This window comes from Pelophylax lessonae (genome assembly GCF_965119305.1).
Source record: "Pelophylax lessonae genome assembly, chromosome: 7".
In the NCBI taxonomy this organism is placed as follows: Eukaryota; Metazoa; Chordata; class Amphibia; order Anura; family Ranidae; genus Pelophylax; species Pelophylax lessonae.
This window is the reverse complement of record NC_138774.1, coordinates 148,689,905-148,834,083: the sequence shown is the minus strand read 5'-3', so window position 1 is coordinate 148,834,083 and position 144,179 is coordinate 148,689,905. Positions and strand designations below refer to the sequence as shown.

At 45.2% G+C, this 144,179-nt stretch overlaps 1 protein-coding gene across 1 annotated transcript; it reads right to left on the bottom strand.

The window, feature by feature from the left end:
* Positions 1-32,385: 32,385 nt before the first annotated feature.
* On the bottom strand, positions 32,386-130,301 carry LOC309560549 (uncharacterized protein). The gene is made up of 19 exons (XM_082264177.1): positions 130,087-130,301; positions 118,230-118,290; positions 104,868-105,090; positions 103,576-103,709; positions 98,652-98,841; positions 96,586-96,623; positions 81,050-81,148; positions 80,559-80,671; positions 76,621-76,719; positions 75,688-75,813; positions 75,362-75,475; positions 61,188-61,304; positions 60,459-60,600; positions 60,185-60,324; positions 59,465-59,687; positions 58,009-58,045; positions 41,152-41,333; positions 39,488-39,600; positions 32,386-33,022 (listed from the first exon to the last, which is right to left on the bottom strand). Exons 1-19 carry the CDS (start codon positions 130,285-130,287, stop codon positions 32,960-32,962), a joined length of 2,415 nt encoding a protein of 804 aa, XP_082120303.1. The 5' UTR covers positions 130,288-130,301; the 3' UTR covers positions 32,386-32,959.
* Positions 130,302-144,179: the final 13,878 nt, after the last annotated feature.

Genomic DNA, 144,179 nt, shown 5'->3' with positions numbered 1-144,179 from the left:
ATCGTAGCGCACTGCTCCTTTATTACATGCGATCAGATGTTCAGGCCAAAATCAGCTATACAGTTTGTATGGCTCAATTCGCACTGCACTCGCACAAAAGTCGCACATGATGCATTTATTCAGCCGCATCAGGATAGGATCGCACAGTCGTTCACACTTGTGTGATCCGATCCTGTGTGAAATGTCAGATCGCACTGTGATATGCGTTAAAACTGGGGGGATCTTTAACATTTCATTGACACCTCCAGCAACTCGCATATGGCAGTGTCCAAAATGCTTTCATTAACATGGAAATATGTGAATAGGACAGCCATCATGTATATTAAGATTCCCCCCTTTTTTATGGATAGTGTAGGACCCACTGATAATGGGGTACTTTGACGCAGTGGTGGGCTTGAGCACGATATGGCCATATGGTGGGACTAAACCCCCATTTTTATTTATGGATTGTCTCCATATTTGATAGTCATTTCTTTTGCATGGTTGCGCTATTCTTTTTTAATATACATGTTGCTTGGTCCATAGCTGCACCGGCTTTAGATATACATGTTCAGGGTCTGCTCCCCCAATTTTTTGCTTGTTTATTAGGACAGCCATCATACATTTAGTGCTTCTTTACACAGCTTTAGACCTGGACCCCCCAACGAAAGTCAAATAAAGAATTGAACACACATTGTTGAATGTAAAAATGTTTTAGTAACAAACATTCACAGGGTTAGGGTTAGGGTGTTGTAAAGTGCTTTTCCAAAACTTGGGTACACTCTTAACAGCTGAGTGTAATAAATATGCCATAAAAGACAATAAAAAATGTGTAACATCAGGAACATCCCAATAAAAACATTTAAAACTTATTAAAATTTTTGTTTAACATTTGCCAATCATGTCCACAAAATCGCGCATTTTGTTCTGTAATGCTGTTGCAGTCTCCTTTATTTTTTATAGGTCTGAGCAGCATTGTAGAGCCTCACTGGTCAATTTTGCTAGAGTGCAACTATGTAAAACATGATCTGTAAAAAAAAATACAACTGAGTCAATGTGAATCACCTACATGAGGTCATAATAGAGAAACATTTGGTGTCCAGGTTATCTTAAATTACTCTCGAGTTAATACCTACCCTGTTCTTATGCTCTTTTGCCCTAGGCTCTTCTTCTTCCTCCTGTCCTCCTCCGATGCTGTTGCTGATGATTCTGCCGGTCTCCTGAGCTTACTATATATTCATTAGGGGTGTGAACGCATGATGACGTCAGTGTGAGGGCATGGTCGTAATGTATATATATTAAGCTGCAGAGACCAGAGATGGGCAGAATGCACTGCAACAGCATCAGAGGAGGACAGGAGGAAGAAGAAGAGCCTAGGGCAAAAGAGCAGACAACATAAGAGCAGAAGATTGGACAGCAGAAGAGTGGAGAGGAGAAGATCCAAAGAGCAGAGTGGAGAAGACCGGATGAAGATATTTAAGAACATTTCAGAAACGTCTCCTGTCGTTATTCACATACACTTCCATTTATGTGGTTAATGTGTAGGGGTACTATGTACCCCATACCCATTCACATAGGGATTGGGGTCTGGGATCTGGGGGCCACCCTTTGTTAAAGGTTGCTTCCAAAGTCCTAGGAACCCCCTGGCCGCATGACCCCCCAAGACCACCATACAGGGTTGTGGGGATGAGGCCCTTGTCCTCCTTAACATGGGAGCAAGGTGCTTTTGGGTGTGGGGTGCAGAGCCCCCCCTGGCCTAAAGCAACAAAACCCCTCCATGTTGAGGGCATGTGTCCTGCTGTGGTCCAGGGGGGGTTTGGTCCGCTTGCTCGTCCCTTTCCTGGCCTGACAAGCTGCATGCTTGGATAAGGGTCTGGTATGGGTTTTGGGGGTAAACCACGCTGTCTTTTTGTTGTGGGCCTACCCTCAAACTCAATACAACACACAAAGAGCCTGCTTGGGAACTTGGGGGGGACACCCATGGCGGGTTATTCAATTTTTCTGTGTAGTTCCCCCTCAATAATCTTCACAGCGCAAGTGGCCCCGCAAGTCAGAGCATCCTGATCCGACTTACGGTGCGACTTCCATTCAAATAAAGAGGCTCCCATAGGGAACTAGTGTTGACAATTGGAGGCTAAAAATAACACTGATAAAAATCATTATGAAAAAACCTACGTGGGCACACAACTGGCTCTCCCACACTTGGTCCAGGATCCTCCAAATTTTCAGATGTGCCGGCAACGCTGCTTGGCAAGTTGCCAGGAGATGTGGTTGCCAAGAGGTACATTTGTTAGGACATGGTGCCCTGCTTGATAGCTATTTTAGGAACAAATATTAAGACATGTACATGGTTATCTACTAAAAATATGGTACATTAATGTTTGACTGTGCATAGGAACCAATTACCTTTTGGAGAATGTGTGCCAGCATCTGGGCCCATGTCCTCAGCTTCTTCCTCCACTGCAGATGGAGCTGCCAAACCTCTCCTCCTCCTTTCCCATTCTTTGGATTTTTGTTTTCTTTTTTCTCCTATTTCAAGGTTAGAATAATCGAATAATAATCTGTGATTAATAGGAATGTTTGCAGAGAAAATTAGTGCAGGAAAGAACGTTCGTTGCAACACAATACATATATTTTTAACTATGGATTCCTGTCTTTTAGGCTCCATTCACACCTGGGCGTTTTCAGCTCCAAAAACGCTCAAAAGAAACGCTTCCAAAACGCCCAACAAGTAAAACCCCATTCATTTAAATGGCCCCTGTTCACATCTGAGTGTTTTGCAAAACGCCTGTAGCTGAAAAAAGTACATGAGCTTCTTTTTGGGCTGATTACCAGCGTTTTTGATAGATGTCAATGAAAAACGCCTGAAAAAATGGCGGTATAATCGCGGTAAAAATCGCGGTAAAATCGCGGTAAAAAACGCTACGCTCAAGTGTGAATGCAGCCTTAATGTAATATACTAAAAAATCAACAATAGATCGATCTAATCACGACATGACCAATAAAATGAGTAATAGTACTTTTTATATAGACATTAGAATCTAGACATGTTAATACAACATACACCAAATTTCAAATAAACATATTGCATGATAAAAAAAATAACTTACTTTTTTTCAGAATACGATGGATTTGCCCAAGCTGATCTTGCTCACGATGTTTGAGGTCGGACCATCGTTTCCTAATTTGATCTTTGGATCGCTCCACACCATATTTTTTATTTAAACAGGCCACCACCTTGTCCATGATGCGGCCTTTCCTGGCATTGGGCCGATCGTAATTATCCAACTTCCCATCATAATCCATCCTTTCTAGGATTCCTACCATCTCCACCATTTCCCCCTTGGTCATGGGTGTAGCTCTGGTTTTTCTGGTGGCCCAACCACTTCGGCCCACACTAGTTGAACTCTCAGATCTTTCAGACATGTTTCTTGCCAAAGATTGTTCCACCGCCTCAGGTGTGTGTGTCGCATGTAGGCCTGATTTTCGGCACGTACACACCCCTGCACAAGCCCGCCACTGGAGGAGGAGTTGACGCATGCGCTATATTTAAAGGACGCCAGATCTTTCGGTCGGCGATTTGCTAGCGGACATATCGTTGGTTGGAGCACGAGCGATCGGCGAATCACGACTCTTCACCGCAAACAAAGGTACGACTATTTGATTAGAAAGTGTGTGTTTTGGGTCGTATACAGCTTTTATTAGGAATATCTTTATTATGTCCCAAAATACATGCTATTTTAATATGTTTTGTGTTGTGTTGTGTCTTGCAGGCATATACTGTACTGCAAAATGGTTGACTGTTTCACCAACCATGAGTTCCTGATCAAATTTATTGATGAGTTCAGGCAACTGCCTTGTTTGTGGCAAATGAAATCGCCCGAATACAAAAATAGGCATCTGAGACGACAATAAAGTAATATTGCTGCGCTAAGTGAATAAAAATATCGCTTAAATATGTGACAAATAATGCTGTGATAATGGTAAATCAATAACACTTGAATAAGATAACAAATAATATTGTGATAATCATAAATCACTTGAATAAAGTGTCCCAATAAGTGAGCAGTGACTTTGAATAATATAACAAAAGTCCCAATAAACAGTGCAGTTTCAGTGATATAAAGATAAACAAATCTTCATCTGTGCAGAATGTGCTGCATGCTTCACTCTCAGTGCTCCAGTGACAGATAATGAGATTAGCAGCTCACCTCAAATGGAGACTCAAATGAGTCAAGTCAGGCACATAAAGCAGTATTCACAATCGCCTGGTGATCACCTCTGCCTTCACCTCCAACCAATCTCTCAAACTCCAGGGATGTGGTGGATGAAAAACAAATAAAGGAGATCTAATGCTCTCTGTGTTGATTGGGGGGTTATTTATTATCAGTATATATAGCACTTACATAGACGGGCACTTCAGCCGTGCCAGCTAGCAATTGCCTCCAAACACTTCCTGGTACCTCCGGACCAGCGTAATGACGTGCAGGCTCCTCCCCCGTACGCGTTGCGTCATCGACTTCGTCAGCGGGGTGGAGCCTAGCGTCACTGGCGGTCCTATATAGTTCAATTGCGGCCATAATCCCGCCCCACTCCTGGCGTGGAGGCCGCGCCGTCACGCGCCATATTTAGTACACTGCCAACACTTGCCATCGCAAATCTGGCTAGTCTCAGACAATCTATGTACTAGAGATCCGATCGATCTATTTAGCAGCGATGCCTGATACTTGACTTTAACTTTATTCAGAAATATCTTTCCTGAAGAGCCTGCTCGTATCACGCCCTCCGGTGGTCCAAGGAAGTACTACATATATATGGCAATGTTGATTAACACAATACTACAACTTTTAGTAACCTTAATGATGAGTATTTTATATTAAAATAAGTGCATAACCTTTAATCAAAAACGGGTAAATCTAAAATATACCTCAATAAATACCACATATTAAAATTACACATATATTAAAATTACTACATCCTAACACTTAGACATATCAAAATAAACATATTGTTAAAATGAACACATTAATTGTACATTTTAAATGCAGAGGCAGTGTGAATAATATTGTCAGAAGTCAATATTATGTGGTATTTATTGAGGTATATTTTAGATTTACCCGTTTTTGATTAAAGGTTATGCACTTATTTTAATATAAAATACTCATCATTAAGGTTACTAAAAGTTGTAGTATTGTGTTAATCAACATTGCCATATATATGTAGTACTTCCTTGGACCACCGGAGGGCGTGATACGAGCAGGCTCTTCAGGAAAGATATTTCTGAATAAAGTTAAAGTCAAGTATCAGGCATCGCTGCTAAATAGATCGATCGGATCTCTAGTACATAGATTGTCTGAGACTAGCCAGATTTGCGATGGCAAGTGTTGGCAGTGTACTAAATATGGCGCGTGACGGCGCGGCCTCCACGCCAGGAGTGGGGCGGGATTATGGCCGCAATTGAACTATATAGGACCGCCAGTGACGCTAGGCTCCACCCCGCTGACGAAGTCGATGACGCAACGCGTACGGGGGAGGAGCCTGCACGTCCGGCTGGTCCGGAGGTACCAGGAAGTGTTTGGAGGCAATTGCTAGCTGGCACGGCTGAAGTGCCCGTCTATGTAAGTGCTATATATACTGATAATAAATAACCCCCCAATCAACACAGAGAGCATTAGATCTCCTTTATTTGTTTTTCATCCACCACATCCCTGGAGTTTGAGAGATTGGTTGGAGGTGAAGGCAGAGGTGATCACCAGGCGATTGTGAATACTGCTTTATGTGCCTGACTTGACTCATTTGAGTCTCCATTTGAGGTGAGCTGCTAATCTCACTATCTGTCACTGGAGCACTGAGAGTGAAGCATGCAGCACATTCTGCACAGATGAAGATTTGTTTATCTTTATATCACTGAAACTGCACTGTTTATTGGGACTTTTGTTATATTATTCAAAGTCACTGCTCACTTATTGGGACACTTTATTCAAGTGATTTATGATTATCACAATATTATTTGTTATCTTATTCAAGTGTTATTGATTTACCATTATCACAGCATTATTTGTCACATATTTAAGCGATATTTTTATTCACTTAGCGCAGCAATATTACTTTATTGATTACTGAGGGTGTTTTGTGTTTGGCACTGATTGCTTGCAGCTTTGTGTTTTTCACTTTATTTTGAGGATTGCGCTGATTATTTTCACTTTATCTGAGACGACAGGCCTATGAACACCTAGTGGCCTTGTACAAGCCCGTATATCCAAGGGCAAATATTGATTATATTAAAAAAAAAATAAGCAGCATTCGCACTGCCTACAGGCGAGAGGTAAAAAAAATTGAAGATGCCACAAAGTCTGGAGCAGCTGCTGAAGATATCCCTGTACCACGGCTGTGGTACTTTTGAGAACTTCAGATTCCTGGCAGACACGGTGGAATCCAGGCCATCCATCTCAACACTGCCTTCTAGTTTGTCAGAGGCCTCAGTCTCTGTTGATCCCAGCCAGGAGGAAGATATCCTGGAGGAGAATTTGACTCAGGTATGGCATTTCACAATATATTGTCTGCTAAAAATGTAATCATGTAACAAAATTATAAGCTAAACCATAATTGACCCTTTATGTAAACGGGCATAGCAAGGGGTTGGCATGACAGGCAACCGCCAGGGGCGCAGGCCAAGGGGGGGGTGGGTCGCAAAAACATTGGCATTGTTTTAGTGATTTTTTAAAAATCCACTCAGCCTGCACACCCCAGAACCCCCAGTTTTCAGGCGGATTCATGCAGGTATAAAACATTGAGAGCTGCTTCATGCAGGTGTAAAACATTGAGAGCTGCTTCATGCAGGTGTAAAACATTGAGAGCAGCTGAGCCAACAGACCAGGAGACTGAGACTGCCTGTCACTGCATCCCCAGCACACCTCCGGTCTTAACAAACACTGCTGCATCCCCAGCACACCTCCAGTCCTAACAAAAACTGCTGTAGCCTCAGCATTCCTCCGGCTCAACCTTTTTTTTTACAAAACTAACAAACTAACAGCTCCTGCAAATTATACATCCATCCTTGCTTCCATGTCTCTGGTCTCTCACTCCGGGTCAGCAAGGCAGGTGGCTTCCTTATTCCTGTTTCCCTGCAACGCTTCACCCTCAATGCCCTACATCAAGCCCTCTGCAAGTTCAGGCCCCTCTCTCTCTGCAACCCCCCTCCTCTCTCTCTCACACCCACTCTTTCTCTCCCTCTCTCTATCTCTCACCCCTCTCTTTCTTGTTTTTCACACCCGAGACAATGATTGCCCACTAGAGAGCTCTACACTGGGCAAACAAGGGACAAATGAGAAACATTTAATGCCCTTTTAGATTTTTTGGGGGGGGTTACATTTTTACATTGATCTTGGGGGGGGAGGGGGGGGGGTTGTTGCCAAATACAGCTCCTCAACAAGGGCACTGGAGACCCTAGATACGCCACTGTATGTAAAGTCTGCTATTTGTTCACAATAATATAACAAACATGCATTTTTATATACACTATAACATTCTAATCAATTGTTCATTTCATCAACAGGGAAGTGTCACTGAGGAGGAGCCAGGTTGCAGCCAGGAGCCTGGGGAGCCCTTGGAATTATTTCCACCACCTCCTGCCAAACGGAGGCAAAAAAGGAAGCACACGGATGACATCACCGACAAATTCATAAGTGAGGCCACCATAGCCCTCCGTCGGAAACCGGAGGCACACGAATCCTTCGGGAATATGACAGGCAAAATTTTAGGGCAAGTGGACCTCCTGCAGCGGCACTATGCCAGAAAAATTATTTTGGATGTGCTGCAAAAGGCGGAAAGGGGCTTCCTTACGAAGCACAGCCACGCGTGCGAGGAGCACCCGTGCCCTCCACCTCCACCTCCACAACAACACCCACCACCTCGCCAAATGCCACATGGCCAGTGGCAATATGGGCAGCATGATCCCAACATGCCCTCATGGCAGCCTGATTATGCTTATCAGCAATTATAATTTTTGTACCCTGTTATTTATTTTACCCCTGTTTCTGATTTTATAAGTTAATTTAGTCCAAATGGACCTTTTTTATGTTTATTTTTATAATACGGAAAGTATTAATGTTTTCAGTTTGTTTTTTGTGATTTAAAAAAATAAATAAGATTGCACTTAAAAAATGGCGTATCTTAATTTGTTAACATGTTTAATATTGTGCATAACCAACAAAATATGTTTTATACATTAATTCCTAAAAGAATAAGGCTCGGGTCACACTATTGCGATGCGGGAAGGCTGCGAATTCGCAGCCTTTTCCCGCATCGCACACGCACCCCCGGCAGTTCACACTGCCATATGCGATACGCTGGGGGTGTCAATGTAATCTTAACGACACCCCCAGTTTGATCGCATATCGCAGTGCGATCGTGCAGTTCGCACAGGATGGGATCGCACAAGTGTGAACCGCTGTGCGATCCGATCCTGATGCGGCTGCAAAAATGCCTCCTGTGCGTGTTTGCACCGGGTGCGATGCGAATTTAGCCATACAAACTGTATGGCTAAACTCGCACCGCACAGCTGATCGCATGTAATGTCGGAGCAGTGCGCTCCGACATTACATGCGAACCCGGCACTCGCATGAGTGTGAACCGGGTCTGAAGGGACATATCAATAGTTAGATCTTTGCAGTCAAAATACAAAGATAATGGTGAAGAGTTAAAATTATTTAATTCTAAATTTTGATAGAACAGATAGAATAGACAAACATTATCTTCATCATAACAGAACACATGCCTTTTTATTTGAAAAGTATTGCATTTATGAGCAGCAGCTTCCTTCTTCTCACATTTATCAAGATGAGCATGTGCTCCGCATTTCACATATTTTTTGGACTGCCGCGAGCCGAAAGTTCTTTCTGGATAAAATGTTGAGTTTACTTGAGAAAATTCTTCCGGGACTTTATTTGGTTCCGATCATGCGTGTTGAGATTTGTAGATGTGTGTCGGCCGAATTCTGTACTGACTGGCGAACAATCGGCCGTTCTGGTGTCGGCCTACAAAAATTTTAATGCTTGCACGACAGATTCTGTTCGGCCGGAAGTGCGCTGTCCGCTGTCGGAAGCATCATACTAACAAGCCTACAATCGGCAGATCGGACTTGGCCGAAGCTTTTCGGCCGACAATCTGCACGTGTGTACGGGGCATAAGTCCTGTGCTGGGTCAGTCCTGCAGGAATGGGGGAGGGGAAGGGCGGCTATGGGAAGCTAAGATTGAGTTCTTACACTCTTCCTATTACAGGTTATTTCGCTGTGATCTGCAATGGATGCCTCACTGCCCCCCGGTGGCCAGTCCCTGCGCAACAGGTGAGTTTTGGTTTTAAACTCTCGCTTGTCTGCCAGCTGGCTTACTGTAGCCTGAGCTTTCTTTCCTATGTTTTTCAGCCCATTTAGGTCTGACCAAAGTCCTGCATCAGGATCAAAGGATAGATCACCTTCAGGCCATCATCATGCATCATCCAAATCCAGGCACCGTAGATCCAGGTCTAGATCTAGGCGCCATGAAGATTATCCAAGCCGGTCTTCCCGCCATGCTGACCGCCCCACACGCAAATCCTGCTGGGGCTGTAGGGCTGTAGTCCCTGAAGATAGATCCTTGTGTGATGCCTGCTATTCTCGGGCGATCAAGGAAAAACAGGTCCCAGATCAACCAGTGGAAACTCTGGTCAAGCGGATCGTTCAAGAATCCCTAAGGCAGGGGTGGGGAACCTATGGTTCGGGGGCCGTATGCGTCCCCCGAAGCTATCTGGTCCGGCCCCCCATGCAGCTGAGTCTGTGTCTCTCAGCTGATCTGTCAGAATGGAGCCGATGCTTCCTGTATAGTTCCTGTTCCGTTATGACAGTCTGAGTGAGTCACAGGCGGAGTGATATCAAATGCACTCCGCCTGTGACCAATACAGAAAACATCACCTCTTCCTCTAGCATGGCTCAGCTACACTTCTCCTAGCCAGCATTTCCCGCCAGCAGCACACACAGCAGTACCAGCCAGAACCAGCAGTACCAGCCAGAGCCAGCAGTACTCACAGCAGTACCAGCAGTACACACAGCAGTACCAGCCTGAACCAGCAGTACCCACAGCAGAACCAGCAGTACTAGCCAGAGCCAGCAGTACCAGTCAGAATCAGCAGTACATACAACAGTACCAGCCAGCAGTACCTACAGCACACTACCAGCCAGCAGTACCCACAGCAATACCAGCCAGCAGTACATGCCAGCAGTACCCGCCTGAGCCAGCAGTACCAGCCAGCAGTACCCACAGCACAGTACCAGTCATCAGAGCCAGCAGTACACACAGCAGTACCAGCCAGCAGTACCTACAGCACAGTACCAGCCTGAGTCAGCAGTACCCACAGCAGTATCAGCCTGAGCCAGCAGTACTCACAGCACAGTACAAGCCAGCAGTACCAGCCTCAGTCAGCTGTACCCACCAGCAGTACCAGCCAGCTGTACCAGCCAGCTATACCCACCAGCAGTACCTGCCAGCAGTTCTTTTACCACCACAAAAAAGTCGTCTGCGCTCCAGACTGAGCGATGCAAACCTGGAAAACCTGTTGCGAGTATCAACATCATCAATACCAGCTAACATCACACACCTCACCAAAGAGAAGCAGTTACAGCCATCACATTAGGGGTGAGATAATTAAATGTTTGACCAAATATAACAGGCTAATTTTTAAGGTGATAATTTCGTACGGCCCCCGAATGGTTTTATAAATACCCAAATGGCCCTTGGCAGAAAAAAGGTTCCCCACCCCTGCCCTAAGGGATTGGGATCCTAGCCAGCTGTCTGGTCATGCATCTGATACACCAGTTCCCCCTCAGAGGGAAGACTTAGAGCCAGGCACTTCCCAGCCGAGTCGCTTCTCGGAGGATTCCTCTGGAAGTGAGGATGACCTAGAGGACCAAAATACAGGTTTTGATGTTGCCATGGCCCCACTGCTAGTGAGAGCGGTAAAAGAGGTGTTAAAATGGGATGAGCCAGCAGATTCCCCAGCAAAACAGAGGAAATATTTTAAACACCTCAAAAAAGAACGGGATCATTTCCCTTTTCTGAGTGAACTGGGAGAAATCATCACAGACGAATGGCAAGGAGTTGAAAGAAAGAATTCCTTATCGTCCAAGTTCTCCAGGTTGTATCCTTTTAAGACCGAAAAGGTGAAGCATCTTGATTCTGCACCTACAATAGACGCAGCCTTAATGAGGCTGGTTAAACACGTTACCCTGCCTTTGGAAGATTCCGTCTCATTTAAAGATGGTCTGGATAGACGAATTGATACAGATCTTAAAAAGATCTATCTGTCAGCTGGTATGACCTGCAAACCAGCCTTGGCTCTAGCAGCCACATCTAAAGCGATGGAGGCTTGGGTAGATAACATGGAGGCCACACTGCAAAGTGTCTCAGAGGAAGTAGCCAGAAACTCGGCTGTTCAAGAGTTAAAGTTGGCAACGGCCTTTTTGGGAGAGGCTTCCATTGATATCATTCCCCTGGTGGCACGGATTATGCTCTCCTCTGTCACGGCCAAACGTGCTTTGTGGTTACGTCCCTGGCTGGCCGACCCTGCTTCCAAGCAAGCCTGGTGCAGGATTCCGTTCGAGGGTACGTCCCTTTTTGGCAATAAGCTGGACAGTGCCATTACCCGTGCCACTGGTGGTAAATCAGGTTTCCTCCCTCAGGATCGCCATTTGCTAGACCGCAGAAGATTTCAGCACAAACAGAGCTTGGATCGATCCAGAGAAGCCCGCTCTTACAGGCCTGGGCGTGAGTTCAGGAAGAATTGGAAAAGATCTCAACCTACAGATCAGAAGTTCAACAAAGGTACACCTTCAGGTGGTCGGGAGGCCACAAAGTCCTTTTGATATCAGGCCTGCCCAGGGGTTGCGAGTAGGCGCTCGCCTACATCAGTTTGCGCACGTTTGGGCAGCCTCGATTACAGACCAGTGGACCGTCAAGACCGTGTCTCATGGTCACGTTTGGTTTTTCGAAGAAACTCCAATTCTGCGGTTTATTCCTACGGCTCTACCTCGCGTGGAAGAAAAGAAGTCAATTCTTCTGTCATATGTAGATTCCCTGATCTCTCAAGGTGCTGTCATTCCAGTCCCGGCCGAAAAAAGGTTTCAAGGCCTTTATTCACCTCTATTCATGGTGCTAAAGAAAAGCGGCACCTGGAGGCCGGTCATAGATCTGACCCATCTAAACTCCTTCATAAGGAAAGAGAGGTTCAGGATGGAAACGCTCTTCACTATCCGTGAAGTGGTGCAACCAGAGGATTGGATGATCTCCATAGATCTAAAAGATGCCTACTTCCATGTCCCAGTGGCAGCAGAGCTACAAAAATTTCTTCACTTTGCCGTGGGTCAAGTGCATCTCCAGTTTACCTGTCTCCCTTTCGGGCATACCACCTCACCTCGGGTCTTTTCAAAGATCTTACTGGCTATTGTAGCCCTGATCAGATCGAAAGGGATCCGACTGTTTCACTACTTAGACAATCTGCTTCTTGTTTCTCAAGACCAAGCTCAGATTCTACAACACAGGTCTCAGGTAATCTCCACCCTTCAAGAATTCGGGTGGCTCTTGAACCTGGAGAAAAGCCATCTGGATCCTACAAAATCCTTGATTTTCCTAGGGGCACTCTTCAACACCTCCAGAGGCACCATCTCTCTTCCAGTGGAGAAGATTCCAGTGATCCGCAGCAGAATACAACCGGCAATGTCAACCTCTTATCTTCGGGCCTCCCAGTGTCTAAGAATAATAGGGACCATGGTCAAATGGGCGCAGTGGAGGATGAGGCCCTTTCAAATCGGATTCCTCCGTCAATGGAGCTCCGGGAACCCAGACACTCCTGTTCGGATAACATCCTCCATGAGGGCGAGTCTGTCTTGGTGGCTGCAACGGGAAAATCTCCTGAATTGTCATTCGATCGTTCCCGTTCCTTGGATCGTTGTAACATCAGATGCCAGCCGGACGGGCTGGGACACGCACTGCCTGTCAGAGGTGGCCCAGGGCAGGTGGGACTTTCCCACTCTCGGGTTGGTCTCAAATGTCCTGGAGCTTCGGGCGGTTTTTCGTGCCATCCAGGCTTTCCGTCACTTGGTGACAGGATCCTCGGTTCTCCTGCGGCTAGACAATACGATGGCAGTCGCATATATCAAGAGACAAGGGGGCACCCGCAGTTCCTCCCTTCTGGAAGAAGTTAAACCGATCATGGCATGGGCCCAACGGAATCTTTCCAACCTGTCAGCTGCCTATCTTCCAGGAGTCCAGAACATTCAGGCAGATTTTCTGTCAAGAACCTATCTAGACAACAACGAATGGTCCCTTCATCCAGAAACCTTCAAGTGGGTCACCTCTCTGGGGATTCTTCCGGAGGTAGACCCATTTGCCTCTCCAAACAATGCCAAACTGACGAAGTTCTACTCGAGATGGCGTTATCCCCAAGCCTACGGGGTAGATGCTCTGACGGACCACTGGAAGTTCCACAAAGCATATGCTTTTCCCCCGGTCCCAGTGATATTCAAATTCCTGCAGAGACTCAGGAGAGAGAGAGTAGAGGTCATAGCAATCCTTCCGTTTTGGCCAAGGAGGCCCTGGTTTCCCCTGTTGTTTAAACTAAGCTTCCAGGATCCTGTTCCCCTGCCATTTAGGCCGGACCTTCTATCTCAGGGTCCAGTGCTGCATCCCTGCCCAGCACAGTTACATCTCATGGCATGGTCCTTGAGAGGGAAAGACTAAAAGCTCTTGGCTGTCCAAGTGCGGCAAAGTCCACAATGATGAGTGCCAGGAGACCGGGCACCAATAAAGTCTACGAGAGGATCTGGTCTAAGTTTGAGGATTACATGACTAATGAGTCTGGTTCCATCACTAATCCTAAAATTCATCATGTTCTGGGGTTCCTCCAGACAGGCTTAGACCTATCCCTGGCTGTCGGCTCTCTCCGAGTCCAGATCTCAGCAATCTCTGCCTTCACGGGGACTGCATGGGCAAAACATCCTCTGGTTCGGCAGTTTTTCAGGAGGTGCGTCTAGAATGAGACCTCCCAGGAAACCCAGGTTCCCCAAATGGGACCTTCCACTAGTCCTTGAGTTTCTCTCAGCAACAGTTTTGGAACATGGAGATTCATTCTTCCTTAAGAATCTTTCTATGAAGACGGCCTTTTTGATAGCCATCACATCGGCTAAACGTGTCTCCGAAATTAGTGATTTGGGTTGTAAAGAACCATTTCTGACATTTTTTCCTGATCGGGTCGTTCTGGTCCCTATGCTAGGGTCCAATCCGAAGGTAAACTCAGTTTTTCATGTCAACCAAGAAATTGTTTTACCTACATTCAAATCTCAAGATGACCAGAGTACCCATCCGTTGGATGTGGGCGAAGTCTTACAGCCGTACTTGAAGTTCACTGCTTCTTTTCGCAAGTCAGACTATCTATTTGTTCTCTTTTAAGAACAGAGGCAAGAGGGCTTCTTCCAGAACTATTTCTAGTTGGATAGTTCAGACCATCCAGTGGGCATATAGAGCCAAGGGACTGGCTCCTCCGGAAGTGGTGACGGCTCATTCCACCAGAGGGATTTCTACGTCATGGGCGGCTTCCCTTCACAATGCACCGGATGTCATTTGCAGAGCGGCCTCATGGTCCTCAATTAATACTTTCATGTCACACTATTGTGTTGAACCTGCTTCCTTATCCTCAGTTGATTTTGGTTTAAAAATATTGTCTGTTGACGGTGCAAATTAAACCTATTTCTGTTTGACCAGCAGTTGCCCACCTGGGTGTGTATGGCTAGTTATTTCCCATACGTGTGCTGCCATGGAGTCTGTCAGGAAAACCCATCTGCTGGAGTAGTCTATTTATGGAACACGGCTCCTGGCTTGGAGCAAAAATTTATGGGAGTGGGGTCCTATAGCAGGGCCGGATTAAGAGCATCATGGGCTTGGTGCTGAGGATTTTGAAGGGCCTTAAGGGCCATGCCTTGGCATGCACCCAGAGGAGGAAGGGTGCAGCCATGCATGCCTAATTCCACATGGGATGCTGTCTCTGAAGCCCATAAACACATCCATGCATCGGCAACTGTCCCTCCTTGTCCGGCCTTCGTGCTGTGTGGGGAGGTTCTGAGGGAGCTGCCTGGGGAAGCGAGCATAGAAGCCAGACTTCGGTGTTTACAAGTGACAGAAGAGCGGTAACAGTGAATATGGCCAACCTGGGGCCTATATAAAGGTAGGGGCCTGGAGCTGCAGCTCCAATAGCCCCTACGTTAATCTGGCCCTGTCCTATAGGGTAGGAGAGGAGGCGGAGCCTACCCATACGTGTGCTGCCATGGAGTCCATCAGGAAAGGAAAATTACGGTAAGTATTGATATAAATTTTCCGTTTTGTTCGTTTTGGATAGACACAGACAACACAGCTCAGTCCCACCCCCTGCTCACTTGTCACAGGATCTGACTGACAGCAGCAGGAGCCAATGGGCACAGTCAAGTCTGTGATTCCTGGCAGTGAGAAGAGAGCTGCTGAGAAAGGCACAGAGCTGGATTGAGCGAGGACATTTTTTTTTTCCCGGAAAGGTGATACTTTTACCTAAACAATTTTTTTCTTTAAAAAAAAAAAACAAACATGTCATACCTGCTCTGTGTAAGGGTTTTGCACAGAGCAGCCCAGATCCTCCATGGCTCTCCTGGCCCCTCCCCTCCTGCCGAGTGCCCCCACAGCAAGGGTTTTTGATGAAGCACGACAGTCATGTGAAACGCGTCACGTTTGTTCCCCTGCTGTATGCAGGGCCGGCCTTTGGAGTGTGCGAGCTGTGCGGCCGCACAGGGTGCCATGGGCAAAAGGGGCGCCGTGCGGCCATCGCAGCTCGTACATGATCAGGCCGCACAGTGGGAGGTAACCGGCGACCGCGGCATGGAGAGGGTTAACACAGGCCACGGCCGCCGCTTACCTCCCGCTGTGCGGCTGTGCCTGTGTCTTCTATAGCTGCAGGGCTGAGCTGTGTATCACACACAACTCAGCCTCAGATCCGCCGCCACTGACAGATCCCCTCCTCTCCAGGGACGCCAGAGGAGACATCGTCGGCTCCCCCTCCTCCCGCCCCTTCTCCTCCTCCTCCTCCTCCCGCTCCTTTTTCTCGTGGTAAGCCTCCATACTAAGGTAAGTAAGCTCTCTCCTGCATCAAATGTAAGGGGGGGCTCTGTGTGGGGGGTCTCTCATGTAAGGGGGGCTTTGTGTTGGGGGTCTCATGTAAGGGGGGCTCTCTGATGTAAGGGGGGGCTTTGTATGGGGGGTCTCTGATGTAAGGGGGGATCTGTGTGGGGATCTCTGATGTAAGGGGGGGCTCTGTGTGGGGGGTCTCTGATGTAAGGGGGGGCTTTGTGTGGGTGGTCTCTGATGTAAGGGGGGCTTTGTGGGGATGGTCTCTGATGTAAGGGAGCTCTGTGTGGGGGTCTCTGATGTAAGGGGGGCTTTGTGTGAGGGGTCTCTGATGTAAGGGGGCTTTGTGTGGGGGGTCTCTGATGTAAGGGGGGCTCTGTGTGGGGGGTCTCTGATGTAAAGGTGGCTTTGTGTGGGGGGTCTTTGATGTAAGGGGGCTCTGTGTGGGGGGTCTCTGATGTAAGGGGGCGCTGTGTGGGGGGTCTTTGATGTAAGGGGTCTCTGGTGTAAGGGGGCTCTGTGTGGGGGGTCTCTGATGTAAGGGGGCTTTGTGTGGGGGTCTCTGATGTAAGGGGGCTCTGTGTGGGGGGTCTCTGATGTAAGGGGGCGCTGTGTGGGGGGTCTTTGATGTAAGGGGTCTCTGGTGTAAGGGGGCTCTGTGTGGGGGGTCTCTGATGTAAGGGGGCTCTGTGTGGGGGTCTCTGATGTAAGGGGGCTCTGTGTGGGGGGCCTCTGATGTAAGGAGGGGGGGCTCTGTGTGGGAGGGCTCTGATGTGGGGGGCTCTGATGTAAGGGGAGCTCTGTGTGGAGGGGCTCTGATGTAAGGGGAGCTCTGTGGGGGGCTCTATGGGGGGGCTCTGATGTAAGGGGGGCTCTGTGGGGATGGTCTCTGATGTAAGGGGGCTCTGTGTTGGGGTCTCTGATGTAAGGGGGGCTTTGTGTGAGGGGTCTCTAAAGTAAGGGGGCTTTGTGTGGGGGGTCTCTGATGTAAGGGGGGGCTCTGTGTGGGGGGTCTCTGATGTAAAGGGGGCTTTGTGTGGGGGGTCTTTGATGTAAGGGGGCTCTGTGTGGGGGGTCTCTGATGTAAGGGGGCGCTGTGTGGGGGGTCTTTGATGTAAGGGGGCTCTGTGTGGGGGGTCTCTGGTGTAAGGGGGCTCTGTGTGGGGGGTCTCTGATGTAAGGGGGCTCTGTGTGGGGGTCTCTGATGTAAGGGGGCTCTGTGTGGGGGTCTCTGATGTAAGGGGGGGTCTCTGATGTAAGGGGGGCTCTGTGTGGGAGGGCTCTGATGTGGGGGGCTCTGATGTAAGGGGAGCTCTGTGTGGAGGGGCTCTGATGTAAGGTGGGCTCTGTGGGGATGGTCTCCGATGTAAGGGGGCTCTGTGTTGGGGTCTCTGATGTAAGGGGGGCTTTGTGTGGGGGGGCTCTGATGTAAGGGGGCTCTGTGGGGGGTCTCTGATGTAAGGGGAGCTCTGTGTGGGGGGGTCTCTGATGAAAAGGGGGCTCTGTATGGAGTCTCTGATGTAAGGGGGCTCTGTGTGGGGGGTCTTTGATGTAAGGGGGGCTCTGTGTGGGGGGTCTCTGATGTAAAGGGGGCTCTTTGTGGGGGGTCTCTGATGTAAGGGTGCTCTGTGTGGGGGGTCTCTGATGTAAGTGGGGCCTCTGTGGGGGGTTTCTGTTGTAAGGGGGCTCCGTTGGGGGGTTTCTGTTGTAAGGGGGGTCTCTAATGTAAGGGGGGCTAAGTTTGTAGTGATCATAAAAAAGAAAAGTCAAATGAAATAAAAAACAGTGCAAGAAAAAATGTGCAGGGTGCTGGGGGGAGGGGGGGGGGGCACAGGATCAGCTCGCACAGGGCGCTTGAACACCTAAGGCCGGCCCTGGCTGTATGCTGTATATCGTCTGTGCTTGCTTTTATGTCTCCTGAATAAATTGGAATTGCATCGCATGGGAAGTGCAGCCAACCTTGTTTTGCTCCATCCATAATTTTCTGCAGCAGTGACAGGGCGTGCACCCCATCCCAGGAGCTTGTTCATTACTTTCAGCCCAGCAGACTCACCTGGAGCAGCGGTGTTTGTTTCTTGCCCCCACAGCAAGCATATTCTGATCCTCCAGATGCCAAGTATCAATACATGCATTGGCTGTCACGCGATAAATACCGCCTTTAAGTTAAATGTGGTACCAATGTGACAGCCAATACATGCAAAGCCCCTGGGGACTGTCAAGGTCTTACCTTGCCTTCCTGTTGGCAGACATCTTGGACATGTGCAGACTGCTGTCTTTTATAAACTCTGTTTGCATCATCACTTGCCTGCTGCCTGGGGGTCACTCAGTGATGATGTTGCACTCCTGACTATATATATATCACCTGTTGGCTTGCAGTCCTTTGCCTTTGTGTTTGTGCTCCAAGTTGCATCACTGCTAGCAGTCTTCTGTTCTCCGTGTTCCTCCATGCATGACATGGCTTGGCTTATGACTTTACTGGCTCTCGATTCTGCATTGGCAGATGACCTGACATTGGCAGACGACTCGCCTCTTGACTTGACCCTGGCTTGGATGACTACCCGCTTCTAGACTCGATCTCGGCTTGGATGACTACCTGCTCTGGACTTGACCCCGGCTGTTTCCGATTTTGCTCCTCACTCTTGCTGTGTGTTTATTGTTGTTGTTCTAATAAACTGCTTTATTTTACTTGCATCTTCGTGTGGTCTGGTTTCCTGACATCCTGACAGGGACACAAGGGTCATGAATCCTGACAAATCAGGTGCTCCTACGCTCCCCATGCTGGTTTCCAGGCTGGATCAACAAGATCACCTTTTGGGTCGTTTCGCTCAGGCGTTGCAGACGTTGCTTGAACGCACAGCACACCTTGCTCCTGGTGCTGCTAGGCCGGTGGTTCCTCCTGCTGCTGCTCCTACTCCTGGAATCACTGTTACCAGAGGGATGACTGATTCAGCCCCCCTCCTGCAGCGCTATGGGGGTGAACCGAGTCAGTGTTGTGGCTTCTTAAACTAAGTGGACATTTATTTTGAAATGGTTCCTCAGGCATTTCCCTCTGGCAGGTCCAAGGTGGGCTTCCTAATCTCGTTGCTCTCGGACAAGGCCTTGGCCTGGGCGAGTCCCTTATGGGGGAACGATAATCCTGTGATACTCGATTACCAAGTTTTGTTGCCGTCCTTTCGTAGGTTATTCAATGTGCCTGCTCACTCTGCTGCTAAGCTGCTCCTGTCCATTCAGCAGGGTATACGAACTGTTGCAGAGCATGCCATTGAATTTTGTACCCTGGCAGCAGAGGTGGACTGGAATAATGAGGCTCTGGTGGCTGTCTTCTCTCATCGTCTTTCCAATGCATTGAAAATGAAATTGCGGCCAAGGATCTCCCTGACAAGCTTGAGGCTGTAATTTCTTTCCTGATTATGATCGATACCAGGCTCAGGGAGAGACCATTGTTTGAGAAGCACCTGCGCCACCCATTCCTCCCTCACCTCCCATGCCTCCTGGGGATGGTGCGTCTGCCTGTGAACCCATGCAGCTGGGGTTCACTCGTCTTTCCGAGGCTGAGCGGGCCTTTAGGAGGAGGGAGGGCCGGTGCCTGTATTGCGGCCTTGGTTGGCATTTCCTGAAATCTTGTCCTACCCGTCCAGGAAACGCTCGCACCTAAGGTCCTGTCGGGGGCAGATCTTAGGTGGAATTTCCTTGTACCCGGTTTCCCGTAAAGATAATCTGCTAATCACAGTTGTCGTCTCCTGGGCAGTAGGTTTGGGGGTTACTCAGGCATTGGTAGACTCCGGTGCTGGCAATTACTTTATTGATAGTACGTTGCTGCTGCGAAATCCATACCCTTGCAGGCCCGTGTTTCTCCACTAGTCATCGAGGCGATTGATGGCAGACCCCTGCAACCGGCACAGGTTACCCATGAGACTGTTCCGGTTTACACGCCAATAGGGGCTGTTCACAGGGAGTCAACCTGTTTCCAGGTTATATCGTCCCCACACTATTCTGTTGTTTTGGGGTACCCTTGGATTAGAAACACTATCCAACCTTTGATTGGCAGTCGGTCGAGATCCTCTCTTGGTCTCCATAGTGTGGTGCTGTTTGTATCCATGGTCCTGGTAAGTTATTTGTACCTCCTCAGATTCAGTGTTGCCTACTGAATATCATGAGTATAAAGATGTACAGTATTTGACAAGGTGCACACTGGTACTCTTCCCCCTCATAGTCCGTATGATTGTGCCATAGACTTGCCTAATGCCATTCCCCCTCATGGCAGGGTTTATCCTCGCTCGGTTGTGGAGAAGAAGGCCATGGAGGAGTACATGGCGGATGCACTTGCCCGGAGGCACATTCACAAGTCCACTTCTCCAGCAGGTGCCGGTTCTTTCTTCATAGAGAAGAAGGGAGGTGAGTTGAGACCTTGCATTGATTATTGGGGCCTCAATTGCATCACGGTCAAGAATGCATACCCAATTCTGTTGATTACTGAAATGTTCGACCACCTCAAGGGAGCAATGGTCTTTACCCACTTCCCGCAAACCAACGTAGCCCTACCTCGGCTGCAAGAAGTGGTTGTAGCGGTGTGATGCCTGCAGCTACTGGCATCATCCCGGTACCATTTTTTTAGAGTCGGCGTTCGGCTTTCAGGTGGTAATGGCCGATGCAGCTTGGGAGCCCCTCGGTCATTACCCCAGCGAGCGGGAGGGAACGACCCCCCTCCCCCCGCCTTCCCAGCTCTGCCCGGGTCTCTGGTCACACCAGGAGACCCGAGCAACCAGCTGGCACCTCCGCCGGCTGGTTGGAGTCCTGAACTAAGCCGGATTCGGTCTCCAATGACGTAACCCAGAAGCGGCGTCCATGACGTCACGTCCGGGTTACTCGGCGGCTAAAGGCGCCGAATTTAAAAAAGTGACAGTATTCAAAAATGCAGTTTTTGGGATTTTTAACCACTTGCCGACCGCTCACTGAGCTGGTACTGTGGCCAAGTACGCCTAATGTTAATTGCAGTGGAGAGGTTAGGCATAAAGCCCATTTGATCTGGGTGTATTATTTTAGAAATTACCTTGTTTAATCTTTAATCTATTAGCGAGTACTTTTGCAAAAAATCTTTACATCACTGTTAAGCAGTGATATTGGTCAATACGAGTCTGGATATAAAGGATCTTTGTCTTTTTTGGGTATCATCACAATAGTTGCTTCTGTCATGGAAGGAGGGAGAGAACCAGAGCAAAAGGCTTCCTTAAAGGTATTTAATAAGACAGGCAGAATAATCTCACCATAATCCTGACCTGGTGCTTTACCATTAGGAAGACTTGCAACTGCAACCTCAAGTTCTTCTAATGTCAGAGGAACATCCAGCATATCTCTTAAAGAGAGGGTGAGCAGAGTAATAGGATCCGAAAACTGTTGCAATTCAACAGCAGTAAAATTAGCATGAGAGGAATACAACTGTTGATAAAAAGTTTTTAAAATCTCCAAAATATCAGAAGTACTAGTGTGAATTTGGCCTGTACTAGCCTTTACAGCTCTTACATAAGGAGTACCTGATTGGGACCAGGCGATATTACAATTGTTGCGATCTGGATTGCATATCCAACCAATGTCCAAGTGCATTATTACTGGAGGAGGGTCCCTAAATATAAGAGGTTTCAGCCTCAAGTACCACCCTATTTGCACGATCAACCTCACATCTATCTGCAGCTTTAGTAGTATTAATCTCTTTAATAAGAAGAGCACAGGGATACGCCTTCAATGCGTCCATCACCAATAATGGCAATGCCGTAATAATATTAATATCCAAGAAATAAGTAAGGGCATCCTGGATGGATCTAAGGGCAGGAAACAGAAAAAGACAAAAGGGGTTGAGTCTCCACCTAGCACCACTAAACAAGTGGCTTATGGTAACAGATATCAATACAGTAATCCCCCGCTACATCGCGGTTCAGTTTTTGCGGTCCCGGTAATTCGCGGTTTTTTTTGTAATGTTATTTTACTATATAAATCATTAAAAATGAAAGATTTTTGTGTTTTTCATAGCTCTTGCTCTGTCTCTAAGTATCCTTTATGTGTTTAAATGAGTTTCTATTGTTTTAAAAGTGTGTTTAAAGACCTTAAAATGCTTCTACACGTACAGTGACAGTAAAAAAAACATGCCTACAATGCATTTTAATAGGGTTTTTCTATTTCGCGGATTTTCACTTTTCGCGGCTGGGTCCGGAATGTAACCCCCGCAATGGAGGGGGGTTTACTGTAGTGCAGAATGATCAGAGACTCCTCTCGCCTGTATAGAAGTAATGTAAGGGAGGATTTCAGCAGAACCCAAAGCTAGGTCTATACGAGAAAGAGAATTGTAGGTTAAAATGGCATGTATATTGAAGCTCAGAGGGGTGTGCAATAGCCTCCCTTTCATAATGATTTTCCTCCATTTGGACAACATTGCCCCCTTTGTCACTTCTTTTTGTGACAATATGTTTTGCTTCTCTAAGTTCTCTCAAAGCTAATCATTCATCACATGATAAATTATCAGTACCCTTCTGTGTCCAAGAAAAAGCTCAACTACTTATTTTTACTAAGAACAGTACTTTTACTGGCATCTTTTTAGATTCTATTTTTAAATCTATCATTCTTCTATTGGGAGTATGTGCTTCGATAGGGTCCTCATTCTCCTGCAGTAGCGAGTTTTGTATGTTAAGGGCTTTTTGGTCATTCATCTCCATTTGAGGCTTGTTGTTGTCAGGGGTGTCTTTCCTTTCATACAGGGATCTTAAAAAGACCTCCCGCAATCACAAGGTCACATCTTTATAGACTGTGAATTCATCCATGCTACTAACTGGGGAAAAGGACATCCCTCGTAGTAGCAGTCACATATGTCTATGGTGATCATCGATACCTTCTTCTGCCCCCTCCTTCTCTAAAAAAGTCACAGTTTTAGCATTTGCTTCTTCATCTGTATCGCTCTCTGATCTTTCAGGTTCTGAATTAAACAGGGATCACTGGCCCCATCTCTTAGATCACAGGTGTCAAACACAAGGCACGTGGGCGGAATGCGGTCCCCCGGCCATTTCATATGGCCCTCGCACCTCTCCTGCAGCTGCGGCACCCACCTTGTCTCAGTAGTCGGCAGCAGAGAGGACAGAACCCCTTTGCCAGATCCTGTGCCTCTCTGTGCTGCTGCAGAAAGTCTAATCCTTGCCCACCCCCTCTTCTCAGCAGTCTGCAGCCGAGAGGAGGGCAGAACTCCTCCTACAGATCCTGCACCTCTCTGTGCAGCCACAACACCACCTAGTTTCTGCCTCCTCTTGTCTCAACATTCAGCAGACTCTGTAAGCGGACTCCAACCCTCTTCTGGTCCTTCTCCAGAACTTGCACTTTCTTCCTCCCGGATCCACCCGCATCTTCTTCCTGGCAGGAGCACAAGGTAATGGGGTGCATTGTGATGTAAGGAAGGGTGGGTGACTCTTGACCTATGATGGTGGGGGGCTCTTGACATCTCATGTAAGGGTGTAAGGGAGCGTGGGGTGCTCTGGACATCTAATCTTACAGATATACCCGGCCCTTTGAGGGCAACCATACTGCTGATGCGGCCCGCGATAAGATGGAGTTTGACACCCCTGTCTTAGATCTACTTCTCCCTCGTCGGCTTACGAAGTCAAAGATTCCATCTTTTTCAAAGTCAGGTCCCTCCTAAACTTTGACTGTTTAGTTGTTTTTAAATTATGTTGTACTCTCTCTATTTCTCTCAGCTTGCTATGGGGACACCTGAGCTGAGCAGCAGCTCCCGGTGTCCATTCAGACACAGAGCCGTGGTTCAGCCCCGCCCCCTCTGTCTCCTAATTGGCTGACTTTGATTGACAGTAGAAGGAGCCAATGGTGCCGCAGCCAATGGTGTCTCAGCCATTTAGGTGGGCTAGTCCCGGGCAGCTGAGTCACTCATGGGCATCGCTGGATCGAGATGGGGCTCAGGTAAGTGTGAGGGGGGCTGCTGCACACAAACGTTTTTTTTTTTTTTATCATAATGCATAGAATGAATTAAGATAAAAAACCTTCTGTCTTTAGAATCACTTTAATATACAGGTCAGATCATCTTGGGGTGTCTACTTTCCAAGATGTGTTAATTTGGGGGATTTCTATACAGTCCTAGCATTTTATTTGCTATGTGTTATAACAAAGTACGTTTTTTTTTTTTTTTCAAATGAGTCAGGCTCGGGTCACACTATTGCGATGCGGGAAGGCTGCGAATTCGCAGCCTTTTCCCGCATCGCACACGCACCCCCGGCAGTTCACACTGCCATATGCGATACGCTGGGGGTGTCAATGTAATCTTAACGACACCCCCAGTTTGATCGCATATCGCAGTGCGATCGTGCAGTTCGCACAGGATGGGATCGCACAAGTGTGAACCGCTGTGCGATCCGATCCTGATGCGGCTGCAAAAATGCCTCCTGTGCGTGTTTGCACCGGGTGCGATGCGAATTTAGCCATACAAACTGTATGGCTAAACTCGCACCGCACAGCTGATCGCATGTAATGTCGGAGCAGTGCGCTCCGACATTACATGCGAACCCGGCACTCGCATGAGTGTGAACCGGGTCTTAGTGTTTGTTCCTTTATATACATAAAAAATTGAAGTGGTTATTAAAGTGTTACTAAACCCACAACAGTTAAATCAGTCTGTATATGCAGTAAAGCATGCTTGTTATACTCACTGTGGAACCTAAGGTGTTAATCCTCAGCATTGTGAAAAATGTCTGTTTAATCCTGTCTTCTCTGATCCTCCCCTTATTACACAGTTCCCAATCCATCTCCTGATAGTACAGAGCCATGGGGACTCTGCACATGCTCAGTTCAGTGTGTATTGCTAGAGAATTTTTATTTGTTTTTCTGGGGAGGGTGCATGTTATCATCGAGGGTCAGGGGTCCTGCAGCCTCAAAGGACAATCAGAGAAGAATGAAAACTCCTCATAAAAGCTTTAACCAGACACTGATAGAAGTCACAAGACTGCTATATACTGCTGATAATAAAAGGTATTTAGCAATTTATATTTACTAAAACGATTGTTTTTTTATGTTCTGTGTACTGTGGGAGACCAGATATAGTGAATGCAGGGTCCTGGGTTTAGTAACACTTTAAATACCAACAAAATCAGCTGTATCTGTCTTTAGGAAAGCTATAACATTTATTTGGGTACAGTGTTAAATGATGAAGTAATTGTCAGTTCAAGTATCACAGCACTGAAAAATGGGCTGGACAGGAAGAAACAGAATCTGTCAAATTGTACCTACGCCATCATATTAATATTTTAACACTGAGGCCTGAGTGTCCATTAGATCTAATATATTTATGTCTTATGATCGTCCAGCTCCATTTGGTGGCTATAAAGCATTATTTTTCAGATTGAGTTATTTCAGGAAAATGATGCATTAAGGCCACTAGGTGGAGCTGACTATCATAGGAAATAAACTTCTTAGAACCATTACAGAGGTTATTTGTGATGTTTTCTTTATAAATAGACCCCTTCGTTTTCATGTTAAAACCTAGACTAAGTCATCAACAGGTAAAGCACTTCTATTGCTGGTAGACATAGTCTTGGATATAGTTATGAAGCAGTGAATCTGACATTTACTGTAGGTGAGTTTTTCTTGTACATGCATTTTCAATGACAGTAATCTATTCATCACCAGTGAATATTTTGTGAAAATCACCTTATTTGCTTGATAAATATCCCTGTGTAGTATCTAACCTTCCTACACGCCAACACCTTTGGAATGTAAACTGAGTGTCATGACCCTCCTGGGGTCTTGCAGCAGTGGCAGAACCCAATTGCAGCAGAACAGAGCTCCCTTATAATCACAACCCTCAGGAGCACCTGGAAGTGGGGACAGGGTCCCAAAGGGTCCGTGGTGGCACGGAGGCCTTTAATGGGAAGAAGCAGAAAGCAAGGTCAGTCAATCCGATGTCAGGGCATGCGGCTGGCAAGAGAAGTCGATCAATCCGGAGTCAGGTCAGGTGGCAGGCAGGGAGAGTCAACAGAAGATCAAGGGTCAGGAACCAGGAACACGAGCTAAGAAACAGGACAAGGGGCAGGTATACGAGAGCAAGGAAAATAACCAAGCACTGACTGGAAGGCGTGCTTGGTTTAAATAGAGAGCCAGGATCACATGACTGACCACCTCCCACCAGTAGGTGAGGCACACAGGAGCTATAAAGGGAAGTCAGAGACCTGGCGCCATCTTGATTTGCACCATAGTCCCTGACCTTCCCTCCCCTGCGAGATTTGCATCCCTCCGCCTCCTCCTCCCTGCACAGAACACTGGGTCCGCATGGCAGCCACCATCGTGCTAAGACAGCATGCTCACCATGGATCTCGACAGCAAGAGGGAGAGAGGGAACCGCCTCAGACCTGGGAGAGAGGTCTATGGGAGCGGCGAGTGGCGTGACTCCACCGCGAGGGCGCCCAGGAGCGGGTGAGTGCACGGCAGTGCCGTGACACTGAGCTTATACACTGTATAAGTTTTAACATTAAATTTGTAGCTTTGCCGACCAAGCCTTCTCTGGCACTTTTTGTTTACAAGTTTAAATCATGTATAATATTCAATTATATATATACTGTATAATATGATCCTTTATTTAAGGAACACTCCTAACTGAAATTTCCCATGAAACTTTAAAAATGCATTTAAAATCATCTCCTTTTGAAATACTTTAATCAATATAGCATAAAAAACATATTCATAGACAACAGCATTTTAACAAAATCAAAGTGCGGATTGATGTGACTTGCTGGCCTTTATTTAGAAAAGCAAAGACCTATGTGCAAATTCTGTCAAAGCCTTTATGACCAGTCAAATGAAGACTGAAAAATGATTACTAGTGGTTGTTGGTTGTAACTGCTTTTCCCAATAGAAACAATTGAAATTTGTGCTTTTTCAACAATATGAACAGAAACGTATATATATGTATATATATATATATATATATATATATATATATATATATATATACACATACACACACACACACTGCTCAAAAAAATAAGAGGAACACTTTGAAAACACATCAGATCTCTATGGGGAAAAATATCATGCTGGAGATCTATACTGGTTTGGACTGTGTAATGTGTTAGGGCATGCTCCTAATGAGACGATAGATGGTGTCCTGGGGCAGTGGTCCTCAACTCCGGTCCTCAGGGCCCACTAACAGGTCAGATTTTAAGTATTACCTTGGGGAGATGCAGACTAGAGTACTGCAATCACTGAGCAGCAAATTATATCACCTGGGATGTATTTCAGTTATCTTGCAAACCTGGCTTGTCGGTGGGCCCTGAGGACCAGGGTTGAGGACCACTGTCCTGGGGTATTCCCAGATCTGGACTAGGGCATCAGTGAGCTCCTGAAGAGACAGAGGTAAAACCTGGTGGCGTCGGATGGACCGAAACATAATGTCCCAGAGGTATTTTATTGGATTGGGGTCAGGCGAGCATGGAGGCCATTCAGTGGTATCAATACCTTTATCATCCAGGAACTGGCTGCATACTCTCGCCACATAAGGCAAGGCATTGTCATGCACTAGAAGGAACCACTGCACCATGCTGGATATCTATACTGATTTGGACTGTGTAATGTGTTAGAAATAAAAGGATGCCACATCGTTTGATGGAAATTAAAATGGTCAACCTAAAAAAGGGCTGAATTTAAAGACACCAAAAAAATCAAAGTGAAAAAATTATGCAGCAGGCTAGTCCATTTTGCTGAAATTTAATTGCAGCAACTCAAAATGGTACTCAGTACTGTAGTTTGCATGGCCCCCACATAACTATATGCATGCTTGACAATGTCAGGGCATGCTCCTAATGAGACGATAGATGGTGTCCTGGGGTATTCCCAGATCTGGACCAGAGCATCACTGAGCTCCTGAAGAGACAGAGGTAAAACCTGGTGGCGTCGGATGGACCGAAACATAATGTCCCAGAGGTATTTTATTGGATTGGGGTCAGGCGAGCATGGAGGCCATTCAGTGGTATCAATTCCTTCCTCCTCCAGGAACTGGCTGCATACTCTCGCCACATGAGGCAAGGCATTGTCATGCACCAGAAGGAACCACTGCACCAGTGTAGAGTCTGACAATGGGTCCAAAGATTTCATCCTGATACCTAATGGCAGTCAGGGTGCCATTGTCTAGCCTGTAGAGGTCTGTGCGTCCCTCCATGGATATGCCTCTCCAGACCATCAATGACCCACCACTAAACCGGCCAAGATGAACAATGTTACAGGCAGCATAATGTTCTCCACGGCTTCTCCAGACCCTTTCACGACTGTCACATGTGCTCAGGGTGAACCTGCTCTCATTCTGGAATTAGCTAGCAAATGCCAGTTGAGCTCCACGGTGAAAGGCAGTGAGCACAGGGCCCACTAAAAGACGTCAAGCTCTCAGGCCACCCTCATGAAGTCTGCTTCTGATTGTTCAGAGACATTCACACCAATGGCCTGCTGAAGGTCAATTTGTGGGGCTCTGGCAGTACTCATTCTGTTCCTCCTTGCACAAAGGAGCAGATACTGGTCTTATTGATGGGTTAAGGACCTTCTACGGCCCTGTCCAGCTCACCTAGAGTAATTGCCCATCTCCTGGAATCTCCTCCATGCTCTTGAGACTGCGCTCAGAGACACAGCAAACCTTCTGGCAATGGCACATATTGATGTGCCATCCTGGAGGAGTTGGATTGCCCGTGCAACCTCTATAGGGTCCAGGTATCGCTTCATGCTACCAGTAGTGACACTGACCCTAGCCAAATGCAAAACTAGTGCAAAACAGTCAGAAAAGAGGAGTAGAGGAAAAAAATATGTCCCTGGCCTCCACCTGTAAAACCATTCCTGTTTAGGAGGTTGTCTCATTGTTGCCCATCTAGTGCACCAGTTGTTAATTTCATTAACACCAAAGCAGCTGAAACTGATTAACAACCCCCTCTGCTACCTAATTGACCAGATCAATATCCCAGGAGTTTCATTGACGTAATGCTATACTCTGATTAAAAAGCATCCCTTTAATTTTTTTGAGCAGTATATATATATATATATATATATATATATATATATATATATATATATATATATATATATATATATATATATATATATATATATATATATATATATATACACACACACACACACACACACACACACACACACACACACATACACACACAGTATATATTTAACATCAAAATTAGAATACATGTAAACATTTATCAATGTAAATAAACCACCACAGTCCTGCAAAAAATTTTGTAAAACCTTATGGATAATACAGTAAACCCCCCTCCATTGCGGGGGTTACGTTCCGGACCCAGCCGCGAAAAGTGAAAATCCGCGAAATAGAAAAACCCTATTAAAATGCATTGTAGGCATGTTTTTTTTTACGGTCACTGTATGTGTAAAATAACATTACAAAAAAAAAAAACGCAATATACCGGGACCGCAAAAACTGAACCGCGATGGAGCGGGGGTTTAATGTATAGCAAAACATATAAACAGAAGGGATTGTCATTAACCGGTTGGCATTTCAACTTTTCATAATTCACACCAAAATTGTTCAGTGAAAAGAAGAAAATCATGCTTTGAGGTCTTTCTATATGCAGCATTCAATCATCTAGGTAATGGCTTTTTTAGTTTATCGGATGGGAAGGAACTCCCCTTATGAGTCTGACCACTATAATCCAGTTACCATACTATGTACCTAAGGCAGGTATTAAAAGTACAAAACTCAAGCCGTGACTTTTGCTCATGCTGAATTCTGGGGAAGGAAATATGTGGCCATTTATGTAAAAATAAAATGACCTCTATTGATGCCTGACCCTGGTTTGGCTGCTGTTCTGTTTGGTAAACTGTTACTTTCATTCAGCCCCCACAGAACTGTCAGCCCGGAACATCCGACACTGAGAATTGTAGTTCTGGTGGTAGTACTTTGCAGGTAGCCTGGTGTACACCTCCCTTGTTAAAAAAAAAAAAAAAAAAAGACTTGTATTCTTTTCACTGAATGAAAGACTTTCATTGTTAAAGGAGGGCAGATTGTGATGTCCATCCACCCCACCTAACATGTAACAGAAGGGTCTGTAGTGTAAGGTTACATACTAGGCTTACTGTGCAGTAAAGGGAACCTCACTAAACACTTAACCTCGATTCACACTAGCGTGACTGGTCAGCCTGACAAGTCGCGCTCCCTCGCGGTCCATTGACTGCTACAGGACCCGTTCTAATAGGAGCGACACAAGTCGCTCCGACTTAGAAAAAGGGTCCTGTACTACTTCGGGGCGACCTCGGAGCGACTTGCATAGACTTCCATTATGTGAAGTCCATGCAAGTCGCTCCGAAGTCGTGGTGCATGGGAGTGCACAAGTCGCCCCCGAAGTAGTACAGAGTGAACCGACTCTTAAGCCCAATGAGGTTGATTTACTAAAACTGGAGAATGCTAAATCTGGTGAAGCTGTGCATAGAAACCAATCAGCTGCCAGGTATTTTGTCAACTCTTAATTGAACAAGCTAAAGTTAGAAGCTGATTGACTACCATGCACGGCTGCACCAGATATTGCACTCTCCAGTTTTAGTAAATCAACTCCAATGTGTATCTCAACCCAGAAACAAAACTGTAACTGCAGCAATCCATCCAGAGTATTTAACTAGTCGGATTTCTATGGGGCCCTGAACCAATATTCTTGGTGGACCAACTGATCAGACAGATGAGAAAGTCTCTTCAATTTATATTGTTTCCTCCAAAATAAGCTGTCCCCTCCTCTGCTGCCTAAATAGGAACACTCTTATAACAAATTATTTTCTGGTGAAGGCAGAATTTGGGCCAGAAGACATTGTGAGGTGGTTTTATTTTGCATGTACTTCTGACCAATTACTAAGGCCTGATTCACACATATGCAGTTTGTTTTGCATTTTTTATGCTTTTTTTATTTTTCGACCAATTTATTGTTGGGCAGATTAAAAAACACATATCGCTGCAAAATTGTGCTAAAATTGCAGCAAAAACATGCAACATGCTTTTCTGCAGCTTCTCTATTGAACCAAAAATGCACCGTTTTGCAATTATAAAAGTCCCTGACCCTTTTCAAAAATGCAGTGGACTGTAGTGCGTTTCTGCAAAAACCCATAGTTGTGAACCAGGCCTATTGTTCTTGATTAACTTAAGTGTTCACCAGCCAAATTACTAATGACTGATGTCTTTTATTTAATTTTAAGTGCAATTTTGTACAGCACCAACATATATGTTGATAATGATAAAAAAAAAAAATAAAAATAAAAAAACTTGCCCTAGATGACACTAATGTCCCGAAGGCTGACCTTACCAAAAATATGTCCCCAGTAGTTGATGCGGTTAACATTCAAGAACACACGAATGTGTGCATGTCAAGTAATTCTAAGGCCTCACGTACACGGGGCGTTTTTACAGCTGCTTTTAGGAGCGTCAAGTGTTTTTTGTTTTTTTTTTGCAGCTTAAAATGCCCCTCAATGTTTTTCTATGGCCTCATGCACACACAGGCATTAAAGAGCTGTAAGTAGCATAGGTGTTTTCAAGCTGCAAGAAAAAAAACCCAGGGCCAGCGCTTTCTGAGGAAAAAACGCTTACAGCTGTAATAACATCTGATGCTGCTAAATGCATTTTTTTTTTTACATGTAAAAATCAATGGTTTCTTATGGGAGCCCATTGGTTTGAATGAAAGTCGCATCCAAGTTGGATCATGACGATCCGACTTGTGGTGCGACTTGTGCTCTGAGGATCTTGAAGGGAAACCCCACGCCAATTTTTTTTTTAAAAAAGCAGCATGGGGTTTCCCCTTAACGGACTGGTATGGTCTTGGGGAGGGGGATCCCGAGCTGTGCTTTTTTGTTTACATTTTGGTGTGGGGTTCCCTTTCAAAGGGTCTGGTATGGCTCTTAGGGGGACCCCATTTTTTTTTTTTTTTTTTACGTGGGGTTTACCTTCAAGATCCTCAGAGCACAAGTTGCATCATCATGATCTGACTTGGATGCAAATTCTATTCAAATCAATGGGCTGAAAGCTGGATCAAATGCGGCTCTCATAGGGAACCACTGCTTTTGAATAGAAGCAGAGAAATGCAGGTAAAAGCTAACGTGGCTAAATGCACCTTAACGCCAATGGAAAAAGCTACTAAAGCAAGTTTTTACAGCCACTTTTTCCTGATGTTGGTAGTGGCTTTGCAGCTCGTTTTTTCTAATGCCCTGTGTGCATGAGGCCTAAATTAGATAAATATGACACTTTTTTAAATGATCACAAGTCAAAATATGACAAACAGGCTACAAATGTTCTGCACAGTACAAAAAAAAAATAAATAAAATAATGTTTATATACCCCAATAGTTACAGGGTTATCAGAATATGAATGTCAGCACAAGGCCAATAGTGTATATGGATATTGTAGGTTGTTTCTTGACAAATGTTTTTTTTTTTTTTTTTTCGATTGGCATTTTATTCAACATGTAATGGACACTGTTAAAGTTCTTGAACCAAGTGCCATACATAGAAAAATGCCAGGCTAATTTGATCCTAGAGCAGTTTACAGTTTTCTTTGTGACTTATTTCTCTGTGTATATTGCAACATCATTATAAAGTCATCTCCTTCTTTCCTATGAGTTTATTCCCATGTATCGCTGCCTGCAGCAATGCATGAGCACAGGAATCGACAGGTATGGAATCTGTCTAACCGATATCAAAATGGGCTACAAAGCCATGAATTTTGTCTTTAGCAATTTCCTGAGAATGTTTGATATTTTGCATACAAAACCCCTTTGAGATGGTTTTAATATCTGATAGTGTCCTGAGATGCATTAGTGAGGATCCTGGTAAGATCTTCAAGAATTCCCTGTAAGCAAAAAAAAGAAAAAAAGGAACAAATGAACATCTGGAAAATTACTCTTCAAGTGGACTGAAAGTTACATGGCAAGTCTACTTTCTCAACTGATCAATATTAACACCTAACCCACATGTACAAATTTACTTTTTCTAACTTAAAGGGTAACCCCACTTTTGTTAAGAAAAAAAAAAAATATTCCCCTCTGGGTGATCTCTGTACATTGCAAGGATTTTAACAATTTTTTTTTGCAGATTCCTACCTTTTGTTATTCTGAAGAAATCACTGTTTGTTCTTCTGTGCCCCTGTTCTGATTGAGTCTAAAGCCTAGTACACACGCAACGATTTTCCGCCGACCGGTCGTCCGTCTTTTGTCCAGAGTGGTGTTTTGTTTGTTGGAATGTGCCTAGACTGCACTGGACTTTTGTCGACTGACAAAATTCTACTTCAGAAGTGATGTCATGTGTTGGTTTGCTATCTTTGTGTTCTTTCTTCTCTGAGCATGCCCAGTCTTGCTCATAAGATTTTTCCTTGTCGGAATCTGTACTGACTGCATGAAAATCGGCCGTGTTTTGACGGAGGACAAACATTATATAGCCTGCACACCAGATTTTTTTTGGCCGAAAAGTCGGAGTCAGTTGTCGGAAGCATCATACTAACAAGCCGAAAATTCCCTGCCGAATTTCGAAGCGTGTGTACGAGGCTTAAGGGTCCTTTCAGACGGGCTTAGCACCCGGCGGACTCCGTTTTGCTCAGCGGGGATCGATCTGTTGATACCCGCTGAGCAGGCGGATGACAGCTCTGTCTCCGCTTACTTTGCAGAGATGGAGCTATCAGAGCTCTACTCTTCTCTATGGGAGATCAGATGAAAATGGGCCACCTGTTCGTTTTCATTTGATCCTATCCGATCCGATCCTCCAGACGGATGAAAAATAGGGTTTCCATTTGTCCAGATTTCACGGACAGGATCAGATAGCAGCGGGTGTCAGCGGACATGTCACCGCTGCTCCATAGGGATGCATCCGATCAGGTCCGCCTGAAAAACCGACAGGCAGACAGATTAGAAAGCTTGGGTGAAAGGGGCCATATGGGAGTGATTTCTTAAAGAGGAAGTAAACCCTCCTCAGGAAGTTGTACCTATAGGTAAGCCTATATTAAGGCTTACCTATAGGTACTGTAAATATCTCCTAAACTTGCACCGTTTAGGAGATATTTACCTTTAATGCAGCCAGTGACGTCACTGGCGCATGCGCTCTGAAGGAACGGCAGATCGTGCCGTTCCTTCAGAGCCCCGTGCCGTGACCGTCGGCTCCCGCGCGCGTGCGCGGGAGTGACGTCACCGCGGCTCCGGCCAATCAGATGGCCGGATGCCGCGATCCCGGAAGACGGGCGACTATACATGTCGCCCGTCATACAGGTAAGCGGACGGCACGGCGGGGGCTCGTTCTAAGGTAAGTATTTCATAATGAGCTACTATGCGATGCATACTAGCTCATTATGGGTTTCTCTTTCAGGATGTAAAAAAGAGAAAAAATTTTTTTCTCGGTTTACAACCTCTTTAATTATCAACCAGCTGTTGCAGGTGTAAGGCTCTAATGAGAAAAACATGATTTTCTAGTGAGAGTACATTACCAAAAATTACATTTTTGTTGCAGGGGATGCCAAAAATCTAAAACAATAAATTGTTTAAAGAACATAAAGGAATCAGTTTTTCGTTCGTTTTGTTACATATGCCTAGTGCACATAGTTTGGTCGAGAAACACATTAACCACTTAAGCCCCGGAGGATTTGGCTGCTAAACGACCAGGGGGTATTTTGCGATTCGGCACTGCGTGACTTTAACGGACAATTGCGCGGTCGTGCGACGCTGTACCTAAACGAATTTGGCGTCCTTTTTTTCCCACAAACAGAGCTTTCTTTTGGCGGTATTTGATCACCTGTGCGATTTTTTGATCACGCGCTATAAACAAAAAAATAGCCTAAATTTTGCAAAAATAGCAATATTTTTCACTTTTTTTTATATGAAATTCCCCCCAAAAAAAATGTAAAAATCAAAATTTTTTTACATTTTCGGCCAATTTGTTTTATGCTACCTATGTTTGCTAAAAAAAAAAAAATCGCAAAAAGCGTATTTTGATTGGTTTGCGCAAAAGTTATTGCGTTTACTAACTAAGGGAAAGATTTTTGTCATTTTTGTTGTTTTTTTTTTAACGCGTAATGGCGGCGATCTGCGATTTTTTTTGCAGTACTGCGACATTGCGGCGGACAGATCGGACCCTTGACTGACATTTTTGACACTTTTGGGGTTACCAGTGACATTTCTACAGTAATCAGTGCTATATATATATATGCACTGTTACTATAAAAATACACTGGTAGTGAAGGGGTTAACTTTATTTGAGAGGGAGGGGCTGTGTGTGTCCCTAGGGGCGTGATTCTTACTGTGATTGGCTGTGGCTTCAGCTGTATGCAGAGTGATCAATGGATCTACATAGTAGATCCGTATGATCATCTCTCATACAGAGGGGAGAATGACAGGCAGCTTGTTTACACAAGCCGCCTGACTTTCTCCCTCTCCCCCGCCAATCGCAGAGTGGCCGGCGGACATCGGGTCCGCCGGTCACACGCGCGGGGGGGGTCCGTGACCACGCGGGAGCGGGAGCGTGCCACCGGCGGCGCGCGCTCGCTCCCTAGACCCTCACAAGCAAGCAACGTAGCCCTACGTCACTTTGCCTGTGAGGGGCTGACCGCCGCCGTAGATAGTCGTGCGGTGGTCGGCAAGTGATTAACCTTTCAATTTATTGTTCGGTTGGCAGAAATTTTCCACACTTGTCCTTGGTTTTTTTTGGCTCAAAAACATCACAACCGATTACTGATTTGTGCCCATTAACTGGCTGAAAAACGAATGAACTGTCCAAATGACAGATTTTCAAATGATTTTTTGTCTAGTGTATGGGCCCCATTAGTGCAGACTTCTGGGAAAATTAGTGAGCCAATCACACAAGCAGGAAATTATGTTTATAGGGGGCGTTCTGTACATATTCTGTGTACAGAACACCTTCAGGTAGCTGTATTGCATTTTACAGTAAATTACAGCAGCTGCAGATTGAAAAGGAAAGGTAATTTTTAATAACATTTAATTACAATATGATTTTGCAATCATATACGCTATATTTTTCCCATGAAAGTGGAGTTACCCTTTAACCTTTTCTCCAAGCACAGCCTGGCCACAGGTCTCACTTTAGCCCTGGCCGCAAAGACACATAAGTATTGTCCATCATCCAGAGCTGTTTTCAGGCCTCTTTCATATTTGAGAATATCAACTACTACTTTCTTCCCTGAACAATACCAGCCTAAACCGTTCATGCATAAAGAAGCAGATGGCCCCCTTGCTCATATTCCCTATATCATAAGGTGGGGACTCAAGAGAAAATTGAGCTCCTTCTATCAAAATAGCAATGTTGTTGATGCATATCAGGCCATGTTATTATTATTATACAGGATTTATATAGTGACAACAGTTTGCACAGACGTTGAATGCTTTCCTTTTTGTTTTTATCTACTTCAAAAAGCAGGAGATGACTGGGCAAGCTTTCGGTAGAACAGGTTTATTTTTTAAATTATTTACCCTTCTCTTGGTTACAGGCAAGCTAAAATATCATCACCTTCCGCCTTTAGTTGCTTACTTCTCAAAGTAGTCCAAAAATGTAGCAATGGCTGTACCAAGGAAGGGCAGATTTAACCACTTGCCGACCGCCACACGACTATCTACGTCGGCGGTCAGCCCCTCTCAGGCAAAGTGACGTAGGGCTACGTCACTAGCTTGTGAGGGTCTAGGGAGCGAGCGCGCGCCGCCGGAGGCGCGCTCCCGCGTGGTCACGGACCCCCCCCGCGCGTGTGACCGGCGGACCCGATGTCCGCCGGTCACTCTGCGATAGGCGGGGGAGAGGGAGAAAGTCAGGCGGCTTGTGTAAACAAGCTGCCTGTCATTCTCCCCTGTGTATGAAGGATGATCATACGGTTCTACTATGTAGAACCGTTGATCACTCTTCATACATCTGAAGCCACAGCCAATCACAGTAGAAAGCAAGCCCCTAGGGACACACATAGCCCCTCCCTTTCAAAAAAAGTTAACCCCTTCACTGCCAGTGTATTTTTACAGTAACAGTGCATATGTATAGCACTGATTACTGTAGAAATGTCACTGGTAACCCCAAAAGTGTAAAAAATGTCAGTCAAGGGTCCGATCTGTCCGCCGCAATGTCGCAGTACCGCAAAAAAAAAAAAAAAAAAATCGCAGATCGCCGCCATTACGCGTTAAAAAAAAAAACAACAAAAATGACAAAAATCTTTCCCTTTGTTAGTAAACGCGATAACTTTTGCGCAAACCAATCAAAATACGCTTTTTGCAATTTTTTTTACCAAACATAGGTAGCATAAAACAAATTGGCCGAAAATGTTAAAATATTTTGATTTTTACATTTCTTTTGGGGGGGAATTTCATATAAAAAATGTGAAAAATATTGCTATTTTTGCAAAATTTACGCTCTTTTTTTGTTTATAGCGCGTGATCAAAAAAAAAAAAAAAATCGCACAGGTGATCAAATACCACCAAAAGAAAGCTCTGTTTGTGGGGAAAAAAAGGATGCCAAATTCGTTTAGATACAGCGTCGCACGACCGCGCAATTGTCCGTTAAAGTGACGCAGTGCCGAATCACAAAATACCCCCTGGTCAGGAAGGGGGTAAAATCTTCTGGGGCTTAAGTGGTTAAAGAGATTGTAAACCTCAGAAAAAAAAAACCTGAAAGAAAAAGGCATAATGAGCTAGAATGCATCGCATACTAGCTCATTATGAAATACTTACCTTAGAACGTAGCCCCCCAGTGCCGCCTGCTCACTGTTGACACAACCGACATGTTCAGCCATCCTACTTCCTGGTTCGCGTCCTCCGGCCATCTGATTGGCCAGAGCCGCTGTTTACGGCACAGGGCTCTGAAGGAACGTTCCTTCAGAAGTAATGTCACTGGCTGCATGCAAAGTAAATATGTCCTAAACAGTGCAAGTTTAGGAGATATTTACAGTACCTATAGCAGTGATGGTGAACCTTTTTGACCCTGAGTGCCCAAACTGCAACACAAAACCATCCTTATTATTATTATTATTAAGTGGCAACACTGCAATTAGTGAGAGAGGGGGGCTGAGAGAGAGAGGGGTAAGAGACAGAGAGAGGGGATAGGAGAGAAAGGGGGGGGGGGTTGGAGAGAAAGAGAGGGGGGTGTGAGAGAGAGTGAGAGCGGGGGGTGTGAGAGAGAGTGAGAGGGGGTGAGAGAGGGAGAGAGAGGAGAGTGAGAGAAAGGGGGTGTGTATGTGTGTTAGAGAGAGGGGTGTGTGAGAGAGGAGAGGGATGAGAGAGAGAGGGGGGGTGAGAGAGAGGGGAGTGGGAGAGTGAGGGGGGGGGGGTGAGAGAAGGAGAGAGAGAGGGGGTTGAGAGGGGATGAGAGAGAGAGGGGGGTGTGAGAGAAAGAGGGGTGTGATAGAGAGGGGGGGCAGAGAGAGAGGGAGGGTGAGAGAGAGAGGGGGGACTGAGAGAGAGGTAGGAGGGTGAGAGAGAGGTGGGCTTGATACAGAGGGGGGGGGCTTGAGAGAGAGAGGGGTAGCTGAGAGGACAGTGAGGGGGGAAATGAGAGAGATACCTCTACCTCTGTCTCTATCTGCAGTCACTGTTCTGCCCCCCAGTCCCAGTCTTTGTCTGTAGGTAGTCTGTGTATGATCATGCCCTGTACCTCCCATGCCAGTCTCCATCCTTGATCAGGTGGTGCTCTCTGCTCTGTTCCTTCCAGTTCCCCGGGCCTCACTGTTAAAGTTGAGGAGTCCAGGCTCTGGAAGGTGCCGGGGATGCTGCACCCACTGCGCGCCTCTTCGGGCATCAAGGAGGCGGTGAAGCTCTTCTCTGCCTCCTGGGCTCTCAGGCCTGTTAACTTTCCCCATGGAGGCTGCGGGGCCACCCACTCACTCGCTCGCTCGCCATGTGCAGATACATTCCCACACCGCTGTTTGCTGCCGCTGCCACCGTACCTGGGCACTCTATGGACTCTCTCGCGTGCCCACAGAAATGGCTCTGCGTGCCAGCCGTGGCATGCATGCCATAGGTTCACCATCACTGACCTATAGGTAAGCCTTTGTTTAGGCATACCTATATGTACAAGTTAGAGAGGGGGGTTTACAACCTCTTTAAGGAAATTGATTTAATCAAATAAGCAAAAATGTGGTCCACTCATGGAGGTGACTCTTCAAAATAATGTGGAAAATAATAATAAAAAATATGGGATTAAATTATCAACCATGCTTCTAAGGGTCTGAAAATCCAGTCAACATCAACAAATTATACATAGGTGACATGCAAAATGTGCGCATACCACGTCCTGCAAGAAAAGCTTACTTATCCTAAACCATTTCCAGCCAAAAGCATCTACTTACAAAAAGAGTTTCTTTGTTTGCCTTTGAGTTTTGAAACACTTCATGAGCTGCTTTTATATTATTCAAAATCTTTCTCTCAACCAGGTACTTTATGAATTTATTTGTTAGTAGACCTGTCAGTAAAAAAATGAATGACTTAGATACAAATATTTTGCATTCAGAGACAGATTATATAGCATCACAATACTGTCCATAATTTTGGTTGCACCATATGGCTTTCCCAAGCACTGCAGTGAGCTCCAATGTCATTTGAGAGAATTGTGTAGTACGTGGATAATTAAGCAAGATATTTCAGTCTCTAAACCTTTTGGCCTGTTGGAAAAGTAAATAATGAAAAAAAAAATGTTTGTGATTGGAAATTAAAAAAGAAAACTAATACAATAGCTGTCAGTGGCAATTTGTCCATGCCCACTATTTCGTGTGAATGGGGAAATTCTTACTGTACATAGCTAAATTAAAGTGTTTGTAAAGGCTGAAGGTTTTTTAACTTTATGCATTCTATGCATAAGGGTAAAAAACCTTCTTTGTCGCAACCCCCCCTCCCCCCCATAATACTTACCTGAGCCTGATCTTTCTCCAACAATGTGCTTTCCAGGGACTCTCCCCTCTTATTGGCTAAGACAGCAGTCAGAGCCATTGACTGCTGTTAATCACAGCCAGTGAGCCAATGAGGAGAGAAAGGGGGCAGGGCCGCTCCGCGTCTCTGTGTGTGAATGGTCATGCATCATAATCACATGCCTGAAAAAGGGGTCCTGCGTGACTCCGAAAGATTGCACTACACAGTTTTGTGATGTGATCTTTTTTAACTAAAAAATGTTTGGATGAAATGGAAGATCCTTGGTGTGCTGGCGAACATCTACATTATAATTTTGTTAACATATGGCATTGTTGTTGGTAGGGGAGCCAACAAAATTGGCTGTGCCTGGGCAAAACAGAGAGACAGCCCAGTAAGTATTGTATGGCGTAGGTTTGTCCACAATTACCAACTTTTGCATCATTGCCATTACTATAGATCTTGTTTAAAATATAATCCCAGCAATAGCTACCTTTCTAGGATGACTCAATAACTAACTAGTTATTTAGACAAAACCCAAGACTAAACTTGGGTGTTCAACCTATTAGTAAGCACCTCAAATATGGCTCCACTTAAGGGTTGAATTCCCCATATTATTAGAAATTATATTTATTCAGCAGGGTTTTAAAGAAAGATTTGTCTTTAAGGTCCCAAAACAAACTATGATCAGCTGTCCAATGACACTCATGATGACAGGATAAAACAGTCTGAGCAGATCAGGTTTAAAATGGTTACTATCAAGAATCAAAATTATGATTTAGGTAGATAATAAAGATAATATACAGTATTAGATCACAAAAACCCAAGTCCAGTAGAATTTTGGAAACATGTATGCACTGTTTCCAACAATTTTGTTAATCTAAGAGTTTTTAATATTATTGTTATTGATATTGGCATTAGGTAACATCATCATTGCTGACAGATGTGCATCTATGTTCAAATAGATAAGACAAGGTTTCCATCTATTTTAAAGTGTTAAAGTCATATAAGACTAATAAGGTTGAATGTGATGAATATATCCTACCTAATCAAATAAACTTTGAATACAGACGCACAAGCAAGGCTCAGAATTCTCAAAAATAGAACTTACTTTGCACTTTGCTTTTCAAGGTCTCCTGTGCCACTGAAGGAAGTTCTTGTGGAGGCACCGGCAGTGGACACACATCATCTAGCAGTAATCCACTAGTCTGATTTAAGTACCATACAATCTGATCTTCTGTATATAGTTTAGGTATGGCAGCCAATATTTCCTTACTTGCTTTTTTCAAAATCCTAAAAAATCAATAAATTAAAAAAAAAAATTCTAATACTAAAACTCAGGGATGCATAAAAAATTATAAAGACACTGTAATTAAACAATTATTAGCAGCTGCAGTAACAGATAAAAAATGAAAAACATCTACAAAGTAGAGTTTCATCCAGCATCCCACTTAGCTCAAGTGTTTTAATATATTTTTACCATAGGCCCCAAATAGGAAAATTTCTACTGTACATGGGGGTTGGCAACTCATCGATCGTAATCTACCCATTAACCATGGCCAGGTGACGGGTAGATCACATCCGTTTCTTGCCCTCAGCACCTGGACAGGAGCGGGGACAACGTTTAGTGTCACCAATCCGCTTTCCTCCTGCAGCATCTGAAAGTCTGCTTCTCCTCCTTCGCTCCCGCCGGCATTCAGCTGTTGATGGAGGATCAGCTGTTGCTGGGGATCAGCTCCAGTGAACTTCGCCACCACTGATCCTCCTGTCCCCTAACTTCTGCTGCCTGCCCCCCCCCCCCCTGTGTGCTCCCCCGCCCCCCCCCCTTCCTTACAGTGCTGCCAGCTTTCCTTTTCCTCTTCTCCCGTCGGCTGCTGTGGAAGATCTTCAGGATGGAAGTTTACTATGCATTAGTTTCTGAATGCACTGACACCATTCACTGCCCTACTGACACTGTCCACACATCGTCCACTGCTCTACTGACTAACACTGTCCACTTTTAAAGGTAGGCTAAGTTTATATATTTACAGTGACATTTGTTTTATTATATTTTGCCAAAAATTCCTTACTATTTAGTTAGGGCCACACTAGTTAAATTCTCAAAACTAACATGAGGCCGCTAAACCTTGGTGATCTTTGATCTCTTTCATGTTGTTCAGATAGATCTCCACCTCCCAATGGTTGTCTACCACTGCTCTACAGCGACCCAAAAGAGAATTGATAAGGTCAGCAAAGCCATACTGGCAGCAATTACTTGATTCCAAGTGCCTACTACAATAATTTCCAGCTTCCATGGGGATCCCACAGGTATGGCACACACATACTTATTATGGTCCAAGCTGGACCAATGTAACTATGTAAAAACTGCCATACCTAAACTTCAGCTTCAATAAAACCGATAATTATTCAAAACAGAGAACAAATAATGTAATTTTAACATAAATTTCCATACATATACAAACACTATTTAAAGCAAAATTTCAGGTAAATATGGACGTATAAATGAATGCAGCTCTGTATTCATGATTAGTGTTGAGCGAACACGGACTGTATTATTCGTGTTCGTACCGAATAATTGGATTTTTTGTACCCGAACACGGACACGGACACTTTACTGTATGTTCGGGTAAAAATCCGTGTTCGGTCGTTTTATTTCCGGGTTTTGCATGCTTTGGTGCTCTTTTCATGGCGGGCTTTCAACAGCCAATCAACAATCGTTTAACTGGTGTGCCTTAAGCCATCCCAGCCATGCCTGCAAATGTCTCAGTAGCTGTGATTGGCCGTCTGAAGCATGTGACCAAGTCTTTATAAGTTCCAGGCAGCCGCAGCGTCTTCATTCTGCTGCTTGGATCAGGGACAGAGCACACATCAACGTGCTGGCTGCTGATTAGGGAAAGACAGGCAGGAAAAAACCATTTGTGTCCGGATAGAATTGAGGGACAGGTCGGAGTGTTTAGGCAGGGCGAGTTGTAGGCATTTTAGGGATAGAGTCTGCTGAATTATAGGGTCAGTGTCTTCTACAAAGTACAATCGATATTGCTGTGTGGGGGGTGGGGTGACTCTGCACTCAATCCTGATCTACGATCTCTTCTCAATCCTGTTAGGGAGAGGCTGCTGCTGCTGAATTTTAGGGAAACTGTGTTCTACAAACTACAATCGATATTGCTGTGTGGTGTGGGATAGGAGATAGGCAGGTGTCAGTGATCCACATCCATTTTTCTGTGTGTGAGCTGCAGTGAACACAATCTTTTTGGGCTGCAGTGAACACAATCTTTGTGGGGTGCAGTGAACACAATCTTTGTGGGGTGCAGTGAACACAATCTTTTTGGGGTGGAGTGAACAAAATCCTTTTTGGGGTGCAGTGAACAACATCCTTTTTGGGGTGCAGTGAACAAAATCCTTTTTGGGGTGCAGTGAACACAATCTTTTTGGGGTGCAGTGAACAAAATCCTTTGTGGGGTGCAGTGAACAAAATCCTTTTTGGGGTGCAGTGAACAACATCCTTTTTGGGGTGCAGTGAACAAAATCCTTTTTGGGGTGCAGTGAACACAATCTTTTTGGGGTGCAGTGAACAAAATCCTTTGTGGGGTGCAGTGAACACAATCTTTGTGGGGTACAGTGAACAGAATCTTTGTGGGGTGCAGTGAACATAATCTTTGGGGGGTACAGTGAACACAATCTTTTTGGGGTGCAGTGAACAAAATCCTTTGTGGGGTGCAGTGAACACAATCTTTGGGGGGTACAGTGAACACAATCTTTTTGAGGTGCAGTGAACAACATCCTTTTTGGGGTGCAGTGAACAAAATCCTTTTAGGGTGCAGTGAACACAATCTTTGTGGGGTACAGTGAACAGAATCTTCGTGGGGTGCAGTGAACACAATCTTTGGGGGGTACAGTGAACACAATCTTTTTGGGGTGCAGTGAACAAAATCCTTTGTGGGGTGCAGTGAACACAATCTTTGTGGGGTGCAGTGAACACAATCTTTTTGGGGTGCAGTGAACAAAATCCTTTGTGGGGTGCAGTGAACACAATCTTTGTGGGGTGCAGTGAACACAATCTTTTTGGGGTGCAGTGAACAAAATCCTTTTTGGGGTGCAGTGAACACAATCTTTGTGGGGTGCAGTGAACACAATCTTTTTGGGGTGGAGTGAACAAAATCCTTTTTGGGGTGCAGTGAACAACATCCTTTTTGGGATGCAGTGAACAAAATCCTTTTTGGGGTGCAGTGAACACAATCTTTTTGGGGTGCAGTGAACAAAATCCTTTGTGGGGTGCAGTGAACACAATCTTTGTGGGGTGCAGTGAACAAAATCCTTTTTGGGGTGCAGTGAACATCCTTTTTGGGGTGCAGTGAACAAAATCCTTTTTGGGGTGCAGTGAACACAATCTTTGAGGGGTGCAGTGAACACAATTTTTGGGGGGTACAGTGAACACAATCTTTTTGGGGTGCAGTGAACAAAATCCTTTGTGGGGTGCAGTGAACACAATCTTTGGGGGGTGCAGTGAACACAATCTTTGGGGGGTACAGTGAACACAATCTTTTTGGGGTGCAGTGAACAAAATCCTTTGTGGGGTGCAGTGAACACAATCTTTTTGGGGTGCAGTGAACAAAATCCTTTTTGGGGTGCAGTGAACAACATCCTTTTTGGGGTGCAGTGAACAACATCCTTTTTGGGGTGCAGTGAACACAATCTTTTTGGGGTGCAGTGAACAAAATCCTTTGTGGGGTGCAGTGAACACAATCTTTGTGGGGTACAGGGAACAGAATCTTTGTGGGGTGCAGTGAACACAATCTTTGGGGGGTACAGTGAACACAATCTTTTTGGGGTGCAGTGAACAAAATCCTTTTAGGGTGCAGTGAACACAATCTTTGTGGGGTGCAGTGAACAAAATCCTTTTTGAGGTGCAGTGAACACAATCTTTGTGGGGTGCAGTGAACACAATCTTTGTGGGGTACAGTGAACACAATCTCATACTTCTGAACATTTGAGGGTGCTGCCTGTTCCATACTCCTCCTCCTACTGCTCAACCATCCTTTTAGGGGTACAAACAATAGTAATTGGGGCCTAGTGTGGTGGTGTACGTGTGAGATACATACACTTTCTTTTTGATCATATTTTCTATTCGGCTATTCAATTAAAACCTTTGGGGATCAATTAAATTGCGTGATAGTCTGTGTCGGTACGTGTGAGATCCACCTTTCCAAGTTTTTGGGGTTCATCTCATACTTCTGAAGATTTGAGGGTGCTGCCTGTTCCATACTCCTCCTCCTACTGCTCAACCGTCCTTTTAGGGGTACAAACAATAGTAATTGGGGCCTAGTGTGGTGGTGTACGTGTGAGATACATACACTTTCTTTTTGATCAGATTTTCTATTCCACTATTCAATTAAATTCTTTGGGGATCAATTAAATTGCGTGATAGTCTGTGTCGGTACGTGTGAGATCCACCTTTCCAAGTTTTTGGGGTTCATCTCATACTTCTGAAGATTTGAGGGTGCTGCCTGTTCCATACTCCTCCTCCTACTGCTCAACCATCCTTTTAGGGGTACAAACAATAGTAATTGGGGCCTAGTGTGGTGGTGTACGTGTGAGATACATACACTTTCTTTTTGATCATATTTTCTATTCCGCTATTCAATTAAATCCTTTGGGGATCAATTAAATTGCGTGATAGTCTGTGTCGGTACGTGTGAGATCCACCTTTCCAAGTTTTTGGGGTTCATCTCATACTTCTGAAGATTTGAGGGTGCTGCCTGTTCCATACTCCTCCTCCTACTGCTCAACCATCCTTTTAGGGGTACAAACAATAGTAATTGGGGCCTAGTGTGGTGGTGTACGTGTGAGATACATACACTTTCTTTTTGATCATATTTTCTATTCCGCTATTCAATTAAAACCTTTGGGGATCAATTAAATTGCGTGATAGTCTGTGTCGGTACGTGTGAGATCCACCTTTCCAAGTTTTTGGGGTTCATCTCATACTTCTGAAGATTTGAGGGTGCTGTCTGTTCCATACTCCTCCTACTCCTCATCCATCCTTTTAGGGGTAGAAACAATAGTAATTGGGGCCTAGTGTGGTTTTGTACGTGCGAGATACATACACTTTTTTGGATCATATTTCCTATTCCGCTATTCAATAAAAACCTTTCTAGGGCAAGATCTTAAATTACAGAAATATGAGGAGACCGTCAAATAAGGGCCGTGGCCTGGGTCGTGGTGCTGCTGGTAGAGCTCCTGTTGCAAGGAGAGGACGTGGTCGATCTGTGCCAGCTACACGCACAAGTGAAACACCTTCCTCAAGTGTGAGTAGGCGACAGAACCTGCATCAGTATTTGGTAGGGCATCATACGCCCCTAGAAGTGATGAGGCCAGAACAAGTGGAGGCGATAGTAGATTGGTTTGCTGCTGACAGTGCCTCCAGTTCCTTCACATTGTCTCCCACCCAGTCTACTGCAGAAAGGTCACAGTTGGCACCTGCAGCCGATGTCCAACCGTCTTTCACCTCACCCCCTTGCAAATCAGGCAAGCAGTCTGAGCCCCAAGCCATACAGCAATCTCTTCTTCTTTTTGATGACTCTGTCAGCAGGGTTTCCCAGGGCCATCCACCTAGCCCTGCCCCAGAAGTGGAAGAGATTGAGTGCAGCGATGCCCAACCACTTATTTCTCAAGATGAGTACATGCAAGGATCATCGCAGCACGTCTCCGATGATGACGAAACGCAGGTGCCAACTGCTGCGGCGTTCAGCATTGTGGAGACCGACAAGGAGGGCAGGGGTGAAGACTGGGTGGAAGATGATGTGGAGGACGATGAGGTCCTCGACCCCACATGGAATGAACGTCATGCAGGTGACCTGAGTAGTTTGGAGGAAGAGGCGGTGGTCGCACAGAGCCACCAGCACAGCAGAAGAGGGAGCAGGGTGCAGAAGCGGAGCGGCCGTGCCCTAGACACTACGCCCGCTACTGCCCAATGCAGCAAGGGAACGAGCGCACCAAAGTCAGCTCAAAGGAGTTCTCTAGCGTGGAAGTTCTTTAGAAAATGTGCTGATGACAGGACACGAGTGGTTTGCACCCTGTGCAATCAGAGCTTGAAGCGAGGCATAAACCTTCTCAACCTGAGCACAACCTGCATGATCAGGCATCTAAGTGCAAAGCACGAGCTGCAGTGGAGTACACACCTTCAAAACCAAGAAACGTCTCTGGCTCATCCTGCTTCCTCTTCTGCTGCAGTCTCGGCCGCTCCAGCCACATCTGTAGTGATACCAGCACCTGCCACCCCGCAAACAGACGATCTGTCAGCAACACCACCACCTGGGTCACCAACAACCATCTCCACAATGTCCCGTGGAAGCGTTCAGCTTTCCATCTCCCAAACACTTGAGATGAAGAGGAAGTACCCCCCTACCCACCCGCGATCCCTGGCCCTGAATGCCAGCATTTCAAAATTATTGGCCTTTAAAATGCTGTCATTCCGTCTGGTGGAGACGCACAGTTTTAAAAACCTTATGTCGGTGGCTGTCCCACAGTACGTCGTGCCCAGCCGCCACTACTTTTCCAGGCAAGCCATCCCTTCCCTGCACAACCAAGTGGGGGAAAAAAATCAGGTGTGCACTGCGCAACGCCATCTGTGCCAAGGTCCACCTAACTACCGATACGTGGACCAGTAAGCACGGTCAGGGGCGTTATATCTCCCTAACGGCACACTGGGTAAATGCAGTGGCAGATGGGCCTGAGGCGGATAGCAATTTGGCGCATGTCCTTCCACCACCGAGGATTGCAGGGCGCTTCAGTTTGCCTCCTGTTCCTAACTCCTCCTACTCCGCTTCCTCATCCTCTACCGCCTCCTCACCCGGACAGCATAACACCTTCACCACCAACTTCAGCACGGCCAGGGGTAAACGACAGCAGGCAGTTTTACAACTTGCCTGTTTGGGGGACAAACCACACACCGCGCAGGAGTTGTGGAGGAGCATGGAACAGCAGACAAATGAGTGGTTGCTGCCAGCGAGCCTCAAGCCCGGCCTGGGCGAAATCTCATAGCAGCTCTGGGCCTAGCCGGTTTGACGCACATCCCTTGCCTGGCGCATGTGCTGAATTTGGTGGTGCAGAGGTTCCTTAAAAACTACCCGATATGTCAGAGCTGCTGCAGAAAGTGCGGGCCGTTTGTGCGCACTTTCGGCGTTCTCTCCCTGCTGCTGCTCGCCTGGCAGCGCTGCAGCGTAACTTCGGCCTTCCCGCTCACCGCCTCATATGTGACGTGCCCACAAGGTGGAACTCCACCTTGCACATGCTGGAAAGACTGTGCGAGCAGCAGCAGGCCATAGTGGAGTTTCAGCTGCAGCACGCACGCGTGAGTCGCTCTGCGGAACAGCACCACTTCACCACCAATAACTGGGCCTCCATGTGAGACCTGTGTGCCTTGTTGCGCTGTTTTGAGTACTCCACCAACATGGCCAGTGGCAATGACGCCGTTCTCAGCTTAACTATCCCACTTCTATGCCTCCTTGAAAAAACAATTCGGGCGATGATGGAAGAGGATGTGGCACAGGATGAGGAGGAGGAGGAGGATGAAGAGGTAACATTTCCAAGGCTTTCAGGGCAGTCATTTGCAAGGGGCTCCGAGGGTGCCTTCCTGCACACACAAACGCCAGGGACACAATTGTCCAGCAGGGGCACAGTTCTGGAGGATGAGGAGGATGAGGAGGAGCTGGAGGAGGAGATGGAACCATGTTCACAGCAGGGTGGCACCCAGGCCAGCTCATGGCCATCACTGGTGCGTGGCTGGGGGGATACAGAGGACACGGACGATACACCTCCCACAGAGGACAGCCTTTCGTTGCCTCTGGGCAGCCTGGCACACATGAGCGATTACATGCTGCAGTGTCTCCACAACGACCGCCGAGTTGCCCACATTCTAACTTGTGCTGATTACTGGGTGGCCACGCTGCTGGATCCCCGTTACAAGGACAACGTACCGTCCTTAATTCACTCACTGAAGCGCGATCGCAAGATGCGCGAGTACAAGCGCACGCTGGTAGACGCCATGCTGCTGGCATTCCCATCTGACAGCGGGGCCGCAGTGGAAGCACAAGGCAGAGGAGGAGGAGGTCGCCAACGCAACCAGGGCACCGCCAGCACCTCAGAAGGCAGGGTTAGCATGGCCGAAATGTGGAAAAGCTTTGTCAGCACGCCACAACAAACAGCAGCACCAGCAGCTCAGATGGAACGTCTTAGCAGGAGGCAGCATTTTACCAACATGGTGGAGCAGTATGTGTGCACACGCCTACATGTAGTGAATGAGGGGTCTGCCCCCTTCAACTTCTGGGTCTCCAAATTGGGCACATGGCCTGAGCTTGCCCTTTACGCCTTGGAGGTGCTGGCGTGCCCTGCAGCCAGTGTATTATCTGAACGGGTAATTAGCATGGCTGGGGGCGTTATAACAGACAAGCGCAGCCGCCTGCCCAGAGACAATGTGGACAAGCTCACGTTCATTAAAATGAACCAGGCATGGATCCCACGGGACTTTTCCGTACCTTATGCAGAATAGCAATGGATACCGACCTTACCCACCCATTGTTCCATTTTTGCTCTTTCTCACTCTTTTGGGGTGTACCCTCATTTAAAATTTGTGAAAAGAAGCAGTGTTGGCTAACTCGTCCTCCTCCTCAGGGCCAGATTAACGTAGGGGCTATTGGAGCTGCAGCTCCAGGCCCCTACCTTTTATATAGGCCCCGGGTTGGCCATATTCACTGTTACCGCTCTTCTGTCACTTGTAAACACAGAAGTCTGGCTTCTATGCTCGCTTCCCCAGGCAGCACCCTCAGAACCTCCACACACAGCGCGAAGGCCGGACAAGGAGGGACAGTTGCCGATGCATGGATGTGTTTATGGGCTTCAGAGACAGCATCCCATGTTGAATTAGGCATGCATGGCTGCACCCTTCCTCCTCTGGGTGCATCGCAAGGCACGGCCCTTAAGGCCCTTCAAAATCCTCAGCACCAAGCCCATGATGCTCTTAATCCGGCCCTGGTCCTCCTCCACCGCCGCTTCCACCTACACCGACCATAGGTGTGCGCAGCCTATTGCATTAAGGTGTGCACCCCAAAGTTGAAATACACATGCATGTGTTTGCCAGCAGGGAGAGTAATGTATCGGGGCCATGTACCTGTAGGCAAAGAGAAATAGAGCAGAGCAGGTCCGAGGGAGATCTTTCCCATCTCCTCACTGGCAATGCTATGTGCCCTAGGTGATAAAGGGTGTGCCCAGGCACACCCTTCACACCCTGTGCGCATGCCTATGTCACCGCCACATCCACCACCACCTCAACCTCCCTCCTACTCCATATGGGCCTCGTCCTTCAGAGATGAAGAAGAACATTGTTTTATTTTTCTGTTTTTTTTGTTGTTTTAAGTTATTTCCCTATCCACATTTGTTTGCAGAGCACTTGCCATGCTCTTAATTACGTTTTGCTGCCATTTGCAGCACTCTAGCCCTTTCCTTTGGTGTTTTAGAGCCATTTTAGTGCCTTAAAGTTCGGGTCCCCATTGACTTCAATGGGGTTCGGTGTCCGGGAAAAGTTCGGTAAAAGTCCGGGACACGGACCCGGACTTTTTTTTAAAGTTCGGCCGAACCCGTCGAACACGGACATCTAGGTGTCCGCTCAACCCTATTCATGATACATCAGGATTATTTTATGCAAGCAGTGTAAATACTTGAATTTGACTTGATATCAGCAGAGCTTAGACTAACTGCAATTCCCTCTGCTCCGCTTCACTTGCCCTGCAAGTGGTTCTAAAGGCAGAAGGTTTTTGACCTTAATGCATTCTATGCATTAAGGTAAAATGGGATTTTTGACTTACCGTAAAATCCATTTCTCTGATGTTCATTGATGGACACAGCTCTTTATTTTCTTGACCATTGGGTTATACTGCCCCCTACAGGAGTAGGACACTAGGCAGGTAAAAGCTTGACTACGCCTATGGGGCAGTCTCAGGGAGTAAACTCCCACTATCAGCTATAGGCACTCAGTTTTTTACAAGCAGTGTCAGAAGAAAGCCAACTCCACAGAGGGGTGGGTGCAGTGTCCCTCAATAAACATCAGAGAAATTGTTTTTTACGGTAAGTCAAAAATCCCATTTTCTCTTTCGTTCATTGACGGACACAGCTCTTTATCTTTTTGACCATTGGCACATCCCAAAGCAGTGCTAAACATGAGGGATGGGAACAGCAAAAAAAAAACCCAATGCTAAACCGTAGCCAACCAGGTAACATGGAGCTCAACCATAAACAACTGGAGCTCACTTGAAAAAAACAATACACCCTCAAGGAGGACAAGGTCATCTAAACAGCAGCCTGCACAGCCTTGCGGCCAAAAGAAGTATCCGCAGATGCTAACACAACCACCTTATAAAACTTTGTAAAATTGTGCACAGACGACCAGTAGTGATTTAGCGAACATAAAATTCGCCGTTCGCGAACGGCGAACATCAGCGAATGTTCGCGAACCGGCGAACATTGCGAACCGCCATAGACTTTAATAGGCAGGCGAATTTTAAAACCCACAGGGACTCTTTCTGGCCACAATAGTAATGGAAAAGTTGTTTTTAAGGGGACAAACACCTGGACTGTGGCATGCCGGAGGGGGATCCATGGCAAAACTCCCATAGAAAATTACGTAGTTGACGCAGAGTCGGGTTTTATTCCATAAAGGGCATAAATCACCTAACATTCCTAAATTGTTTGGAATAACGTGCTTTAAAACATCCAGTGTGTGTATACGATCAGGTATGATGTTGTATCGATCAGGTAGTGTAAGGGTTACGCCAGGGGCGTAACTACAGGGGTTGCAGGGGTTGCGATTGCTACCGGGCCCCATGCTCCAGGGGGCCCAGTAGCAAACCAGTGGGTGAACTTCCAGGATTGCAAAAGTCACACTTGCGACCGGGCCCTGGCATTGCACCACTGTGGGGAGGCCCCAAGATTGCAGGAAGGGAGCACACTGCAGAACTTGTGAAAGGATCCTGCTGCGGGACCGTAATAAAAGGCCATGCAACGAGAGTAAAGAGCCCCAGGATTAGTGGGAAGAGCCCTGGGCTTGAAGGGAAGGGCCCCGGCCAGGGATCTGGGGGGGCCCTTCATGGTTTCTTGCATCGGGGCCCTGAAGGCTCTAGTTACGCCTCTGGGTTACGCCCGCTTCACAGTGACAGACCAAACTCCCCGTTTAACGCACCGCAAACAACCGCAAACAGACCAGAACCGACCAAAATGGGACAGGAACTGGGCTTTAAGTGTTAGGGTTAGGTTTAGTGTTAGGGGCTAGGGTTAGGGTTACAGTGAGATACTTAGGGTTAGAGTTAGTAACCCTACCCCTACGCCTCTAACCCTAACCGTCTAACCCTAAGCACTAAAAATAACCCTAACCCTAGCCCTAATTCTAATTTTTTTCTGATTCTGGACATGCTACAGAGCTGAAACTTCACAGGTACACTTTTTAGACCCCCAGACACTGAATCACACAAAAAAAAGTTCTTAAAAATTGTAATTTTTTGATAGAGAGCCAATTATTGGAAAAATTAAAAAAAAAATTAAAAAAAATAAAAAATTTCTTTGGATTAAGCATCTGGGGGGTCTAAAAAGTGTACCTGTGAAGTTTCAGCTCTGTAGCATGTCCGGAACCAGAAAAAATTCCGAATTAGGGTTAGGGCTAGGGTTAGGCTTAGGGCTAGGGTTAGAGTTAGGGCTAGGGTTATTTTTATGGCTAGGCTTAGAGGGTTAGGGCTAGAGGGTTAGGTTTAGTGTTAGGGGCTAGGGTTAGGGTTACGGTGAGATACTTAGGGTTAGAGTTAGTAGCCCTACCCCTACCCCTCTACCTCTAACCCTAAGCACTAAAAATAACCCTAACCTTAGCCCTGACCCTAACCCTAACCCTAACCCCATTTTTTTTCTGGTTCTGGACATGCTACAGAGCTGAAACTTCACAGGTACACTTTTTATACCCCCCAGACAATAAATCCAAAGAAAAGTTTTTTTTTTTTTTTTTTAATTTTTCCAATAATTGGCTCTCTATCAAAAATGACAATTTTTAAGAACTTTTTTGTGTGATTTCGTGTCTAGGGGGTCTAAAAAGTGTACCTGTGAAGTTTCAGCTCTGTAGCATGTCCAGAACCAGAAAAAAAGATAATTTTTCAGTAGAGCAGGGATGGTGGGAACCCCTTTTACACCTATATGATCTTTTTTTCTGGTTCTGGACATGCTACCGAGCTGAAACTTCACAGGTACACTTTTTAGACCCCCCCAGACACTAATCCAAAAAAAGTCATGCCTGCCACCGTATATATCAGTGGTGGGTGGGCAGTGGCACTGCAGTGGGCACAGTACACTCTGTGGACCTGACAGTCACTGGCACCCAGGCAACTGCAATTATAAAAAAAATATATATATTTTTAATTTGCAAGCTGCTGTGCCACCGTATATATATCAGTGGTGGGTGGGCACGCAGTGGCACTGCAGTGGGCACAGTACACTCTGTGGACCTGACAGTCACTGGCAGCCCAGGCAACTGCAAAAATATATTTTTTTTTTTTTTTCAATTTGCAACAAGATGCTGTGCCACCGTATATATATCAGTGGTGGGCAGTGCACTGCAGTGGGTACAGTACACTCTGTGGACCTGACAGCACTCACTGCAATTATGACAGAGGAAAAGAAAAAATATTTTTTAAAATGCAAGGTACTGTGCCTGTGCCACCCGAAATGAGTGTGGTGTGCACACAGTACAGTCTGTGGTGGGTCTGTGGCCTCTCACACACAGCAGGCAGGTAACTGCAGTGCACAATATATATATATATATATATAAAATGCTCAAATACCAGCCCTCAAAAGGGCTTTTGGGGACAATAGATATATATATATATATATATATCACAGAACAAAAAAAATTACACAAATACCAGCCCTCAAAAGGGCTTTTGGGGACAATAGATATATATATATATATCCAAAAAAACCCTCAAATACCAGCCCTAGGAAGGGCTTTTTGGGGTGCTGTCCTTACAGCAGGAGTGTACCAAGAACACTGGCTAACAAGACCGGGAACACTGACTAACTGTCCCTAGCTATAACAGCAGCAGCAGCAGCACTTTCCCTGCTCTCAGTAACACAGAAATGATCTAAGATGGATGCTGCCCTTGCTTATTTATAGGAGGTGGGAGGGTGTGGGAGGGAGGTATGCTGATTGGCCTGGAATGTGTCTGCAAACTGTGAGATTCAGGGTCAAAGTTTGCCTCAATGATGATGTATAGGAGGCGGACCGAACATCGCATATGTTCGCCCGCAGCGGCGAACGTGAACATGCGAAGTTCGCCGGGAACCGTTCACCGGCGAACCGTTCGGTACATCACTAACGACCAGGTGGCCGCCTTGCAAACCTGCAGTACTGACGCCTGATGACGGAAGGCCCAGGAGGCACTAAGTGCCCGAGTAGAGTGTGCCTTAACAGGGAGTGGAGGAACCTGACCCCTAATGGAATAGGCCAGAATAACCGTCTGTCTGATCCATCTGGAAATGGTCGCAGCACAAGCAGTTAACCCTTTCCGAGGTCCATCCATGAGTACAAATAGTGAGTCTGACTTCCTAAAAGACTCCGTAGCTACCAGGTACACCCTGATTGCCCAAACCACATCCAGGGAATGCAAAGCAATTTCCTTAGGATGTTTAGGCCTGGGACATAGGAAAGGCAAAACAGTGTCTTCATTCAAATGAAAATCAGAGACGACCTTTGAAAGGAACGGCGGACAGGGACGAAGAACCAACTTATTTCTGTGAACCACCACCACTTTTGTTAAGACCCGAGGAGCGGAGGCGAGACCAAGGGGTAACGCAACAAACTGATAATGCTCCTCGCCCAGGGCAAAACTGAGGAAATCCCCCTGATGTAGGGACGCAACTAACGTGCAAATGGACTCTATTCTGGACTTCTGTACCCACACAAAGCAGTTTAGCGCCTTGAGGTCCAGAATTGGATGTACCTGTATACCAGTGAGTCTAATACAGGTGGGACTGTCCACTTTTTAGGCAGGGAATCCTCATAAGGATACCACATCACAAAATACTTAGGGACCACAAGAGTGCGTTTTGGACAACCCCACTGTTTTGTGACAATGTTGGCAAAGTAAGCGGAAAAGGGGAACACCCTCACCACTTTGAAGGGCCTGTGGGTGAAAAAAGGGACTGGTGCCTCCGACACAGGATCAGCTGCATCCTCCATTTTTAAAGTTTCACGTACTGACACAATCGGTGCATCCACCAGTGCCTTTCCATGAGCAGCTAGAGAAGCAGAGGAATCATCCCCACTATCTAAGCACTCAGGTTGCGTGGACAGCAGACCCAGTCGGGTGACTCGCGGCTGCGGTGGTCAAAACAGATTCAGGATCCGATGAGACAGATGAGGCGGGGAGGGCAGGGGGCACTACATAATAAGCTCACCCAGAAAACATAACAATCAGGGGAGGGCCGCTGACTGCAATCCTGCAAAGGGGACGCCGACCAAGGGCCCATGAATGGACCACCTACTGGACCCTGTAAAAAAACAAGGGGGGGTAGCCATCCAAACCCCCCCATAGCGGCCCGCATAATAAGAAATAGCCCCTTTAAAATGGATGCGCAGGTAGGGTATCCTGATGGGCCTGCAGCGCTAAAAAGGGGCATGTGCCCCATACAAAGACGGCATGGTTGCCATAAAATAAATAAACCGCCCCCAGTGTTACCCCTCCAAGGAAGTCGCCAAGCTGGCTGCATGGCCTAGTAGGCTGCGGCCTAAACTTTGGTGGAGGTCAAGCCACAAAGGCATGGATCCCAGCCAGGCAGGGGGCTTCAGCAAACCACACTGGAGCTGCCCCCCCCTACGGAGGTACCCCACTCGGCCGCATAGACTAGTAGGCGGCAAGCTGCGGCCTAAATTTTTGAGGATGCCCAGCCGCTTGGGCACAAGCCCCAGCAGAGCCGACCACCCAGGGGTAGCGGAGGGGAGGGTGGATGCCCAAATGGAGGGTAATGGCTTCAGCCACCCTCACTGGGGCCACCCCACAAAGCTCCCGACCAGTAGGCCGCAAAGCCGCAGCCTAAATTCTTGGATGGAGGCGCGGACCCTTGTATGTTAAACCATCCGCTCATCCAGCTCAACAAATGCAGCAGGGAGCCCAGAGGACATCCCTTCCCTAGTTGGGCACCAGGAAAAACCTGGTCAGCAGCAACTCCAACAAGCCCCCCTTAAAAGCATGTGGCAACAGCCAGCTCAAAACCTTACCCAGGGAGGGGGGGAGGGGGGCTGGAAGACCAACTGTGACCACCGAAATTTTAGAGGGGCTGGGGGGAGAAGGGGAACCCGGGGGTCCCACCGTCCCAGGGAGGGGCCTACATCCACCCCAAAACCCTCCAGGGGAAGAGGGGGGACAGCTACCTACCACACCAGGAACAGGGTGGGCAACGCTCCTGACAGACCACCGCTCCATCGGAATGTGGGTGGCTGTCGGCCAGAAGGAAGGCCAGGTCATATGCGCCCTTGGAAGACGTTTAACTTGCAGGCCAGCCCCTGTCCAGTGGGGCTATGTTGTGGCTGAACAAACCCGGAGCTGAGGCCTGCGCGCCCTCACTGGTCAGACAGGGGGGACCCTCTAGATCTAGACTATCCAGTCCGTCACCCAATCCAGCAGTTGATTGTAGACAGGAACAAAATAACAAAGATAGGTAAACATTTCATTTAAAAGGAAAAAAATTGCCAGGACCAGAGATCCTCGCAAGGAAATAGGTCCTTACTCCTGACTAGGCAGAAAAAAACTGAGTGTCTATAGCTGAGAGTGGGAGTATACCCCCTGGGACTGCCCCATAGGCGTAGTCAAGCTTTTTCCTGCCTAGTGTCCTACCCCTGTAGGGGGCAGTATAACCCAATGGTCAAGAAGATAAAGAGCTGTGTCTGTCAATGAATGAAAGAGAAAAAACCTTTCCTATTCAGCTCCCCTCGCCCCCAGATATGTACATGAGCCCAATCCAGCGATGTGCACAAGAGCAGGACCTCATTTGACTCTCTCTCTTTATTGGAGAGAGAGGCAGTAGTGGGAGCCACTGGCTCCTGCTGCTGTCAAGCACAGCCAGTGAGGAGAGAGAGGGGAGTGAGGCTGAGCAGGCTCTGTGTGTCAATGGACACACAGAATTGGCTCAGGAGCAAGCATGTACGAGTACCCCAACAGCAAGTGGCTTGCTATAGGGGCACTCAATAGGGGGAAGGAGCCAGGAGCACCGACTGGCGACCCGAAAAGTGGAGTTTCAGGGCTGCTCTGTGCAAAACCACTGCACAAAGCAGGTAAGTATGACAAGTTTTCTATTTAAAATAAAAAAATCCTGAATGTTTACAATCACTTTCAGTTTCCTATATGTATCTGTGTTGCCAATTACTGTATATTCAGTATGCTTTATCACTTGCTACTGATTTTGTGCTTGTACAAACCTGGCTAGACAGTCATGTAGCAACCCATCACAAACATCTGTGACTTGAGCCATAGTTTAGGAAACATTGACCTAGCTCATATCCTCTTAGATTGTAAGCTCTAACGAGCAGGGTCTTCTGATTCCTTCTGTATTGAAGTGTATTGTATTTGTACTGTCTACCCTCAAGTTGTAAAGCGCTGCGTAAACTGTCGGCTCTATATATATATACCATATAATGATAATATCACATTTTAAAAGGAACCAGTCACTGATTGGCATCTAATAATCTGAATCTTTAGTCTTGATGTTATATAATAGTGTGACCTACCTTTCATAATGACTGGATATTTTATTATTAACTTTCATTCTTTTGCTTTAATAGTGCAGAAGTGTCAGGCTATAAGACCACCCTATCTCCTGATCAGTGCTGATAATAGACACTGTGGCAAATTTTGTCATATGTAGTAATGTCCACATTTCTACTTACCAGGTACGCTGAAGCAATCTGAATACGAATTTACCACCTATAATATAAGATATTTAATTGTCACTTTTTTCTACAAAAGGTATATACCAGAAAAATGTTAACACATTGCTTCTAATAGTCTCACACTTGTGATGTGTTGAGTAATCATGTCATTCTCAGACTAAGGATGGGCATACAGGGCTCAATGTTTGCAAGTAAAATAATCTATTCAAGCTGATCTTGAGATCAGGCCATACAGGTCACATACTACTGAGCAGGTTATTCTCCTTCTCTACATACAGTTTGTGACACAGAGTAAACCTGATCAGATCACCTTTGCTGTTTTATAGATATATAGGCTGCTCATAGATTGGCAGAGCTCTGCTCATTAATAGTACACGTTAAGATATTAGTCCTTCCTTAAATAGGTCAATGGTGTACCAGAGATGGTGGCATTTGAGTAGTACTTAGACTTTTCCCACTTGTTCTTAGAAGAATAAAGGACTGGTTTCTACTTGCAGGTAGATCTTCCATTAGATGAGTGCCTCTGACTGCCTGAAACAGCCTGATAGTTTTAAGTGATGCTAGAAATCAAGAACATGGTTACTGCTAAATTACTGTAAATTGAATGTGGAAATTTACCAAAAAAACTAAACTCTGACAGATAGAATCTTTATGACAGAAGAGACCCCATTGGTCTCTTTGGTCATACTTGCTTCTCCCTGCCTGTCAGCGTTAATGTACACTGATCTGTGCTGTGCCATGAATGCGTATGGAAATGACGTCATAATAGCCCAGCCAACCTGGCTGAAGTTGAACAGTTGCAAATCTGGAAGGACGACCAGGAGATGGAAGCTCCCATAACTAGTGCAAACATGGACAGCGTAGAGCTGGAGAGGATCGTTTGACAGGTAAGTCTGCCATAATGGGCTAACAGCTCTTGGGGCCTATTAAAAAAAAGCACAATCAAGCAGTGTATTATTTAACAACAATAATGAGCATTATCGTTGTACAAACATAATTGTCATTGTATGCTAAGATTTTTTAAAGAATCAAAATTCTCTATAATTTTTTTGTTATCTTTTACACAGAGAAGAGGAATAGTCCCTGCTGCTACTATGCACCTAATTTGTGAGTCAACAATACAGAGAGGGTGCATCCCTAACTTAATATTCAAAAGTCTCTATCAAAAGGTCACATAAGAGTCCACATATAAAATGATGGCAAGAAAATCCCCACACCAACTTCTGTGAAAAAAGGATGTGCATGCACACTCGTCACACTCGTAATTAGTGGGAATGGTCAAGTACCAGATGCACTAAGCATACGCTTTCCACACTGCCCCAAGCAAGCCATTCGAAATCGCTATGTATTGTGCAGAACTGTGGCAAAATGCAAAATTCTACATCTCTACACTGTTTTCCAGCATTCACAGCTCAGATGGGGCATTGGGGAGAGATATCTTGACAATTGTATTACATGTCCCGTGATAAAGATAACATACCTGAAAATAACTCATCAGCTAAGTGATAAATAGCGTCCAGAAACTGCTCTTCTAGCTTCTCTCTTTGTGAATTTTTCTCTTCTTTTGAATATGGAACTGCTTTTGATGTGTAATCCTTCAAATAATTCATACTCGGTTCATCTGCTGGAACACTTAAGGGATCTCTACTGGAGTTTGTAGAGTAATTTTGTGTTACCTGTATATAATAAATTCAAGATTATGTCAGCACCCGTACAAACAGCTTACAAATAGGTAAGATGACAACTGTATCTGTATCACTGGTACAGGACAGAAATGAGGAGACACCTACCCTGAGGATTGCTAAGGAACTAAGGGTCACCCCTGGTTGCCTATATGCTGTGTGATTTAATTATGAAATAAAACTTGAAAGTTTTTTTCTAATATACAAAGTTGATTGTTTAGCACTTTTGAAGTCACTTTTATGCAAAATATAAATCAAAGTATCTGTGGTTGTTCCAGGCCAATTAAAAGGAAACCTAAAAGTACATTGCAATACCATTGCTTCCACCACACTTTATAAATACATTTCCCAAATTGAGCAATTTAGGAACAAGCTGCAACCTGTGAATGCCTTGCACTGGTATTAAAGCCCAGCTCCAGTTTAGCCAAATCTTCTACCACAACCCCCTCCTTCTTCCCTGTAGTATATAAGAAAAAATCCAGAGTTCATACCTTAATAAATCCTAGTTTATTCCTGTCAGTATTGTGATGAGCAGTGTCCGTAGGTGGTACATGGTCTTCACTGCTTAATAGATTGGCACTCATATTGTGAGCAGATGTGTCTTCTAGCGCATTGCTAGAACCATCTTTGGCTAACCAAGAAATATAAAGAGAAGTAAAGGGGGTTTTCATTTTTTTTATATAAAAAAAAAAAAAAAAATTCAAATATTCTTGTCATTTGTTATTTGATTTAATGTAATGCAACCATTTTCTATGAAATACATACATTTCTTATTCTTTGCCTTCTTCTTTTTCCACCGGAAAGCTCTGAAGCCATCACTTTCATAACAGCCTTCGGGATCATCAGTGTTTTCATGAAATGTTTCTTCATTCTCAGATTTAACAGCTAAATTGTCCTCCGGTGACAGCTACAGTCATTTAATTAATTGGTCAATTATAAACAAACTTATTTTAACAAGACTGTGTACTGAATTAATCTACTAACGTTCATTTAAACTACCCAAATTGTCATTAATGTTAAAATATAACTAAATATAACTAAAAGGGACAACTTTTTTCTTCTAGTTCTGTATAGAGTGGGGATGGGTTAGAACACCTATTAGGTTTTTATTGCTGTCTGTATCCATGTTAGGGAGATTCGCACTTTCTATTTGTCATGTTTACCATTATTATTGAAAGTTAAAAAAAAAAAAATACAAATTTTGGGTTGTCCCCAGAAAAGTAATAGAAAGGAAATCTTCCAAAGGGCACACACTCGTTTTAGTGATCTGGGGGGCCCCAAGGGATTCCCTCTCACTTCCTGTTTTGGCTATGGAACAGGAAGTGAAGGGAAATCTCCCCAATGAGACACAGATGGTATTAAAAAAAAAAAAAAAAACTGTGGTTATTATCCTCCCTTAGAAAAAACGTATTCAGCCAAACAGGTTACCAAACAAAATACTGTATTAAGATCCTGTTTTATGTGCAGTTATAACACGCAATATAGGTTACTTACATCATGGTCTGGGATGGCTCTAGTACACAGTTCTGTTCCCTTCTCCTCATAATTAAAATTGGAAAAGAAGAAAATGGGCTCTGATTTTTGATGGAGTTTGATAAGTTCCAACAGTTTCTGAAAAAGAAACATAGGTCAGTTTGAAAAAACTACTCTACCAGGAAACAATAACATTTTCAAGGCCACAAGAATCACATGTATGGTTTATATTAAGTAAAAGAAAATACAATTTCTGACAATTACTGGCACTGTAGCGCCTCTTCTTGCCAATAGCCTGTATAATGAGGTCTAATGACAACAGATTATAAAATGGAATGTTAGGAAAAGGGTTTATTTTGTATTTGATAGTAGAAGGATGGTGTGACAAGACCCTTGCTCGCTCGCTTCCGCTCTCCCGACACTCCTCTGTTTCTAGTGAGTCAGCTTGCAGATCGCAACGTCTGATGGTTCGGTCAACCAAGGCTCCGGGATCCGAACTACAGCTATGTGCCGTTCGGAATCCATTAGAACAAACACCAGGCAGGCTGTATGTAAGTTCAAACAGGAAGACAATTTATTGAAAGTACACAGCACACTTTTATACAGAATTTGGAACATCCTGCCCCCAACAACCGCTTTCCCATTGGTCTATTGCACAGTACATGCCGTTCTCCTTCAGGTCCTCCTTAGCCATGCAAATGAGGACTTGAAAATGAGTCAGCAGGGATTGGTCAGATAGCTTGACCAGAAGGACTGTTAAGTGTAATGAGACAGAAACCCCCAGGGGACAATCAATGTACACAATAGCCAGACACAGAAAAATGGGAGGTCATTAGCACTTACAATGAGACAGGGCAATCCACATTCCCTCCCAATACACAAACAAAAGAAAAACCTTGCTGACATTGAAAGATATGTAAAATACACAGCATTTAGGAATTACAGATTTCATGGCAAATGGGAATAAATCTTAATATTTCTATATGGAGATATTGCTGGTAAATATGAAGCAATCCAAACCATTACTTATCTGTCTTTAAATTCCAGTGACGGTGAACACCGTCACATATCTTCCCCCCAAAAGGTAGACTAATTCAGGTACCAGACCTACAATCGGTCTGTGCCTGAGTTAGTCAGGTAACAAGTCCCAAAGAGTTAATCCATCATGGCAGCTTCCTTGACAAAGTTCCACATAGTTTGTAAGTGTGTCTTGGCAAGGCGCATGGAGCTCTCATAGCCAATTAGTCTGTGAAAGTCTGGTTTGGGCAGGCCAGACTGGGCTTCTTGGGCACCCTGTGTCCCTAAAAGACACAGGGTGATTTAGACATTAGAGGAGCCCAGTAGGCTGAGAGAAGAACTTTCCAACCTCTCTAAGGTAGGCTGTGTTTCATGGGCCCTCCCAATGTCTGCACCCACCCAGTACCCCAAACAAATTGTCGGGAAAACAGTGTTACTCACCCAGCCAACCTCTGCCTCTCTCATAGAACATACCCGCTGCTGTGGATAAGTGTGGACTGGCCCTTCTCCTGGGAGTCCTTTCAGCCGCTGGAGAGAAGACAGGGTGGTGGGGCTCACTTTGTCCGGCTTTTGGGGATCTGGGCCGACTGTCCAGCATCCCTGGGGTGTACAAATGGGGACTGTAGCTTTTGCAGGTGCTGGGCAGAGGTTGGTAGCACTCTGCCCTGTTGCCAGCTCTTCTGCTGGGTTGGGGTTGGTGAATACTACCCCCAGAACCTGGTTGGGGGTCTGCTGTAGAGAGGATGAATCACTTACCTCCTCCCCCTGGTATTCCTCTGGGGTAGGTTGGGGATCTGGACCGGCCGCCCAGCATCCCTGTAGGTCTGGTGCAGAGACCGCGGTCCCATCTGCACCATTGGGGTCAGGGCTGTTGTCTCCCTGTGGTTGGGGAGAAGGAATATTTGTCTCCTCTCCCTGGAAGGTACACTGCTGCTTGGAAGGAAGGACGACACCTTCGGCTCCCTGTAACTCCTGCTGTAGCTGGGGACCTGGACCGGCTGCCCAGCCTCCCTGTAGGGCCGGTAGAGAGACCTCGGTCCCATCTCCACCTGCCATCGGTGGGTCTTCCCAGTACCACCAGTCTGTACTGTCTCTCCAACTGAAGGGTTGTGGGTCTGGATCTGCCACCCAGGACTCCGGCTCTGCTTGCAGGGTAGATTGGGGTGGAATGGAGCAGAGCAGGCGTTGGTAGTCCTGCTCCAGTTTCCACTCCATTCCGACCAGATGAATCAGGTCTGACCCCAAGTCATCCGCTTTGGGGAGACCCAGTAGGGCTTCCCTGGTGTCCTGGATTTCCCATCACCGAAACTCTGCAGGACATCCAAAGTCCCTCTCCTCAAAGGCCTTCCACAGCAAGCCCGGGCCACTATAGTCCTCACCTTCCGGCATATTGTCGTCAGCCATCCAGTGGTCGTAGCTGGTGGCATACCACTTTAGTGCCCGGTAAGCTTCATCCAGCCACATCTCCTTCCAAATCAGGTTCCACAGCTCCGTTACCCACTCATCCAGGGGTTGCTCTCCTAGGAAAGGTAACCGCAGGGCAACGTATACCTGGAACCACTGTTCTTCACTGGGAAGGTTCTCTCTCCGCCTCCACTGCACATCCTCTAAGGCCTCATACCACATTTCCTTTCGAGTGAAATCTCTCCAGTCCAGTATGGCTTCCTCTGATACAGGCCCATCCTGTTGGACCAAGTGTTGCTGCAACCTCCAGAGAAACTCCTCCTCATATGGGGACGCTGCATCTTTAGGCGTTTTCTCAGATTTCCGTATTTCTGCCATTCTCTGCTCATGTTGCCGCTCTCGTTCCCTCTCGTCGTTCTAGTTCTTTCTCTTGTCGCTCATCCTGCAGCTGGATGTCTCTAATGGCATTCTGTATGGCGGTCTCTGATGGGTTAGGACCATATAATGCCAACCGCTCTCGAACTCGTTGCTGAAACAAGTCTTTAACTGACCGGGGTCCTGCATCACCCTCCCTCTGATCCATCTCGGCTAGCTCACTGATCAGGGTGGCCTTGTTCTTTGTCCCACCGGTCCCTCCGCGGCTCTCAAGTAAGTCTTTCAGCGTGGCTCTCCTGCATGCTGCATAGCTGGTCATTGACTGTGGTGGTTTGGAGTGTCCCAGTAACTGGAGAGCAAATCCCACCGCTGCCAACCAATGTGACGAGACCCTTGCTCGCTCGCTTCCGCTCTCCCGACACTCCTCGGTTTCTAGTGAGTCAGCTTGCAGATCGCAACGTCTGATGGTTCGGTCAACCAAGGCTCCGGGATCCGAACTACAGCTATGTGCCGTTCGGAATCCATTAGAACAAACACCAGGCAGGCTGTATGTAAGTTCAAACAGGAAGACAATTTATTGGAAGTACACAGCACACTTTTATACAGAATTTGGAACATCCTGCCCCCAACAACCGCTTTCCCATTGGTCAATTGCACAGTACATGCCGTTCTCATTCAGGTCCTCCTTAGCCATGCAAATGAGGACTTGAAAATGAGTCAGCAGGGATTGGTCAGATAGCTTGACCAGAAGGACTGTTATGTGTAATGAGACAGAAACCCCCAGGGGACAATCAATGTACACAATAGCCAGACACAGAACAATGGGAGGTCATTAGCACTTACAATGAGACAGGGCAATCCACATTCCCTCCCAATACACAAACAAAAGAAAAACCTTGCTGACATTGAAAGATATGTAATATACACAGTATTTAGGAATTACAGATTTCATACCAAATGGGAATAAATCTTAATATTTCTATATGGAGATATTGCTGGCAAATATGAAGCAATCAAAACCATTACTTATCTGTCTTTAAATTCCAGTGACGGTGAACACCGTCACAGATGGGTTAGAACCCTTTGTGGAGATTTAATTTTACTTTTTATTGCCAAGACAGAAAAATAGGTGAATCCCCTGAAGACGTGCATGTCCACAAAACGTTTTAGGAGGGGCCTTACATGCTAAATACACACCGCCACTTCTGAGGTCCGATTAGGCAGCCATCACTGTATGTCCACCCGTTTTTCGTCTGTTTTGGTGGATTACGGGTATTTAGGAAAAAATGGATTTTTGTAAGATCTTACCGTAAAATCCTTTTCTCTTAAGCTCATTGACAGACGTAGTCTTCTTGATTCTCAAGAGCTGGGTTATGTTGTCTCCGCAGGAGTGGGACTAGGCAGAAAGACAAAACGTTCTGGCTCCACCTTAGGGGCAGTCCCTGAGGGTATATCCTCCCTCTCTCTGCTACAGGGAATCAGTTCTGTTCTAAAGCAGTAACAGAGAATTTAACCCAACCCAACTCAATGATAGAGGGGCGGGTACTACGTCTGTCAATGAGCTTAAGAGAAAAGGATTTTACGGTAAGATCTTACAAAAATCCATTTTTCTCTATCGCTCATTGACAGACGTAGTCTTCTTGATTCTCAAGAGCTGGGACATCCAGAAGCAGTGCCACAAATGAGGGGTGGGATTGACAAAAATCAAAATCCAATCTAGAAGGCCCAACCGGTGCCAAACTAGAAGTTTTAAAGGCTCATTATAAACAAAGAATGAGACTCAAAAGAAAAATTTCCAACGGAAAAAACCCTCGAGGCAGACCACTGGTCTCCTCAAATGGCGGCCTGCAAAACCTTGCGGCCAAACACGGCATCAGATGATGCCATTACATCAACTTTATAATGTTTTGTAAAGGTATGCACCGACGACCAGGTAGCCGCCTTGCACACCTGGACCACTGACGCCTGATGGCGAAAGGCCCATGACGCACTAAGTGCCCGAGTGGAGTGCGCCTTAACAGGGAACGGGGGCTCCCGACCCTTAATAGAATAAGCCTGTACCACCGTCTGTCTGATCCATTTGGAAATGGTCGCGGCAGATGCAGGCAACCCCTTTTTGGGTCCATCCGGGATCACAAAAAGTGAATCCGTCTTGCGAAACGAGTCTGTCGTTTTTAAGTATACCATGATCGCCCGGACCACATCCAAGGAGTGTAAAGCAAACTCCCGAGGATGACTGGGCTTAGGACACAGGGAAGGTAATACAATTTCTTCATTCAGATGAAATTCTGAAACCACTTTTGGTAGGAAGGATGGATTCAGACGAAGAACCACCAGATATGGGGAACGACAAGATAAAGCGGCCAGTTCTGACACCCTGCGTTCAGAAGTGATAGCCACCAAGAAGGCCACCTTCTGGGACAACGTAGGTAGAGGAATCTCCCTAATATCTTCAAAGGGAGGTTTCTGAAGAACCGACAATACTAAATTAAGATCCCAGGGTGGTAACGGCGCGCGCACTGGCGGAGCCAGATGTCGCACCCCCTGGATGAAATTCCGCACCCAGGAATGAGTAGCCAAAGGCTTCTGAAAGAAGATAGCTAATGCTGAGACCTGACCCTTGATAGTACTCAAGGCCAGTTTCTGCTCAACCCCTTGTTGCAGAAAAGCTAATATTCGACTAACCGAATAAGACCGTGGACGGAACCCCAGAGGTTCACACCATGCAATGTAGGACTTCCATGTACGATGATAAATCTTTCTGGAAGTCGCTTTCCTTGCTTCAACTAGAGTAGGAATAACTGAAGCTGACAATCCCTTGTCCTTCAGCACCTGGGTCTCAATAGCCAGGCCGTTAAAGCCAGCGATCGTAAAGCAGGATGGAAGATCGGTCCCTGAGACAGTAGGTCCTCCCTGAGAGGAAGTCTCCACGGGACGTCCGCCACCAGTCTGACCACGTCGGCGTACCAAGCTCGACGAGGCCAGTCCGGAGCTACCAGAATTACTGGAATTCCTTCCTCCTCTATCCTGCGAAGAAGTCTTGGCAGTAACGCGAGAGGAGGGAAGGCATACATTAGCTGGTATTGCCCCCACGGGGCGATCAGTGCGTCTGCGGTCTCTGCTAGAGGATCGCGGGAGCGAGCCACGAATCTCTGTACTTTCCTGTTGAATCGTGATGCCAACAGATCCACATCCGGGGTGCCCCACCGTAGGCACAACTGGTGGAAAACGTCTGGATGGAGGGACCATTCCCCCTGATCCAGAGTCGGACGGCTGAGATAATCTGCCTGCCAATTCTCCACCCCCGGAATGAACACCGCAGAGATCGCTGGAACAAATCGTTCCGCCCAGCGAAGAATGCAAGCCACTTCTTTGGCCGCTCGGACACTCTTGGTGCCCCCCTGGTGATTGACATAAGCCACGGCCGTGGCATTGTCCGACTGGATCCGAACCGGGCTGCCCTGGAGCTGCTCGGTCCAGTGAATCAGACAAAGTCTGATCGCTCTCAGTTCCAATACATTTATCGGCAACCTGGATTCTTCCGGGGACCAAAGTCCCTGGACAGATAACTGACCGAGAATTCCTCCCCATCCGGATAAACTGGCATCCGTGGTCACTATCGTCCAATATATTGGCCGAAATGACTTTCCCTGGCTGAGCATCGGAGACCGAAGCCACCAGACCAGAGACTCTCTGGTCTGTTTGCTCAATCGGATCTGATTGTCCAGGGATTCCGGATTCCGATTCCATCTGAGAAGAATCTCTTGCTGAAGAATTCAGGTATGGGACTGGGCAAATGGGACTCCTTCGAAGGAAGCCACCATCAACCCCAGAACCCTCATGCAAGTCCGAAGGGAAGACCAGCTGTTGGATAGTAACAACTGGACTGCTGATTGAATCTTTCGGAGTTTCCCTACCGGAAGGAAAACTCTTGTCCTGACTGTGTCTAGAATTAGACCCAGATATTCGAGCCTCTGGGTGGGAACCAGAAATGACTTTTGCTGGTTCACCAGCCACCCGAATTCCTGTAAAGCAATCATAGTAATTTCTATGTTTTGTAGCAAGGTCTGAGGAGACTCTGCATGAAGCAGAAGATCGTCTAGGTAACCAAGAATCGATATGCCTCTTTGGCGCAGTAGTGCCAACATTGGGGCCAACACCTTCGTGAAGACCCGAGGAGCCGTGGCGAGACCGAAAGGTAACGCCACAAACTGATAGTGGTTCTCTTCTACGGAAAAGCGTAGAAACCGCTGATGTCCTGCGAAAATGGGAATGTGAAGATATGCGTCCTTGATGTCTATGGACGCTAGGACATCCCCTGGATGCAGGAAGGCTGCTACTGTGCGAATGGACTCCATTCTGAATTTTCTTATGTTGACAAAAGAATTGAGTGCCCTTAAGTCCAGAATTGGACGCACTTTGCCCTCTTTCCTGGGTATTGTAAATAGGTTTGAATAAAACCCCTGAAAACGTTCTGTCCAAGGAACGTGGACTACCACTCCTTGTTGTAGTAAATCCATGACTGCTCTCCGCAGATCTTCTAAACGATCCGGGGATAGTCGAATATTGGAAGGGAAGAATCGCGCCGGTGGGAGAGATCGAAACTCGATCTTGTACCCTGACCTTATGACTTCGCAAACCCACTTGTCCGGGATTCTGGAAAGCCATGGATCCGGGAACCGGCGAAGACGTCCCCCCACCCCAGTTATGGGTGGGGGCGCACCTTCAGGCTTTGGACGATTTATCTTCAGGTCTGGAGGGGGCGGGCTTTTGCTTGCCCGACCAACGACCCCTGACGCCTCCTGAAGGAGCTTTGGAGGACTTAATTTTTTCACCCGCGGGACGAAAAAACCTCTTGTGAGCAGAAAAAGAAGGCCCTCGTCTTTGACGAGTTCCTTTACCTTTAAAATTTTGCGGTAAAAAAGGTGCTCTTTCCACCCGTGAGATCCTTAATGATCTCATCTAAGTTGGCTCCAAATAGACGCTCTCCTAAAAAGGGGATATTAGCCAATGCTTTTTTGGAACCTTGGTCGGCTAACCAACCTTTTAGCCACAGTGTACGCCTGAGAACCACTGCTGAGACTGATGCTCGCGCCAATAATGGAGTGGCGTCTAACGCCGCATCACACACAAACTGTAACCCCTGTATCATTTGTTCCAACAAATCTGATACCGCCTGAGGGACCTCTTCTAAGTCCCGGCGTTACCACTTGGTCCATTCAGTTACAGCCTGCGAAACCAGACCAATAGCTATTATAGGTCTGAAAGCTGATCCAATCAAGGAAAACATGGTGCGAGACATAGCTTCTATCTTGCGATCCACTGGATCTTTAAAAGACGGAGCGTCTTCTAGAGGAATAACCGTGGCTTTATTCAATCTAGCAATTGGTGAATCCACCACAGGTGGTTCTGTCCATTTCTTAATGAGGGTTTCCTCAAACGGATAACGCCTGTTAATGCGTTTAGAAATAGTAAAAGTGCGTTTTGGCAGACGCCATTCTTCTTCGATTGGATTGCCAAAACATTTGGGCAATGGAAAAACCTTCGCCACTTTGATGCGTTTTTTTAGTCCCAAAAGGGATTTCAGTTTCAGCTATTTCCGACGGAATACCCTGCAATCTTAAAGTTTCTTGAACAGATACAATGAGTGCGTTTACCAACGCTTCCTCTCTGGCTATGGCTGATGCCGAAACATCCTCCTCGCTGTCTGAAGAGACAGTACCCGAGACACCAATCCCAGATGAAGTACCTGCAACTGCAGAAATAGGCTCAGAGTCTGAATCCGAGGTTTCAGATAATAAGGGGTTAGGCGGGGGTCGCTTTCTTGCGCCCTGTCCCTGACAAGCCACTTCCACCCGGGACACAAAAGTTTCCATAATAGCTGACAATGATTCAATCGTCAGTGGGGTGCTGGAGGATCCTGCAGACCCCTCGAGGGGATCCGGAGGAGATACATGAGTGGCAGGGTCCATGTTAATTCAGGACACATCTGCCAGAAAAAACAAAAAAAAAACTTTTTTTTTTTTTTGTGTCTCCCCCTAGCGCAATAGCGCCCCTCAGAGTACCTGCTTCTCGATCCCCACAGAGAGAGAGAGGGACCCCCAAGGCTCACCAACCGATGCAGTGAAGTTTCCAACCAACTGCAGTCAGCGTCTGTCTTTTACAGACTGGAAGGAGCTGTTGCTTTTTCCCGGGTAGAAGGACGTGGCTCCGCCCCCTGTGTACGCCTTCCGGCGTTCCCAGCTCTCCACGAGGTAGCTGGGCTCATGAAACATGGCCGCCCCCATACAAGAGACATAAGACTCCAAAAACATGGCGGCCGGCGTGACCTGAGGACATACATGCACTTGGTCTACGGCAAAATGGCGGCGGACCGCCAAAATCGTTTTCCCAGCACATCCACCTGCATCTCTGCTAAGTGGCGATATATGGATCTACAGGAGATACACTACAAATAAGGTAGGATTATACCTCCTTTGTCTGCTGTAATGTTACAGTCTGCTGGGTAGAGTGTTAGCTCTCAAACCAAGTCCACTTCCCACAAACACATACTGTATTTACAAGGGGGACTTTTTAGTGTCAGATATATACTGACCATGTATGGAGGGGCCCATAATTCATACTGCCTCATAACGAGGAAAGAAAAAAGGGAACGTTTACTCACCATACCAAACCTACAGGCACCCTCTCTTCACAATACCCTCTCCACCGGGGTGGGGGGTTGTGGACCACTCCGGACGCCTCGACTCTCTGGTTCCTGGCGTCCAAGCGAGACTTTTAACTCGCAAGGTCAGTCCCTCCACTGGGACTCCGTCGCGGCCGACCCAGCGCGGAGCTCTGGTCTGCACGTGCTCGTAGGCAGAAACCGGGGTGACCACTGGATCTCAACATCCAGCCCGTCGCCCGGCCCCGCATACTTACTTGAATGTGTCGCGGCCGACCAAGCGCAATGCAATGGTCTGCGCGCGCTCGTAGGCCGGCTGGGGTGACCACAAGTGTCGCCCAGTCCGGCGTTTTTGCTTGAAGATCTCACAGGAAAAAAACACTGGAGAAAAACTACCTAAAAAATGTTTTTTCTAAAGAAAAAAATCTTGCCAGGACCAAAAGATCCCAGCAAGGAACTTAGGTCCTTACTCCTGACTAGACAGAAAAAAACTGATTCCCTGTAGCAGAGAGAGGGAGGATATACCCTCAGGGACTGCCCCTAAGGTGGAGCCAGAACGTTTTTTGTCTTTCTGCCTAGTCCCACTCCTGCGGAGACAACATAACCCAGCTCTTGAGAATCAAGAAGACTACGTCTGTCAATGAGCGATAGAGAAAAGCTGTTTTATATATAAAACCTTTAACCAGTTAAGCCCCGGAAAATTTTACCCCCTTCCTGACCAGGGGGTGTTTTGCAATTCGGCACTGCGTGACTTTAACGGACAATTGCGCGGTCGTGCGACACTGTACCCAAATGAAATTGACGTCCTTTTTTTCCCACAAACAGAGCTTTCTTTTGGTGGTATTTGATCACCTGTGCGATTTTTTGATCATGGGCTATAAACAAAAAAAGAGCGACAATTTTGCAAAAATAACAATATTTTTCACATTTTTTATATGAAATTCCCCCCCAAAAAATTTCAAAATTTTTTAACATTTTAGGCCAATTTGTTTTCTGCTACATATGTTTGGTAAAGAAAAAAATTGCAATAAGCGTATTTTGATTGGTTTGCGCAAAAGTTATTGCGTTTACTAACTAATTGAAAGATTTTTGTCATTTTTATTGTTTTTTTTTATTAACGAGTAATGGTGGCGATCTGCGATTTTTTTTTGCGGGACTGCGACATTGCGGCGGACTGATCGGACCCTTGACTGACATTTTTGACACATTTGGGGGTACCAGTGACATTACTACATTAATCAGTGCTATACATTTGCACTGTTACTGTAAAAATGACACTGGCAGGGAAGGGGTTATTTTTATTGGAGAAGGAGGGGTTAAGTGTGTCCCTAGGGGCGTGATTCTTACTGTGCAGGGATGTGGCTTTTCATGTAACAGGAGAGATCTACGATCCTACATAGCAGGACCGTATGATCTCTGCTGTTACACAAGGGAGAATGACAGGCGGCTTTGTTTACATTAGCCGCTTGCCTTTCTCCCTCTGTAAAGGACGATCACGAGTGACCGGCGGACATCGGGTCCGTCGGTCACACGCGCGGGGATCAGAGTGAGCGAGCCTCCGGCGGCGCGCGCTCGCCCCCTATTGGCTCGCAGGCAAGTGACGTACCCATACCTCACTTTGCCTACATGGGGCTGACCGCCGCAGTTTATGTACTTGCAGCGGTCGGCAAGCGGTTAAACAAATACATACCTCCCAACCGTCCCTGATTCGCCGGGATCATCCCGGAAAATGGTCCGTGTCCGGGATCCCGGCGAATCAGGGCTGAGCCTGGAATGCCGGCAGCGGTGCAAGGCGGCCTGAGCAACACATGGCAGCCGGTCTCTCTCCCTGGCTGCCTCTGACAGTGCAGAGAGTGGAGTGCACTGAACCTGCCCCTCCTCCTTCCTATGTTTTCCTGTACACAGAGGAGGAGGCAGGGAGCAGCACACCACTCTGCCATAATATGGCTGATCTGAAGTCTGTGATTTTTCCTACTATACTAACTTGCAGAGGAGAGAAGCATGGGGGGGGGGTGGATTGAGCTGGGGGGGCATTTGGGGTGGATGAAGCTGGGGGGGGTGGATGGAGCTGGGGTGGGCATTTGGGGTGGATGGAGCTGGGGGGACATTTTGGGTGGATAGAGCTGGGGGGGGGGGCATTTGGGGTGGATGGAGCTGGGGGGGGGTGGAGCTGGGGTGGGTATTGGGGTGGATAGAGCTGGGGTGGGTGTTTGGGATGGACCAGTCCAGGGTTTCCTTTGCACCCCCTTCCCCAAGTCCAGGGTCTCCTCTGCACCCCCCAGGTCAGGGATCTTCTGCACCCCCCAAATCAAGGGTCTCCACTGCATCCCCCCAAGTCCAGGGCCTTCTTGCACCACCTCCCCCCCAGTCCCCATGTCCCCAATCCTTTGCCATACCAGCCCCACCTTCCTAGTCCAGGGCCTTCTACACACCGTTCCAGGCAGGCTCTCCCATGTAAACTTGTACTGTAATAAATGAGGTGACTTGGTACCCCTACACTCGCGCACAAAAATTAATAACCAAAAAACAGTGATTAAATTATATGCATTGAGAAGCATGTCATAAAGCAAAAAAGCTTTACAAAAAAACAAGAAAGTAAATTGACCGTGCTTCCAGTGAACAATAATGGTAAATCCAAAAACATAAATATGTAAAAGGTCAAACACAGTGCTCAAAACTCCCAGTTTTTGTTGCACACTGCACAATCCTAAATGTGTTCGAACTCCTCCAAGACCATCCAAATGAAGAAATCACCCGTGAACTCTAATTCTACCATTACAGGTAGTCAAAATCAGCATGAATTATATTCCATAAACATCCAAAGGGCCTGTCAGTATGGATACATATTCCCGAGGTACGGTATTGATGGAAAAAGATACTGTAAACTTCTCATAGTGTAATACGTCCAAAGAATTTATTTAACACTTATCTGTCTCCTTGATCCAGTGCTGTCCCTACCCCCACAATAAACACTTATCTGTCTCCTCGATCCAGTGCTGTGCCTACCCCCTCCCTAAACACTTATCTGTCTCCTCGATCCAGTGCTGTGCCTACCCCCTCCCTAAACACTTATCTGTCTCCTCGATCCAGTGCTGTGCGCCTTTTTGTAGGTCTTATCCCTTCTCTTCCTCTACTTACACTGGGGCAGCAGCGGGAGCCATTGGCTGCTGCAGTTAGTCAAATCCTGTGAGGAGGGAGTGGGGGTTATAGCTGAGCCATGCTGTGTGTCTATGAATGCTCATAGCGCCACTACAGGTGCCCCCATAGCACGTGGCTTGCTATAGGGCCACCCGCAGGAACATGTGGACAGGGGACTGCTAAAGAAGAGGTAAGGGAATGCTCTATTCAATATCATTGGTCAGAGCAAGTAAGTAAAAACCTCCTTTTTTATGTCTAACAATTAAAGACATATTTGAAAAAATTTGGGGGATTTGTTTTACTTGCTGTACGACTGTATTTCTCATGTTTTATTTTAGCCACCCTGATTGCTCTCTTACATTTCTTGTTGCATTCCTAATAAAAGTATTTGTTTATTTACATTAGAATTTATATACATAGGTTGTAATTTTACTTTTTCAATGCCTGTTACCCAACAGAATATGTCTAATGTACTTGTTTTTATTCATCTTTATTAATACTTCTACTTGCTTTGATTCAGTCTCATTTAAATGTGCTACCTACGGTTCATGCCTTTTTAAATAGCTTAGTTTGGGCTAAATAATAGGATTACTATGCAATTTAGTTATATATAATTCCAGTTAGTTCTGCCTCCAATTCTTTAAGTGCATAAATTAAATAAACCAAAATATATATAAAAAATTTACTATCAATGGGTTGCTAGCTGAACACCCCATTCCAGATAACAACTGCAGTGGCAGCGTGACATCACGGGCTCAGCTCCTCCCTTCTAGACACGTATCACTCTCTGATTGGGCTATCTCAGTAGGTCTGGAATAGGGAGGGAGGAGCCGGGCCTGTGACGTTGGTGGCGGAACAAGTTTTTTTTTCCACATACAAATTGTCTTATATAAAATTGTTTTGGATTCAAAATTACTATTTTTATTCAATATTATTTTGAGAGACTGAAGTTTCACAATATTATATACTGTATGTTTGGATATAATCTTGTCACATATTGATTTAGTTGCGCTGCACTGTATAGGTTTATTTAATTACTATGCAATTTGATTAAATGGGACAATGATAATGGTTTACAGAGGACTGAGAGTGTGGCCAATATATTTTTTCTGTGCAGCTGTTTAATAGGGATGCCAATCACAGACATAATATAAAAACAACCACTAGGGGGGGGGGGGGCATCTATAAAAAGTAGATAGAATTCTAGCATTAAAACATGTAGCAATAAACTTTAGAAACCAGGAGTCACATCAAATGTTACTTTTATGTTAAAGTTAGACTAAGAACTCAAAAATAGATGCTTATTTAAAACATTCAATAATTTCCCTTAGTCTATTGACTTCTGTGTTTTGCTATATGGTCTTTCAAATGGAAGTTATTGGATGTGCACACAGAGAAGCTGGAGAAGACAAAGCTTCCCCCCTGCCAAGTTGCTTTTTTTTTTTTTTTTTTTTTACGTTTTTTTATCCTCAGACTTCACTTGCAATAACAAACTCAGGTACATGCTGCCAGCTATTATTCAAATCGTCCAATTTCCCCCAAACTGCAGTCAGACTATATGATCACATTTAGCAAAAGCAGAGTCTATATTTCTTACATCTATAAATGCATCCGGGTTGATTCCAATGGCTTGAAAGAACTGTCTGTCTTCTTCTATTTCTGCTTCTTCCATCTCCTCCGAGGTTGTAAATATGTTTAAATCTGTATACTCCTGAAAAATAACAGATTTTTTTTTTTTTTTGCTTTTGTTTTAAAATTTCCCTTTGATTATGTTTATACTATAATTTGAATGATGTGAATATATGGGTATATAGGGTGGCAGTAGATGCCGAAGAAACAAAGATGTAATCTCTGCATAAAAAGCCACATTGTTCTACTAAATGCCAATATATAACTTAGCAGAGTTTACAGTAAAACGCTTACCCTGCATATGATGCTATAGATGTGCCTGAAGTCTTTCACACTTCTTTCTGTAATCCACAGTTTTGTATTCAAGGAACCCTCTTCAGATACACAGATCTTGTATGTATTCCTGTCCTGTGTTGGACTCTGAAAAGATAAAGTTACATAAATTATCTACTTGGAACAAATATGCTAATATGCATTTTGCACTTTTGGTAAACCCAAACTCTCAATTGTTGTGGTGGGAAAAGCACAATAACATACTAGCCAGACAGAACAGTGAATGAAGTCTGCAATCCTGAACAGCGACAGCATCTGATTTGACGCAATAACTATTCACCCAATAATTTTAAGATGAGTTGTTTTTTTAAATCAACTTTTGTTGAATTGGGTGGTGCCAGCAGGGCTGCCTTTTGCCTGAATTTCAAGTTGTTTACTGCTAGCCTTAGGCTGGCCATACATTGATCAAAATTTGGCCAACTCAGCAGGTACTGGCTAAAGTTTGATCCGTGTGTGACCACTGTGGTTGAACTATTGATTGACTCCTGCTCAACCACTCTGTCAAATAAAAGCGGCTTGATCAGCACTGCAGGCAATAGGCTGCAGCACTGATCTGTATATTTCGACAGCAGGCGGAGTCTACCCGCTGTCAGAATACAATATCGCAGCAAGGAGGGTTACCCCATGCATGATGAATATGTGGATGGGGGAATTGATTCTGTTTTTTTTTTTTCGGTCTAGCCTGCTGGCTAAATGAAAAGAATTGAAACCATGTATGGCTACTTTTAGTTTAGGGCTTTTAGTAGAACTCCAGGCACACAGCTAAATGAACAGATGAAATGCATATATGTTTACTGTTTTACCTTAGAAAGGATTTGTTATTTTGGGTAGTTGTTCTTGTCATGCACAATCATCTACTAGTCAGTGTGGTCACAACACATACACCCACAATACCTCACAGATTTTTGCAGTCCAATTTTCTTCTAGCCATTTCTGAAGGACAGCATCAATGATTAATGGCAGAAGATCGTCTCCGCCACTTTCACAGAGCTCCTAAATAATGAAATAAATACATATACATTATACTGGGAAGTGCATTTGTTTTAAAGGTAGCCATAGATGTAAGAAAGCATGTTGTTATGTTGGCACGACCATAATGACAAGGAGGGAAGGAAGTACTTGAATTGTTGCAGGAAAAACCATTGTGATCAACCAATACTAATCGAACACAGGCATGCAGCATTTCTCCTATGATATACTGTACTGTCTAGGAATGTCTGTGGCATTCTGATGGTATCCACGGGTATGGGATTTTGTCATTTGATCTATTAGAGACTGGTTGGATGGAGCATTGATCCCTCACATTTATGGACTTTTTAAAAGAATAGTTAAAACAGTAGGTACACACAGTTTGCTTTCAGAAACAAGCATGCATGAAATGACTACTTTTTTATGATTCAATATTTCTATTCTCTTTTTGTCATTGGCCACACAAAAACAAAATTGCTTTAGAAACATAGCTTGGATATCTTTTTGAAGTCCTCACATGGGATTCTATAGAATTAAAATAGAACATGGCCACCCTTGAGCCATTACGTACCTAGGCATCCAGCTACCATTTGAACAATCCCTATCCTCACCCATAATATACAGGTCCAGCACACTGGGTATTACTCGCTGATTTTCTGGTTTGGAAGAACTGCCATTCTGAATGCCTTACCAAGGCATCTACATCTATTCCAAACCAGATCTATACATCTCCCCAACACCTTCTTTGCAATATTCAAGTAATGTTCTGTAGGTTCCTGTGGAACCACAAACCACCCAGAATTATAATGAAGATTTCCACTAGGCCCATACACAGAGTAGGCACTGGCTTCCCTGACATTCGAAAATAATATTGGGCCTGCCATCTCACGCACATAGTGGACTGGAACATCCACATAAGCACTAAAAACTGGACCCAAATTGAACAACTTCTTTCAGAAATCCCAGTCAACAACCCAGTGCCATATTCGATGCACTTTCAAATATAACTCTTTCTAAACTCCCAACAATATAGACACCACTAGGCACACTTTCTTCTGGCTTTTGAATCTTCTTATGTCTTCTCATACTCCCTTTCTCATTTGATATGGATAATTTATACTAACCTGTTCCAACTCTTGTCTCCAAAAGACCATCTCTATACTTGAGATTGTGAAGCAGACCTCAATCAAGACTTCATTAAGGATGAGTGGGAAAGCATTAACACTTTAACCCAGAAAAGCTCTATCCACATTAATTAATTAGAATTTTGCATTTGCAAGCTCAGCTCTAGATGGTACCATGGTGGATGATACCATGCTCCCACTGTTCTGCACCGCATACCCGCAGACATCCCAGACACATGTTGGTGATCTTAGAACTCTACTGACTCCCTTCTACACATATAGTGGCAATGCCTGTGGATGCAACCATTCTTGCTTAAAGCGATATTACTACCATCACCCTACCTTTTCATCCCACTCCCTTCCTACTGCACCATACTACCATGACCATTAAACAATACAAACATTTGTTAATACCTAATTGCTAAACGTAGCCAAAACATTAAGCCTACAACACTGGAAATCATAATAACCCCAACCGTCCTAAATTGGTTCTCTTGGGAGTTTGTGGTCTCCCTTGCTGGGGTATAGGGACATGTTAACATCCCGACAACCCCCCCCCCCCCTCACCTTCCATCTCTCCTAGCCCCACCTCAATTTTTTTCTGTCTGTACCCCATACCCCACCATGCTTTCATTCCTGGAGCCTTTATATTCCACCTCCTACTCCCTATAACCTCACCCTTGCACACCTAACAATCACCCCACACTACTACTTATCTCCTCCCATCTCTAAATCCCATACACTTTATATTGTCCCTGACCCCTGTGTTTGCTGTATCTGGAAGACAGCACAATGGGAGTGATAACCTTAACTTACTTTTCACACTGTGTCAGGAACACTCCAATAAACATGTGCCTCAATGCAGCTGTGGAGTCTATCTCAGCTTGTCTTTGGCACCTATGGGACCTCAAGACTGCTTTCCATAACCTGCTTCATCCCTCTGTGTCCATTTCTGGCAATCTCTATAATCTGATATCCAATGTATTACTTTGTAATTTTTGTTAAAAATTCCTTTTTTTTTTTCAATAAAAATGATTTTGAAACAAAATAGGAAATGGTCTATATTTTACTCATATGTAATGCTTTGGTTAAAGTAAACTATGGGTAAAAACAAAAATCAAGTGATGCAGTCTGCCACTGGCATTAACACAGATATTTGTGTTTTTCTGAGTCACCTATAATATAGTTTTATTACAGGTTGATCCTACCATTAGTATTGTTACTCTATGGACAGTGTAGTCTTAAATAGACATTTATTAAATGGAAAAGAAGGTTTAAGCTATATGAATAAAAGCTGATCACTGCAAGCAGCCCCGACAGTGCTATATGGTTTGTTTCAACCCCTACAGCTGCCACTTTTGCTGGACAGCTTGACATGTTACAAAAGGTGCAAAATATTACTGGCAGGATCTATGGGTAGATATACTGTAGGTGGGATTCAAAAAACAAAACTGCTGTTTTCAATGCTTCAAAGACTGAATTTCATATAGGTAGTTTTTGATTACAGGTTTGCTTTGAACTCTGTGAGAAAGTGACTCATTGAATACGAAGAAGATGTGACCCTTGCTTTCTCACAGGAAAGGTGCAGTGTCCCACAGTGTTCAGACAGCTACACAAAGCTGTGTTGCACAGAGCTCAAGTTGAGTTTGAATGAAGCACAGGAATAGCTGAGAGCTAAGCACACCAATCCACACCAACAATGGGAAAAAGAAATCTAGCTATCCATACAAAACTCTTCTTCTGGTCATATTTATTTTTTAATCCGAATTAGGTGGTAATCAGACAAGATGCTCAGATAGCTACCAGAAATTCTGTTGTATATTGAATGGATTCACTGATAGATATTGTAAGACCATATCTGTCTATGAATATGGCCATTCTAGAAATAATTCTGTTGACCTTTTTGTATGACCTAAAAACTTTGCTTAGGGGAGCGTTTCAGCATGTATAGACAAACTTGTTCATGCCCAGGTTAGATTGGGCAGTTTTTATATTTATCACGGTAACAGTATGCAACTAAAATGTAACAGAGAAAAGATTGTACGAGCATTCATTTTTCATAACTATAAACACCATGTAAAGAAGCAACTTAACAGCTTTCATTAAGCCTAGGTTCACATATGTTGGTAAACATGCGCGTTCCCAACCCGCAGGAAAAATGTGCTGCTCTTTAGCAGATGTGTGGGGGTGCCATTAATTTGCATTGGCAAACATGTCACAGCACCATGCGGTTCTGAGGGGCCATGTTTTTAGAACAGGGTTGAGGACTTCTTTTTCTGTGTTTTTCACAGGTACAGTGAAATATAAATGTGCCCAAGCAAACTTGCAGGCACAACCCATACCTATGGGAACCTACTGTAAGATCATATTTACCTTTTTTCATCAGTTATTCCTAGATGACAGTTAATAGAGAAAGAGGCGCAGTAAGTTTCTAGAGCAGTGATGGCGAACCTTGGCACCTCAGATGTTTTGGAACTACATTTTCCATCATGCTCATGCACACTGCAGTGTAGTTGAGAATCATGGGAAATGTAGTTCCAAAACATCTGGGGTGCCAAGGTTCACCATCACTGTTCTAGAGGATCTATATTATTTATTTTAACATCTCAAGAGTAAAGCTAGAATTGATATACATAAAAATGTTTCAAAAGCATACTTATTAAAGTCAAGCTTGTCATCATACAGGAAGCCTTTTCACCAAATGGCTTAATATGGGCAAATAACTGCATTTGTGCTTACTGTATATGTACAGCCATCTGTAGAGTCCATTGTGTCCTCCTCCCCGATGCTTTGAAATGATCGAAATGTTGAGCAAGCTTCAGATATTTTACCCTTGAAACAATGTCTTATATCTTAAAAAAAAAAAAAATGTTATCCTATATGGAATAAATGTTTCAAAAAGGGCTGATGTTTGCATTAAAGCGTTTGTTACCCTAAAAAAAATGGTTCCTATTCCTTTAAAGCATGTTATACAGTACAGTGCTTGTGCTGTGTAATTGGCCCCTTCTATCACCTGAAATACTTGGCTGATCCTGCCTGGTTCTGCCCCCCCCCCCCCCTGTAAACTGACCGGGGTTTATCATGGCTGCTGAGCCCTGACACGGTAGTCAGTTTACGTGCCTCCACCATCCGCAGCTTGTTAAAGTCAAGCTTGTCATCACACAGGTAGCCTTTTCACCAAATGGCTTAATATGGGCAGATAACTGCATTTGTGCTTACTGTATATGTACAGCCATCTGTAGAGTCCATTGTGTCCTCCCCGATGCTTTGAAATGATCGAAATGTTGAGCAAGCTTCAGATTTTTTACCCTTTAAACGATGTCCTATATCTTAACAAAAAAATGTTTTATCCTATATTGAATAAATGTTTCAAAAAGGGCTGGATGTTTGCATTAAAGCGTTTGTTACCCTATAAAAAAATGGTTCATGGTTCCTGTTCCTTTAAAGCATGTTATCCAGCACAGTGCTTGTGCTGTGTAATTGGCCCACTCTAAACCCCCCGTAAACTGACCACGGTTTATCATGGCTGCTGAGCCCTGACACGGTGGTGAGTTTACGTGCCTCCACCATCTGCAGCTCTCCTGTTTCTCCTCTGTCCTCCTCTTCCTCCCCCCTGCCTGTCTGCTCTGTGTAAGTGCCTGCCCCCCTTACCTCCTGCTGCTGAAATTACATTTATTCTTTCATATAATCCTCTGTGTCTTTTTATGCTATGTGCTCCTGTCCTGTCTTTATGAAAAAAAACGCGATCGGCCGGCTCTCTCCTTCTCTCCTCCTGACTGATGTTAGCAGGGGAATCTCGGCCCCCCCTGCTGCAGCTGTCCAATAGAGAGGGGAGAGAAGTGGCTATCAGGTGAGCGCAGATCGGTGCTCTGAAATCAGGTATAAACAGCAATGGAAAGTTTTCTTTTTTTTGTAAGTAAATACCTTATTTCTTCTTTTTTCAGCAGCATTTCCGGCTGTGGCTGACTAGGCAATTACGTCACTCGGCGATTCGCAAGGGCTTCTAGGATAGCGACGTCATGTATCCCAGGAGTCCTTGCAAATGGCCTAGTGATGAAATCTCACAACATTTAGATGGATAGATAGATTATTCTACCTATTATCTACAAAAGATGCCTATGCTTACCTATTCTGAAGCTGCTCCAGTCCAGTCACATGACCGACTACCAGAGCTGGCCTCACTGTAGAGGAGACACCACCGACAACATTTACCCCATAGTAAACTCATGGGTGTCGTCATTGTCCAGGTTCTCCAGTCATTGTCACTGCCTTTCCTCTACACTGAAGCTAGCGCTGGGACCGGATCTTATTCTAATGCTTGGGCAGATCGAATAGTGGGTCCCCCCCTGTTAACCATTGTGGTTCCTCCTGTTGACCCTAGTCATTACAGGACAGAGTATTGATATAAAGGTCAGCGGGTAGGATCATAGTGACCGGTGAGGGGACCTACTATTCCACTCACCCAGAATTGTGGAATAGGTTCTGTGCTGGGAATTATTCTACAAAGTGAAGTTGCAGCAAACAGGCTGCTAGACCGGTAAGTATAAAGTGGTTTACCCCTAAAGGGTAGTGCCATTGCAATTTGGTAACCTTTTCACAGGGTCAGTTTATAAGCCATGGTCCCAGAGTTCAGTTAGTGTGAACTGCCTTTGTAATGTACAGTATAACAAAACAATCTGGAACTGCAGCCAATCAGAAAGAACCAATATTGTCAAATGATGATGACACTATCATGTCCTGTAGTGATATATAGGACAGCAGGTAAAACCATAGTGCACAGAGGGGGACCAGGCGCCTATCCAACATTCCAAAAAGTTTGTCAGATAATAAAATGGCAAAAGGATTTCCATTAATGTTGTACGTAAGGCTAGGCCTGAAATCAGTGTTCTGCTAATGAGACGAGAAATCTTTCAATAGCAAAGAGATTGAATTGCTTGCATAGCCCTATCCTTAGGGATGATCCATACTTCTTCATTTTGATTTGGCTGCCAATATGCAGCAATAGGCATTTTATTTGTACTGCATGATGGTTACACATCAGTGCGCATTGCATCACATATATGCATCATGTGAACATGTGGTTTACATCACATGCATGTATTTTGGTGTGTTGAAAAGCATTGTGTGCTGGTAAAGTGCATTGGAATACAGTTCAAATTTAATAGATTAAATTGGGGTTGTTTTGTTTTTATTATTTACTCCACCATACCTCACCCTCCAAATTTTGCCCACACCTAGGAACTTAAAGTGATTGTAAAGTCTAATTTTTTTTCCCATAAAAATAATAAACATGTTATACTTACATCCTATGTGCAGAGGATTTGCTCAGAGCAGCCCGGATCCTCCTCTTCTCTGGTTCCTCTTCTGTGCTCCTGGCCCCTCCCTCCTGTTCAGTGCCCCCACAGCAAGCAGCTTGCTATGAGGGCACCTGAGCTGAGTTACAGCTCCCTGTGTCCATTTAGACACTGACCTGGCCCAGCTTCTTTTCTTCCCTGGTTGGCTAGCCGACTGTGATTGACAGCAGCAGGAGCCAATGGCGCCACTGCTGTGTCTCAGCCAATCAGGAAGGAGAGACTCAGTCTGTTGAGACACTCGTGGAAAGGGCCGGACTGGCGTACCGGGAATTTCCCCGGTGGGCCGCCGGCCCTGGGGCCGCTTTGAGATGCGGCCGCTTTAAGCATTGGGACCGCGCCGCGGCCGCGCTGTGATGGCGGCTGCAGCCCCGGCCCCCGCTGTGCTCCAGTGACAGATACATTCTTGGAGTCTTTCCTACGTCAGCCGCTATGAGCGGCATGACGTCACATCCGGCGGGAGCGGCTGCGCAGCGGTGGATCATTTGACTGTCTGCATGACGGTCACGGCGCCGATCCCTCCCACACCTCACAGAAGCCAGCAGCAGCGGTAGAAGCATGATCGCAGCCAGGTCACACTGTGTGACTGAAGGAAGAGTGGAGCGGAGCGGAGCAGAGCCTGAGACAGCACAGCCAGGCAAGTGTAAATGGGCTGGGGCCTGGGGGACCTCGTCCTCTTGGGGGAGAGAATCAGCATATTAGGGCCCCTAATGCTAACCTACCCCCCCCCCCTCATACAATGCTTATCTGCCATCCCCCCTGGGGCCCCTCCCCCTAATACAATGCTGTTCCCCTCCTCCTAATACAATGCTAACCCCCCTCCCCCTAAAAAAATTATGACCTCCCCCTAATACAATGCTGATCCCCTCCCCCAAATTTAGGGGGAGGGAGGGGAAACAGCATTGTATTAGGGGGAGGTCATCATTTTATTAGGGGGAGGGGGTTAGCATTGTATTAGGAGGAGGGGAACAGCATTGTATTAGGGGGATCAGCATTGTATTAGGGGGAGGGGGATAAGCATTGTATTAGGGCCCCTGATAATTCTGCCATGTCCTGTGCCATGTCCGCACAGCCCCTGCCATGTCCTGTGCCATGTCCGCACAGCCCCTGCCATGTCCTGTGCCATGTCCGCACAGCCCCTGCCATGTCCTGTGCCATGTCCGCACAGCCCCTGACATGTCCTGTGCCATGTCCGCACAGCCCCTGACATGTCCTGTGCCATGTCCGCACAGCCCCTGACATGTCCTGTGCCATGTCCGCACAGCCCCTGACATGTCCTGTGCCATGTCCGCACAGCCTCTGACATGTCCTGTGCCATGTCCGCACAGCCTCTGACATGTCCTGTGCCATGTCCGCACAGCCTCTGACATGTCCTGTGCCATGTCCGCACAGCCTCTGACCTCTCCTGTACCATGTCCGCACAGCCTCTGACATGTCCTGTACCATGTCCGCACAGCCTCTGACATGTCCTGTACCATGTCCGCACAGCCTCTGACATGTCCTGTACCATGTCCGCACAGCCTCTGACATGTCCTGTGCCATGTCCGCACAGCCTCTGACATGTCCTGTGCCATGTCCGCACAGACCCTGACATGTCCTGTGCCATGTCCGCACAGACCCTGACATGTCCTGTGCCATGTCCGCACAGCCCCTGACATGTCCTGTACCATGTCCCCACAGCCTCTGACGTCCTGTGCCATGTCCGCACAGCCTCTGACATGTCCTGTGCCATGTCCGCACAGCCTCTGACATGTCCTGTGCCATGTCCGCACAGCCTCTGACATGTCCTGTGCCATGTCCGCACAGCCTCTGACATGTCCTGTGCCATGTCCGCACAGCCCCTGACATGTCCTGTGCCATGTCCGCACAGCCCCTGACATGTCCTGTGCCATGTCCGCACAGCCCCTGACATGTCCTGTGCCATGTCCGCACATCCTCTGACCTCTCCTTTACCATGTCCGCACTTTTACCACTTTTAACTAGAATTTGCTCTTTTATATATAAAGCCCTATATGCTTTTATAACTATCTTATCTATGATAGTACACTCTTCAAATTTGCTTTAAAATGCATGGCTTTCCCTTTTATGAACAAGAAAATAATGGCGTTATGCTGTTGGGCCGGTATAATAATGCTATGGGGCTGGTATGAAATTTTTTCCAGGGCTGAATTTTATTCCCAGTCCGGCCCTGCTCGTGGACATCGCTGGACAGAGAGGAACCTCAGGTATGTGTTAGGGGGGCTGCTGCACACAGAACGCTTTTTATCTTAATAATAAGTCCATTGACAGACGCAGCTCTTATGCTTCTTATACCATTGGGGTTATGCTGCCCCCCACAGGAGTAGTACTAGGCAGGAAAAAAAAACAGTTTACCACTCCTACGGGGGCTGTCCCTATAGGCATAACCCCACACACCCTGCTCCAGCATACCAGTTTTGTTGCAAGCAGTGAGAAGAAGACACAAACCATCCATATATCAGAGGGGCGGGTGCTGCGTCTGTCAATGGATTTTGGAGAAAATGGTTTTACGGTAAGTTCTTACAAAAATCCAGTTTTCTCTATCGTCCATTAACAGACGCAGCTCTTATGCTTCTTATACCATTGGGATGTCCCAAAGCAGTGTAGGCATGAGGGGTGAGAAGAATGCAAACCAAATAGTTAACGTAAACTCCAAAGGCTATACTTAGCCAACTGGGTAACATGAAGCTCCACCAGGAACAACAGGAGCTCACCCATGCAAGAAAAAAAACCCTAAAGAGAAACAAAGAAGAACAAAACATTGCGGCAAAAGAATGCATCTGAAGATGCCAAAAAATCTACCTTGTAGAATTTTGTAAATGTGTGCACAGACGACCAAGTCGCCGCCTTACAAACTTGCAGTACTGAGGCCTGATGGCGAAAAGCCCAAGAGGCACTCAGCACTCTAGTAAAAAGCGCCTTCACATGGTAAGGAGGAACCTGACCTTTTAAACACTTACCGCATACTAACGTAGATCTACGTCGGTGTAACGCTCCTGCGTTTTTAGTATAGGCTGGATTTGCAGCTGCAAAATCTCCACTCAGTAGTCATGTAGAGATGTGTTGAATACCAGATCCAACTCTCCAGGACTCATCACCGTGGGCCTGTCAGCTTCAACATACAGATATATACACACTCAATGAGATGTTCCTGGAGTGATAGGATGTATATGATAGTATGAAGGTGATGTGCTGAAGGGACAGGTGTGAACAGTGACAAGGATGATAATCACTTGATAGGTTTGTATAGGAGAGTTCAAGATGGTATTTAGGAATGCAGATAGGTTAGTATCGAGTATGCTAACAGGTGGTGAAGACAGCAGATGACAAATACAGGATAGACTAACCCAGTGCAAGGATAGATAGTAGTAGACAGGAGAGCTAGCAATCTATGCAGCAGTGCAGATGATAGATGGTAGTAGGCTCAAGAGCTAGCAATCTATGTAACAGTGCAGATGATAGGATAGTATGGATAGGTAGTAACAGTCCTTAATGTGCATAGGTAGATAGTGCAATAAGGTTATGGAGGGTTCCCCTGCGGGGTACTTCTCACTTGTAATGTTAGTAGTTTAGAGAGGTCCAGTAGATAAGGAATGATCCGGTAGCGAGATACAGGGATCAGTAGCGAGGTTCCGGTCTGCTCCAGGTAAAGGGAATAGCTGGAGGTTACGATTGAGAGACAGGCTTGAAAGCATGTGGATAACAAGGCAGGTTGAATGAACAATGTGAGTGAGACCGCCGGCGGTTGAAATAGCCGCTCTGCGGCGCTCAGCAGTGACATCATCGTTCTTAAAGGTATATGCGTACCACCTGAAGAGAAAGGTGGGACGCATTACAGAGAAAGTGGTGATTAAGGGTACCGGAGGTACCAGAATCTTACAGTACCCCCCCCTTAAGGCCGGCTCCGGAAGGCCTATAGGACAGGTTTCTCTGGGTGTTTCGAGTGAAAGTTCCGTATAAGTCTAGGCGCATGAATATCAGAGGTATCTAGCCAGGTGTCGTCTTGGGGTCCATAGTTCTTCCATCTTATGAGATACTGGAGTCTTCCTCTATGGATGCGAGAATCCAAAATTTCCTTGATCTCATACTCTTCTCCGCCTTCAACTTGTATTGGAGGTGGAGGCAAGATGGTAGGCCTTATTCCTTGGTTAGGAACATGGGGCTTCAGTAGCGACACATGGAAGATGGGATGGATCTTGAGATCTGCTGGTAGGGTGAGCTGTACTGCAGCTTTTCCGATAAGTTTTTTAATTGGGAAGGGTCCCAAAAATAAAGGTCCAAGCTTCTTGCTAGGGATTTTTAATCTTAAGTTCTTTGTCGATAGCCAAACAAGGTCCCCAATAGCATACTGAGGAGAAGGTCTTCTACGAAGGTCGTAGTACTTTTTTTGTTGACTGTGAGTGTGTGATATAGTGGTATTGAGTAAACCCAAAGAGTCTTTTATTTGGGTAAGGTAATCCGAGGCTACTGGGTTACTCGATGGCAGGATGCGTGGTGGAAGAAGAATGGGATGAAACCCATAGTTCAAGTAGAACGGACTTTGCTTCGTAGTACTGTGGGTTGCGTTGTTGTAAGCAAATTCTGCTAGAGGAAGGAGATCCACCCAATCATCCTGCAAGTATGATGTGTAGCAACGTAGATATTGCTCAATGCACTGGTTGACTCTTTCAGTCTGTCCGTTGGTCTGAGGATGGTAGGGAGAAGTGAGCTTTCGCTCAATGCGTAAAATTTGACAAAGTGCTTGCCAAAATTTAGAGATGAATTGTGAACCACGGTCGGACAAAAGAATTTTTGGAATTCCATGCAACTTAAACACGTTTCATCAGTAGTTCTGCTGTTTGTTTAGATGAAGGTAGTCTACGGATAGCAATGAAATGTGCCATCTTTGTCAAGTGGTCCACTGACACTAGGATGGTATTAAATCCTTTAGAGGGTGGTAGTTCTACTATGAAATCTAAGGACACAACTTCCCATGGAACCTGGGGTATTGGTAGACTACAAAGTAGTCCAGATGGTTTTGTAGTGTCAATTTTGGACCTTGCACAGATGTCACATGAAGAAACAAATTTTTGTACAGACGTCATCATATCAGGCCACCAAAACTGCCTGGTGAGCAAATTAAAGGTTTTCGTTATACCCATATGTCCTGCCATGGGCACATCATGCGATAACTCCAAGATCTTGGTGCGCATAGTAGGGGGTATGTAGAGTTTGTCATTGTAATAGAGGAAGCCTTCTGCATCAGTACTTAGTTGTGGTGGAGGTGAATCCATTCTTATACTGTGCAAAATCTTTTCCCTCAAGGAATGGACAACACCAATAATGCGTTCATAGGGTATTATGGGAATGGAAGGGATTTCGGCGCAGTTATCTTCGGTTAATCGTGATAGCGCATCCGCTTTTTTATTTTTGTCTGCAGGCGTGTAGGTCACTAGGAAATTAAATCTTAAAAAGAATAATGACCATCGTACCTGCCGGTGGGAGAGAGTCTTGTTAGTCTGGAGGTATTGAAGGTTTTTATGATCTGTATATATGAGTATTGGTAACTGGGTACCTTCGAGCAGATGTCGCCAATTCTCCAGTGCCAGTTTTATGGCAAGCAACTACTTTTCACCCACTGGGTAATTCCCCTCTGGGCTGCTTAGTGATTTTGAAAAGAAAGCAACTGGGTGGAGTGATGAAGTGTTTGTTGGTCGTTGGGAGAGAACTGCTCCTACTGCCATATTTGACGCATCTACCTCTAGAATATATTGGAGGGATGGGTCTGGATGGCGTAGTATGGGAGCAGAAGTAAAGCTTGATTTTAACAAGCAGAAAGCTTGATTTGCTTCTTCTGACCATTTGAATGTTTTTTTTATACTTGTCAGTTGTGTGAGAGGTCTCACAATAGCGGAAAAGTTCTTGATGAACTTCCTATAGAAGTTCGAGAATCCAAGGAATCGCTGTAGGGCCTTACGAGTTGTTGGTATAGGCCAGTCTAGAATACAGGATATCTTACTCATATCCATCTTAATTCCAGTTTTGGATATGAAGTATCCTAGAAATAATATTTCTTCTTTATGAAATAGTCATTTTTTTAATTTCACATACAGTCTGTGTGAGAGCAGTCTGGACAACACAAGTCTTACATGTTTTATGTGTTCAGGCATAGATCGAGAATAAATAAGTATATCGTCTAGGTATACTACAACACAGACATCAAGTAAGTCTCTAAAGATGTCGTTTATGAATCTTTGGAAAGCTGCAGGAGCATTACATAGCCCGAATGGCATCACAAGGTATTCGAATAGTCCGTATCTGGTTCTGAATGCTGTTTTCCACTCATCCCCGTCACTGATTCGGATTAGGTTGTATGCCCCTTTCAGGTCTAATTTGGTGAAATAAGTAGCCCCACGCACCTGTTCAATAAGTTCAGGGATGAGCGGCAAAGGATAGCGATCCTTTATCGTAATCGTGTTTAATTGCCTATAATCGATAATCGGCCTGAGACTGGAATCCTTATTGCGGACAAAGAAAAGACCTGCAGCAGTGGAAGAAGTAGAGGGTCTAATGAACCCTTTTGTCAAATTCTCATCCAAGTATTCCTTGAGATGAGAAAGTTCATCCTGTGAAAAGGGGATAAACATGACCGAAAGGCAATTTGCTGTTAGGGAGTAGATCGATAGTGCAATCGTAATGTGAGTGATGAAGTGTTTGTTGGTCGTTAGTGTTTGTTGAACTATAGAAGACAGAAGATCCTCCCTCAGAAGAAGTCTCCACGGAGGATCGGCGACCAATTTTACTAGGTCTGCGTACCAAGACCGGCGAGGCCAGTCTGGGGCCACCAGAACGACCCGATATTGGCTCCAAGGAGCCACCAAGGCATCTGTGGCGTCGGCCAGAGGATCCTGAGACCTGGCCACAAACCTTGGACTTGTTTGTTGAGGCGAGCGGCAAACAGGTCTACCTCCGGAGTTCCCCACCAGACACACAGGAGATGAAACACCTCCGGATTAAGGGACCATTCCTCTTGATCCAGCACCTGACGACTCAGGTAATCCGCTTGCCAATTCTCCACCCCCAGAAGGTGGACTGCGGAAAGAGCTGGAACATTGTCTACCGCCCATACCAGAATCTCAGCCACCTCCGCCAAGACACTCTTGGTGCCCCTTGATGTAAGCCACAACCGTGGCATTGTCTGATTGGATCCGAACCGGAGAACCGCGTAGCCGATTCGTCAAGTGGATCAGGCAAAGCTTGTGTAGAACCCTCCTAGGTGGGTGCTAGGAAAACCCATAAGGGGGGCCCTGCCTGCTTATCAGGGGGGTCTGATTGTTCAGCTGGCTGTCATGTGTTCCCAGGTGTGCCTGTTGAGCTTGGGGAGTCTCCCCACTGTGTCTAATGAAGGTTCTTATTGGACAGTGGAGGAAACCTGACCAATAGCACACCAGGGCTTGTATCCATCTCAGAGGGTAGAATCTGCCGCAAAGCATCCTGGGATAGGGTATAAGTCTGAGGGGAGCACATGACGCAGTGTCTTTGGCAGGAAGCAGAGTTCCAGGAGGAGGGTGACGGCTGTCTCTCCTCCTGTCAGCTCTAGAGAAGGTGTCCTAGGCGGTTGGCCTGAAGGACAGAAGGTTGAGCTGAGCTGCAGAGAGGGATCCAGTGTGCTGAGGACCGAGTGGAGCTGCTGGGTGAAAAGTTTCCAGGAAAGCAGTGTTGTGAGTACTGTAAACTGCCCAGGGGTTTGCCTAGGATAGGGGACCACTCCAGAAGGTCAGAGGGATCCAGGAGCCAGCTAACCAGTAGAGGGTGCCAGTGATTAAGCCCTGAAGATAAGTGTGTGTGAAAGAGGGTGCTGGTACGGGCCCTGAAGTGTTAAGCAATGCAGCAGTCTTACAAGTAGCTACCTCAGTGAAGAGGGGTAAAGGAAGCTTTAATTAGGACTTTGTGCCACATGAAAGTGTCAGAAGTCAGTTCAGCGTTGACAGCAAGTCAGCGATAACCAGTGTCAACCGGTGTTGACCGGCATCTAGCCAGAGTCAAGTCAGCGCCAACGGGCGTTTTTCAGTTGTCCCATTCAAATTGTGTATAGCTGAGTCAGAGGAGTATCCCACTCATCCCTTCTTCCATCCAAGTTCAAAATAAATACAAAAAACCCAAAGATGCTGGACTGTTCCTTGTCTCAGTGCTCACACTTGGAGAACATGCTTAAATGTGCTGTTGGTACTAGCGGTCACCCAGGCGGACCCACATCCAGCAAAATGGCTGGGAATCCTGCTACACTTGATTGCTCTGAGCTCCAGAATATTGATCGATAAGGAAGACTCCTCTGTTGACTGTAACGCTCCTGCGTTTTATGTATGATGTGGATTTACAGCTGCAGAAATATTCCACTTCAGTAGTCATGTAGAGAAACGCTGAGACACCAATCCCAACTCCCAAAGACTCATCATGTGTGGATGATCTCCATTCAGCAAGTAAATACACACACTCAATAAGATGTTCCTAGAGTGACTTATGTATATAGTAACACAGTGATGATAGGCTGAAGAGACAGGTTGGGTAGAGATGGTAGATGACAGACACTTGAAAGGAAATGTTCTTGAAAGTAAGATAGTAGCAGATGGAATGCAGATAGGTTAGCAATCATGTATGGTAGCAGATGATAGAGTAGCAGGTGAACATACAGGAGAGATCAACCCAGTGCAAGAGCAGATGGTAGTAGGCTCAAGAGCTAGCAATCTTAGATAATGCAGATGTAATAATAGTCCTTAGTATGCAGAGCTAGATAGTGTAAGCTTTAGTATGAAGGTTATAGAGGTTTCCCCTGTGGGGTACTTATCACTAGTAGCAATGTAGCAGAGGAGAGGTTCGGCAAGAGCGGATGATCCGGTAGCGGGATACAGGGATCAGCGCAGCGTGGTTCCGACAGCGAGGTATGCTTGCAAGCATGAGAGCTTCAAGACAGGTTAGCATCAAGGCACAAAGCAGGTTGAACGAACACATGTGAGTGAGAGCTGGTGATTTAAATAGCTGTTCAGTCCGGCGCTCAGTGATGACAGCATCAGTCTTAAAGGTGTATGCGCACCTTACCAAAAGAGAATGGTGGGGCGCATACACTTAGGAAAACTTACCCAAAGGTACCAGAACACTACATTGACCAGGTCTCCTGGGCACAGAGCTTCCCCAGCACTCCACCCCAGCCTGACAGACTGGTGTCTGTGGTGACCACAGTCCAAAACAGTGGTAAGAAGGACTTGCCCTGACACAATGCTGGTGAATGGATCCACCAGGATAGAGCAGACCTTGTGAGTCGGCTCAAGCGTATCATTTTGCCTAAAGACTGTCGATCCCTGTTCCATTTGGCAAGAATCTCTTTTTGTAGAGGTCTCGAGTGAGACTGAGCAAATGGAACTGCCTCGAAGGTTGATACCATCAGACCCAGGGCTCTCATGCAAGTCCGTAGTGAGGACAGATCGGTTTTCAACAGCAACCAGATTGCTCCCTGCAACTTCTGAAGTTTTTCCAGGGGAAGAAAGACCCTTGCCAAGGCGGAATCTAGAGTCAGCCTCAGATAATCCAACCTCACTGAAGGTGTCAGAGCATATTTTTTGAAATTGATAGTCCACCCAAATTCCTGAAGGGTCTGAACTGTAATTGACAGATCGCCCAACAGAGCCGAGTGAGAGTCCGCTCTCAATAGGAGACCGTCTAGATTTCCCAGGATCGCAACCCCTTTTTTGGCACAACAAGGCCAATACCGGGGCCAGTACCTTGGTAAAGACTCTGGGAGCGGAGGTGAGACCAAAGGGTAACGCCACAAATTGAAAATTCTCCTCTGCCACCGCAAAGCGGAGAAATCGCTTGTGTCCCCCATAGATGGGGATGTGTAGATACGCATCCTTGATATCGATGGAGGCTAGAAAATCCCCCTGATTTAAAGACACTACCACTGACTGAATGGATTCCATTCGAAACTTCTGCACCCACACAAAACGGTTTAGAGCCTTGAGGTCCAGGATTGGATGCACCTTGCCCTCTTTCCTGGGCACCGTGAACCGGTTTGAATAGAAACCTTGAAAGCGTTCCTGCGGAGGAACCAGCGCAATCACTCCTTGAGCAAGGAGATCCTGCACTGCGTCCGGAGATCCTTCAAATGATCCAGAAACAGGTGAAGATTTGACTGAAAGAACCTGTCAGCCGGCCGGGAACCGAAATTCGATCTTGTACCCGGAACAAATAAGTTTGTGAGCCCATTTGTCTTGAATGAGGGAAGTCCAGGGTTCCTGAAAAAAGGGCAGACTTCCTCCCACCCCAGAAATGAGTGAGGGCGCCCCTTCATGCTGAAGAGGACTTGTCTGCAGAACCGGACTGGCTGGTCTTGGTCTTGCCTGACCATGGCTTTTAAAGCCCCTCCTGAAGCCCTGAGTGGCTTACCCATTTCTTGCACCCCTGAGGCATGAAAAAAACATCTATGAGCTGTGAAAGAAGGCCCCTGCTTACTACAGGGTGCCTTACCTATGGAGAATTGAGGAAGAAGAGTACCCTTCCCACCAGTTAGACCCTTGATCAACTCATCCAGCGAGTCGCCAAATAATCCCTCTCCCAGGAAAGGGAGATCTGTTAAGGCCTTCTTGGAAGCCTGCCGACCAGCTCTTCAGCCACACCATGTGTCTTATGGCAATCCGCACAGTGACACTCTGGCCACCGGAAGAGCCGCATCCAAAGGTGCAGCACACAGGAACACCAGGGCCTGGGCCATCTAATCCATAGGTTCTATCAGCTCTGGGGAAACTAAAGCTGGATACACACTATCCAACTCTTGTGGTTAGATTTCCTTCAGATTTACCTTTTCTATGTAATGCAAGGGCCTGCCAGATTGCATACAAATTGAAAGTGTTTGACCTTATATTATATGGTTTTGGTAAGTCTAAAGGAAAAAGTCTTCAGAAAATCTTATATAGTGTGTATGGCCCATTAGTCAGCATCTAGGTTCCCCTTAAAACCCTTTACCCATTCCGTAACCATCTATGGTACAAAAACAGACACAGAAATCGGTTTCAGGAATGAACCTGCCAACACATGAAGGTGGCGGGAAAAGAATTCCATCCACCTGTCCACCTGGTCCGTAAACACCAAGGAATCTTCCACAGGCACTATAGTAGATTTGTTCAACCTGGATACAGGATGATCCACCTTAGGCGGTACCGTCCAACAGTTCAAAACCGTCTCAGCAAAGGGATAACGGTGTTTAAAGCACTTAGGCACTACTAGCACGTGCTTAATGCGCCACCATTATTCATTACCAATATCATGAAAATTCTCGGCACAAGGGAAAAACCTTGCCCAATTTTTGGGTTTTGCGGGAGCCAAAGGACACCCGTGTCCCTGCCGGTGTGGGCTCATCTGCCATTTTTAAAGTTTCCCTTACTGAAACAATCAGGGCTTCCACCAAAGCACGTCCCAGCACTGCAGCTGAAGAGGACAGGTCCTCTTCACCATCCGATTGCGAGGACAGCGATCCCTCAAGGAGTCGCACTAAGGGGGTCTGAGGGTGAAACAACTGCCTGAGACTCCATAATAAGTTCAAAAGAAAAACAGGTGTACTGTCTCTTTGAGAGCGCTGAGCACGGTCCCCACCACCGATCACCGCGGTATGCAGAGTCCCCCTTAAATATATGCAGATAGCAGAGTGTGCAGGGATATACCCACAGAGACTCCAGTACTTAACCATCTCACTGAGAAACCTCCAGAGCGGATCTGTGCAGCAGGAGAGTGAAAGTCACAGCATAAGACATCAGCCTGGATAGAATGTGAAAGGTCACGCTGCCTGTGTAGCTTCATAGAGCTATACAAAAATGGCTGCCAATGCAAGTCAATGGGGAGAAATTGTCCTATACCCACACTAAAGATGGCAGCCCCCACGGCATGCCATGCGGTCAGGGGACCCCAAATCAGAGGACACAGAGGATCTACAACAAGACCCAGCAGGAAAAGGTACCATTTTCACCCCCCCCCCCAGGGTGCCCCGGCGCCGCAGCAATAGCGCCCCCCAGGTGAAAACCGCAATAAGAGCAGGGGGTGGGGGAAGGGGGCAAGGCACAGGGTCATGCATTCTGACAGGCCAAGGGGATCTTTTAGGAAGCACCAGTCCTATCATCCCCAGGAGTGGGCACACGTCCCCCCCCCCCCCAAGACCACTAAGGGATATGGGGGGGTTGCATTTACTCACCATACCATGGACCGGGTGGGTTCCGGCCTGGACAGACCACCTCTCAATCGGAGTGGGGGTGCTGCCAGCCGAGAGGTACGCTGCGACACAGGGCATTCCAGGTCGTCGCGTCCCAGCTAGACATCCACTCGCAGGCTTGTCCCCATCCAAAACTGGGGCTCTGTCGTGGCGAGGCCTAGTCCGGGACTATATCATGCTTGTAGGCCAGTCTTAAGGATCTATGAGAGTCTTATGAGAGCTTAAGGATCTAAAATATCCAGTGTAAAACCTCAGACGGCAATCACTTGTAGTTCACCAGGAGGATCCCCCTGAACACTAACTAGCAGAAGTGAGTAAAGAAAATAAAACAAAATATTCTTTAAAAGAATGAAAAAACTGAGACCGAAGTCCCAGCAGGAAATCTAGGTCCTACTCCTTCACTTGGCAGAAACAAACTGGTATGCTGGAGCAGGGTGTGTGGGGTTATGCCTATAGGAACAGCCCCCGTAGGCGTAATAAACAGGTTTTTTTTTTCCGGCTTGTACTACTCCTGTAGGGGGCAGCATAACCCCAATGGTATAAGAAGCATATAAGCGGCGTCTGTCAATGGACGATAGAGAAATCCTAAATTTTGGGTTGTCCCCAGAAAAGAAATAGAGTTGAACTCTTCCAATGGAAACCCTAGTTTTGGTGAGCTGGGGGTCCCCAAGGAATTCCCTTAATTTGTGGAGATTTCCTCTCACTTCCTGTTTGGCTATAGGACAGGAAGTGAAGGGAAATCTCCGCAATTAGAACAGATGGCGAAAGAAAATCTGACAGGGGTTATAACCCTCCTTTGCTCTATCTATCTATCTATCTATCTATCTATCTATCTATCTATCTATCTATCTATCTATCTATCTATCTATCTATCTATCTATCTATCTATCTATCTATCTATCTATCTATCTATCTATCTATCTATCTATCTATCTATCTATCTATCTATCTATCTATCTATCTATCTATCTATCTATCTATCTATCTATCTATCTATCTATCTATCTATCTATCTATCTATCTATCTATCTATCTATCTATCTTAAAGTGAAACTAAACAATATTCTTATGCTTTAAAAAAAAAAAACACATACGTGTGTGTGTATGAGCTTGTGGTGCAAATAGCAGAGTAAAGGAAAAAATGTTTTTCAAAGTGGTCCCATACCTTTTAGTTTTCCTTTAAAGCCTTTCTTTTTTTCCTTCCTATAATGAAAAATATATATAAATAACAATATAATTGCTATCTAAAAACTGTCCCTACATCTTTAGAATTTCTTTTAGATTTTCATTTTCAGAATGTTCATTCGATTATCTAAGAGTTAAAGGGAAAAATTTGACAGTCGATTGCAACCTTAATGAGCAAAAAAATAGATTGAGCCCTCGTTCACATTGGAGGCGAGTTTGAAATCGTGAAAGTTCAGCTAAACTTGCACGATTTCAAACCCGCATTTCATTGCGAGTTCGGGGACGATTTGAAAGACATCTGCGCAGGGTAAAGGCACAGATGTCTATTTAAATGTCCCCCAAGTAGCCAAAAGTAATGCAGTAACTACTTTTGGAAAATGGGGCGGTGCCGCAAAGTCGGATGGTGCCGTTGCAGGCAATAGGCTGCGATTTGGCATGCGATTTGACATGTAAAATCACGTGTCAAATCGCCCAGATGTGAATGGGGCCTGAGGGACAAAGATATAATTTTTTGGTCAAATCTAATTTACAATTGTTGAATTTGCTCCCAGCTGAGAAAAAATCATTACCATTTTTATGTGCATGCACATGTCAAAGGTAATCTGGAAGTAGAACATCTGTTCCACAAAAAATGAGAAATTTACATGATACTCGATTGAAAGGAAATTTGAAATGAGTTTAGTCGAGTCCATAAAGGCCCCAACATATAGTCAGACAAGTGATTCTTACCCTTTCTCCTCTAAATGTTCAAATGGAATTTTGCAGGTGTAAGGCCAGAATTAGGCAATAGTGGGCCAACACTGTGGCAAAATTTTTAAAAAGTGGTTATGAAGCTCAGTCATGAAATCTGAACAAAACACATATCTATAGTGTTTAATTGTCTCTCTCCAAAGCTCTAAGTGCGTTTCTCTCTGGCGCTTTGTTCCTATGTTATCAGCAGAAGTCACTTCTGAGAAGGTTTCCGACACATGAGCTCAATTTGTGACGGGGGAGGGAGCTCAGCACACAGCTTTTGTATTCAGAACACAGCTTTGTATCCTATGTTGGTTCCTGCGCACTGTGGATATGGGAGGGGTGTGTCCCTTTCCTCCAATCAGCTCTGACACAGTGTAACTGCAGCTCTCCACTCCCTCCTCTGTGCTCTTGACAGATTCAGAAGGATTTGATCACAAATCTGCACTTTAGAAGGGATGTAGAGAAGAGAAGACTGCAGTTGAACAAGTAAAATGTAAGAGGATTTGTTTTCTCTCTGTATTACCTGAAGCTATTCACTTCACTGGGTATATGAAGGGTTTACAACCACTTTAAGCAAGCTAATTCAATAATGAATTCAGGAGAATGCAGTGCCTGATTCTATAAACAGCCTTAGCGGAACCATCTCATTCTGGACTAGCTTCACCCTTTACAGGGAATGCACATCTAAATGTCTGTGATAATAAAAGTAAATATTCACATTAATAAACCTAGCATCTTATTTTTTACAGTAAGAAAGTAATTTTAAAGATTCCTTTTTTTTCCCTTTAAAATAACAAACATGTAATACACACCTGCTGTGTGCAATGGTATTGCGCAGAGCAGCCTCAATCCTCATCTTCTGGAGTCCCCCCGCTGGCGCTCCTGACTCCTCCTCTTTAGGGAGTGCCCCCATAGCAACCCACTTCCTATAGGGGGATTTGTGTGGGCTCACTCCTGAGCCGCCTTTTCCGCGTCCAATGACACAGACAGGGCGGCTTAGCCCCGCCCCTGCTCCTTCATTACTAAATTTGATTGACAGCAGTGGAGCCAATGGCTCCCGCTGCTATCAATTTGTGCAGGGATGAGGGACAGAGCCAGTGGAGCAGCTGCTCTCGTGTACATCTCTGGATCAAGATCAGGCTCAGGTGAGTATAAGGGGGACCTGGAGGGACATATGCAGCATAGAAGGTGTTTACCATATGCGCATAGAATGCATTAAGGTAAAGAACCCTCAGGCTGTACAAACACTTTAAATAACAACAAATAAAAGCAATGATGTGGAGGGGAGCTCAGCGCCTCCACTCTTGGTACCTTTGTGGGATGCTGTCAGTTGTAAACACAGGTGTATCATTGTCATTTCCACTGAAGTCACAAGGCTCATTTGATACATTGTAGGATTCAAAACCATCCTTCACAGGCACCTCTTTACTGGCCAAATTTCTCACGATTGTCTCATTAATAAATGTAGAATCTGCCAGGTTATAGATAGATGGTCTGAGAACTGTTAATATAAGAGAATATATACAAGAGCCTTGTTAATCATTGTTGTATAACATATCAGCATTGAAGAAAAAACAAACAATTGTGCTTGTAGGCAATATGGTCTCCATGAATTCTGTTGACTCTGTTTAGTGAAAAAAGGCCCGACCACAAGTACGCATATTGCCAATTTCACAATCCCCCACACTACCGGACCTAGCTGTACATCCATGACAACATAGATTATATTTCCATGGAAGGCTGATCTACACTACAGAGGAGCAGAGTCATTCCGGTGGAACTGATTTTGCTTCAAAATTGGCCATTTCACTTTCAGCAAAATATCACTGATGGGACTGAAAGCTGTGGACTAGGAAGCAAAAAAAAGTGCTCTCCGTGCGTTAACCCTACTTTATTTTATTATATATAAATAAACTTATATATGTGAGGCGGTTCTAGGGATTGGTTGTGTATGGACTTTGGGCTCTCTACATAGTCCGCAGTTTATATCATTCCCTGAAAATTATCCAGGTGGATCGCTTTTTAGAGGGTGGAATAGCAGCAGCTACCAGGTGATCAGGAGGGGATCCTGCTGCCTCCTGAATGTCTGTTTTATTTTTTTGGGGTTTACAGTTGCAGCTTGCTCCTATTGACTTTTAAGAACAGAAAACGCTACCTAAAAAAGAAAAACTCTCCAAGCCAAGTTAAAATTGCTGCAGCCTCGAAGCAAAGCATCTGCCTTTTTATTTTATTTCCTGCCTTGTATTGTTGGAAGATAGGTGGGTAGTCGGGGGGAGGGTAAAACCATGAAAAGAAATAGAGTAGGGTGCCAGATTAACACAAGTAAAAACAACACTGATTTATTAAAGGCTCACTTACATAAATCTGGGATTCCCTGAACCTTTACGAGGAGCTGCTGGAGACTGTGTGTGTTTTCCTAATTTACTTCCCAGCTGACCTCTTATCATCCCTTGGACTTTCCATTGTGTTGTTTATTCCACTGTGTACTGAGTACTGATTGTCTATACAAGTTTGTTTTGGGTGGTAAAACCATGGCTCATCAGCCTGTTTTTACTGTCCTTTGGCCGCCCATGTGAAAGAGCCCTACAGGTTGGTTCCCATATATATTTTATCTGCTGAAAATCACATTTTTGGAGGTTCTCTGCACACAGTGTTCAGAAAACCCCCTTTGTTACACTGCTTGCGAAGAGGTAATTTTTTTTTCTGAACTTCAAAAAAAAAAAAAAAAAAAACAGGTTGAAATTAAAGGGCAATGCCTATTATTATTATATTGCAAAGCAGCTTGTGTTTAGATTATATATACACATTTCTTTTTACAAAACATTTTCCTTTAGATCAATCTGTGACAGCTTCAAAAAGCACCAGAGGTTAAATGCTTAGTCAGTGTTGGTGAGATTTTACGTTTGATTTCTTTGGACTGCCAAGACCAATATGGGGTCCTGCATTCCCTGCTTGCCATTGAGTTTATTTTATATGTGGCAGAATACAATAAAAAAAAAAAAAAAAAAAAAAAAAAAAAAGGTAGGTGGGACTATCCAAGACAATAGGTTTGCCACCTCATCCCTTTAATACAGGACACATATTAATTACACAGGTTCTGAGGCTGATATAATGCACATAAGTGATTTTAACCACGTACCCACTGGGCACTTAAACCCACTTACTAACCAGACCAATTTTCAGATTTCAGTGCTCTCACATTTTAAATGACAATTACTCAGTCATGCAACACTGTACCAATATTAAATTTTCGTCCTTTTTTTCACACGAACAGAGCTTTCTTTTGGTGGTATTTAATCATTATTCAATTTTTTATTTTTTGTGCTATAAAATAAAAAATACTTTTTTAAAAAAAGATTTTTTTTTTTAAATTTGTAAACAAATGCATTCTTCTTTGTTTCGGTTTTAAAATTTTGCAAATTTGGTAGTTTTTCTTCATAAATTTTGACCAAAATTTATACTGCTACATATCTTTGGTAAAAAATAACCCAAATAAGTATAAATTATTTGGTCTTTGTGAAGGTTATAGAGTCTACAAGCTATGGTGCCAATCATTGAAAATTGATCACACCTGATGTACTGATGGCCTATATCATTTCTTGAGCCCCTAACAAGCCAGTAAAGTACAAATACCCCTCAAATTACCCCTTTTTGGAACACAGACATTCCAAGGTATTTAGAAAGAGGCATGGTTAGTTTTTTGAAGTTGTAATTTTTTTTCACAACTTTTTTCAAAATAAAGATTTTTTTTTTTTTTTTTTACAAGATGGTCATATTATAAAGTTATTTCTCACACACTGTATAGGCATACTTGCAACTACACCCCAAAATACATTCTGCTACTCCTCCTGAGTATGGGGATACCACAGGTGTGGGACTTTTCCACAGCCTGACCACATACAGAGGCCCAACATCCAAGTAGCACCTCCAAGTGTTCTAGGAGCAAAAATTACACATATAATTTCCTCACAACCTATGACACATTTGAAGGCCTTGCAGCACCAGGACAATGGAAACGCCCACAAAATGACCCCATTTTAGAAAGCAAACACCACAACACATAATCTAGGAGCCATAATGCGTCTTTTGAACATGTCATTTTTTTCCACAAGTTTTTTGAAAATGTGGAATGAAAATGAAAATGCATTTTTTTTTTTTTTACGCAAAGTTGTCCATTTCTAAGATATTGCTAACACATAGCATGTACATATCAAAAATGAAACCCCAAAATACATGTGTGAGACTTTTACACAGCCTCCCCACGTACAGAGGCCCAACATGCAGGGAGCACCGTCATTTCCTGACTACCCATTACACTTTTGTGAGACACTGTAGGGCACTGATAAGCACTGACGTGGCATTGATATGGCATGGATGTGGCACGGATGAGCAATGATGTGGCACAAATGAGCACTGATGTGGCACGGATGAGCACTGATGTGGCATGGATGTGGCACAGATGAGCACTGACATGGCATGGATGTGGCACGGATGAGCATTGACATGGCATGGATGTGGCACAGATGAACACTGACATGGCATAGATGTGGCACGGATGAGCACTGATGTGGCACGGATGTGGCATTGATGTGGCATGGATGAGCACTGACATGGCATGGATGTGGCACGGATGTGGCTTTGATGTGGCATGGATGAGCACTGACATGGCATGGATGTGGCACGGATGAGCGCTGACGTGGCATGGATGTGGCTCGGATGACCACTGATGTGGCACGGATGAGCACTGACGTGGCATGGATGTGGCACGGATGAGCACTGACATGGCATGGGTGAGGCACGGATGACCACTGACGTGGCATGGATGTGGCAAGGATGACCACTAATGGGGCATGGATGTGGCACAGATGAGCACTGACATGGCATGGATGTGGCACGAACGTGCACTGATGTGGTATGGATGAGCACTGATGTGGCATGGATGAGCACTGACGTGGCATTGATGTGGCATGAATAAGCACTGATGTGGCACGGATGAGCACTGATGTGGCGAGCACGGTTGTGGCGCGAATGTGGCATTGATGTGGCATTAATGTGGCACTGATGAGCGCTGACGTGGCTTGGATGAGCACTGATGTGGCACGGATGAGCACTGACGTGGCATGGATGTGGCACGGATGAGCACTGACATGGCATGGATGAGGCACGGATGACCACTGACGTGGCACGGATGTGGCATGGATGACCACTGACATGGCATGGATGAGGCACGGATGACCACTGACGTGGCATGGATGAGGCACGGATGACCACTGACATGGTATGGATGTGGAATGGATGAGCACTGACGTGACATGAATGTGGCACGGATGAAGACTGACGTGGCATGGATGAGCCCTGACATGGCATGAATGTGGCATGGATGAGCACTGACATGGCATGGATGTGGCATGGATGAGCACTGATGTGGCATGTATGAGAACTGACATGGCATGGATGAGCATGGATGTGGCATGGATGGGCACTGAGGTGGCATGGATGGGCACAGATGAGATGGGCATGGATGAGATGAGGCATGGTTGAGGCATAAATGAGGCATGGATGAGGTATGGATGTGGCATAATTGAGGTAAAGAAGAGGTAGGGGATGGGGGCAGCTGCTGTTTCTCTCCTCTTCTCGCACGCTGTACCGATCGTTGTGTACAGTGTGTGAGGAGAGGAGAGAACTGAACCGGACATGCGCCGGTTTGTTGACAAGTGAACGCTCCATCATTGGACGGAGCGATCACGTGGTAAAGGGCTGCTGTCATTGGTCCTTTACCACGATCCATGATGCGCCGGGTCCCCGGGGCCGGGCAAGCACGGACACTTCCGTGTGCACGCCCCAGGGGGGCACGCGGGAAGCACGATTCTGGGAGGACGTCATAGTACGCCCTCTCAGAATAAGCCGACCGCTCTGTAGCCATCATTCGGCTATGGCCCGGACGGCAAGTGGATAATTATCACCTTAATCAGCCACAGAACCTGTGTAATTAATGTGTATCCTGTCTAAAGGTATGATGTGGCAACCCTAAAAGGTGGACAGCACAGAACAATAAACTATGGCAAGGACAGGTTGCTGGACAGATGTAGGAAGCAGGATATAGATCTATCCACCAGACTCCATCTATAATCAAAATATACTTTTGGGTGGGCTTACCCATTAAATAAATTAATAAATGATGAATGCTAGAACATATATCTCTAAAGTGGTTAAGAATGATTAAAAAAATTCTTACCATTTATTGAAAGAATCTCATTTAAAAACACCAAAATGTGATTGGAATTTCTTAAGGAATCAGGTAACCAGTATAACAGAAGACATTTGGTCTGTTTTCTAAGGAAATCAGCTTCTTCTTGAGGTGTGTTATATCTACAAAAGCAAGACAATATTTTATTTTATAAAATATATTTTATAAATATATTATTTATATAAATATAAAAATGATTTATTTATTACAACATGCATTTGTAATCCAGATGATACATATCCAATTATTACCAGATGTCTGTGTTCTTTGTAACTATTTAGGATGAGGTTTTGACTCTATGTCCTCCCAGTTCAGGGTATTTTAACCCTCGCTGCAGCAATTAGCAAAAAAAAAAAAAGGGAGGGGGGTTAATTTGGCTTTAACCTCCTGTTGACTGGGTAACATATATATGTTGCAAGAAGAAAGGTGGGCTTTAATGCCCAGCCGCCACATATATACATCCACGGCAGCATGAGGTTTGTGTGAGAGCGTGCTCACTCTCTGTTCCTGGCATACTGTTTAACTGTCACTGAGAGCTCTCGGTTAAGGCTACTGATTGGAAGCCAGTGCCACAGGCTCCCCAATCATGACAGCCAATCACAGCTGTCACATGATACAAGAGCAATGCCGCCTCCCAGGTACATTGAAAGGTCTTTAAATATTTTGTGACCGTTAATATATACAGTTACCCTTTTCTGCACAGTGGCAGCAAAATAATTTGAACCTATCTTTAACCACTTCAGCTCCTGAAGGTTTTACCCCCTTAATGACCAGGCCATATTTTGCGATTCAGCACGGTGTTACTTTAACGAAAAATTGTGTCAGATTTTCTTTCGCCATTTGTGTCCCATTGCATAGATTTTCCTTCAATTCCTGCCCCAAAGCCAAAACAGGAAGTGACAGGAAATCCCTGCAAATTAAGGACATTTCTTGGGGCCAAACTCAAGTCACCATAACTAGTGTTCCCATTGCAAGATTTCCCCTCTATTATTTTTTTGGGGACAACCTAAAATTTGGGACTTTTTACTTTTCAATCTTAAAGATGATGATAAAAGGACAAACAGAGAGGGTGAATCTACCAAATGGGGGCACAGACAGCAATAAAACCTGACAGATGTTCTAACCCCAAACTCCAAAACTAAAAAAAAAAAAAAAAAAAAAAAAAATTACCCTTAGTTATACTTTAATCAGGAATTGTAATAACAACTTCTGTCTATTTACACATACTGGAAAGAAAAACTGTTCCACTCAATGTAAAGTATGTTTCAACAGAGAATTACCTATATTTCATTCTTTTTTTCCTGAAATTCTTCAAATGAGTAATCAGTGCATTAGCGATAGCAATAAGAATTTCATATTCTTCCAAGGGTCTAACTGTAGCTTTTATATTACAGTAGATACCACGTATTCCAGCGTTTATCTCCTTAAACAGAGGCTGGTTCTTCATCTCCTCTGGTGGGCAGTGCCAAATTGAAAAACACTTCTTGTAAATGGCCCCAGATACTGTAATGAGACAAGAAAATAAAATACAACAGTAAACCACACAGACTTAAAGAGGTTGTAAACCCCTTTTGTTTACATTTACCTATAGGTAAGCCTACATTAAGGCTTACCTATAGGTGCTATAAATATCTCCTAAACTTGCACCGTTTAGGAGATATTTATAGTGCATGCAGCCGATGACGTCATAGGCGGCGCATGCGCTCTGAAGGAACAGCCACCCGTGCCGTTCCTTCAGATCCCAGTGCCATGAATGGAGGCTCCCGCGCGCATGGGCGGGAGTGATGTAATCGCGCCTCCAGGCCAATCAGATGGCCGGAGGACGAGATCCAGGAAGCAGGACGGCCAGACATGTCGACCATCCTGTCGGCACTGAGGGGGCTTCGTTTTTAGGTAAGTACTTCATAATGAGCTAGTATGTGATGCATACTAGCTCATTATGCCTTTGTCTTTACAGGTTTTTTTTTCACATTTTTTAAACGGGTTTACTTCCTCTTTAAACTCCAAAAAAATGTAACAAGGTTTGTTTTGTAGAAAATATTTTTATGTAGCACCCTCCTAAGTAGATAGGTGCTAGGTAAAAGCATCTAATGCGCCTGCTGCTTATCAGGGGAGCCTGATCTGTTAGGTTGCCTGTTACATGTCTCCAGGTGTGATTCACTGGGTCTGAGGGAGTGTCCCCACTGCATCCAATGAGGAAGCTTGTTGGACAGTGAAGGAAACCCAGCCATTGACACATTAGCTTTTGTGGGAGTCCCAGTGGGAGGGCATTCTTGCAATGCATCCTGGGATTGCCCATAAATAGCGGAGGGGACATGTGACAGGGTGTCTTTGATGGGAAGCAGAGTCCCAGGAGGAGGCTGACGGCGTTCTCTCTTCATGCTGTGTGTGAGGAAGGTGGTCTTAGGCAGTCGGCCTAGTGAACCAGGTGTGGAGCTGAGCTGCAGAGGATCCAGTGGAGCTGACAGTGGATCTGCTGGCAGAGTCTCTCGGGAAAAACAGTGTCCGTGAGTACCAGGAGATTTGCCAAAGAGTCTGCCCAGGAAGGGGGACCACTCCAGTGAAGTCAGGGGGTCAAGGAGCTAGCTCACACAGAGAGTGTTACAGTAAAGGGGGTGCCGTGTAGAGAACCCTGAAGAATAGGGACAAAGGGGGTGCCAGGAAGGGCCCTGAAGTGTGTTCTGCAGTACAGTACAGCTTATCTAATACATTTAATTAATGTCTTCTTCACTGCAAGTGACAAGGTAAAACAGCGGCCTTGCCGCACTCAGCATATTTAGTCGTCCCAGCAAATTGTGCATAGTTTATTCAAGTTGGAGTGTCCCACTCATTCCCTTCTCCTATCCAAGTTCTCAATAAAACCACAAAAACCAAAACTCCTAGACTGTTTCCTGACTCAGCCAAAGCACTTTGAGAATGCTAAACTGTTATGTTGTTGCTAAGGGTAACCCAAAGGAATCTGTAACCAGCAGCTCACAAGGGAGTAGCGCTACATTTGGGGGCTCATCCGGGATGTCGCCCTGGGTTACCGGCCCGGTTGCTAATGGCAGCGGGCGAAGAAAATTTTGAAAAACGCCATTTCCTTTCCAAAAGATTTAAGTGCCAAATTTTACAATAATGCCTAGATTTTTTCTAAATATAGTAAAGGTGTCAGCCAGCAACTATGAAAGCATACAAAAAAAGGCCTGACCCTCCATCTCTCTATGTGTTTTGAATGACTGCACAGATACAAAGGCATTGACTTATGAAAACTAAAGATTTCTCAGTTTGGGACTCTAAGAGATCCTGTGAATTAACATGGGTCCTACCCTTGCTAACCGCTTGTTTTAGGACTGACATCCTGTTCCTGGCTTTACTACCTAGTAAGCTACTAACCTGAAGGAAGGATGAGGGATGGTAGTCCAGGCATTTCAGATTTCACTGGCTGAAAACTTGGTCAGTGGAAAAGAAATAGGACATGGCTGAGGAAAGTGGAGATTGGGAGTAGAGTTGAAGGTTTGAAGAGGAATGTGAAGGCTGGGAGCAGAGGATGGGGATGATAGAGAAGATGGGCTGCAGAGCAGGCCCGGACTGGGACAAAAAATAGGCCCGGGCATTTTGGACTGAGCAGCCCAGGAGGGGGGCGTGACGGGGGCGTGGCTGGGGCGTGACGTTCGTCGGGATGGTTGATGACCGGATTTAATGTTCCAGGATGTTTGGATTCGATTACGGTACCTTTTTTTAGTTTAATCTGACAGACTGGGTCCAATTTAGATCAGAGCTGCCATATGATGCTGTTTTTTTTGTCTTACTTTAAATCCTGTTTTGATGGTTGAGTCCTAAACATAGTATGAAGCAGCACAAGATGAGGGTTACTCTAATCAAGGGGTAGACCACCTTTTTGGCCACAGTGTGCCGAAAAATGTTTTAAAAAAAATTGGGAGTGCCAGATACATAAAAAACAACTGTCAACTTCATATAAAGTAACTGCTGTAAACCACTTGAATAATAGTAAGAAATCAAGTGAGCTTTGCACCTTCCCCCTTCAGATCAGCCCCAATTCCTGCACCATCACACCTCAGATCACCCCAATTCCTGCACTATCTCACCTCAGATCACCCCAATTCCTGCACTTTCTCACCTCAGATCACCCCAATTCCTGCACTTTCTCACCTCAGATCAGTCACTGCTAGAAAACATGTGCCATGCGGCATGCCAGTTTGCTTGTTACATGTGATGTGCCAGCCAGGTGCAGATTTTCAAGCTGAAAATGTGCACCTGGCTGTCACATCACATGTAACAAGCAAACTGGCATGCCGCATGGCACATGTTTTCTTGCAGTGACAGTGTGTGTAGCTGTTTTCAAAACAGCTACACACTGTCACTGCCAGCAATCATGTGCCATGTAAGGAAAGGGCACAAAAACAAACACAACACCGCTGGGATTTGTGGTTCTGGCCTCCGGCAGAGCATGGTTCACTTCTGGCTTAGCAGCAGGCAGGCAGGCCGCAAGTGTAAAAAACAGATAACAGTCAGCTACAACACTGTCACTGCTAGAAAACATGTGCCATGCCAGTTTGCTTGTTACATGTGATGTGACAGCCAGGTGCACATTTTCAACTTGAAAATGTGCACCTGGCTGTCACATCACATGTAACAAGCAAACTGGCATGGCACATGTTTTCTAGCAGTGCTGTGACAGTGTGTAGCTGTTATCTGTTTTTTACACTTGTGGCCTGCCTGCTGCTAAGCCAGAAGTTCCAGACCAGAACACTGCTCTGCCGGAGGCCACCCAGAACCACAAATCCCAGCGGTGACAGTGGTGTGTGGTCTGTGTGGTGTTGTCACTGTGTTTGTAAATTGTGCTGCTGGCCTGCTGCCATTCTTTCCTTACCTGTTGTTGAGGCCTTGGCTCCTGTCCTGGTCGTAGGTGGTGCAGTGCTGGTGTTAATGCAGCTCCAGGGCAGGCAGGCACTAGACTTGACACTCTGACGACTCCTCCACAGTCCACACTCTGACTCACTGTCTCACTCTCAGACTGAGACTCAGACACACTGTCAGTGTCTGTCTGCGGTGTGCGGCGCCGGCTCACTTCCAGCTTCTTCCTGTGAAGAGGCAGCATGGGGTCCCCGCCGGCCTCTAGCTCCACCCCCGGCCTTAGTCACATGACGGTCACACGGTCCACCCACCGACTCCACCCCCTCCTGAGCTATGCTGGAGCCTGGATGCCGCTGCGGAGCCGGCTGCCAGGCCAGCTGAGCAAAGTTAGCAAGGAGTGGGGACTGGAGTCGGGGATAGCGGCCGGCGGGCGGCCAGATTGCCGTAATGCGGGGTCGGGGACAGTGGCGGGGGGCCAGATTGCGGTAATGGGGCGGCCGCGGCCCTCAGACTCCGGAATCGGCCGCGGAGAGGCAAGCAACGGCCGGACAATAGTGTCTTGTTGTCTTCCATTATAATACGCCCGGACTCGGAGCGGAGGCCTCGGCGGCCCACCGGGCATATGCCCGCTGTGCCCTATGCTCAGTCCGGCCCTGCTTCCATTGCTGCGGTATGTGCTCAAATTGGTTGAAAAAATATTATGGTACACAGTTATCATCCTAGATGGCTCAACACAGTACCAAAAAGCCAATTAATAAGAATTAGACGCAACTGTGATAATGATGAGAATTACGACACACAAGCAAATACGATCCTAAGGAGATTTGAGGAAAAAGGATATGAGCCAAGCTCTTTGCAGAGAACGAAAGAAGAAGTTTGGAGCTATAACAGAAAGGAAATGTTAGAGACTTGTCCTAAAAATACTACCAATAAACACGGAATGGCATTTATGACTGGCTTTTCCAGACAATACAAGCAATTAGAAAAAATAATTAAAAGACATTGGTACATTTTACAAAAAGATCCCATTTTTAGATAAATTATTACCTAATAAGCCACAGTTTGTTTACACCAAACCAACTACCTTAAGGAATAAATTAGCCAAAAATGTTGTTAATCCACCTATAGCTACTAAAACATTCCTTGACCAAACCGTTTTTTTCTCATGTGGGCGTTGTGCAATATGTAAAGTTTCTAAACATAGAGTTCGGAAAACAACACAATTTTCATCTATCAGTAAAGGAACCAATTTTAAAATAGATAAATTTATTACTTGCGCATCAACCCATGTGACATATGTTTTGGAGTGCCCATGCAAGCTCCAATATGTGGGTCGCACCACTCGAGAATTGAGGGTCAGGCTAAGGGAGCATGTAACTAATATTAAAAACGGTTTCAAAAAACATAATCTGTCCAACCACTTCAGATTGGTACATAATCAAGACCCTTCCGGCCTGAAATTCTGTGGAATCGACAGAATAAAACCCAATTGGAGGGGGGGGGGGCTAACTTGAAACAGGGAATTTCACAAAATAAGGGGAAATTGATTTATTTATTGAAGACCATGCAGCCTGAGGGATTAAACTTAGAGTTTGACCTCAACTGTTTTTTATCTTATTGGTAACATGGTATGATATTGATATGGACTTTAGAATTATACCCACATGATATGTTTTAATATTTTTTGGGAATATTTTTGTAGAGGTATTTTAGCAATATTTTTATAAGAGTATTTTTATAATATTTTATAAATTTTAAAAAGTTTTAGCTTGAGACACAATAATGTAATACAATTTTTATGTCTCTTATTTGTTGTATTTTTCCGATTGGCTCATTAGATATTCAGATATCCATATGACTACATTGAGGGTTCATGTATTTATATTTCATGTTTTACTGGTATTCCTATACATAATATGTCGGTTTGTACTGGCAATTTTTATTATTATTAACTACTTGCCTTCTGTGCACTTAAACCCCCTTCCCATGCAGACCAATTTTTAGCTTTCAGTGCTCTCACACTTTGAATGACAATTGCGCGGTCATGCTACACTGTACCCATATGAAATTTTTATCATTTTTTTCACACAAATAGAGCTTTCTTTTGACGGTATTTAATCATCTCTGGGTTTTTTATTTTTTACAAAAAAAAAAAGAAAAAAAGACAGTAAATTTTGAAAATAAATAAATTTTTCTCCTTCACTGATGTGCGCTGATGAGGCGGCACTGATGGGCACTGATAGGCTGCACTGATGGGCACTGATGAGGTGGCACTTATGGGCACTGATGAGGTGGCACTTATGGGCACTGATGAGGAGGTACTAATATGCCGCACTGATGAGCACTGATAGGCGGCACTGATGAGCACTGATAGGCGGCACTGCTGGGCACTGAGAGGGAGACTGTTTCTGGGAGGCCGTTTAAAAACGGCCTCCCGAAAATGTGAGTCCGCGCTGCAGCCGTATATAGGCTGTAGCGCGGATGGGAGGTGGTTAAGAACCAAACAGATGCCCTTAGTGTTTTTATAATGTATTGTATTAGTTTTGATCTGCTCCAAATTGTTTGCCTTTTAAGTTCAATTCATAGTATCACGGTGACTTCAGACTTCCTGTTGGGTGTGAATGAAGCCTAGTGCACCCAACAGGAACAGGAAGCGGATCTAGGCAATTAGCTGTGGAGGTATATATATTACCTCCATTACCGCAGACCGGAAATACGTCTGTGATAACGCCCAAAGAGGAGGGCGAAGCGCGTCAACGCAATTTCCGGTCTACGACTAGCGGTACGTCACTTCCGGTGCGGTGGAACGCACGCCGGGACCAAGGAGCCATCCCGAGCGCACACCGCGGTGAGGAAGGATTCCACACCAGCCTACATTTACTGTTTGCCTGAATTCATGCTGCCATATGTGAGTCTTATTCTTGCTTTTACCAAATAAAAGTTTATGTCGGAGTTACACTATTGTGAGCTTCCTTTTCTCCACTTATGTGCATCGGGTCATTGAGAGCCACTGAAGGTTACAGATACCTTGCCCTTAAGGATTGCTACACCAGGTTCCTTACTGAGACACAAGCTCTGCTGACCTTTTTCAGCTATATAGCTCAGGGGTCATCTCTGTCTGGTAAGTGAACACCCAAAGGGGGGGGATCGGCACTATTCACTGTGTACAGTCATGCCAAAGAATACTAAAATGATTCAGAGAATGATTGGGAGAAAGTGCTGTCGTCAGATGAGACCAACGTTGAGCTCACTGGCATTAACTTGACTCTGCGTGTTTGCAGGAAGGAAAATGCTGGCTATGACCCTAAGAACACCATCCCTACAGTGAAGCCTGGAGGTGGATACATAATGCTTTGGGGCTGTTTCTCTGCTAAAGGTACAGGCCCACTTTGCCGCATGGAGGGGCCAATGGACGGGGCCATATATTGTAAAATCTTGGATGAGAACCTTCTTCCCTCCTTTAGAACAATGAAGATTGGTCATGCATGGGTCTTCCATATTGACAATGACCCAAAACATACCGTCAAGGTGGGAGGGCAGAGCACACAGGGTGAAGAGGACCCTGTCTGCCAAAAGATACTGCTAGGGAGGGCAGAGAAGACAGGGTGCGGAGGATAAGGAGGGCAGAGAAGACAGGGTGTAGAGGATGAATGAGGAGGGAGAGAGATAGGGTGTAGAGCATTATGAGGAGAGATAATATAAGGTGAAGAGTATGAGGAGGGGAGAGAATATAAAGTGAAGAGCTTGAGGAGGAGAGAAAAGAGAGGATGCAGAGGATGCGATTGGGAGAGAAGTCAGGGTACGGAAGATGAGGAAGGACACAAAGGCTGGAAGAATTGGATGAGGAAGGGTACGAAAGACTATGCAGAGGACTGTTCACAGAGGAGGAGGAGAAAGGAGAGCAAACACTGAAAATGCCTCAACAAAGTTTAACATTTATGTACTTTTATGTTAGTGTTCCCCAACTGTAAGTCTTATAACCCATACAAATATGGTGATCGTTGCCTGATGTTGCTAAATAAATTTAGATCTGGACATGACAATATATCTATAGACTTGCCCTGTACTAGCAACTTTAGGCTCACTGACCGGGGATGGGGATGGGGTTTATTACCCAGGATGGATTTTTGCAGCCAAATGCTATTGCGCTGTAGAGATAGGGCTGATGTTGAGAGGTTCTGCTAAGCACACTATTCTTGACCAGGAAACTGGAAATATTTATGTAATTTATATTATGTGTAAGTTTCTTTTAAGGTGAAGCTAAAGTATAGGAAAGAACTTTCTTAGGTAATGTATTCGCAGCAGGGCTGGATTCCTGCACAGCCAATATAGGCCATCACCCAGAGCAGCATCACTGACAAGGGAAGTACACACCCACCCACACATCATTACATCAGTAACACTTTTTTGGGGATCGTCATTATTGCTGTCCCTACATTGTGAATGTGGCCATGCATTGTGCAAATTTCCTGATTAACCAAATTCAATCAGTGGATAAACCTGTCGACACCCTCCCGGCTCCCGCCCAACATTTTTTGATTGAAAAATCAAAAGGAGCTGGGCAGAAAATTGACGATCGAACATTAGCTGCATCTAATCAGATGCAGCTTCTGTGTGCATGCACGGACAGCCAGTAAGGGCTCTTTCACACGGGCGATCAGATCAGATCCGCCTGTCAGTTTTTTAGGCGGATCTGATCGGATCCTCCATGCGGCTCTATGGAGCAGCGGATGTCAGCGGAGACACCTCCGCTGACACCCGCTGCCATCCGTATCCGATCCTGTCCGTGAAATCCGGACGGATGGAAACCCTATTTTTCCATCCGTTCAGGGATCGGATCGGATGAGAGCGGACAGACGGTCCGCTCTCATCCGATCCCCCATAGAGAGCAGCGGGAGCTGTGACACCTCCCTCTCCGCACTGCAAGCGGAGACGGAGCTGTCATCCGCCGGCTCAGCGGGGATCGGCGGATCAATCCTCACTGAGCAGCACGGATCCGCCTACGGAGGCGGACCGTGTGAAAGAGCCCTAAGGCTGGCTGTTAAATTACAATCACCGCAGCTAGAAATGTGTCCATCTATAGCGTGGACAGAGGAATTTGTTTGATTTTTTTTTTTTTTTGTTCAGTCCACAGGCTGAAATACTGAAAACTATTTTTGGATGGCCAGCTTAAAGTCTTTCTAAACCCAGGACCCTGCATTCACTATATCTGGTCTCCCACAGAACATGGAAATGCAATCGTTTAGTAAACATAAATAGCTAAATACCTTTTTTTTAGTTAGAGCGGTTTTGTGACTTCTATCAGTGTCTGGTTAAAGCTTGTAGGAGGAGTTTTCATTTTTCCCCTGATTATTCTATAAGGCTCCAGGACCCCTGACCCTCTTTCTGGACAGTGCTGATTGGCCCTGTGCTGATCACATGCGCTCTTCCAAGAAAAAAAAAAACTCTCTAGCAATACACACCAAACTGAGCATGTGCAGCTTGTCCCCTAATGCTCTGTTCTATCAGTAGATGGATTGGAGTCAGTGGAAGAAGAGGAGGATACATATACACAATGCAGAGGATTAACCCGCTAGGTTCCACAAGGAGTATAACAAGCGTGCTTTACAGCATATACAGATTGATTTTAGTGTTATGGTAAGTCTCGAAAGAACAAATGGGTGCGAGATTTCAAAAGTCTTAACTATAATTTCAGTTCAACTTTAGGTTTCCTTTGTGACATAAAAACAACCTGATTTATGGTATGTTATATGACTCTCTTGAGGAAGTTCGCTTACAAGACAATTATGATAAATAAGAACGGGTTTCAGGGAAACTGGCTACATAATCTCTCATCTTCTACTTTAATCTGTCTAGCTATATACACACATACTGTCAAAGCAAATTTAAAAAAAAAAACATATATTTAGTATGTCTCTGTTCTACATGCACATTTTCTGTATTCTATCCCTTTAAACACACTGAAAGTAAAGAAATATAATGAACAATGTGCCAGAAATTTAGTGTGTTCCTCCCTCCCTCTTTAATATGACAACACCATGTATTTTCATCTCAGAATGTTACAACACTCAGTTGTCACTTAATGTCAGCCCTGCCTACCTAATCTGATGAATTACTTAGAACACAACCTCTCCTCATCTTCCGCTGCCCATTCCCCAATCTCCATAACACGTATTTGCACTAATATAACAATTAAAAAAAAAAGAAAAAAAAAAGAAAAGCTTTTACTGATATTTTTTGCAGATTAAAAGGGAGCAAATAAAAGAAGCCTAATTTTGGGGTTTACAATTAAAGGCTCCATTCACACTTCACATTTCCTGAACAAGAACACACACAGGAAATTGCCGCGAGTTTCTGAAATGAGCTGCAAATGCGTGTCAAGCTTGCAGTCCCATTAACTGTTAGTGGCACCCAAAATATTTTGTTGCATGGCAAACATGCTGCAAACACACATTGAAAGAAAAAACTGTGATGCTCCACGCCCAAACAGGATCTGGAGCTTCTTATGCCTCGTACACACGCAACGATTATCGGCCGACCGATCGTCCGACTTTTGTCCAGTGTTGTTGTGTTGGTTGAAATGTGCTCTAGACTGCACACAAATTTTCTCGGCCAACAAAAATCAACTTCAGAAGTGATGTCATGTGCTGGTTTACTTTCCGTGTGTTTTTTCTTCTCCGAGCATGCCCAGTCTTGCTCATCAGATTTTTGTCTGCCGAAATCTGTACTGACTGCACGAAAATCGGCCGTTATGTTGACGGCCAACAAAAATTTTATAGCCTGCACACCGACTTTTCGGCTGAAAAAAATCTGGAGTCGGTTGTCGAAAGCATCATACTAACAAGCTGAAAATCAGCCGATCGGACGTTGGCTGAAAATTCCCGGCCAATAATCGATGCGTGTGTACGAGGCATTAGGCTCGTTTGTCGTGCATAGGGCAGCCCATTCAAGTGAATGGGCCCTCCTAAGTGTGACGCGCAGAAACGTGAAAAATGCGCAAGAAAATAAATTGTAAACAGGAATCTGAGTTCCCACTATGCAAAGATGTGAATGCGGCCCCAATTAAACCTGTCTGAGCAGAAATTCAGATGTCACCACCCCTGACTTGTTTTAAAGGGTATGGGCTTTGGGGGGGGGGGGGGTATATTGTTCATATATTGTTTATTTAATTCAGCAGAGCTCCACCCAAAAGGGGAAGTTCTGCTTTAAGGCCTCCTCCCGGCTTCTGTTTGTGAAATGGAGCTTTTTGGGAGAGGTACCCGCTCCCACTTCCTTTCCAGTCGCCTTAGGCCATGGGAAGCAGAAGTCCTCCTTCTTGAAGTCTTCTGGGACACATGAAAGGTCCCAGAAGACTGCAGGACCAGTCACAGAGTGGGACCAGTCACAGAGCCGCTCACACATGCGCAGTGGGCACCCGACTGTGAACCTGCAAGTTGTCACAGCCGGGTGCCCATAGTGAAGATGCCAGCGAGGGAGGACACAAAGAGAAAACGGGTGGGGTGAGTGCACCACAGGATTGTGGAACAGGTAAGTGGCTGTTTAACCACTTAAACCCCAGGCCCATTTTTGACACTTTCTGTTTACAAGTTAAAATCAGTATTTTTTGCTAGAAAAGTACTTAGAACCCCCCAAACATTATATATATATATATATATATATATATATATATATATATATATATATATATATATATATATATTTAGCAAAGACTCTGGAGAATAAAATGGCGGTCCTTGCAATATTTTTTTTCACGCGGTATTTGCGCAGCGGTCTTTCAAACTCCATTTTTTTGGAAAAATTACGAAAAATCACATTTCACTGCATTTAAAAAAAAAACTAAACAGTAAAGTTAGCCCATTTTTTTTGTATATTGTGAAAGATGATGTCACGTCGAGTAAATAGATACCCAACATGTTACGGTTTAAAATTGCGCACACCCGTGGAATGGCGACTAACTACGGTCAATAGAAATCTCCATAGGCGACGCTTTAAAACTTTTTAACGGTTACTAGTTTAGAGTTAGAGTGTAGCTCTTTTTTTTAAATTATTGCTCATGCTCTGGCGATCGCGGCGATACCTCACATGTGTGGTTTGAACAGCGATTTCATTTGCGGCTCGACTTCCATATAAGTTTTCTTTCGTGCGCATCCCTTGTGACAGCAATATGCAGTGACAAGTACTCTTTATGGAGGGATCGAGGATCTAAAAGACCTTAGACCCCTCCACTATACTTCCATGTATTCAAAATGCTGAAAACGGCATTTTTGCATACAGTCGTTCTTTTTTAATCTGCCGCCTTTAGCAGCAGAGTAACCCGGACTTGACGCCATGGACGCTGCCTCCGGGTTACGTCATCGGAGACCCGATCGAAGCCGCATCCGGCTTAGAACAGGACTCTATGCAGCCGGAGGACATGCCGGCTGATCGCTCGGGTCTCCCGGAGTGACGGGAGACCCGGGCAGAGCCGCGGAAGGCGGCAGGAGGGGGGAAAGTCCCCTCCCACTTGCCGGGGTAACGATGGAGCGGCTCCCGAGCCGCATCGGTCATTACTGCTGGAAAGCCAACCGCCGGCTCTAAACAACGGTACCAGGATGATGCCTCTAGCTACAGGCATCATCCCGGTATAACCACGCAAAGTCAGCCGACGTACGGATACGTCACTTTGCGGTAAGTGGTAAAGGTCAGCAGCTACACTTTTTTTTTTTTTTTAAATAACTGGAACTCTGCTTCAATAAGCTTGTGAACAATAAGCATGCAGTTTCCTGAGGACTATTTCTCCTGCCACTGACACCAGTGCTAAGGGTTAAATCTGCTGCCACTGACACCAATGCTGATGGTTATTTTTGCTGCCACTGACACTAATGCTGAGGGTTATTCTTGCTGCAGCTGACACCAATGCTGAGGGTTATTCTTGCGGCTACGGACCTCAATGCAGAGGGTTTTTTCTGCTGCCACTGAAACCATTACTGAAGGTTATAATTGCAGCCTCTTCTCTGAGATCAGCAACCCCTTCCTAGAAACATTTGCACAGCTGTGTCTGTGACAGTGCCTCATTATCATACAGTCTGTTGTTAGAGGGGGATACAGCAGCAGTACGAATGGAAGATGGAGCTTCCTGGAAATGGGTTATCCCCGTTATATGCATATCTTTTCCTATATTTATTAAGATGAGTATGGCCTTTGCCTGATATATTTTAAATGGAAATTGGAAAAAATTGGTTAATTTAAGCCTCGTACAACCCATTTTTTTTTTTTTTTGTTCAACGACGAGTTGAATGGAAAAAAAAAAAAACAGACAGCTCAGGTTGGAGCCCCTGTACTAACCCTGTCGGGAGACGGTCAGCAGATGCCGGATTGACACATACTGTACACACAGGCCGAATGTCAATGGAAGCCCGTGTGTACTAGCCTTTAAATGTGGCACCCAACTTGACTTGTGGATACAAATGAGGCCCTCGGGCAATTTTAAGTTTGCCTTACTATTCTAGGTAATCCATTACAAGTCATTTATCCAGGCCTTGTTCATTTGGATTAATATTAACCTCTTGCAAATTGCAATGACAAGATTTTCCAAAACACCTGCTATTCTTTCAGGGTTGATTTACAGTACATCTATGACACATTACATGCATTAGGGAATTATCATGCATGTTTATTTTGTGGAACATCTGATTTCTAGTGCGTTTTAGTGCATTGGAAGCCCAATATTTTAATGGACCCTCAAAGATTTATATAGTACAAATAATAGCAGCAAAATTATATAATGTTTTATTTTAGTACTATACCTCCTTCCAAGGCTTGTAGCACAGAGTCATTAACGGGAAAATCTACTGTGTCTTCAGTCTGCTATAGAAGAAAAAAATATATAAATATCACAAAAAAATTGTCATAATAGAAATTATGGTACTTTCACATTTATAGAAGGGGAGGGAAGGTAAATGGCGCTGCCTAGGTCAATGGGTGCACTAAGTTGGTGTACAAAATGAATATTTAGAGTGTCAAATACACAGGGGAATAGCAGCAATGCATCAATATAAATAAATAAAAAGTAAAATGACGCTAATTAGGTCAATAGGTGCAAAAAATTATGTGCAATAAGTAATTGGCAATTTGTGCAATGGTGCTAAAGATCAATAAGCACCCTAAATAAATCCATTCATGTAAAAATAATTTTTAGATTCCACTGTATACCATAAATAAAAAAACATTCTTGCATAATAAACATAAAAACAATAAGGTGTCCAAAATGCTAATAAGTGCTCAAGTGCAGTGTGTGGTATCAACCGTGGTTAAGTGGTACCACAAGGTTGACACAGTATACCAATTAATAAGGTGCAGTATGCTGAATAAATAATACCACTAAAGTGACACTGTATATAAAAGGCAAAATTAAAATAGAAGTGAATATTTCACTAAATTAATATATGATCCAAAGGATATAAAGTGACTACAATAAGGTGTCTAAAGTGACTGGTATTAAATTGATAAGAAAAAGGGACAAATGGTGATGGAAAAAAGTCCCAAAAAATGTGCAAAATATACCAGTGATTATCCCTATGAATGACCGTATCATAAGTGAGTGATCCCAAAAAATCATGGACCAGGAGGATGGTGATAAAGTGTTGGGAATAAGTTAGTGATTCATTTCTTAAGTAACTAAAGTGGCTAGTGCATAGGTGACCAGGTGCATATAGAACAATAGTCTATCAAGTGAATAATCTTTGAAATCCCAAAAAAAGAAGGTCTTGAGGTGATCCACAAGGTGGTTGTGCTGGTGAAGTAGCCTTGGTGCTCCCTTCCCAATATTAACTGCACTCACCGGAACTCAGTACCCCTACAGGGGTGATGGGCGTAATGATCAGGGGGTAATCGCATCCAAGCACACTGATCATCAATGGGTTTCCCAGTTGGATCCACCTCGGAATAATGGGGCAATAATCTCCAGTGTATAATACCCACTCAGAAAGGCATCAATAAGTGTAATAAATGGGGGGGGGGAATTTGGTATGGAGATCCAGACCATATGAAAGAAACAGGAGGCCTCACATAGTGAAGCATTGTCTCAACATATCGTTTATTAAAGTATAGGAAATGTACTCATAATGCAGAGGTAAAAACAAGCGTTGATACTCGAAACAATATATCGCAACCTTCCACTCTCACGCCACACTTCCGGAACGCGTATCAGTTGAAAGTGGAAATGACATGTGACGCTCTACGCGTTTCATCAGATTGACGTCATCAGGAGCAGCGTCACTACGCCATCTCCGCCATCTAATATAGTGGGTAGTTACTAGGCAACCGGAAATTGTTGGAGTCCAATAGAGACAACATGGCCAATCGCTAAACACCTCAGAGGTGGTCAGGTGTTGCCGGGCAGATTTAGACACATGCTAGTAAACCATGATACATAAACATACGGAGTCAATAAGAGAAAAAAAGGGAATTTGCCAATTGTATCAATAGCTCGGAATGGAATATATTTTATATAGGGCCTGTGGCCCCAAGAAAATATAGGGCCCGTGGCCCCAAGAAAATATATGGATTATAAAAAATTGCAACCACGGGACCAAATTGTTATGAAAATCTTGGTAAATTAATTAGCTGTGTAAATAATATAATAATAAAATGGGGCCAATATTCTCAGGCCGTAAATAAAAACAAATAAAATAAATCAAACTTTAATGGGCTATATAAAAAGGAGGATCACCCCCCTCCCCCCAATTTATTACACCTATTGATGCCATTCTGAGTGGGTATTATTGCTCCATTATTCCGAGGTGGATCCAACTGGGAAACCCATTGATGATCGGTGTGCTTGGATGTGATTACCCCCTGATTATTATGCCCATCACCCCTATAGGGGTACTGAGTTCCGGTGAGTGCAGTTAATATTGGGAAGGGAGCACCAAGGCTACTTCACCAGCACAACCACCCTGTGGATCACCTCAAGACCTTCTATTTTTGGGATTTCAAAGATTATTCACTTGATGGACTTTATATCCTTTGGATCATATGTTAATTTAGTGAAATATTCACTTATATTTTAATTTTGGCTTTTTATATACAGTGTCACTTTTGTGGTATTATTTATTCAGCATACTGCACCTTATTAATTGGTATACTGTGTCAACCTTGTGGTACCACTTAACCACGGTTGACACCACATACTACACTTATGTTTATTGATTCGGGCTTCCTGATGACTGATTTTTCTGAAGGACACTGACCTGCACCACCAAGTAGTATTTTGTATTAGATGTATTTAACCACTTTAAAGCAGAGTTCGACCCCAAAAATTTCTTTACACTGTCCGCTTTCTTTAAAAAAACCTGAAAAAGAATTGGATAATTAAAAATTTTTTTTGCTTTCACTTGCCTTGTTTTTAATGAAAATATACTCACCTTCCTTCCTCTTCCTCCCTCTGCGGACACGGCCCACAACGTCACTTCCTCCTTGCATTGACTCCTGGGAGATGAGTGTCATCAATCCCAGGAGTCAATGCGCCTGCACCGGAGTCACTCGTCACTTCCAGCGCAGGCACGTCATTCCCTGCTGAACAGCTTCTGGACATGCGCAGAAGCTGTTCAGGGATAACGTGCCTGCCATGGAAGGGACTCAGACGTCACCAAAGAGAACACGAAGAGGGACGCTCCGGCTTCAGCTGCCCACACCTGAGATGGCAGCGCTGGACAAGACATTTTCAAGGTAAGTATTTCTTCTTACAGGTAAGTGAAACAGGGGACAGTTCAGAGGCTATCATTGCTTAAATGCACTAGCCCTGACTGTCCCAGGGGTATTTTTAGTTAAAAAAATTTTTTTAGGGTGGAACTCTTTAACCACTTGCCGACCGACGCACAACTATTTATGGCGGCGGTCAGCCCCTCCTGGGCAAAGTGACATATATACACGACACGCGCCCGCGAGCCAATAGGGGGTGAGCGCGCGCCGCCGGAGGCGCGCTCCCGCCCCCGCTCGTTCACTGTGTTCCCCGCGCAAGTGACCGGTGGCTCCGATGTCCACCGGTCACTCGTGATTGTCCGCTGGAGAGGGAGAAAGGCAGGCGGCTGATGTAAACAAAGCCGTCTGTCATTCTCCCTGGTGTAACTGCAGAGATCATATGATCCTGCTATGTAGGATCGTATGTTTCCGTGGTTACATGAAAAGCCACACCCTTTACAGTTAGAAGCAGGCCCCTAGGGACACATTTAACCCCTGCCTCTCCAATAAAGTTAACCCTTCCCTGCCAGTGTCATTTTTACAGTAACAGTGCATATTTTTAGCACTGATTACTGTAGTAATGTCACCGGTACCCCCAAAAGTGTCAAAAATGTCAGTCAAGGGTCCGATCTATCCTTTGCAATGTCGCAGTCCCGCCAAAAAAAAAAAACGCAGATCGCCGCCATTACTCGTTAAAAAAAAAAAAACAATAAAAATGACAAAAATCTTTCCCTTAGTTAGTAAACGCAATAACTTTTGCGCAAACCAATCAAAATACGCTTATTGCGATTTTTTTTTACCAACCATATGTAGCAGAAAACAAATTGGCATAAAATGTTAAAAAATTTTGATTTTTACATTTTTTTGGGGAATTTCATATAAAAAAATGTGAAAAATATTGTTATTTTTTCACTTTCTGCTATATAACACTTAAAAAAAAAATTTTAATTAAAAAATATTTTTTTTTTAACATTTTAGGCCAATTTGTTTCCTGCTACATAATTTTGGTAAAAAAAAAAAAAAAAAAATCAAGCGTATTTTGATTGGTTTGCGCAAAAGTTATTGAGTCTACTAACTACGGGGAAGATTTATGTCCTTTTTATTGTTTTTTTTTTTTTTTACTAGTAATAGCGGAGATCTGCGATTTTTAGCGGGACATTGCAACGACAGATCAGACCCCTAACTGACATTTTTGACACTTTTTGGGGGACCAGTGACATTACTACAGTAATCAGTGCTAAAAATATGCACTGTTACTGTAATAATGACACTGGCATGGAAGGGGTTAACAGTATAGGTGATCAAGGGGTTAAATGTGACCCTAGGGGAGTGATTCTAACTGTGGTGGGGGGGGGGGGGGCATGGCTTCTGAGATGACCACAGAGACCTATGATCCTATATAGAAGGATCACATGAGCTCTGTGATCATTTCAAGGAGAAGGATGGTCAGCTGTGTTTACAACAGCTGACCGTCCTTCTCTCCCTGCGGGGAGCGATCACGGGTGTCAGGCGGCAATCGGAGCCTCAGCTTCCCTGCTTACGATCGGGGGCGGAAGCGCGCCCCCTAGCTCCTCCCAGGCAAGCGACGTAGACCTGTATGAGGCAGCCTGCCGCAGTAAATATAACGTAAGCGGTCGGGAACTGGTTAAAGTAGAACTACACTGCATCTGAGCACCACAAACCAAACATTCTATTTAAAACGGTATTAAATCCAAAACCAAAAATGTATTATATTGCAGCTTACCAATCATTAAATGTGGTGGCTGAATTAGTTTACCTTTTTTAGGCTTTTTTTTGCTGTTTTCACCTGGTGATCTGGCCAGTAACACATCTCCTGTATTAGAGTGATCCACTCTGGATGAAGGAGAACAGGGGGAACAGCAGACAGCAGCACTGTCAGTCTGGGGGGAGGGTAGTGTTAAATGTAATGAAGATTTAAATTGAAGCAAAACTCCAACTCACATTTTAAAATCAGCTACAGCAAACAGTTTTTCCTTTTGGGATAAAGGTTTTACATAAATCAATAAATAAAACCTGATCATTTTAAGCACCCCTGCCAGTGTTAAGTTAGTTAGTGTGTCATCCATGTAAACTGATACATTCTGATGGAGAGCTTGTGCTTTTGAAAAACAGCTTTACTAGCTATTTCACCAGATGAAAACATAAGAAGGAAAGCGCCCCTTTCACACTACGTCAGTTGTCATCCATTTTTCGTCAGTTGTTATCAGTTTTTCGTCAGTTGTTATCCGTCTTTCATCCGTTGTCATCCGTTTTTACATAGAGATGCATTGATGTCCGTTTTTCATCCGTCAACGGATGGATGAAAAACTGACAAACTGACAGCGTGTGTGAAAGGGGCCTTAAAAAGAAAATGAATGCAGCTATCACATTTAAGAATTGGTAAACTGCCAATACAATAAATGTTTGCTTTTGGCTTTAATTCATTTTTAAAACTTAAAGCAAATTTATCCATCCATCCCTGTATCAATGTTCTCTTTTGCTGAGAAATCATTAAAAAAAAAAAAAAAAAAAAACAACAGCAGGTATGACCAACATCATGTTTTAACTAAAATATAGCTTTCAAAATTTTACTAAAATCGTTTTCTATCTATTTGACTATAAAAAAAAAAATCCCTCTATCAGCTGCATATTTTTACCTTCCCACTATCTGTGCTTTTGTGCAGTCATTTAGGCTCCATTCACACTAATGCGTTTATTCATGCTTTTTGCAGAAATTGATTTCATTTTTTTTTAACATAGGTTCCTATGGAACAAGTTCACATTAATGCATTTTTGTGCTTCTGTGTTTTTGGAAAGGGTCTGGGACTTTTTTTCCTGCAAAATGCAGTGTTTTGCATCTTAGGCTGGATACGCGCTAATGCGATTTTTCATGCTTTTTGCAGAAATGCATTTAATTTTTTTTAACATGGGTTCCTATGGAATACGTTCACATCAATGCATTTTTGTGCCTCTGCGTTTTTGGAAAGGGTCTGGGACCTTTGTTCCTGCAAAATGCAGCGTTTTGCATGTAATAGACTTCAATAGATCTGCATCCAAAATGCAAGTATTGCGTTTTTACCCTGATTTGCGTTCCACAAAAAAATAAACGCAAAACGCAAATTGCGGAAAATTGCAGTAAAAAAATTGTGGAAAGCACAGCAAAAAGCACTACAGAAATGCCTCAAAAGCAACATGCATCGGTGTAAATTGAGCCTAATAGCAGGGGCGGACGTACAGGGGTCGCAGGAGTCGCCATGACGACCGGGCCTCATGCTGCAGGGGGCCCGAGAGGGTCCCCCCAGTATGTATAGAGAGGAGGAGGAGCGGCAAGCACAGCTGAGACCGAGCTCCCCTATCCTCCCGATCCTCAGCCGAACTGTAAATCAGCACTGAGGAAGCTGGTCTCACATTGGAAACTGAAAGCTCAGTGTGTGCTCTCTGCCTCCCCCTACAGTGCAATACCCGGCAGAAAGTTAAGGTACAATCCTCCGACGTTTTTAAAAAGGCTTTCTTTATGTATGTGTGTGCACGTATGTATGTGTTTATATGTCTGTGCATGTATGTGTACATGTGTGTGTTTATATATATATATATGTGTGCGTCTTCCCATATATGTGTATGCTTATGTATATGTGTGTGTGTATATATATATATATATGTGTGTATATATGTGTGTGTGTGTGTGTGTGTGTGTGTGTGCGTGCATGTATGTGTATTTGTGTGCTTATATATGTGTATGCTTATATATGTGTGTGTGTACATGTGCGTCTACCTGTAGGTGTGTGCACATTACATTACCATGTATGTGTGTGTGTATTTATATACGTGTATGTATATATATATATATATATATATATATATAGTACAGACCAAAAGTTTGGACACACCTTCTCATTCAAAGAGTTTTCTTTATTTTCATGACTACGAAAATTGTAGTCACACTTCAAGAGGTAGTCACCTGAAATGGTTTTCACTTCACAGGTTTGCCCTGTCAGGTTTAATAAGTGTGATTTCTTGCCTTATAAATGGGGTTGGGACCATCAGTTATGTTGTGAAGAAGTCAGGTGGATACACAGCTGATAGCCCTACTGAATAGACTGTTAGAATTTGTATTATGGCAAGAAAAAAGCAGCTAAGTACAGGAAAACGAGTGGCCATTATTACTTTAAGAAATGAAGGTCAGTCAGTCCGAAAAATTGGGAAAACGTTGAAAGTGTCCCAAAGTGCAGTCACAAAAACCATCAAGCGCTACAAAGAAACTGGCTGACATGCGGACCGCCCCAGGAAAGGAAGACCAAGAGTCACCTCTGCTGCCGAGGATAAGTTCATTTGAGTCACCAGCCTCAGAAATCGCAAGTTTACAGCAGCTCAGATTAGAGACCAGGTCAATGGCACACCGAGTTCTAGCAGCAGACACATCGAACATAGAACATCGAACATAGAACAACTGTTAAGAGGAGACTGTGTGAATCAGGCCTTCATGGTAGAATATCTGCTAGGAAACCACTGCTAAAGAAAGGCAACAAGCAGAAGAGACTTGTTTGTGCTAAAGAACACAAGGAATGGACATTAGACCAGTGGAAATCTGTGCTTTGGTCTGATGAGTCCAAATTTGAGATCTTTGGTTCCAACCACTGTGTCTTTGTGCGACGCAGAAAAGGTGAACGGATGGACTCTACATACCTGGTTCCCACCGTGAAGCATGGAGGAGGAGGTGTGATGGTGTGGGGGTGCTTTGCTGGTGACACTGTTGGGGATTTATTCAAGATTGAAGGCATACTGAACCAGCATGGCTACCACAGAATCTTGCAGCGGCATGCTATTCCATCCGGTTTGCGTTTAGTTGGACCATCATTTATTTTTCAACAGGACAATCACTCCAAACACACCTCCAGGCTGTGTAAGGGCTATTTGACCAAGAAGGAGAGTGATGGGGTGCTGCGCCAGATGACCTGGCCTCCACAGTCACCGGACCTCAACCCAATCGAGATGGTTTGGGGTGAGCTGGACCGCAGAGTGAAGGCAAAAGGGCCAACAAGTGCTAAGCATCTCTGGGAACTCCTTCAAGACCATGTTGGAAGACCATTTCAGGTGACTACCTCTTGAAGTGCGACTCTACAATTTTTATAGTCATGAAAATAAAGAAAACTCTTTGAATGAGAAGGTGTGTCCAAACTTTTGGTCTGTACTATATATATGTGTGTGTGTGTGTGTGTGTGCATGTATGTGTGCGCTTTATATATATATATATATATATATATATATATATATATATATATATATATATATAATGTGCTTCTATATGAGTATGTGTGTGTGTGTGTGCACACATTACTTTTAATCCTGACCCCATATATGTGTACAATCAGAAGTCATTTTTTTTTACGGCTTGTTCACAGTAACAGCAAGAAAATGCAACAGCACAGTAACAGCAAGAAAATGCCGTTCCTCTGAAAAGCGATCCATGCTCATATCGCTTTTCACCGCCGAATTTGACAGGCGGTGAAAAGGCAATATGTTGCCTCCTCACCGCCTGTTTTAACCCCCTAATGCATCATCACAATGCTGTAACTGCGTGCAATGCACACAATTGCGGGGTGGTAGTAGTGCAGCCCCATTCACCTGGGGTATACCAGCCACAGCATTTGTCCACCCCCAGCTGCTGCCTCTGCAGCTACAGGGTGAAAAGTTGGGGGTGGTAAAAACACAGTTAAAGCGTGTGGTTTTACCACCCCTCAGCCTCACATGTGAACAGGGCCTTGGTTCACATCTGTGCAGCTGTGTGCTGCATATAGGGCAGCAAATTCAGTGGGCCGCTCCACAGAAACACAGGGAAAAAATTCCCCCTTTTGTTTTTCTTTAATTGTGCTGCACCAAAAATGCACCATGTTTGCCAATGTGTAGGGGTACCATTAAGAATGAATGACACCCCTGCATGTTTGTTTGCATGTCAGAAACACGTGCAATTTTGCGTGTATTCTATGGCACGGAGTAATGTGAACCAAGCCTTAGACTGGGGGGCCTCCATACTGAAAATACTTTCAAGATGCCCTGACTGGAAAAAGATGGAGAAACACTGACATAGAAGAACCCATCTCTCCATTTTTCTCCTGCAGCCGCTGAATGCCTTGGGGAGGGAGAGGAGGAGAAGCGGGAGGAAATAAAGTGATTGGTTCCTTTTTATGCAGCTACCTCCACAGCTCCTCCTATGCAGCTTCTTTATGCTGCCCCCCCACACACACACACACACACACACACACTCGCACACACTCGTCCCTACAGCTCTGCAAGGTTATCCCCCTCCCCTCTCCGACCAGCTGCTGCTCGGGATCTGTCAGGATGAAGCCTTTTCTGAATGGAGAGTCAGTGATCCATAAAGATCACTGACTGTCTATTCATACCTGAAACATAGTAAACTGTGTTTACAATGCTTCAGTATGTGAATGAATGGGAAGCTCTGTATAGAGCTATTCCTATCCATTTATTCTGTGCAGCTGAGGCTTTAGAGAAGGAGATGGAAAGCTGTGGAATATCAGGGGTCTGTTTAGACTCCTGATAAAATGCCAGAACATTTTTAATTAAAATAAAAAAACTGATACCAGTGGCAAAACTACCACACAAACATCGCACTTGAGACCGGCCCTGGCGTTCCACCACCAGGCTGGAAGGGAAGGGCCCTGTCCGGGGGGCCCTTGAAGATTCTAGTTACGCCACTGCCTAATAGACTTCAATGGACCCGCATACAAAACGCAAGTTTTGCATTTTTACCACGATTTGCGTTTTTAAACCTGCCCAACAACAAATTTTCCACAAAAAAACGCAAATCACAGTAAAATCGAGGTAAAGTCACAATAAAAAAACGTGGAATGACAGAAAAAAAGCACTACAGAAATGCTCAAAAGCAACATGCATAGGTGTAAATCAAGCCTAATAGACTTCAATGGACCAGCATACAAAATGCAAGTATTGCATTTTTACCACGTTTTTGCCAGGATTTGCTTTTTTAAATCTGCCCAACAACAAATTTTACAAAAAAAAAAAAAACCCATAAAAAACGCAAAACACAAATTGCGGCAAAATTGTGGTAAAAACCTGTGGAAAGCACAGCAAAAAGCACAAAAGAAATGCTCAAAAGCAACATGCATAGATTGGGTCCCTCAGCAGTCTATACTCAGCTATTCTTTGCTCTCCTGTTGTGTCTGCTACTTCTAGAAGTTCCAGGTATGGAGGACCTACTCCATGGGACAGCACAGGTGCCTGATGATTGGCACAGTGCTTCACATGGGGATGGTGAGACAGTAGGCTCACAGCGGCTGAACAGAATAATAGGAGAGGGAACGCATTGACTGCTTCAGTTAAAGGGGTGTTCCAGCTGGGGAAAAAAAAAAATTAAAAGTCAGCAGCTACAAATGCTGTAGCTGCTGACTTTTAATATTTAGACAGTTACCTGTCCAGGGAGCCCGTGATGTCAGCACCCCAGCCGATTTCTGGATTGGCTGTCGGAGGCTGCTGCCGGCATTCACTCCAAGGAAAAACCAGCAATTAAGCCTTTCGGCTTCACATTCGGGTTCCCTACTGCGCATGTTTGAAGTGCGCCGCGCATTCTCATTGGCTTGGCGGCCGGGAAGAAAGAAAGGCGACGGAACTTCCGAGGGAATGGTGCCGCAGCGCCGTCTCCCGGAAGTAGGGAAGGGTACCTGTTAAAAACTGGTGCCTGTTCCCCCCTCCACCCTGAAAGGTGCCAAATGTGGCACGAGAGGGGGGAGGAAGCAGATGAGCGGAAGTACCACTTTTGGATGAAACTCCACTTTAAAGCGGTAGTATCCCGCTTTTTGACACTTTTACCTACAGGTAAGGCTTACCTGTAGGTACAATTAATATCTCCTAAACCGGCACGGTTTAGGAGATATTTGCAGTGCATGTAGCCGCTCACGCGAGCGGCGCATGCGCTCTGAAGGTCCGGGGGGGACCTTCAGTTTTCCTTGCCGGTGGGACCTTCAGTTTTCCTTGCCCGGAGCTTGCCGGCAGCTTGCGCGCGGGATTGACATCATCGCGGCTCCGGCCAATCACAGCACCGGAGCCGCCGAACCCGGAAGAGACGCCGAGGGATCATGGCAGCGCCCGCAGCGATGTCCGGGGGTCCGTGTCGGGGCTTCGTTCTAAGGTAAGTAATACATAATGAGCTAGTATGCGATGCATACTAGCTCATTATGCCTTTGTCTTGCAGGGTTTTTTTTTTTTTTTTTTCGGGTGTACAACCACTTTAAGTCATTCTCTAAATTTTCTAACACTTGTCAAGCATGAAATTAGATATGGTTTCTTCCGCAGTCAGAAAACCTGCTAGACCAGCTCCAACACACACTTTTTCAGTCAAAGATAGAATTAACATACAAAGTGAATACTAAAACAGGCATTAATCTCAAAACTTGTTTTGTAGCGGCAGCAAAAATAAATTAAAAAGCATAGGGCAATCCTCTAAAATTCCACAAATGAAAAGGAATGGGCCACCCAAAAGTAATCATTCTGTTAATGACGGAGCCTGGTGGGTTTAGTAAAGCTCTTGCTTCTAAGCACAATGTCCCTGTCATCATTCCCCGCTCTGTCCACCTGGGAATTTCCATTCTATCTGTGATCCAGAACATCCTACATTCTCTTTATTTAAAAAAATAAAAAATCCATCAAGGAAAACAGCCCCCTCCTCCTTTCATAATGTCCACAGCCGGGACACAGAGATCGCACTCCCTGAAATATATGAAAAAATAAAAATGTAAGTATACGTTTCAGGATCTGCCAGAATTGGAAATAACCAGATTTGGGTGGACAGATCTTGTAACAGGCTATGAAGCTGTGTATATGGTAACATGGTTACAAGTTGTAGTGTAGAAGTAAACAACTCAAGCTTTTCATTGCACGTTTACCTACCATTTCCTGTCTGTCACTTCCTTCACCTTTCACAAATGTCTTCTTACAGTCTTCAGATGTGATTTTCTTGGGCTCTATCTTCTCATAATCCATCAGGCCACCAATTATACACTTCATCCAAACATACAGCGAGTGAATACAGTGCACCGGCCAGCCGAAGACCTGAAAAAGGGAACCTTTAATGCTATAATTAGAGGACATGACTGGGTTGCTGCCAGCTGGCTGCACACGTCCCACACTTGTTGCTTTCGTTTCACTGTTCAGAAATGTGCTATGTCACTGACTAATAGACAGCATCAGGAAATAATATGCTAAAGAGGTCCCAGTTCTTTGAGACACACATTAACCCCTTCCAAAACAAACCTTAACTCCCAAGCCCAGTTTTAAAACTTTGACCTGTGTTAGGCTTCATGTACACGGGATGTTTGAAAAGCTCTCCTGAACACTGGAACTTGACAGCTAGTAACCGCTCTTTAAAAACATCAGTTTTGCCGAGTTTACATGCCACGTTTATGCAGGTTTGTGTTTAGAAGCGTTTTTTTGCATTGTCAAATGGTCAGAAATGCATCCCAATTGAAAATACCTATAAACAAGATGCTTATAAAAGTAAGTTACCGCGTTCAGACGCGTTTGCAAGCTGTTACAAGCATTTGAAGTTTCAAATGCCAATAAACTTCCGTCTGAAGGCATGTTTTTGCTTTGAAAAAAATGCCACTAAACTCAACTGCCTCTAAACGACTATAAGAGTCCATTCACACTGCCGTGACTTGTGAGGCGACTTGTGTGCCCTCAAGTCGCCCCAAGTCGCTTGACATAACAAAAGCAATGTTAATCAATGAGTGCCGTCTTAATTGGCACTACTGAAGTCGCTCCAACTTCTGAAAAGGGTCCTGTACTACTTTGAGGCGACTTGTATCCGACTTGTCCCATAGACTTCAATGGGAGTCGCCTCCTTATCTTATTTGAAGCAACTTGTGATCCGACTTTCCATTAAAATGGTCCTGAACCAGAAAAAAAACATACATTTTCTTATAATTATTAATAGAGCAGGGTAGTGGCTCCTCTCCACCTGCGTGTTTTTGTTGCAGGCATTTATCGGGCATTTTTGGAGGCAGGCATGACTTTTTTTGGATTTAGTGTCTGGGGGGTCTAAAAAGTGTACCTGTGAAGTTTCATCTCTGTAGCATGTCCAGAACCAGAAAAAAAAGATAATTTTTCTTATAATTTTTATTAGCACAGGCATATGGCTTCTCTCCACCTGGGCATTTTTGTTGCAGGCATTTAGCGGGCATTTTTGGAGGCAGGCATGAATTTTTTTGGATTTAGTGTCTGGGGGGGTCTAAAAAGTGTACCTGTGAAGTTTCATCTCTGTAGCATGTCCAGAACCAGAAAAAAAGATAATTTTTCTTAGAATTTTTAGTAGCACAGGCATAGGGCTCCTCTCCACCTGGGCGTTTTTGTTGCAGGCATTTATCGAGCATTTTTTGGGTGTCTTTGGAGGCATCTCCGTGGAAGCCCAATAGGGAGGAAACGCATCAGAGCGATGGAGGAGTCGCGCCGTCAATCACAACAACCGCGGCTTGCACTGCAGGCAGCCGCCGCTCTCCAGACAGAACTTGTATCTTCGTTTTTTCCTGTAAGTGCAATTTTTACTTTTCTAATAAATGTGATAAAAGGAAATGCACTATTAGTCTCTTCCCTAATTTTCATGGTGCACCCTTATATGAGTGTCAGTCCGAGAGAAGAACCAGGAAACACCAGGAGTCCCTCATTTACGTATCCAGAGAGAGTCTACACTCAGTACATGTTTGGAAACAGTGGGATCTGGTAAGCAGCCCCCCCCCCTCCCCTGTCACACATGAGGGTGGATTCCAACACAGCACTCCCTTTTGGTTATCTACAGAGGTCCCTTTGGATTCATATTCTGTCTATCTGCCCTAAATCTACTTAAAGCTGGTAAGCAGTGAATTCACCAGGAGATGGGATTTTCACGTCACGTTCGTTGATTTGCAGCAGCACCTGGTTTTCTCACGGCCACCAGTGATTATTTTTGGAATTTGCATGAACACTGGACTTCATTTGCACATTCATCTATTTAGCTTTTTTCTGGTGGACTTGTTCACGGAAAAAACACATTATATTGATTTGCAACCAGAGACTTTGTTCACTCACATTTTCATTTGTTTCTAATTGTTTCAAATTGTTTGTACACTATTTTGTATGCATGATTGACATTGTTCATTTTATTGCCATTTAGTAGCGCACCAGACTTTACACTATTTAATTTATACACCTTTGGTAGCAGCACACTCACATTTATCAGCGCACTTTTTCATTCATATACAGTTGTGTTCAAAATTATTCAACCCCCACTGAAATTGATTGTTTTGGTCAGTTTGACATTGATTTTGATCATTCAGTCATCCTGCATACAATTAAATCAAAGAGGCACGTGTAGGTCAGACAAATATAACATAACATTTATAATGAAATAACCACAAATGTCTTTTCTGTGCTCACATCATTATCAGTTTTATTCAACCCCCAAGTGACATTCAATCTTAGTACTTAGTACAACATCCTTTTACAGTTATAACAGCTTTTAAACGTGAAGCATAGCTTAACACAAGTGTCTTGCAGCGATCTACGGGTATCTTCGCCCATTTGTCATGGGCAAAAGCCTCCAGTTCAGTCACATTCTTAGGCTTGTGCACTGCAACTGCTTTCTATAAGTCCCACCAGAGGTTCTTAATCGGATTTAAGTCTGGTGACTGTGATGGCCACTCCAAAATGTTCCAGCCTTTAATCTGCAACCATGCTCTAGTGGACTTGGAGGTATGCTTGGCATAATTGTCCTGTTGAAAGGTCCAACGTCTCCCAAGCCTCAGGTTTGTGACGGACTGCATCACATTGTCATCCAATATCTCCTGGTACTGAAGAGAATTCATGGTACCTTGCACACTCTGAAGCTTCCCTGTACCTGCAGAAGCAAAACAGCCCCAAAGCATGATTGACCCCCCCCCCCCGCCATGCTTCACAGTAGGCAAGGTGTTCTTTTCTTCATAGGCCTCCTCCAAACATAGCATTGATCCATGGGCCCAAACAGTTCTAATTTTGTTTCATCAGTCCACAGAACACTATCCCAAAACTTCTGTGGTTTGTCCACATGACTTTTGGCATACTGCAGTCGACTCTTCTTATTCTTTGGAGACAGCAAGGGGGTGCGCCTGGGAGTTCTGGCATGGAGGCCTTCATTACGCAGTGTGCGCCGTATTGTCTTAGCAGAAACTTCAGTACCCACATCTGACAAATCTTTTCTCAGTTCCTCAGCAGTCACACGGGGACTTTTCTCTACTCTACGCTTCAGGTAGCGCACAGCAGTCGAAGTCAGCATCTTCTTTCTGCCACGACCAGGTAGTGTTTCAACAGTGCCCTTTGCCTTGAATTTGCGAATGATGCTTCCTATGGTGTCTCTTGGTATGTTTAATATCTTTGCAATCTTCTTATAGCCATTGCCCTTCCTGTGAAGAGAAATCACCTCTTCTCTTGTCTTCCTGGACCATTCTCTTGACTTCACCATGTTTGTAACCACACCAGTAAATGTCTAGAAGGAGCTGAGTATCACAGTCATTTTAAAGCTGCCTAATTGGTGCTTATAAGGCTTTATTGCTGCTCCCTGACATCCACAGGTGTTTTCAATACCTGATTGAAAACACTTCAACGAACCTCTGTTCTTCAGAGTGGTAGTCTTTAAGGGGTTGAATAATTGTGTCAATGAAGAATTCACAAAAGAAACATTTACTACTGTATTACAAAACCAATTGATGTCATTTTAGTTGCATATGGTTCTTTAAGAAGTCCTTGTAGGATTTCCTTCTGAATACAATTACAAATGTACACTAAATTCCCTAAACCCTTGACAGCATTGGGGGTTGAATAATTTTGAACACAACTGTACATGTTCTCATATACAGTTAGGTCCATATATATTTGGACACAGGCACAATTTTCGTTTTTTTTCAGGTATTTACCGAAACATATGTAGGCTTTAGTTATATAATGGATATGGGCTGAAAGTGCACACTCTCAGGTTTAATTTGAGGGTATGTACATCCAAATCGGAGGAAGGGTTTAGGAATTACAGCTCTTAAAGTGTAACTCCACTTAAAAAAAACATCCCCCTCTGGGTAATCTATGTTCATTACAAGGATTTTAACAAACTTTTTGCAGATTCCTACCTTTTGTTATTCTGAAGAAATCATGGTTTGTTTCTCCGTGCCTCTGTGCTGAGTGGGTCAAATGGGAGGGGTTTCATAATTATTTATCAACTGTGGCAGCTGCAGGCCTCTAATGAGGGAAGCTGCTGGACCTGCATCCCTTTAGACGTGTTCCTATTGGGAGTATCTCACCAAAATGACATTTTTGTTGCAGGGCATGCCAGAAATCTGACTTGTATCTTAGGCAGACTTCTGGGAAAATTGGTGAGCCAATCACACAAGCAGGAAATTATGTTTCTGGGGTGTGGTCAGTACACATTCTGTGTACAGAACATCTCCAGGTAGCCATATTTCATTGCATTTTCAGAAAATTACAACAGCTGCAGAGTGAAAAGGAAAGGTAATTTTTAATAACATTAAATTACAATATGGATTTGTGCCGCAATTGTATACGTTATATTTTCTTTATTTGCTATTTTTTTCCCAACGAAAGTGGAGTTACCCTTTAACCGGTTGCCGACCGCCGCACGACTATATACTGCGGCGGTCAGCCCCGGCCAGGCAGAGTGACGTATCGGTACGTCACTCGCCTGTCACTGACTTGCGAGCCTATCGCGGGCGGGCGCGCGCCCGCCGAGGCGCGCGCCCGCCGCGGCTCGTTCACAGGCAAGTCAGTGCGTGTGACCGGCGGACTCGATGTCCGCCAGTCACACTGCGATCGCTCCTGTGAAGGGAGAAAGACAGAGCAGCTTGTGTAAACAAGCTGCCTGTCAGTTCTCCCTGTGTAAAAGTAAAGATCTGACCGTTCTACTATGTAGAACGGTTGATCTTTGCTTTTACACCAATAGGAATGTCCCTACACAGTAGAAAGCACGCCCCTAGGACACACTTAACCCCTCCCTGTCCAATAAAGTTAACCCCTTCCCTGCCAGTGTCATTTTTGCAGTAACAGTGCATATGTATAGCACTGATTACTGCAGTAATGTCACTGGTAACCCCAAAAGTGTCAAAAATGTCAGTCAAGGGTCCGATCTGTCCGCCGCAATGTCGCAGTACCGAAAAAAAAATCGCAGATCGCCGCCATTACGCGTTAAAAAAAAAAACACCAAAAATGACAAAAATCTTTCTCTTTGTTAGTAAACGCGATAACTTTTGCGCAAACCAATCAAAATACGCTTTTTGCGATTTTTTTTACCAAACATAGGTAGCATAAAACAAATTGGCCGAAAAATGTTAAAAAATTTTGATTTTTACTTTTTTTTTTGGGGAATTTCATATAAAAAAATGTGAAAAATATTGTTATTTTTGCAAAATTTACGCTCTTTTTTTGTTTATAGCGCGTGATCAAAAAATCGCACAGGTGATCAAATACCACCAAAAGAAAGCTCTGTTTGTGGGAAAAAAAGGACGTCAAATTCGTTTAGGTACAGCGTCGCACGACCGCGCAATTGTCCGTTAAAGTCACGCAGTAAAAAATCGCAAAAAGACCCCTGGTCCTTTAGCAGCCAAATCCTCCGGGGCTTAAGTGGTTAAGAATAGCCACCCCCCCCCCCTTTTCAAGGGACCAAAAGTAATTGGACAATTGAATCAAAAGCTGTTTCATGGCCAGGTATGGGCTACATTATGTCTTTATCAATTAAGCAGGTAAAAGGTCGGGAGTTGGTTCTAAGTGTTGTATTTGCATTTGGAATCTATTGCTGTGAACCTACATCATGCGTTAATAGAAGCTGTCAATGCAAGTGAAACAGGCCGTTGTAAGGCTTCAAAAACTAAACTAATCCATCAGAGAGATAGCAGCAATATTAGGAGTGGCCAAATCAACAGTTTGGTACGTTCTGAGGAAAGAAGAACGCACTGGTGAGCTCAGCAACATAAAAAGGCCTGGACAACCACGGAAGACAACAGTGATGGTGTCACGTACCTGGTAGAAGAGCCTGATACGGTGAGGAAAGCCTCTCTTACACCTCTGACTCGGGGCCCCTGATAGAGCAGACAGGTAGCACAGGAGTGCAGAGTGGCACGAGTGCCTATTGGTCTTGATAGTAGCTTAGCCGGACGAACTGTCAGGATCAAGCAGGGGAAGACTGTCTGTGGACCGCAGCGGAGCAGGAGTGCCGTATGGACACCACTGAACAGGAGACAGGAGCAGGCTGGGTCTGTCAGTAGGTTGCAGCAGAGCAGGGATGCCGGATGGACACCACCGAGCAGGAGACAGGAGAAGGCCAAGTCCGTCAGCGGGTTGCAGCGGAGCAGGAATGCCGGATGGACACCAGTGAAAAGTAGGCAGAGACTAGCAGCAGGCAGTCCAGCAGGATAGTAGGCAGGAACAGGGTCAGGCAAACCGGGTCATACACTGGCAGACGGATCAGGTGCAGATGTACAGGCAGAAGCGTGGTCAAAGACAAGCTGGGGTCAATGCAGGCAGAGTTCAGGAGAAGTCAAGGCAAGCCGGGTCGATAACAGTAATCAGATGCGGGTTTACAGGTAGCAGGTTTACACAGAAACGCTGTAGACAAGACAGCACTGAAGCACAGCACAGGCTCAGTTTAAATAGCCCCCTTGATGACCATACAAGCAACAGGTGCACGCACTTGTGCAATGGGCGTAGCCTATGCACAGCAAGCTGTCTAGAAGAGCCATTCTGTCTATGGGAATGCCCTTCCTGACAGATGGATGATCCCAGGATCTTCTCTATGGTAAGGAAAAACCCATTCAAAACATCCAGACAAGTGAAGGACACTCTCCAGGAGGTGGGCGTATCATTGTCAAAGTCTACAATCAAGAGAAGACTTCACGAAAGCAAATGCAGAGGGTTCACCACATATTGCTAACCATTCATAAGCCTAAAGAATAGAAAAGCCAGTTTAGACTTTGCCAAAAAACATCTACAAAAGCCAGACCAGTTCTGGAAAACCATTCTTTGGATGGATGAAACTAAGATTAATCTGTACCAGAATGACCGGATGAAAAAAGTGGAGAGAAGGCTTGGACAGCGCACGATCCAAAGCACACAACCTCATCTGGAAAACATGGTAGAGGCAGTGTGATGACATGGGCATGCATGGCTTCCAGTAGCACTGGGCCATTGGTGTTTATTGATGATGTGACAGAAGACATAAGCAGCCGGATGAATTCTGCAGTGTTTAGAGATATACTGTCAGCCCAGAATCAGCCAACTGCAGCAAAGTTGATTGGATGGCACTTCACAGTACAGATGGACAATGATCCAAAACATACTGCAAAAGCAACCCAGGAGCTTTTGAAGGGAAAAAGTGGAATATTCTGCAATGGCTGAGTCAATCACCCGATCTCAACCCAATTGAGCATGCATTTCACTTGCTGAAGGCAAAACTAAAGGCAGAAAGACCCACAAACAAAGAACAACTGAAGACAGCTGCAGTTAGAGCCTGGCAAAGTATCAGAAAGCGGGAAACCTAGTCTTTGGTAATGTCCATGGGTTCCAAACCTCAGGCAGTAATTGCCAGTAAAGGATTCCTAACAAAATATTAAAAATGAACATTTATTTATGATATTTATTTGCCCAATTACATTTGAGCCCCTGAAAATGGGGGGACTGTGTATAAAAATGGCTGCAGTTCCTAAAATTCCTTTGAATTAAGTCCTTTGAATTAAAGCTGAAAGTCAACACTTCAAATTCATTTGGATTGTTTTGTTTTAATTTTATTCTGATGGCATACAGAGCCAAAAGTTTGAAAATTGTGCCTGTGTACAAATATATATGGACCTAACCAGAGGTGGGGGACTTGAGTCACATGACTTGACTTAAGTCATCAGTTTGAGGACTTGAGACTTGCTTGACTAAAATTAATAAAAGACTCGACTTGACTTTGACTTGGTATTCATGACTTGAGACAAGACTTTGACTTGAGACATATGACTCGAAATTACTTTACTTTTTAAGTTATTAAATATTTGCATTTTCTCAATATGTGTTAAAGCAAAATTAATGTGCCTGTTGTGTTTCTGACACCACAGTCACTTAAAACACCTCAGTGTGTTCTAAATTTTTAGGACACTGGCTGTTTAACAACGTGTCACGGCACTGCCGCGTACTCACCTGCGTCTGGGAGCCTGCGGCGTTCTCGCAACAGAGTCTCGGTGCTTGCCGGTCACAGAGACACCCCCTCCGGGTCTGCGGTGGCTCCTTCTCCTCCCCTCACCTCTGAGGACTGCAGCAGCACACTGTCATGGCAAGATGGCGGCCGCCATGCGGTTAGTGTTTTACACAGAGGGAGAGAGGAGAGTTGAAGATCTGGTAAGATCAGGTTCTATGAAGCAAACCAAGATGGCGCTGGGTCTGTGACCTCCCTTTATAGCCCCTGGCAGCCCCACCTACTGGTGGGAGGTGGTGGGTCATGTGATCCTGGCTCCCTATATAAACCAAGCACACCTTCCAGTCAGTGCTTGGTTATTTTCCTTGCTCCTGTGTGTCTGCTAATTGCATTGTCTGTGTTCCTGATCCTTTCTCCCTCAGGTGGATACTCCTTGATTGCCTGCCAGACCTGACTCCAGAGTTGTCGACCTTACCTCCTCCTCTTCATTAAAGGCCCCCGTGCCACCACAGTCCCTACGGGGCCCTGTTCCCACTTCCAGGGACTCCTAAGGGTCGGGATTGTAAGGGAGTGCTGTTCCACTGCAACTGGGTTCCCTCTCCACTGCAAGACCCCAGGTGGGTTGTGACTTAATAACCAAGCCGCAAAAATGGAACCCGCAGGAACAGCCAAAGCTATTACTGCTCTCACCCAACAGATGACAGCCTTGGCTCAAGCCGTCCAAGATCTACAAGCCAGTAACGCTATGCTTCTTCAACATGAATAAAGAAGGGCTCAGTCTGTACCCCTTCCAGACTCACCCCCAGCCACTGGTCCGGTACTAACTGCATTCCCAGAACCAGCTATTCCTATGCCTGACAAGTTTACTGGAAAGAAGTCTGAACTGCGATCATTCATCACAGCTTGTGAACTACTCTTCGTCCTAAAACCACGCACCTACCCCAATGATTACGTGAAGGTCCGCACAACCATTGCCTTGCTGTCAGGTCAACCACAAACCTGGGCACACCAACTCCTGCACTCAAAGAGTCCAATGCTGGAGACCTGGGACTCTTTTGCCTCAGCTATGCGTACATTATATGATGACCCTTTGAGACCCTCCGCTGCTCGCTCAGCCCTCCGTTCCCTCCGGCAAGGAAGAAGACCTGTGGAGGACTACACCACGGATTTCCGGGAGTTGGCGTCTGACACTGGTTATAATGAAACTGGCCTGATAGAACAGTACCGACTAGGACTATCCGAGGCCTTAAAAGATGAATTAGCCAGAGTTGGGGTACCCCCTTCCTTGGAGGGTCTGATCCTCCTAGTCACCCAATTAGACCGACGCTTCCGTGAACGAAGAAGTGAGAGACAGGCTCCAGCTTATCTCCGGTCCTTGGATTCCCCAGGGCCTATGCCTTCTGCTTCTCCATCCTCTTCCTCATCTAAAGAACCTATGCAAATAGGCATGGTTCGCCGTCCACTAACGGAAGAAGAACGCAAGAGACGCCGTTCTCAAGGACTTTGTCTCTATTGTGGTAAAGCCGATCACCAACTCCGGTCATGCCCCGTCCGACCCACAACCTCACCTGGTAAGGGTTCCTTAGCCCCTTCTTCCTGGACTTCTACTGTTCCATCCACCTCTTCTTACTTATCTGTTTCTCTTTCTCTCCGGTGGGGAAGTAGAGATCTCCAGATTACGGCCATCATCGACTCCGGAGCCAGCGGGTGTTTCATAGACCAGACCTTGGTCCAATCACATCATCTGCCTATGCAACTTAAGTCACGGCCGTTATCCCTATTCGTGGTAGATGGGACTCCTATCAAAACTGGACCCGTACTACATGAAACCGGTCCCATCTGTCTCCTCCTTGGTCACCATAAAGAGACTATCAATTTGGATATTGTACCCTCACCAATATTCCCACTCATCCTCGGCCTTCCCTGGCTTAGCACCCACAATCCAGCGATAGACTGGATTAAGGGTACTCTCACCTTCTCTTCCACCTTTTGCACCACCACTTGCTTAAAAGAGGCACCCACGCATCTACTCACGATAAACCTTGACCCTCCAGTTATCTTGCCAGACAAATACAAGGAATTCCAGGATGTCTTCAACAAACAGAATGCAGATCAGTTGCCCCCAAGACGTCCATATGATTGTCCAATCGATTTGCTCCCAGGTGCCCCTATCCCCTATGGACGTGTATTCCCTCTGTCGGAAACTGAACTTGCGCACCTTAAGGGGTACATTTCTGACAGCCTCGCCAAAGGTTTCATCAGACCTTCCACGTCACCAGCAGGAGCAGGTATATTTTTTGTTGGTAAGAAAGATGGAGGTCTTCGCCCATGTATTGACTACCGTGCCTTGAATAACATCACTATTAAGAATCAATACCCCTTACCTCTGATACCCGAGCTCCTAGATCGATTAAGGAAAGCAAAGATTTTCTCGAAACTAGACCTACGAGGGGCATATAACCTGGTCCGCATACGCAAGGGGGATGAGTGGAAGACAGCATTCAGGACACGCTACGGACATTTTGAATATCTCGTCATGCCCTTCGGGCTCTGCAATGCCCCGGCCACATTCCAGCACTTCCTGAATGATGTCTTCCGTGATATACTGGATTCTTTTGTCGTAATATATCTAGACGACATACTGATCTTCTCCTCTTCTTCTGCTGAACATAACGAGCATATGAGAAGGGTACTTCTCCGTCTCCGTGAGCACAGACTCTATGCCAAGTTGGAGAAATGTGTTTTTGATACAGAATCCGTGGAATTCCTGGGGTACTTGATCTCTCCGGGGAAAATACAAATGGACCCTCGTAAGATCACAGCTATCCTTGAATGGCCTATTCCTAAGGACAAGAAGTCTGTACAGCGCTTCATTGGGTTTGCCAATTTCTATAGACGTTTTATCAGAGGTTTTTCCCAGGTATGCTCCCCCATTACAGCCCTGACAAAAAGCCACAACCTGTTCACATGGACCAACCAAGCTCAAGAGGCCTTTGAGAAACTAAAAGAACTGTTTACCCAGGCTCCTATTCTCATCCAGCCCGATGAGGCCTTTTTCCTTGAAGTTGATGCCTCCGATATTGCCATTGGGGGTATCCTGTCCCAAAGAGGTGAGAGGGATGATCGACTTCACCCCGTGGCATTCTACTCACGAAAACTCCTGCCCGCTGAAATTAACTATGACGTGGGCGAAAGGGAACTTCTTGCTGTCAAAAACACTCTAGAGGAATGGCGCCATCTCCTTGAAGGAGCACCCTTACCTGTAACTGTATATACAGACCACCGTAATCTAGAGTACCTACGTACTGCTAAGAGACTGCGTCCCCGTCAAGCCCGCTGGGCTTTATTCTTTTCCAGATTTAATTTGCAGATCACCTACCGCCCTGGCTCAAAAAATCAAAAGGCAGATGCTCTATCACGCATGTATGAAAAGACAAACCCAACAGATCAAACCCAAGACACCATCCTACCTCCAAACCAATTCCTAGCAATACAGGTATCACTCCTAGACCGTATACGCAATTCATCGGTCCAACCACCGGTGATGATACCTCCTCTGATCCAGAAACAAGGCTTATGGTACCATGGTGAACAACTGTATATACCACCTTCACTCCAGTCTGAGGTAATTGGCCAGTTCCATGATACCATTTCAGCAGGTCACGGAGGAATTACCCAGACATTTGAAAACATTAGCCGTTATTATTGGTGGCCTTCTATTAAATCGGACGTCAGGGATTATGTTCTCTTTTGTGATATATGTGCTCGATCAAAGACCCCAAAGATAAAACCTGTGGGTCTTCTCCAACCTCCTGCAGTTCCTCAAGGGCCATGGACCGACATAGCCATGGACTTTATTGTGGATCTACCCTTATCACACAAACACAACACCATCATGGTGGTAGTGGATAGATTCACAAAAATGGCACATTTCATTCCTTCTGTAGGACTTCCATCTGCTTCAAAGACTGCTTCCTTGTTCCTGCAAAACATCTTTCGTATACATGGATTACCCCAAACCATCATCACTGACCGTGGGTCCCAGTTCACCTCCCGTTTCTGGTCCCATTTTTGTCGTCATCTAAGGATCCAACGATGTTTATCCTCGGCTTACCATCCTCAGACCAACGGCCAAACAGAACGTACCAACCAGATTCTGGAACAATATCTTCGTTGTTTCACTACACATCTGCAAGACGACTGGTTAACTCTGCCTCCCACAGCAGAGTTCTCCTACAACAACCACATGCACCACTCCAGCAAGATGACACCTTTTTATGCCAACTATGGTTTCCATCCATGTGCCCTTCCAGAGCTACCTTGTCCAAACACAGTGCCTGATGTAGCCTCACAACTGAACAAACTTAGACATCGTAAGCCTATGTTGTACCAGACCCTGAAAATAGCACAACAACGCTACAAAGGATATGCAGACAAAAAAAGGTCACCAGCACCCACCTATGTGCCAGGAGACAAAGTCTGGCTGTCCACACAACATATGCGTTTGTCTTGCCCCTCACGGAAGTTGGGACCACGTTACATAGGGCCTTTCACTATAACCGAGATCCTATCTCCTGTGGCCGTCCGCCTGGACCTCCCTACCACCTACAGGTTACATCCGGTTTTTCATGTATCCCTCCTAAAACCTTGGAAACCCAACAGATTTCCTTCCCGTATTGTGGCTCCACCCTCTCCAGTGGTTGTGGATGGCTCTGAAGAGTTTGAAGTTCAAGAGATTCTTGATTCCAGACATCGTAGGGGAAATCTGGAGTATCTCATCCACTGGAAAGGGTATGGCCCAGAGGAGAGATCCTGGGAGCCAGCTAAGAATGTTCATGCACCTGCCAAGATTAGAGCTTTCCACAGAAGACACCCTGGCCGACCAACCCTATTTCGCGCCCTGAGGTCGCATTTAGGAAGGGGGCTCTGTCACGGCACTGCCGCGTACTCACCTGCGTCTGGGCGCCTGCGGCGTTCTCGCAACAGAGTCTCGGTGCTTGCCGGTCACAGAGACACCCCCTCCGGGTCTGCGGTGGCTCCTTCTCCTCCCCTCACCTCTGAGGACTGCAGCAGCACACTGTCATGGCAAGATGGCGGCCGCCATGCGGTTAGTGTTTTACACAGAGGGAGAGAGGAGAGTTGAAGATCTGGTAAGCTCAGGTTCTATGAAACAAACCAAGATGGCGCTGGGTCTGTGACCTCCCTTTATAGCCTCTGGCAGCCCCACCTACTGGTGGGAGGTGGTGGGTCATGTGATCCTGGCTCCCTATATAAACCAAGCACACCTTCCAGTCAGTGCTTGGTTATTTTCCTTGCTCCTGTGTGTCTGCTAATTGCATTGTCTGTGTTCCTGATCCTTTCTCCCTCAGGTGGATACTCCTTGATTGCCTGCCAGACCTGACTCCAGAGTTGTCGACCTTACCTCCTCCTCTTCATTAAAGGCCCCCGTGCCACCACAGTCCCTACGGGGCCCTGTTCCCACTTCCAGGGACTCCTAAGGGTCGTGATTGTAAGGGAGTGCTGTTCCACTGCAACTGGGTTCCCTCTCCACTGCAAGACCCCAGGTGGGTTGTGACACAACGGAAATACTTAACATGTTTTTAGTGACTGTGGTGTTAAAACATGACCGGACGAAGGATTTTGAGCTGTTTGGGCATTTAAAGTGTTTCTTTAATATGCCAAGAAAAAAGCACTAAGCAGTTTTGTTAATGTTGAAAATAAAACAAAACCTTTGCTGACCACTGACTTTTAACTGAATTAAAGGTGAAAATTGGGGTAGATCAGTATTTTGACTTGATTTGTG

Coding starts and splice junctions, on each gene's coding strand:
- LOC309560549 (XM_082264177.1), bottom strand. CDS start 130,287: ATGTCCTCTAATTATAGCATTAAAGGTTCCCTTTTTCAGGTCTTCGGC. Junction 41,334..58,008: donor AGATTGCTTCAGCGTACCTG/GTAAGTAGAAAT, acceptor TTGATTTTTTAG/GATTTTGAAAAAAGCAAGTA. Junction 33,023..39,487: donor CAAACAAAGAAACTCTTTTT/GTAAGTAGATGC, acceptor TTTTGCTTACAG/GGAATTCTTGAAGATCTTAC.